The following is a 143,188-nucleotide window of genomic DNA, read 5'->3' as shown; positions in this document are numbered from 1 at the left end:
GCACTGAATTCTACTGATCCGGGCACTGAAACGAGAGCATCCGGGCACCGTACGAGATTTAACGAGACTCTCTAAGCCGTCCTACTGGCCCGGGATACAAGCCGCCGGTAGCTTCGCGCCGAACGGGTGGTGGCGTTCCTCCCTTCCTGTAGTGTGCGGTTCGGGTGTCCACCTAGATGACAGAGAATTACTGCGCCATTTCCTTTCCTCAAAAAGCGTTGCGTTCAAAAGGCAAGGCATTTAGTATTTAGTATTTAGTATTTAGTATTTAGTATTTAGTAATTAGTAATTATTATTTAATCAGTAATTAGCCACTAATTATTATTTTGTCATTACTTCGTCATCAATTATGTGTGACGTATTCTAATGGTGACGTCACCAGGGTCACTTAGGCAAAGTGGTACAAATAACCGGGGAATGAAAACAACGATTACAAAGATGAAAGGCAAACAGAAACCGAATACAGCTGACGAGGCAGGGCGGAAGAGATTCCCCAGACACTCACAGGAAACGGTTGCGTCCACATGAACCATTGCACAACATGACAGCAACACAGTTAACGGCCTAACTTTCAGAGCCCGCAGTGCAACACAAGCAGAAGAGGTCGCGATTGCTCTCGCGGCCTCACATTCCAATTCAAAATACATAATCAACGACTCGCGAGGGGCCTGTCGGAACGTCGAACAAGGCTGCACTCCCTTCCTAGCCTATCGAATATACCAAAATTACATACGGGATACGGACCCCGCACACCGTTACCTCATATGGGCCCCTGCTCATCAGGGGTTGGCAGGAAACGAGGCAGCAGACGCAGCCGCCCGCGCGCTCTCTCACCGGGCTGTTTTCTCCTCCCCGTCCGATCAGGAACCCGATTTTAATCCGGTCTATACATTCAAAGATATTACAACATATTATCAAAATTGTCATCGCCTTTACCCTAGCCCATGTAAAGGCCTGAAGAAGGCGGATGAGCGGCTCCTTCTCCGCCTTCTCACCAATACATTGCTGTGCCCGGCAGCGCTAAAACATTTTGACCCCTCCTTTAGCGGCAGCTGCCCACACTGTAGTGCAGTGTCTTCTGACACTTATCACATGGTGTGGGCCTGCCCCTCCAACCCCGCTATTCCCCCCATCCCCAACCCAACCCGGGAGGACTGGGAGGCGACCCTGCTCGGCTGCCACGACTTACAGGCCCAACAAGCCTTAGTCGGGCGCGCCCGGGCGGCGGCAACCGCCACTGGGGTCCCATACTAGGGACCTCCACCGAGTGTTTGTAAGGATCGGTCCCTTACGGGCTGATCCAAACATACCTCCTGCTCATTCGTAATAAATGTTTTCACCACCACCACCACAACATGTGTGGTGTGGTGTGTTGAACACTAGATCCATTTCAAGATTTTGACTATTACCATCTACAACCAATGTGTTATGCCAGTAAACATTTCATGCTTACTCTACTCTCGGTTACGGGAAAGGCAGAGTTTTTTTTTATAATTTTGCCGATCGTTTTCGCTCTTTGTTCTTTGCGTTTTCTTGTGTACCGTGTTCATGTTCCTAAGTATAGGTGTGATCGGTAGATACTTCGTGTAACGGGGAATGTCTGTTGTTTTGAGTTGGCCTCCGCCTGGTTGGAGGCCAATCCAACCGACGATGGTAGTTTTTTTGTGGCGAGAGCTACTCTGGCCGAGGTTGAGCAGTTTCGCGCGGCACCTGGGGTGGTATTCTCCCGGTGTCGCCTTTTGCGACATGTCGCAGTCGCACTTCGCTGATTGGCTCGAGCCGCGGTGACGGCGGCGTGACAACACGGATCCGCCTTCCTGCTACGTCGTCGTGACGTCGCCCCAATTTACTACGCTTAGTCGAACAACGGAATGCGCTGAAGCGATTCGCGCGGGCGACGGGCTACCGTTAGCGTACGAACGCAATCGGCAGTTGCGGCTTTTGCGCCCTTGGCGTGAAAACATGGCGACGTCCTTTCAAGCGAGAGCCGCCCGCTTCAGCCAATTCAGCAGTCCTTGCGATTCCGGTCAGCATGTTTACCGGCAACTACTGGTGTTGTTACTTTTCGCTATGACTTACCTTGCTTCGACGATAAAGTTTAAGCTGCAATTCAGCCTAGTTTTTTAGATACGCTCTCGATTCTGGAGCACGCAAGCCTAATGGCACCACCAGCTACACTGCTACCGTCTGCAACTGCCCGAAACGCAGCCGAAACCTAGCACAACCGTCCGGAACGAAAGAAAAATAGATTTGGAGCTTTTTCGCGGTGTTTTATAGACTTAAATGAAGTAAAGCGAGTTTATATTAAATTTGCAAATGTTTTTTTGAACATTAGACGTCATGTGATGGCAAATATTCTTGCTATAAAAGATACGAAACTACTGCTGCTAGTGAATCAGCAGTGGTAAATTGTCGCTTCTCGGAGTGAATGAATGCACCGCAGACGAAAGTGCCGGCGGCTTTTTCCGTTTCTTCGAGCATCTGTAAGCACTTTTTTAGGCCCCGCCCATATGCGACATGTCGCAAAAGGCGACACCGGCAGAATACCACCCCTGGAGAGCCATGCTGCGCATGTACGAGGATCAAGCGGCGTCACCACGCACAGCTGGCGTGCCTCGCCGCACGCGCGCTCGCCTTCCTTACCTTAAAATGATCGGAGTGTGCGCCGTGAGTTTGCGAAGGAAGGTGGTGGGGGTCAACGTTACGTTTATTAGAACACCCTTTCTATTAAGCGTTCAATAGGTCCTGGGCAAAGGCGACGAGTGCACGTTGCAGCTTCAAATCCAGGGAGGCGAGCCAGATGGGCCACGGTGGGGCTGTGGGGAAAGGATAGGCGGGGGACTGGAAGGCTGCGTGGCACTGTGTAAGGCAATGTTCTATGTCTGCATATGTGTCTAGACAGTTTGGGCTGTGAGGTGTGGAAGTGTACCGGTATAGACAAAGTTTGGCTGGTGTTTGCAAGAGATTATACTGTATTCGGCGAAGAATGCGAGCTACACGGATCGATAAGGATGGGTGTGGCGGTGGTAAATCAACGAAGTCCAATTTTCGCTGCGTGTAGTATTCTTCGACAGTGCGTTTGTAAGCCCTGACCGCCTGCTCCGTGGGTGGGCTCGTCCATGGGAACCCGGCTCCCGGTGTATAGTTTCGCAGGCAAGCTGGTGAGCTAGCTCATTGCCGGGAATGCCTGTGAGACCAGGGATCCACCGAAGGGTCACCGGTCTAGGCTTAATGCTTTGCGGGCGGCATCTATGGCCGTTTGGGTAGGGAAGGGGACGGCCCTTTCGGGGAAGGCACGCAGAACTTCCTGCGAGTCTGTATGCGGGGGCGGTGGGTGGGGTGGCAAAGTGTGTGATGGCATCGGCGATCCCGTGCATTTCTAGGACGAGCGTGGAGGGTGGGAAGGTGTATGCACCTGTTGTGACTTCGGTTTACTCTTTTTCTTTTATAATTATTTATTCCGCGGACTGCACGTGGTGCTTCGGCTGTTTGCCTGCGACTAACTTTTACTGTGATGAGCCTTTTGTTTCCTCTTCTTCTATTTTTTTACTGCTTTGTTTTTCGCTTAAATTTTATTTTCTTTGGAACATTTAGTTCTTTTTCATTTATTTTGAATTGGCGTTAAGTCCGGCAAAGCTTTGCTTGTCCAGGCATCCTCTCTCTTTCTTTTATGTTTTTTCCCTTTTCTGAGAAGACCAATAAAAGTGTAAAAGGGTTGCGTGAGTGCTGGTTGTAGAGAGGGAAGGGTGGAGGAAGAAGGCTGCTGTGAACTATACCTTGGCATTCTACTTGAGGCCAACCAACCAATCCCCCCACGTGGGCATGTGCCATTATGAAGAGGTGAAGCAGAAGTAGAAGAAGCCCACGGTTTCCGTGAGACAGGCGTCTGTGTAGGCCACCGCCGCAGCGTCCAAAGGTGACTTGTGGTTTTATCCGTATGCTGTGGTTTTCTGAAGGGTTCTCGTGCCCGCAGCCACGGCATTTGACGTTTTTTGGGTCCGGACATACGTCAATCCGGTGACCGAGTCGGCCACAGGCTATGCAGACTTCATATTTCTTCCGGTATAGGTAGCATCTGTGTGGGGCCTATCCTAGGATGACCGTTCTTGGTACTCTGGTTTCTTTGAAAAGAATTAGTATTGATGTGGAGTCCTTCCCTAATCTTCTGACCCCGATGATTTCGGGGTTCGCCTTGTGTCTTAGCATTCTCATGATTTCTTCTTGCGTGAATTCTCCATCGACGCCGTGTACCACCCCCTTGCCGCAGTCATCTGGCGTGGCCACGTAGGCGAAAACCGCGATGTCTTCTTCTCCAAGCTTGATTCGGCTCATGCTGGCGTATTTCAGTTTTCTCTCTCCGCTCGTGGTGGCGATGAGGATTGAATGTTGTTTCCTGTTGGGGAAACAACAGGACGGAGCGCCTCCAGAGGAAGAAGCAGATCCAGGAGACGTTCGAGCTCGAGAGACCGGACCTCCAGCCGGGCCCGGGGAGGATCAACGGTCTGGGGCGGCGAAAGCAAAGGGGTGAGTTTTGCGAACATGGTCTCCCAGAGCGATGCCAGCAATAATAAGAAAGATAAGAAAGACGAGGAAATAGAAAGACTAACGAATATAGTTAAAAATATGAGTGATACGATCTCCAGTCTTAAGAGGGAGATACAAAATCTAAAAACAGCCCTGACTACGGCAGAGGCTAAGCCAACGGCAGTTGTAAGCACTCCCCAAACAGGGGCACCATCCTTGGTAGCAGCTAAAGCACAAACTTCACTAAATAATAGCCAGGAGAGTGAAAGTAACATGGTGGTCGAGGGTGCCGTCCCGCCCCCATCCAAGCGCAGAATAAGGGAAGAGAGCAACTCAGACCTGACTGTGGACGAAAGGTAAACAAGCTAGAAGCCAAAATGGACAGACATTTGAAAAATTTCGCAAAGGAAAGGGATAGGAAACTAGAGGATTTTGCTAACCAAATCCAGAACCAAATGCAGAACCATTTCCATTTAATAACTGAGGCACTTCAGCAGCTAAAGGGGGAAAATGCCGTCATACATGCACGGCTCGCTAAGGTTGAGGAGAATATCGTCAAGCTTAGCAATGGACAGATCGTGCAATAGTACCCAAATTTGGCAGTGGAACTGTCGCGGATACCGACGCAAGCGGCCGGTGCTACAAAGCGCCTTGTCGATGCTCGATACAGCCCCGCTGGCAGTTGCGCTGCAAGAGACCGGCGGTCCGGCTAAACTGCAGGGTTATCAGGTTTTCCATAGCAATAGGGGAGACAAATCAAGGGTATCAACATTAGTCAAGAGAAACGTAGCAACAATAGAGCATGATCTAGAAGACAACGTAATCGAAAACGTCTTCGTGGAAATTTTAACAGGAAAGAAGGGAGAATCAAACACTTTTCTCTTAGACATATACAGCCCACCCAAACAGAGGAAGGTTAGTTTTAGGGCGATAATTAACAAAGCACTTAAAATAGCCGAAAACCAACCCCTAGTCATAGTAGGCGACTTCAACGCCCGTCACCCGGAATGGGGGTACCTGAAAGAAGACCCAAAAGGGAGACAATTATGGGAGGATATACACAACCTGGGACTTACGATACTAACAGATCCGGAGCACCCCACACGAGCCGGAAATAGCGTCAGCGTGGACACTTCACCGGATTTAACCCTCCTTAGAAATGTAGGAACGGCGAAATGGATTAACACGGAACAGAACTTAGGCAGCGATCACTATGTCATAGCAACAGAGATAAGAACCAAGAACAAACAAATAGGCAAGAAACAAACCCCTACGACGATCACAGAGTGGGACCACTTTAGGGAGCTCAGAGGAAACAGAGACGAGACAGTCATAAATAATATCGGAGAGTGGTGCGAAGCAGTTAAGAAGGATGCCAGAAAGGTAACCAAAGTGCTAGACGGGGAAAAAGCCCCCGAGATAGCGGACAGCCGACTCCTACACATGTGGGAAGCCAAACAAGGCATGGAGCGCCGACTAAAGAAACAGGGCAGGAACAACCGCAATCTCAAAAGAAGATTGGCGCGGCATAATAAAGAAATAGAGGATTACGCATTTAAACTATGCCAACAAATTTGGAATAGCAAATGCAACGAAATGGAGAGGAGCATGAATCCCCCCCAGACGTGGAACATTCTTAGGCATCTCATAGACCCCAAAAAATCCAAGACCCAAGCAAAAGTTACAATGACCAAAGTTACACACGCGTGTGGGGAATACGATGACGAAAGCTTCATACGTAAACTAGCTGAAACCTACATAGGAGATACAAATAAAAGCCGGCTTCCCGATTATGAAGAAGCCCCGAACGAGGCCCTGGACGCGCCCATTACGGTAGCCGAGGTAAGGGCTGAAACAGACAGACTCAAAACCAGATCGGCTCCTGGTCCAGACGGGATTACGAACACAATGTTAAGGAACCTCGACGACAACTCCATAAAGGCCCTCACAGGTTACATGCAGGAGTGCTGGGAGAAGGGCGAGATTCCCCCGCAATGGAAAACGGCCACCGTGGTCCTAATACCTCAGCCTGGGAAGCAGCCGCAGATAGGGAACCTCCGACCTATATCCCTCACATCGTGCGTAGGAAAACTAATGGAGCATGTCGTCCAAACCAGAATATCGAATTACATGGAAAAGAATAGGAAGTGGCCAGATGAGATGTATGGATTCCGACCACATCTCAGCACACAAGATGTCATGCTGCGATTAAAACATGATATCATTGACTCCAGAACCAAGGATGCAAAGGTTATCCTAGGTCTCGATCTCAAAAAGGCATTTGATAACGTCAAACATGAGGCAATATTGAAAGGACTCAGCCACGCCGGAGTAGGCCACAAAACCTATCGCTACATAAGTGACTTCCTCACAGATAGAACTGCGAGCATAAGCTTCCAGGAGATTAAATCCGGGGAAATAAAGCTGGGAAGCAAGGGAACCCCTCAAGCGTCGGTGCTATCACCCATTCTCTTTAACATGGCCATGAGAGAACTCCCGGGCGAACTTGAGAAAATTGGCAACCCAAACTTAGAATATAGCCTGTATGCGGACGACATTAATCTATGGATCAACCGAGGAAGTGATGCAGAGATTAACCAAACCCTACAGGCAGCTGCCAATATAATTTCGATGTATGCAGAAGAAAGGGGCTTAGAATGTTCGCCCGAGAAATGTGAAATATTCATATATAACGATAAGGCTCTGAGGAACAAACCACCCTCGGAAATTCAGATTTCTGTAGGAGGAAAGGAGGTGCCCAAAGTGGACACAATCAGAATCCTAGGCCTTTATATGCAATCAAATGGAAAAAACATGACAACCATCAAAAAGCTTGAGAGCCACGTGATGCAGACCCTCAATCTCATCAAACGTGTCTCGAGCAAAAGAGGCGGTCTTAAAGAAAAAAAACCTACTTAGGCTCATACAAGCTTTCATAATAAGTAGAGTCAGCTACGCTACGCCGTACCTAAATCTCAAAGCAGCAGACAGGAACAAGATCGACGCTCTCATAAGGAAGTGCGTCAAGAAAGCTCTAGGCCTGCCCATGTGCACATCCGCGGAAAAACTCCTATCACTGGGCATACATAACACGCTTACAGAGCTCTCAGAAGCAGTCCATAGATCACAGCTAGAGAGACTCAGCATAACACATGCCGGAAGAGCCACACTAGTCAAAGTCGGACTCAAAACTGATAGGGGAGCTAGACAGAGGGAGGATATCGACATGGAGATTAGGAGCAATCTCAGAATTCTCCCCTTACCCAAGAACATGCACCCAGAAATAAACAAGGAAAGAAGACAAAAACGGGCACAGGGGATAGACCGCATCCACGGTGACAAGCCTGAGGAGGAGGTCGCCTACGTAGACGCAGCGGGTGATATACATAGTCAGTACACGACCGTCGCGGTAGTGAACGGAGCGGGTAGCCTCATTACGGCCGCAACCGTCCTAGGGACAAACACTGAGACGGCGGAGGAGGTCGCAATAGCACTAGCTTGTGTCGGTTCCAAAGCTAAATACGTCATAAGCGACAGCAAAGCTGCAGTCCAAAATTTTAGTAGAGGGAGAGTCTCTCCCCTCGCTGCCAAAATTTTAAGACAAGCGACATTGAATAGAACAATCAATATAATATGGATCCCCGCGCACGAATCTGTCCGTGGCAACCAGGCGGCCCACGAGGTGGCTCGCGATCTCTACCACCGAGCTGCACACGACGGTCCACCGCTCGTAGATCACGGGAGAGAAGGGCGACTAATTTCCTGTCAGGAAGTTACAGAATATTATAGACAACATCGCAGGTACTTTCCCCCGCCTAGCATAACACTCAACAATCAACAGGCGGTGGCGTGGAGGCGTCTACAAACAGATGTCTACCCACACCCAATTCTATGCAAACATATAATTCCTGAAATAGAAGACGATAAGTGCAAGAAGTGCGGAGCGAGAGGGTCCTTCGACCACATAATATGGGAGTGTAGCCAATCCCCAGGCAGGGCGAAGAACATTAATAGTAGAGACGCCTGGGAGACCTTGCTCCGGAGCTCGGACCCTGAGCTCCAGCTCACCGCCGTCCGACTGGCTGAAGAGGCCGCCGGGTACAAGAGATCCTGGCCAGCATCTGACGCGACTACCCCATGCGGCCGATCTCTCCTGATCCTCCTCCCTCAACTGAGGGTATGGGACAGGGGAGGTCTGGGTGAGGTAGTCTCATTCTGTTGGACAATAAATGTTTTTCACTCACTCACTCCGTATGCTGTGTGTGGCCTGCGTGTGTGTGTGTGTGTGTGCGTGCGTGTGTGTGTGTGCGGCCTGCGTGTGTGTGTGCGGACATGTTGCGTGAAATGGGTGCGAGGCGGAGGTTAGGTGGGTAGATCAGAGGCTGCGGTGGATCTAGGTAGGTGGATCTAGATAGGTGCGTAGGGAGTCTGGGATAGTATGCCCCGTTCAGATGGTGAGCTGGACAGGCGGATGATTTGTCTCTCCCGGTGCAGGTTAAGGAAGGCTTGAATACTGCTTGAAGAGGGTGGAAAAGGCCCGTTCTGTACAGGGTGTCTAGAAGCCTGAAGGGGCAATCCTAGTGTTGCTTTATATAGTGTATTGCGGGCCCGGCTTAGTTTGTCTTGTTCTGTACTTATAAGGGGGAAGTAAGGTATGTAGTACAGGAATTTGTTCAGGGCCAGCGCTTGAGCAAGGCGGCTGCCGTGTGTCTCGGAGAGGCCGACATGTATTAAATCTACGCGGTGGAGTAAGTGACTGATTGAGTGGAATGTGCGTATGGACTGATTGATGTCAGGGGTGAAAGTGTTGGAGGAGGTGAGTGGCATACCCAGGATGCGACAAGAGTCGACCCGGGGGATGCGCTGTCTCGCGATGGTGAGGGAGATGGAGGAGTTCATCGTCCGTTGATATTTACTGCGTGTTATGAGTAAAAGTTCTGACTTCTCTGGAGAGGTTTGCAGGCGCGCTTGGGAGAGGTTTGAGGAAATGGTGTTAAGTGCACGTTTGAGTGTGGTTTGGACCTCTCCCGGTGAGCCAGTGGTGACCCACAAGGTGAGATAGTCTGCATAGAAGACGAAATGGAGGTAGCGAGTTTAAGAGAATGGGAGAAAGGACGGCACACTTTGGAGTGCCACGAGTGAGTGGAATGTTGTGAGACAGTTTGTCGAGATAGCGGATACGAGCGGAGCGGTGGGAGAGGAAAGCTGTTATGTAGTTGTATATGTTGCCTTCGCATTGCGTTTCAGGTAGTATGGCGAGGATGTGATCGTGTGATATCGAAAGCCTTGCGCATGTCAACTGTTAATAAGGCTTTGACCTGCGCAGAGTCTGGATCATTTGAGTTAAAGAGGCTGTGTTGAAGGAGGACGAAAAGGTCTTGGGTGGATTGTGCCCGGCCAGAGCCAATGAGGGTAAGGGGGGGGGGGGGGGGGGGGGGGGAGATAGCCGCTGGCCCGAAGATGGCAAGTGAGGCGGGCAAGCAACATGTGCTCCATGAGCTTGCGCGCGCAGGACATGAGGAAAATAGGACGGAGGTTACTAATGGTGGAGGCTTTATTGGGTTTCGGTATGAATGAGACCAGGGACGATGTCCAGTCCACTGGCAGGGTGCCAGGAGTCCAGGCGTCGTTGATGACAGTAAGAAGAAATGTTTGGGCTTCGGGAGGAAGGTACTTGAGAGTTGTGTATGTGATTTTATCTGCACCGGGGGCAGAGTGTGTGCTACAACGTGTGAGTGCTGTGTCAAGTTCTGTGTGCGTGAAGGGGTCGTCTAGTGCGGGAAGGGCTGGGCCATTTAAAGAGGACTGTGAGGGTGGTAAATAGGATTGTTGGAGTTCAGTGAAAATATCTGTTGGAGTATGGGAGGCGAAGAGCCGTTCGAGAGAGGGTGTGGGATGGGGTTTAGATCCGAGAAGGGAGCGGAGAAGGTACCAGGATGATTTTTGGTGTAAAGTTCCGTCTAAGCGGTCGCATGTTCGTGTCCAGTGTTCGGTGTCGAGTGTCTTGCAGTGGGAGATAATGTCGTTGCGGAGTGCTTGTATTCTGTCGAGGAGCTGTGTGTTGTGTGATTGTGTAGCTAATGCGCGTTAGAGACGTTTTCTCCGCTTACACAGTCGCAAAAGGTGAGCGTTAGTGTTGTCTCGGGGAGGAGGACTTGAAATTTCACGTGTGGCCTGTGACGGGGTGTTTCTTAGATTAGCGACCCATGAAGTGTAATAGAACAAAACGGCTTTGCGACTACCACGCAATACCCCAACAACTAGGCTTATAGATCTAGGTCTAATCAATACGGCGGAAGAACTCTTTGAGGCGCAATTGGCAGTGAAGATAACCCGACTTTCCAAGACTGCAGCCAGCAGAAAAATTCTAAAACGTATCAAAGTAAAATGCGGCCAAAACTCACCTCAAATCATGGATCTCGATGAGGATATAATGGGATGTATCATAATACCACCCCTCCCTAAAAACACGCACCCCTCTTACAAGATCAGCAGAAGTAAAGCCTGCGCTGCAAATATGCACAATAACCTCACAGACGACAAGTCAGTGCAGTATGTCAACGCTGGCGACTACAGGGACAAAGAGGCATATGTTGTGGCTATAGCTTACCACAAAGCAGAATGCTTAGCAGCTGTGACCATACCATCGAAAGGTCCGAAAGAAGCAGAAGCAGCAGCAATAGCATACGCCACGTGCATAATGAAAGTTTCGCAGGAAAAGATCGTAATAAATGACTGAAAAACTGCGATATACAACAACTTCATAGAAGGCAGACTACACGCCCCGGCTCCAAAACTAATTAGCAAATATCGCACAGAAACCCGAATCAATCTAATATGGACCCCGAACACTCAGGCCTCCCAGGAGACAAAAAGTTCAACAACGTAACCCGATAACTAACTATCCGGACAGGACCAGGTGTGTTCCCAAACCACGGGGCCATGTAAGCGAGGGACCATAGTAAAATCACGACTTTCTATGAACGGAGCAGAATGGAATATCCTTCCAACCTCACGCTCACGCAAGAGCAAGCGACCTCTCTCAGGCAGTTCCAAACACGCACATCCGATGCCACGCAATACAAGCCAAATTTCATCCAGATATATACTCTGCAGAATGCAAAAGCTGCGGAGAGTATGCTAACCTCAACCACATCATGTGCGCCTGCAGTAAGAACAGCACAGCTCGGACCTATGAGAACAAAAGTTGCTCACAGAGAGAGCTGACCAGGTCGGATCTCGCCACCAAGTGACAGCAGCCGACCTGTGCCAGAAGGGAGGCCTCTTCAAACACTCAAATAAACTTCTCTCTCCCTCTCTCTCTGAACGCCCTCAAACACACTGGCAACTTTTTTGCAGACACATTTTATACCAGACACACAATTGATCTTTAACACGCATCAATTCCTTATAGATCACTTATCGATCACATGTATTCATATCAATCACTCATCGATCAGTTATCACTTATCAATAATTACTTATCGATAATTATCATCACTTATCGATCACTTATAATAACTTATCAATTACTTCTCGACCACTACTATTCGTTGTCAACCATGTATCATTCCTTATCGATCTCTTATCAATTCCTTATCGATCACTTATGATTGCTTATCGATCACTCAGGCATCAAAATCAATCACGTATCAATTCGCTGATAACTTAATCATCTGAAGGAGAGAGTTTGTGTAACTAGTCTAATCCCCACCACGCTTCAATTCAAACTTTAAAATCTGGCGCCGCGCGTTGCCTGGCCAAACTTCCGGTCACGTGGTTCAGTAACGTGGTACTTAACGTGATACAGCACTTGCGCCCAGTCCGGCCCGACCACGCTCTTTTGGTCACACTTTTTTCTCGACTAATGATCTGATCGGAACCACACTTTTGCCTGGTATCCGCACATCATGCCGCTTCAATTACAACCACTGTCTAGACGATATATTCTTATTGTTCACCACAATCGCTGCCGACACGTTTTGCGGACACGAAACCACCGACATAGGCTAGCAATGTTTTCGTATAAATAAATTTAAACTCCCCACGGAAGCAAGGGCGAAGTATGCCAGCTGGTGGAAGCCACAGGACAAATTGGGAAGTCACCAGTGCCTCAAATCAGTGAGTCTGCTTCTTCACACACAACTTCGTTTCTTCGTTTCAGTACGTGATTTAATCTCGTAATCAATCATCAAATATACAAACCGCAATATAAATAATGCCATGCTTCAAAAGCAGGCCTCAACAGAGGTCTCAAGTTTTCCTTCAGACTCCTGTTGCTTGAGCGTCGCATGCAAACAGGCCCAGCTTCTCAGAAGCAATGCTGCTCGGTCCAGGTAACGCTCTTCGACGGGCTTCAACAAGAATTCGACACATCATCCTCCAGGTCGTCCAGTTCATGTCAGCGGCCGTGCGTCAGTGCGTCGGGTAGGAACGATGCGCCGTGAGCCTGGAGGTGATCATACCTGCGTAGTGTAGGTTTGGTTTGGTTTATTGGAGTTTAACGTCCCAAAGCGACTGAGGCTATGAGAGATGCCGTAGTGAAGGGCTCCGGAAATTTCGACCACCTGGGGTTCATTAGAATTTCGCCTTCATCGAAATTCAGCCGCCGCAGCCGGGATCGAACCCGCGTCTTTCGGGTCAGCAGCCGAGCGCCGTAACCACCACCGTACCCTTAGCAAAAACTAATACGTTTGGAATATACAGTGGGCTATTTAAATCGTATTTTAAACATATTTTGTATTCATGAATGCACTAAAAATATGTAGCAAATACGTTCCTGAAATTTCATGCTTGGTATTCGAAATACATTCTTAAAATATGCCAAAAATACCTCACTTAAAGCATACTTCGAGCACTTTTCAAATACGTGAAAAGATATGTATGCAGTTTTAGCCTTTAGTCAGTGTATTAAAAGTGTATTTTCTGAAATATGAAATTAGTTCATCCAAAGTATACTTCAACTCTTAAAAACAGGCAGTCTTTGTAAACGTATATGTATGCAGTTTTAGCATCTTGTCAATGTATTAAAAGTGCACTTTCGTGAATATGAAATTAATTCATCCGAAGTATACTTCAACTCTAACAAACGGGCAGTCCTTTTAAACGTATTTACAGCACACTTCTAGCTGCCGTTGAACAGTCGAGTTATCGAAACTGCGTTTCGGGAAATGGCATTTGCGTGTTGCCAACGTATTTGAAGTGTACTTCCGTAAATACGTAATTAATTCGCCCAAAGAATGCTTAAATTCTAGCAAATTGGCAGTCTGCCTTAGCATATTTGCAGCACACTTCGAGGTGCCTTTAAACAACCTAATGCTCAAAATCGAGTTTAGGGAAATCGCATTTTGGTGTTGGCAATGTTTTTAAAGTGTACTTTCGTAAATACGCAATTAATCCGTCCAAGTATACTTCGATTCGAATAAATCGGCAGTCCGGGTAAACAGACTTGCATTACAGTTCAAGCTACCGTGGAACAATCTAGAGCTCGAAATAACGTTTCAGGGAACAGTGAAAACTCTCCATTTCCTGTCGTCCTTTCGTTGCAACACAGTAATCATAGCGCGGTAACAACGCAGGACCAAGACGAGACGGGACGAGAACGCCTCCGCCGTTCCCGCGCTATGATTACTGTGTTGCAATGAATTACCAACCTGTCCAAGCCTTTTCTGTTCTGAAGTCCTTTCGTTTATGGCAACTTCTAGCAGGAAGGTAATCACCACTTATTTACACTACGTGCGGAGAACATGATAGCATGATACCGGCAAAGGCGCCTTGGGTATTTCCGGGCCCGAATATTCCAGCGAAAAGGACCACGACCGGCAAGGCCGACCGGCTCCCTTAGACGCCCTTGTATCTGTTGATTAACAGTTCGACTGCTGAACTATTTCTGACGCAAGTTATTTCTGACTAGCAATTCTGTTCTAGATCGCATCCCGATTCTAACGCGACCAGTAGGGCACTTCTCGGGTAATTTTTGGGCGAACACTCTTTGGGCAAAATACGCCTCACCGGGCAAGATAGTGCGTCGAATTCGGTGGGTATATATAAGGAAAGCCAAGTATGGCGCTTGTCGGAGCACTTCCGTCATGATTTGCTGTGTAGGTATCTTTGCCGTTCCCATTTCGTCACGTGACATTATAATCTCATGTACATCTTGATTAATGGTAACTGCGCTTGTACAATTTGTTCTGCAGTTAAGCACTAACCCATCTCATTAACTGAAGCCGACCGGTAGACGTTCTTTAAACCGAAGTTAATATATTTTTAATGTATTAAAGATATATATTTTTAGTGTATTTCTAATGCATTCTAATGTACTTCATGTGTATTGTTAGTATATTTCTAATGCATTATAAATATGCTAAGCGGGCAAAAATGTACTTTTCACGTATTTTAAAGAACATTCAGAATATTATTCCTATTATACTCAGAAAGCATTCGTATTGCAGTTTAAGCATAGGGACAAAAAATGCGAAATAAATATGAAATTAATACAATATGTTTGAAATGCATTTTAAGCACATCCTCTTTTTCGCTAAGGGTAACCAGCAGTTAGCCAGTGCCACCGAGCCACCGCGGCGGCTCGGTGGCACTGGCTAACTGGCAGCGTTCTTTATGCGATCATTTGGGTCACAAACACGAGCCCCCATACGAGGACAAACCTAGAGGCATCCATATCGCTGACCTCGAAATGTTCTGTCAATGGCAATGAGCAATGAGCAGGCTATATCACACAAGGCGAGAACACATGAGTGCCTGGTTCTCTTAGTGGATCGCGCAAATTGCGCACTGCAATGGTCTCTGAGACGTCATACACGGTCGATGCGACGCACCGTTTGGAGGCGCTGAGTTAGACACTGAACAATGCTCTCAGTGTTCGCAAGATGTGTTGTTTAATACATTAAAATTTCAAAGTACAGTGGCCACCCATAAAAACCAGATTTCTTTGTCATTGACATGAAAGGAATGCTAACCTATTTTGCGCCGTTTTGTGCAATCAGATCTGCCTGAATAATCTAATACGTATGCTTTGCTATTGGATCACGCATGTTGGAAAAAGCGGCACGCAGCCACAGTAGTGACAATGCCGAGACTCCGGGGTCGAGGAAAATTCAGACCCAATAAGAGGCTAACTATGGTCTATTTGTTTGAATATCCTCTTTTCATGCGGGTTCGATGCCCCGTTGCTGCCGGGTACCATACGATGATAAAGTAGGTATTGGCTTTAGCCTCGCCTCCTCCTTACCTCGTCTTAGACGAAGTGCCTGAAAATGGGTGTTAAGCCTCCCATTGTGCAAATATAAGTACCTTCTGCCATGACGCTCTTTTGCTAAAGCTACTCTTATGCCACTAAAATCCAACATCATCTTCATTAAGTCTCCATCAAAAGAAGCTAAACCTAAGTGGGACGATCATTTATATGATATGCATCTCAACGCCCCTGGGTACTTATCATAAATTGGAGGATAGGGTTAAAATATCAGTGGATTATTTTCTTGATGGCACTCTTTCTCTTCCTATATGTGCGCTTCTTCGTGAAGCAGAGAAATCACAGTAGGCTACGCATTTAAGTACTGCAAATGCGATTACCAGTAAGCGAATTCAATATTAAAATTTTTAGCGCTGTAACTCGGTATATTCTCTGAACCTTCGAAACCAGGTAACATTCGGTTGATTGTCAATTTAAGGGCAATCCACAGCCTTTTTGACACCCACACATCTTACTGAACATTTCACGCTAGGAGGCTCTTTTAAAGAGGATGATGAATTTTGATGATGCGAATGTAGGTTCGACCAGGAAGCGTCGTGGCACAAGGCGTTTCGATCTACAATTGTAAACTGCTGTCAGGAAACCATTTCCCAAGCACTACATTCGAGATCAGCGAAAACTTGGTCACGGGGAGCTCCTACGCATTATATCACCAATGGTTACCCAACAACACTGGGAATCGAAACCCGCCCCTCTCACATGCTTGGCGGATGTTCAAACCACGAAGCAACCGCTGTCGTAATGGCCCGCATGGTTCTGATCCTTTGTGCGGAATTCGGTGGCCGAGTGCCCTTTTGCTGCAGCGGGAACGAATTTCTCGTTTCGCGGACTCAATCCGGGTGATTTTTACAGGCAACATTGTGTGTGACGTCACGAGCTAAAAGCAGGTCTGTAAAATATTGCACTTGTTTTGGCGGTATCGGGAAAAAATTGTTTTCAGCCAGCACCCCTTCAACAATGAGATCCCACAAATGTAAGCTATTATTAAACTCTAATTTCCGAGCATCCTCCGCTGTTGCAACCGAAACTTCGAGACCACTTCACAATTATATTGTTAGTTACTGCCGCTCGAAATGAAATGGTAAAAATGAGTTGGGGAAAGTTTTGGCCAGGAGAAACGATTATTTTACTACTAGCATTAACAGATTAGGTATCACTTAGGACTAAAATTCATATATATATTTCTGCATCATCTGCGCGCTTTGTCAAAAGGTAGAGCGTCACTGTGGCTTGGTTGTATTTCATAATTACTAATTTTCAATGTTGCTATAACAGTGAAGGCTTACATGTATTATACTGATGGATTAACGCCCACAACGTTCAAAAACATTTTTTTTCTTAACGCTCAACTAGGACAACATTTCTAATCATTCCTTATCTGTGTGTTAATGGAGTGACAATACCGCTGGTGTAATACAATCGTCTTGCGTCATTTGCAATGAAGTGTATAAAGACTGCTGTGCTTGTGATTTTTCTCATTATTACATTGTCTGCACTTTTTATTTTGTTGGTTCTGCGAACTTCTTGTATTTGTTTTCTTTTCTATGCCTCGTTGCTTTTAACAGAAATATGCCCTAGCACAGCGAGTTGCTCCGCAAGCGCGATCACCGCTATAGTCAGCGTTAAAAACGACTCAATTTGATCGGATCAAAGCCCCTACTACTGTAGAAACGTGCCTGCACCTAACATTGTCGTCTCCCAAGCACACGATTCTGTATTGGCACTGTTCAATCAAAACATAAGGACGAAGTTCAGGCAAGGGTTCAAGTGTTAAATACGTACAGTGCTTTCGAGCAAAAAAGTAAACCGGCGGATTTGTTGCAAATCGGAGGAAATGGCAAGGGCAGGCGCTGTAGTAACACAACTTAGTCGTCTTCGAAGCTAGAGGGTCAAACTCAGAGCGGGAGACCAGTTCAGAGAGCAAACCGACAAGATCTCAGCTGAGGTGCAGTGAAAATTAGCGCCAGCTTAGTGTCACTTCGAAAAATGCAGAGATGGATCGTAGAAAATGCAGACTGATCCCGTCTGTAATCCCTCTCCGGTAATTGACATTTTTCTTCTAGTGTTTGGGTTTAATTTACCGCAGATGGCACGTCTGAAGGGGTACGGCCGGAGCAAGGCTCATCGCATTCCCAACCCTTTAGTTACAACGTTTTCTACGCTGTGAACAGATGTGTGCTTGTCATCGTAGAAAACTGTACATTCTTCCTGAGCGACTAGCTCAAAAATACTAAAACAGGAACGCCATTTCACAAGAAGTTTATGTGCGGCTCCTAGCCGACAGGCCCTCTCAACATTGACAACTCGGACAATGGGCGGAAGCCAGCAGCAGAGCTGTATTTTTCCATACTGGGTTCAGCGGATGAAATGGAGAACTTAATCTCCTTACTGGCGGTAAATATCAACGGGGAACTCGGTAATATTCTGTATTGAGAACTCTGTTAGACAGTTTTTAAAGGGAAGATTTCTCACCTATTTAGCATCGTTAACGATGCACTGCGTAAAGCGGCGAGCAAAATGTGTACCGGCAATCTTAAAAGCAAATCGCCACCGTTCTCAGCCTCTCATACATCCGGTCGAGCTCTCGATGATTACTCTAGTGAGAGCAACCTCCAAGTGGTCGAGACTGGTAACTCGAATTTCACCATGATGATGAGTGGGTTGCGCTCTCTGTACCCGCGAATGATTTGGAACACTCGACTTCGGACGGTGTCGAAGCTCAACTGGAAATAATTGGTCCGCAAAAATGGCTTCAGCATCTCGCAGGTCCCAGCTGTGTTCATTTTTACCCATTCGACACATCAGTCCTGCTTCGTCACATTCGACTTACCAGCACCGATCTCTGGGGCCAAGTAGTCCTCAGACGGGACCGAACACTGCACGGCTTGGCACACAGCGACCATGCAGGCTGCTTGCTGTGCCGTGCAGAGTTTCGCTGCACGGGGGCTCTCGTCGCAGGTCTGCAGTCGCCTGGTGGACACGGCGACTATGGGCAGCGAACGAGGGACACGAACGAGGGCCACGGACTATGACGTCTGCTGTCCCCAAAGAGCAGGTGGCTGCGTAGGTCAGTAGGATTGTTTCATATTAGTCAGTTTAAGTACGTGCCATGCTAAGCGCGTGGCACTAAAACGTTTACTCAAGGCCTCTCAAAGAGTTTAATGAAGGGTCTCAAAAGGTTCCTGTTGGCTTAATTACGACCGACCATGCATTCAATCACTGCCCCACATGAGCGCAAGCTAAAATTAAAAAAAAGGTTCACTTGATGATGATCATTTGTGCTCTGCGCTCAATTTGAGAGTAGCTGAAGTTGAGGGTTTGAGAGAAACCTGACCATTTGATGGAGAATGTGAGAATAAGCTTCAGCGACTAAGCCCTAGCATAGGGAACACTTCTTTAGTGGTCGGTGTTTCGCATCCATATTCAACTTCCACAGTGCCACTGTCGATTAAAGCCAAAGGAACTGTTGGTACCTGAAACTTACCGCAGTGCTGACCAGAATATTACGAGACACGTGCAGTATTTATGCACTCGCCATGCATACCGTATCCGAGGACACTTTTATTGCATTATTTTATTATCGTATAATGCTTATCCTTATTTAGCCTATGGCCTGAAGCTGGCAAAGTACACCTCTCTTTAAGGGCACTAGAACAAAGTGCCACGTTATATTTACTAGCGAGGCAATCCATCTGTGGCTCACCGATGCATTTAGTGCCGTTTCCATCCCTGGTGCCCTTGGAGGTGTCAGTGGATTCCTTGCACGCAACGCTCGCTGCCACTTGGAGGAGAGCCACCGTGTCCTCAGTTCCGTTGATTTTTCCTCCCAATTGCAGCGTTGTGCCGCCTTCTCGCCATGTGTCTAATGCATTGCCCATGGGTTCTTGCTTCTTCTGAAGAAATTAAGCGAAACACTCCGTAAGTGAATTTCATTTCATTGAAGGAGAGAACGGTGTCTAAGGCGCGTGAAAAGCAGCGAATATACATGGGTATCATGTTTGCCACTGGTCACCCCATTTCACTTGCACACGTCTCGAAAATCAAGCGCTTTGATTAATGATGTATAGCCCATTTTGCTGTCACTCCTCACCGCTTTACTTCAGTCTACATATTAAAAATAAAACTATCAGTTACTGTTTATCGAATTATTCATCGTCACTTAGAACTAGAACTCTTCCCCGACCAATATTTTTTCAATGCTAATGAAACGATTTTCTGAGCGTCTTAACATTCTCGTACAGCAATTTTTAACTAATTCTGGGAAATTCTTCGCTATATTCGCTGCTATTACAATATGGAACGCTTTACCCCACGAAGTTAAAGCGTCATGGTACAGTTTAATTTTTTATACTGTATTAAAAAGTTGTTAGAATAGAATTTTATGTACTAACTCCGTGTACCCTAATCTATTTTTTTTTCTTTTCTTGATCCACTTTTGTTGTTTAATGCTTCTTGCCTTCGTTTGTACATATGTGATTTTGATTGTTTTTTTCGTTGTTTGTAACCAGCAACCACTGTCTTAGTATTTGTTTAAACTACTTATTTTGTGTTAGGAGGTCCCCCTGATGTTTTTTAACCAAGGGACCTCCTAGAGTACTACCTTCAAATAATAATTTTGCTTGCATTATTGTTGTTCATTAAACTTGATTTGATTTCGCTTCACACCTCGCAGCTCTCAAGTTTGAATATAACGCCCGAAGTCAGATTATACACTAAGAAAAGAAATATCGATTGCCGATGCGGCTTACGCGTCCTGGAGAAGTTTGTACGTCGCCGCTGCACTGAAACGGCTGTTAGTGAGTATATGTCGAAGATGTTTGCTTTGTATCGCTCGTCGCTTTTGCCGTTGCTAGCACATTCCACATTAGTGCATGGAAGGGAGACATATCACAAATAACGTCGCTATTTTCAAGTTGCAATGACACCGAAATTTCTGGCTAAGTCCATAAGAAAAAGAACACTTCCCTGCGCAGTCAAGAACTAATTAAATGCGCTTTAGCATTCACATCATGCAAGCGGCAGTTTTCAAAGGCGTGCATCACATACCTGGGCCCTGCAGTCGCCAGCACCCAGCTGCAAGCACGGAGAAAGCAGCTTAGCATGCAAGTCTTCCTGCTGGCCGTGGCTGCAAGGATTCACTGTGGCGAGTGCCGTGGGGAGCAAGTCTGTCGGCCTTTCGTTCACTCCAAAGATGCCTCGGTGCCCGACTGCATGGCTGTCGTCTCCAACACCGCTTTTGGCAACAGGCGATGAGAGCGGCCGGAGCACCTGCTTTCTCAGGGTATGTTGCCTGCGAGCAGCTTCGTCTCGGAGCATGCCCATGCCTGCACAAGCGTGGCCATGGAAGAGACAATAGTAGATTCAAATTTACAAGGAGAATGACTTTATGCAGAAATCGAGATTAAGAAACTTTGTAGCCGAACGGAGTACCCGTTTTCTGCAACGTTTCTTTAGAACACAAAGGAGTGCTTAGTAATCCTTCCATGTATCCTGTTTGCAGCTGCTTCAAGAAAGGTTTGATATAAAACTAGATGCATACTTTATTTTTTAGAATAACCGCCTTCTAGCAACGGATGGGCGAGGCCCGTGTGCTGTGCTATGTTAGTGCAAGTTAGAGAATCCGAGGTGGTAACTATTTCCGAGGCCCTTCACTACTGCGTTCAGCATAGCCTGAATTGTTTTGCGACGTTAAACTCAATAAACCAAACCAAGCCAATGTAATCAAGCGGCACATGAAGCTGAGGAGCTTGTGAGGAGCTGGTGGAAAGGTAGAGATAAGTTGAAACAATATAAACGTCCAAGAGTTCAGTCTGCCTAACTAGATATGCCCATAGAGGGAACAAAAATTTGGAAGCAAGAATTTCTGGATTTATACTCATAGCCATATAGCTGTAGCAAAGGTAGGTCAGGCAGCAGCTATGTATAGGCGGCAAATTTCTTAAGTCTGAAACTATGAACGAATTCAAAAGCGTTCCCCTTCCGGGCTACAGAAGTACCTGTTGAAAAGCCAGAAACAGAAATCATAAAACTTAAGATGACTAGCTTAATCAAGTAACACTTGTCTACGCAGCCACCGGTGTATTATTCGTTTCTAATTCATCCGCTGGTAACAAGAGGCTGTTATTGTTATAGCTTCAGTTTTAGAGCTGGTCTCGAAATGTGTGGACAGGTGTGTCCAAACTCTCCGCCTTTCGATAAATGAGATTGCGGCAAGTGTTGATAACAGACCGCTGTTTACATTAAAGGATTTCACTTCACTTCGAAGAGGTTTTGAAAAATGGTGGGTGTACTCCGATGTGGAAAACAAAGGAGTCAATTTTCCAGGAATGGATACTGTCTATCGTGGATTGAATTCAGCAACGTCCCCAACAGCTGCCCAACTTATAGCTGAGAATGCTTCGAAGCTACCCATTACTGCCTCAAAGGTCAGTTATACTGTTACGACTGGCGGAAAATATGTAACTCGGAGGCACGAATGAGGCAAGGAAGCTGCATTTTCTCCGGAATAAATTCTTTTAAGGACTGAAAAACGGAGGTGACAAATTAGTATGGTTTGTTGCCGGGAAACTAAGTGTTGGTGAGTAAAACTGATATAGATGCCTTGTTATATTTGTGCGAAAGGTGGCATCTGTACTAGAAAAAAAAAGATGCCCAGGCTTAGCTTGGTTAAGCCAAGAATGCGTTGCATATTGCACGGTCTTTTTGCGCTAGGTATTGCTTGGCGGCACTCGATTTTATCAGCAGCTTTTCCTCCGTGACGTATGGATGGATGGATGGATGGATAGGAGCGCCCCCTTTGAAACGGGGCGGTGGCAACCGCCGCCATGCTCAGCCTTTTTTTTTTCTCCTTTTTTCTTTCTTTTTTGTTTTTCTTGTTGTCTTCATTTTTTCTTTTTTTTCTCTTTTTACTGTTTGCAATTCTCACCAAGAATCGCCATCATCTTTACCTACGGTTTTTCCTCCGGCTGTCGTGACGTCACGTAACGTGGTTTGGTGGCTGCCCGGCCGCGCCCAAGGGATGAACTGAGTGATTGCAATATGCTACGCATAAAAATATGGCTTGTGGTGATCGCCAAGACAATGCGAGAATGAGGAGAACGGAATTCCACATACGCACTCTAAGATCAAAACTGCACGTATCTTCCTCTATTTTTTTGAAGAATAAATCTATAAACACTGACGACACCCCCAATGTTACGTGGTCAGAGTGTGAAAGAATGTAAATCTCCAACAGAGGCAACATAATCGAAGTCTTGGTTTATGGTTTGGAGGGGGGGGGGGGGGGGGGCGTAACGTCGCGAATGTGATTCAGACTATTAGGGATGCCCTAGTGAAGGGCTCCGGGCGTTTCGACTAGTTGAGGTTCTTTCACGTGCACTAACATCACGGAGTACGCGGGACCCCAGAATTTCGCCTCCATCGAAATATGCCAGCCACGGTCGGGATCGAACCCACGTCTTTCGAGTAAGCAGAAGTGAGCGATAACCACTGAGCCTCCGCGGCGGCTTCAAAATGAAAGGCAGCGTCTTTTTAACCCGTACCACTTCCAGCCTTAAAATAGGATTTAACCAATGGCAGTCAGTAGTCTGGGCAGAAAAAAAAGATTGCATATTGGTTTCGAAGAATGGAAGTCACGCAGCAGCTGTGCCACATACCTCGGTTGACACCCGAACCACGCCGTAAAGGTAAGGATAACAAAGGAAGTGAAAGAAAGGAAGAGGTGCCTTAGTGGAGAGCTCCGGAATTGTTTCGACCACATGGGGATCTTTGGGCGCCATTTAAATCGAAAGCTTTACTACTCTGGCCTATCCAGTGTCTGGTCTAACCAGCTGCCTATTGAGTCTACGGAACGCACTAACGTTATAGACGGTAACCCCGTCTAGCTGCTTGATACACCATGAACAATGAACGCCGGCTAAAAGCTTCGTAACTCGTTTTAGTCGACGTTCGTGGCGCCACCGTGATCTAGCTATGCACTTTTCCCGTTTTTTTTTTTTTTTTAAACCGTGAGAGTCCCGTGCGGCGGCCGCGTTTCGGAGCAGGCGATACGCAAAATCGGCCCGTGTGCTGTGTTGGTTGGTTTATGGGGTTTAACTCCCCAAAGCGACCAAGGTTATGAGAGACGCCGTTGTGGAGGGCTCCAGAAATTTCGACCACCTGGGGTTCTTTAACGTGCACTGACATCGCACATCGCTCCTTCCTTTATCCATTTCTTTACAGCGCATGTAGGCCAGTTACTGCGTGATTTCCTTTCCTCAAAAACTAATTTTTACGCGACAGCGTATACAGCTCGTTCGGTCAAAAAGCCGTCGGCGTAGTAAACTAGCAGCAGGCACCGCGTGTCGTAAGATTCAGCGTTTTGTGCAGCATAAAAAAATCCAGGGGCACTTAGTGCGTAGAGGCGAAAGCGTTTTCCGCACCACTTTGCCTATGTGACACTGGTAAGCTCAGTACTGGACGACGCACGCATAATCGATGACGAAGTAATGGCAAATTACTAATTAGTGACTAAATCTTGATTAATGACTAAATAATAGTTAACTGCTAATTATTGACGCTTAAGCTTCGCCTTTAGGAGTGGAAAGCGACAGCGTGTTGTAGCGCTGCCAGGCAGTTCACGGAACGCCACCACCTGTTAGGCGCGATGCCTTGCCCCTTGAACGCGACGCTTTTTGAGGAAAGGAAATTACACAGTAATTTACGCAGTAATTTTCTATATTCTCGCTGGACACCGGAACCGCACCGTACAGGAAGGGAGGAACGCCACCACCTGTTCGGCGGGATGCCTTAGCCTTTGAACGCGTTTTTTTTTTTTTTTTGAGGAAAGGAACTGGAGCAGTAATTCTCTGTGGACACCGGAACCGCACTGTAAAGGGAGGGAGGACCGCCACCACCCGTTCGGCGCAAAGCCTTGTCCTTTGAACGCAACGCTTTTTGAGAAAAGGAAATGGCTCAGTAATTCGCTGTCACGCCGGTGTACGTACACCCGAACCGCACCGTGCAGGAAGGAACCCCACCACCTGTCCGGTGCGTTGCCTTGCCCTTTGAACGCAACGCTTTTTGAGGGAAGGAATTCTCTGTCATCTCGGTGGACACCCGACTCGCACCGTACAGGAAGGGAGGAAGTGGGAGTGAAAGAAGAAAGAGGGGCCGTAATGAAGAAACTGAAAATTGTATTTGAGGAAAGGAAATTAGACAATAACTGTCTCGCATACCTCGGTGAACACCCGTGAAAACTCGGACACATCTGCCGAAATGGCTGTCGACAAGGCTGCTAATTACAGTATAAGGCATTAAAGGCTTTCGCCTTAATATCTAGTTAGAGCATAGCTCCCGGCAGGGATTCGAAACAGCGACATACAAACGGGGGAACCGTCAATAATAATCGTGAGCGACGTCACAAGAAATAGCTGCGGTTTAAGCTATGGTTGAACTACAGTTCAACCTGGTAAGAGAGCGAAAGCTGTGGTCTATCGGGCAACTGGACACGGCTTGGCGTCTGTAACGCTTAGTGCGTTCCTGACAATGGAAAGGCTGCGCGCCCACCCTGCCACCCTGGCAGGCGGGTTGATCGCGTGAAGTTGCACGCACAGTGAACGCTGCGGCCTAGCGCTGTAGTGCAGCGTGTCTGCCGCAACACTGTCAGCGCTAACGCATGCAGCCAACATCTCTTTCTCACCACCCCGCGTACCTCAAATCGCGAACCAGGTGTCCGCTAACACCTGGTAGCCAGTTATGACGCACACAGCGCACATGACGTTTTCAATGCGAATGCATGAAGCGCACATCTGTCTCTACCGCCACGTAGCATAAATCGCGACTGAGTTGTCCACTGTTCCAGGGGGCCGGTTATCTGTCTCGCTTTTAAAGCTCCCGCTCTTAAGTCAGTTTCGGGGCAGCTCCGGAGCAGCTCAAGGTCTCTATCAAGGTCAAAGCGACCTGGCGGGAGCAACTCGCGGAACACGCCGTGGTAAAGCTTTCGCTTTAAAAATCGTAACATGCGCGGTTCGGGTGCCTACCAAGATAAATGAGACTCTTACTGTGTCATTTGATTTCCTCAAACTAGTTTTCGAATTGACCAAAGGGCAAGGCGGCGCCCCGAACGTGCGATGGCGTTCCGTAGACCTTGTTAGCGGTCACATGCTGTCGCGTTCCACTCCTGAAGGCGAAGCTTGAGCGTCTTCTAAATTTTCTTTCTTTCACGCGGTGATTAAAATTAAATCGGGAATACTGTGCGATGTCAGTGCACGTTAAAGAACCCCAGGTGATCGAAATTTCCGGAGCCCTTCACTACGGCGTCCCTCATAACCTGAGTCGCTTTGGGACGTTAAACCCCCATAAACCATTAAATCGGGAATAAAACTCCCTTATTTGGTTTGTGTATGCCGTATCTTGCCTCTCTCTCTCCGTGAGTTTGAAGCGCGGAGGAGGCGTTGACGACGGCGCGTCGCGCGTCTTAACCGATGAGAAGGCGGAGCGGCCTCATAGAACGCCATGGCACTTTGCGTCGCTCATAAAGGATATCAGGGCTAAGCAGTGCTAGAACACCTACTTCGCATTTGATGGTTAACTGCGTGAATCGGCTGTAATTTTTTGGACGACAAATAATGGCGGTTTAAATAGCTCGAAGCAAACAGATGCGCTATGTGTCTGATGTGGAGCACAATATATAGCGACTCGAAGAAGATTGCTTAAAGAATATCCTTAGTGGGTGTTACGTTACAACTCATAAGGTCTAAAACCGGCCACGATGGGCAATCAAAAACTTACTCTTATGGTGCCCCTATCCACTTGCGGATGTAAAGCCAGCGTCGCAACAGGGAAGTCCGGCTTAAGGGGCGGAGCCACGAATGCCTGCTTGTCGCTTCAGGCTGCACAACGCAATAACGTTAAGCTGCTCAAAACAAGTTCGCCACCGGGAAGCGATGTGAAACAGGAACTACGGCTTGGAGTGAGAAGACAATTTCACCTGGAAGATATAGTCTTATAGCTGCCGGAAGCACCCAAAAGAATTGTGCCTGTTCCTGAATCAAACCGGCGAGGCGCACTAGGCCGCGTCTCGTGACGAATGAGCTGCTCGAGCGGCAAGTTGGATGATGATGCTGGTCAAGATGATGATCATAAAAAATTTACCTAGAAAAAAGAAAAAAAAAACTTTGTTCAGGGATTTGTTGTGTGAATGTAATGTCTTTTTAATTTCCATCATCGAATCTTAATTTTTATATTTATTTTAATTTGTTTATTTTAACGTTTTTTAGTACCTGTCAGTTGCCGCCTGCGTCTTGGCGAAAACCCCGCATAGGGTACGCGCCATTATTTCCTTGAGGTCGAAATTATTCCGGAGACCTCCACTAGGGCGCCCCTTTCTCTCTTCTTTCACTGTCCTCCCTTCCCACCTTCCTCACTCGTCCACCGAGATATGCGAGACAGACACTGCTCAATTTCCATTCCTCAGAGCAATTTATTATAATCACCTCCAAATGCGCGCCTCGTTATTCGAGACAAACCGATCTGGAGGTGGAAATATCCTTCTATGTAATTTATAGTGTTCGGTGATTTCGTAGTATGTAATGAGCTATCCTTCGTTCCTTCGCTTTCGGGCTGTTCTACGGCCGCTCGGTAGCAGAGATCTCGAGCGAGCACGTGTGCACTCTCTGTTGCCACGGGCAGGTTAGTGCACCGGTGTTCATATGACGGATATTTTTCTGTTTATTGAGTTCGTTGAGAGCATTCGTCTGGCTTTCATTGTGAAAGCAGTACTACGCATTTCGCGTAGCGGCGGCCGGTAGCCACGTTTGACCTTTAGAATGACCTCTGATGTAGCAACCGTCGCGGTGGCCACCTGAACCGCACCGTACAAGAAGGGAGGCAGTGGGAGTGAAAGAAGGAGGAGGAAGAGGAGCCGTACTGAAGAAAATGAAAATTCTATTTGAGGAAGAGAAATTACGCAGTTACTGTCTCGCATCTCTGGATGGACACCCGTCATACGTTTGCAGAGGAAGGGAGAAAGGGGGAGTGAAAGAAGGAACATAGAGGCCCCGCAGTGAACAAAATAAATTAGAGGAAAGGAAATTACGAGGGAGGTTCCGCCGTTGCGCGGAGGAGAGGACACAGTTGGCACGATTCCAGCGCAAGGACGGACACCACGAGCATGGACGGACACCGCAAGCATGAACGGACGCCGCGAGCACGGACGGACACCGCGAGTATGGTGGTGGTGGTAAAAACGTTTATTTCCTCTGAAAAGAGGGAGTTACATGGAGGTTGCTCTGGAGTCAGGCCTATTGCCCTTCCCCTCGCAAACACTAGGTGGAGTCCCTAGTACGGGACCCCAGTGGCTTCCGCTGCCGCCATTGCTCGTTCGACAATCGCCTTTTGGGCTTTCAGGTCGCAACAGGCGAGTAGGGTCGCCTCCCGGGTGGGTCGCACGGGGAGTCAGACGTGCTGTTCGTCGGCTCCGCTTATTTTCATTCGGAGCAGCGGAAGTTTCCGCCTGACCCTAGCAAGTTCATCCCCAACGTGCACCGAAAGCTGTCGGGAACATCTGGACACCAGTTTTTTCCAAGGTGGGCCCGGTTAAACCCCTTTTTCGGGCAACACATGGCCCGATCGATCCGGTGGCGCGGCTAGGCCTAACGGCCGAACCGGTACCCGGCACATCGGGGCCTCTGGCCACTGACGCCAGTATGGCTGCTCCGCAAATCTCCTGCCGAGGCTACGACCCCGAAAACATGCACTGGACAACGGTTAACCCAGCGGCAACCGAAGGCCCAGTTTCGGCAACGGTTACCCCAGCGGCAACCGGAGGCCCAGATTCGGCAAGATTTCGCAGCGCTGCGTTGAACGCCGCAGTGCTACGCCGAGCGCAAGACCAAGCCTTAAAGCCGGCGTCCGTAGACGCGGCCGGCGTTCACGCCGGAAACCAGCAGTCACCCGCCCCGCACGCGTCGGGCCGCAGTCGGCGACTGCTCACGAAGTGGAAACCGCCTGTTATACCCAAGCCTGCTCCAGACGACTACGTCGTCGTCATCAAGCCCCGGACCCGCGTCTCGTTGTACGAGACTTTCCAGGAGACCGGCTACGGCCGGGCGTTCACGGCTCTCCTGGGCACGCAACCCGCAACTGACCTTACCATAATACCGGTAAGAGAACAAAACCTCATTATTGTTCAGACTGCGAAACCTGAGCTAGCCGACCGGATCATCGGCGAATTTGAACTTAATGGACCCGACGGGAGGGTCCCCCTTGTGGGGCACCTGCGCCAAGACGGCAAGGACGTCTGCTACGGCGTCATTACCGTCCGTAACTCTGAAACTACGGACTCGCTCCGTACTAGGCTCCAATGGCGCTACGGCACCATCGTGGAAGTGCGAAAATTTGGGACATCCAACAAAGCGAGACTGACTTTTGCCGGAACAGAGAAGCCACGTTTCGTGCACTACGATTCAGAGCTTGTACAAGTTAGGCCTTACCAGCGAACCATTCCAGCCTGCCGACATTGCGGTGTGGTCGGCCACCGCGTGGACGCCTGCCCCGGCCAGAGGCTGGACCGGTGTGGCCTGTGCGGACAGCAGGCTCTACTCGTTGAGGGGGTGCGGGCCCCTCACCAGTGCAACCCAAAGTGTTCAGTGTGCGGCGGGGCCCATGCCACGGGGGGCCCTGCGTGTACGGCTAAATATCGCGCTATCCAGCCCCCGCATGCCGAGCGCGGCCGTAAATCGAAGCGGAATCGACGCAAGCGTGGCAAGCGTCGCCCGGACAAGCTGAAGGCCAAGGCTGCCGACCAAGCCATGGACCAGCCTGTGAATTCCTCTACCGGGAGCCAGGGGAAACCTCCAGCTGCGCCACCGCCGCCTCAAGCCGGTGCAGCGAAGCCCCTCGGACCTCCCCAGAACGGCGGCTCCAAGACGTGTGCAAACGTTGTCAAGCAACACTCCCAGGTGAGCGGCGCGGGCAGGGCAGCTTCTCCCTTCCCTCCCCCTTCCCAATCCCAACCACGGCCAATCTCTGCCGAACAAAAAGAAATATCTGCTCTCCGCGAGCAGGTTGCAAATTTTCAAAAGCGCCTCGCAATAGCGGAGGCCCGCCAAAATTCCCCCAACCACACCTCTGCCTCACCCGCAGCAGAGGCAATGGAGAGCGACGCAACCCCTTCAGGACAGGCTGCGCATGCCCTCACGGCACTCGAGGCGAGAGTGAGCGCGCTCGAAACTCAAGTTAACAACAGAATATCCGCATTGGGAACGCAAATCAATGCCACACTTACGGCGGCACTCAACAAAATTAGCCACCTTGCGGCATCTATCCCAAACCTCATAACCGCTCAGTTCGCTCAACTCACCCGCGCTCCCAAGCGCGCTGGCCCGCTCAAAACCTTCGCAGGCCGGCAGCTCAAAGCGTCTAGGCGTCGAATCGCCGGAGAAGAAGAAGAGGTCCCCTGTGCCATCCCCAGTATAGAGAACGCTCCTCTCTTTGGAGCCACTGGCTCTCAAGCCTCCTCTCTCCAAACTCACAACTCTACCCTTGATCATGGCGGGCGCCCCTAGAAATAGGAAGCATCCGCGAAGCAATTCGATCCCTATTCAAATTGTACAGTGGAACTGTCGCGGATTCAAGGCACGCACAAAGCGAGCCGATCTACGCCTTTTCCTTACAACTTTCCCAGAATTACCTGCTGTGGTGGCCCTTCAGGAGCCAGGAAATGGCGCCACCCTTGCCAGTTACACGGTGTACCAGCAAGATGCGCAGAGCTGCCTCTGCGTACATAAAAATTACACGGCCTCCCAGGTTGACCTGGATCTTAGCGCTAATTTCTCCTATGTAATGGTGACGATCCTTCCGCTACGCAAACAGGACCCCCCATTGCACATACTCAACATTTACTGTCCCCCAAAGCTACCAAATGTTACATTCGCAGACATCTTCAGCCGGGCTTTGAAGGTCGCGAATCGGGATCCCCTCATAATCGTTGGGGACTTTAATGCTCCCAGCACCTTATGGGGGTACACACGTGAAGAGAAACGCGGACGCAAGTTGGCGGAGCTTGTTTCCACACTGGGCCTTACTCTTCACACGGATCCCGCGCAACCCACTCGTATAGGTAACTCCGTTACACGCGATACGTGTCCGGACCTCACCTTTACGAAAAATATTCGCTATGCAGATTGGAGGAACACCGAGGAATCCCTCGGTAGCGACCACTGCATAATTACCACTACAATCCATACCAAACCACTCACAAGACCACAGGCCAATGCAAAACTACCCGACTGGACCAAATTTAGGAGCAACTACACCAATCCTCAATCAATAATGGACCAAGGATACTCAACGTGGTCCCAACACCTAGTATCCCACTTGAAATCAGTCGAGCAAAATGTTCAACTCTCAGAGGCGAGCCCGGCGGTGGATAACCACCTCCTCCACCTCTGGGAGGCACGACACAGCCTACTCTGCCGCTGGCGTCGTCAAAAACACAATCGGAAACTCAAAATTCGCATCGCGGATATCACCCAACAGGCGGCACAATACGCGTCCCAACTCGCCGATACCAATTGGGTGCACCGATGCAACACTGCAGCTCGGCAAATGTCGAGGCGGAGTACGTGGCGCCTCTTCCGCGCCCTTATTTATCCGGCACAAACCCGTACTGAGACACAAAAACAGCTTCAAAGGGCTATACATAACTTCACTGGAGACACGGCCAAACTGGCCGATGCGCTCCGCGACAAATATTTGAGTATACACCAGGATCCCCGTGGTCAGGCGTACTCGTATGCAGGTTCCGAGAACGCGGATTTGGATCAACCGTTCCAGCTCCATGACCTAAAAGCGGCCCTGGCTAAAATGAAGCGAGGTACAGCACCAGGCCGGGACAAGGTGACGTTAAAGCTTATTGCCAACCTCCCAGATCCCGCCTACGAAACTCTCCTCGATTACTTCAACACTATCTGGATTGGAGGCACACCACTCCCCATAGATTGGAAAACGGCACTAGTAACTTTCATTCCCAAGCCAGGTAAAGCCATTAACACCGACAACCTCCGGCCCATCTCCCTCACTTCGTGTGTGGGGAAGCTGATGGAGACTATGGTCCGCGACAGATTGTCGGCTTTCCTGGAACAGCAAAACATTTTCGCAGACACCATGTACGGTTTCCGCCCACACCGATCCGCACAAGATGTCCTGTTGCAACTTCACAAGGAGATTCTCGACCCCGTCGAGCACCCCAGCAATGATAAAGTAGTCGTCGCACTTGACCTGCGGGGGGCTTTCGACAATGTGACCCACGAGATCATCCTATCCCACTTGTCGCAAACAGACTGTGGGCGCAATACTTTCAATTATATCAAAGAATTCCTTACAGATCGCCAATCCTATATCCGGCTGCAAGACACAGAATATGGCCCATATCAACTTGGCACACGAGGGACCCCACAGGGAGCTGTCCTCTCGCCATTACTATTTAATCTGGCCATGATGAAGCTCCCTACCCAGCTGGCAGAGGTCGCCGGTGTGCAGCACGCTCTGTATGCGGACGACATCACCCTCTGGGCAACACAACAATCGGTTGGAGACATCGAGACCAACCTGCAACAAGCGGCAGCTATTGTGGACGAATACGCTCGTCGCTGTGGTCTTGAATGCTCCCCGAGCAAATCTGAATTTGTGCACATACGCCCCAACTCAAAGTGCACAACCAAAATTGCCCTTTCCCTACTTAGCGGACCGATACCTGAACACGAGGAGATCCGGGTACTGGGGCTTTTCATTCATCATAGGCGCAAGATAGACACTACCCTAAACAAGCTACGTAAGGTGGGGGACCAGGTGGGTCGGATGCTCCGCCGGGTGTCCAATAAAAGGGGGGGACTACGATGCAAAGATGCCCTGCGGCTGGCCAATGCATTCGTGACCAGCCGGATTTTATATTCGGCTCCCTACCTCCACCTACGCAAATGCGATGAGAATGCCTTAGAAGTAGTTCTCCGCAAGATTTATAAGAGAGCGCTCGACCTCCCCATAACGACGTCCAACAAGCGTCTCCTCGGTCTGGGGATGACCAACACCTTTGGGGAGTTACGAGAAGCTCATCTTAACAATCAATACTTGCGCCTAAGCAAAACACCTGCGGGGAGCCGCCTTCTGACCCGCTTACACATATCCTACGCAACACATACAGAAGAACGGGTCCGCATCCCTGAAGCCTGGCGCTTTGCACTCCAGGTGCGTCCCCTTCCGAAGAACATGACTGCAGACACCCATGATGGTCGCCGTCTCGCGCGGGCGGAGGCTATTTCTCAACAATATGGCCATAAGCCAGGTGTCTTCTATGTGGATGCGGCCGGCCCACACCATGGGGGTTGGTACACGGCGGCCGTCATCCACCAAAACACTACAGTTCAGGGCCTTACTTTCCGTGCCCCAAACATTACATTTGCGGAAGAGATCGCCATTGCACTGGCCGCCGCAGATCCAGAGTCCCGAGTCATTATTACGGACTCCAGGGGCGCCTGCCGCAATATTGAGCAAGGGTATATTCCAGACCGTGCTTTCAAAATTCTCCACGCATGCGAATACACAGGGTTTCCGACCCATCGTACCATCGTGTGGGCTCCGGCTCATGCGGGTCTTGAGGGGAACGAGGCAGCAGACGCTGCCGCCCGCGCGCTTACTCACCGGGCGTCGCCTCATCCGCAGCCTGATCCGGAATTCAATTTCAATCCGGCCATCACCTTTAAAGAGATCACCTCTCTTTATCAAAATTTTCATGGTCTCTATCCCACTCCCTGTAAAGGCCTCACCAGGGTGGAGGAGCGCTGGCTTCTCCGCCTCTATACCAATACTGTACACTGCCCGGCAGTATTTAAGCACTTCAATTCTTCTTTCTCGGGCGCGTGCCCACACTGTGAGGAGGAGTTTTCGGACACCTACCACATGGTGTGGGCATGTCCTTCCAATCCTGCCTACCCACCCCACCTCCACCCCACTCGAGATTACTGGGAAGCTGCCCTGCGCGGCTGCTCCGAACTCCATGCCCAACAGGCATTGGTAGCTAGAGCCCGGGCCGCTGCGGAAGCTACAGGGATCCCGGACTAGGGATCCCTCCCAGTGTTTGTAAGGGGCGGGCCCTTCCGGCTCGCCCCATCGACCTCTCACTGTAAATAGAAATAAAAGTTTTCCTCCTCCTCCCGGGTGGGGTTTGGGTTGGGACTAAAAGCAGACTGTGGGGAGAGCTACCACGTGGTGTGGGCGTGCCCCTCCAACTCTGCGAGCATGGACGGGCACCACGAGCATGAGCCATTAAAGGCTTTGCCTTAAAATGAATTAGAGGAATGGAAACTACCTACGGGCGCTAATGACGTTATAGCGTGACGTAATACCAGGAGAGACGGGCTACCAACTGAGCGTGTCGGGTAACGGCGGCCGCTTGCTACGGCGCGCCGCACTCCTCCCGCTAGAGGCGCTGCATATGCAGTATAAAACACCTGCGTTCGCAACCCACCAGGCTTAACCAAAGCTAAGCCCCGCCAATTTTTTCCGAAATTCTACTTTCGCAAAATTTCAATTGGCTGTTTTGCTGTCGCTCATTATTGTGAAGAGGCGGAAATTTTGGATATTCCGTCTCCGTCTCCCACTGCCGATATTGCTGCTCCTGTATCCCGCACGCCACGTCAACATAGGCTACATCCTCGGCTGTCTTATATTTTAGAGCGCAGCTCTTTGGCGCCCGTTTCCGCGTTTCGCGACGTCACCGTCGCCGTGGTCCGTTGTAACCAGCAGTGGGCACCTTATTCGCGCTTCAAGGTGCCAAACCAATGGAGTGGGAGCTTTCAAAGCAAAGAAAGGGGCATATCTGCCCTCTTGAAACAGGGGACACCTCAATCATGGTGGTAGTGACCGATGTGGGCTGCATGCGTTGGCATTGAAAACGTTGGCATTTTACGGTCTAGAAAACAGGTCCTGCCCTCTAGTAATTTACAATCATTAGTTATGTCACCTAAGGAATCTGTCGAGGTGGTTGAATCAATTGCCGCGGGACTGCATAAGCGGTTCTCGTCTCTATTACTTTACGTTCCATTTTGTTTGCGCCAGTGACGCCAAATAATTATTTCGCTAAAGTCAATCTACCGGAGCTTTCTCAAGTTTTTCAGAGATTACCAGCTTCTGCTCCCGGTCCTGATGGTGTCACTTGAAAGATGCTCAAAATTCTATTTGACGAGACTCCCGACTCCTTGTTACACCTGGTCAACTGATCCCTTCTGAGTGGAAGCTGGCCAAGGTGATCCCTTTACTTGAAGAACAAAGAGGTGGCTATGAATTGGAAAATATTAGGCCTATTTCTTTAACATCAAACGTGGTAAAATTATTAGAAAGGGGGTTACTAATTCGGGTTTCTGCCTTCGTGGACCACAGAACTATTCTCAGCCCGTGTCAACTCGCCTTCTGGCCACGATGTTCGATATGGAATGCACATGTAGATCTTGAGAGTCGTATTCTCCTTGCTTGTCGTCAACGCCTGTACGCTGATTTGGTTACGTTTGACGTGTTTAAAGCTTACGACAGTGTAGAGCATTCCATCCTAATACATAGTTTACAGTCTCTTCATTTCCAGAATATTTAGTTGCTTAGATATCTGCATTCTTCTATAACAGGGAATTCTTCTGCATCCATAATTGTGCACATTCCGAGAGGTACAAACAGAGGAGAGGTGTTACGCAAAGAGCTGCCCTTTCGCCTGTGCTGTTTGATACCCTGCTGAGCTTCACCTCCCTACACCACCATGTTCGTACTTACGTATATGCGGACGACATTGAATTTTTTGCGGCTGTGCCTGATATACATTCCCTCTAAGATTACTCGCAATAATATTTGAGTTTTGTTGAGCACTGGTGAGCAGTTTACACCTCACGTTAAATGTCAACAAGTCCGCCGTCCTTGTTTTTCCTCTCCAAGATCTTGTTGTGGTCTCTCTTACATGTAAATTTCAACCAATGCCTCAGGTTTAATCCCTAAAATACCATTTATGACAGCAAACTCACCTGGCGGCCTCACATTGACCATGTTGCTGTGAAAGGGGCTCGTGCCGCAGGCATGTTACGCAGGTTATGCAGTCACAGGTACGGTATACGCAGGGACACGCTCTAAATGATTTACATAATGTATGTCAGGCCAATTTCAGAATTCGGCTCTGTGTTGTTTTCAGGCTCGGATACATAAAAAATGGCTGAGGCTTAGCTAAGGTTAAGCCTAGTCACATGCGAAGCATATTGATGGCTAGGCTTGGTAAGTTCCTCGCTTTGTTCTTCAGTTGTTGTAGAACGTTGTCGCCGAGCCGCATATTAAGCACGCAGCTTAGCCAGACGTTCATCCCGCTCTTCATCGGTCTCTGTGGCACGCTGAAGCTTTCGCTTCTCGTTCAAATCAGCCCTGCTTCTAGGCGGCATCCCAACACCTGGCCGCCTCGTAAGTGCCCGGAGAGCGAGGCAAGCTCAGCTTTATACCGCTGCTCTAGCGTCACGTGGTCAGCTGCAGCGCCTCTGATGTGGAGCCTCCACCGCAGCGGCCGACCGCGCGAGCCGGCAGCCCATCTCTCCTTTGATGTGACGTCATGTTGTCACGTGGTCAGCCGCCGCGCCTCTGATCATTTGCTCTGATGTGGAGCCTCCACCGCCGCGGCCGACCGCGCGAGCCGGCAGCCCATCTCTCCTCTGCTGTGACGTCATGTTGTCACGTGGTGTCACGTGGTCACACTAAAGGTCAATGGTAGCTCCACCGCCGAGCTCGACGGGCTGTAGTGTAGCTCTAGTAATATGCTTCGCATAAAAATTTCGTCCTCTCATCCTTTAGGAGGGAGATGTGCTTCGGATGTGGCTTGGCGTCCCCAAATTTGTGGCTACCAATGTGCTATACCTTGAAGCTCGCATTACCCCTCTCTTATCCCGATTTCACTTTCTAACTGCGCAGACTCACCTCAAAATTTATGAATCCCATTTTGACCGTTCGCAGAGCATTTTCTGGTGCCAGCCGACCTCCTTTTTTGGTGTCCGTGGTCCTCGTTTTCAAACCTCACAGGTTGTTTTCGAGCAAAGTGTACTTGAGCTTTTAAACGTGCAAATGTACAACATCCTTCCAGCACTAAGCAGTGGATCCTCTGTGCACATTGTTTTCGACAACATTTTCCCTCAAAACGCAAAACTTTTATACAACCCCGTATTCTAAATGGACGATTAGAAAATCATTTAAGTGCCCTACCTACAAAAATTTTAATAGGAACCGACGCCTCTCAATGCAACGAAAATTCAGGTGTGGGAATTTTATGTGCGAATTTAGACTGGTCCTTTTCGGTGTGCCTTCCGGATTTCATCCCCATTTTTCAAGCAGAGTTTCTGGCAGTAGTACTTGCTCTGCGCTAGCTAGGTCCTTCTATTACTGCAGTGAGTCATTACCAATTTTTAATCTTAGTATTCGTCCGTCGCATCGCATGTTGACTGTCCCAATTTAAGCGCTTTTTTATCGCTCCTTCCTTCGCATTTGAGCGTCGTTCATTTGATATGGGTACCCGGTCACAGAAGCGTGACAGTAAATGAGATCGTGGATAACCTCGCATAGGGTTCCCTAGGCGATCCCGTGTTGCCCATCATCCCGGCTACAGCGTATATCACAGCATGTTGGTTCCGGCGACAACCGTTATTAAGCGCGCAATACGCAGCACCTTTAACATCGGCGGAATATCAGCATCTGCGATATTCCTGGAGCAGGAAAATTTGTCAATCTCGGCAGCTAGAAGTATCTCTGACGAGGTTGCGCTGCCGTATCCCGCCCTCTAAATTGCTATCTGCAAAGGTCTCGTTTGGCGTTATCTCCCCTCTGTGCATTTTGCCGTGAGCCTGAATCAATCGATAATTTTGGGCTCCATTGTCGTCGTTTCACCTCTTTGAGAAGAAGACTACCGGAGTTGCGCTTACAACATCTTGGCCTTAATTTGAGCACCCCACTCCTGCAATAATTTGGCGCCACCATGCTCGGGTTCAGCCACAGGTCGGTTTGTGACGCTGTTCAAAATTTCTTCCTGGAATCTCATAGACTGCCTTGCTAAAGCTTACAGTATTTTCTTTGCTGTGCTTTATTATATTTGGAATTAATCTCTTGCTTTTTTTTTCTCTTTCTCTCTCTCCAATCCAAACTCATATCTTTTTTTCACTCCCTGCCCTCCTTGTGGTAACTTCCCCGTTGCTCTCCCGTGTGCTTTTCTTTTGCCTTTAGTATGTACAGGTGAACAGCAACCTTTACCTCCCGATTCTTGGCCGATCCCCCACTGTTGGTATGTGTCATCTTTTCAACGGATAACAACAACAACAACAGCTGTAGCTATCACGTCACTCCAGATTTAACCAGAGGTAAACCACGGCGAATTTTTACACTCCGATCATTTTAAGGAAAGGAAGTTCGTATAACTGGCTCCCAGGGACAGTGGTCGCCTGAATCACGCTTGTAGGTGGAGTGAAGACAGGCTGCAGAGATGGTTGCAGGTGTTAGCGCTGAGAACGGTGAGCAAATGTTCGTGATCAACCATTAATTACCACCTGCCAGGGTGGCAACCTCGTAACGCTTCGAAACGGCAGTGACAACCTCGCGAAATACTTGCATACACATCTTTGAGAACCAAGCATTGCTGCAGAAAGTCGAGCATATATCCATCTCTTTGTTCGACCACAAAGCTTCTTTCATGGCAATCTGGAATTGTTAGTGGTGTTTTCCTTGAAGAAGGAAAATGTGTTTAAAATAACAAGTAGCTTGTTAATGCACACGCATGTCTTGCTGCAATTTTGTGCCTCAATCTAACGAAAAGCGGAGGCAGCTAATTAGCCGCGCTCAAATTTCGCGTTCACAAATAACGTAATCGTCGGCAGTTTTTGTCCATGGTTTTCGCTGTTTTTTTCTGCGTTCTTTGATGTGTACGGGGCGCATGTTCCTCAGTAGAGGTGTGGTCAGTAGATACTGCGTGTCAGGGCAGATTTTTTTTTTTTTTTTGAGTTGACCTCCCTCTGGTTGGAGGCCAATCCAACAGAGGATGGTTCTCCCCGTTTTTGTCTGGCTCAGACGCAGAGCTCGCGCTGGGGCGCTCCACAAACACTATGGCGCGGAACCGTATGCCGTTTGGGTGGATGCTGCATGCACAGGCGAAGACGCGGTTGTAGCCATCACAAACCCCTTCTTCCAACTGATTGTCACCCTTCACATATCCGCCGCTGCCGCTTCCGAGGAGGCCGAAGAGGCCACCATTGCCCTGGCCATCACACGCACGGTGGGTCGGCATATAGTCTGATTCTAAAACTGCAATACTAAATTTTGCTCGCGGGAGAGTTCACGTCCCTGCATTTCGCATACTGGACTCCCTCGCCGCGCACCAGCCCCGCCATGTGGAGCTGATATGGGTGCCTGCCCACACCGGGAATCCCGAAAACGAGGCCGCACCCGCTTTAGCCCGAGCTTCTCTCAACCGGGCCCCGGCGGCCTCCGACCTGGGGTTCTCACGGGAGCGCATGCACTCATTGCGTGAAATGACGCAGGCCTTCAAAGCCGAGCGTCAGCTCTACCCCCCACCTCATGTCTCCCTCGACAATTAGACACTTTGGAGGCGGCTCCAAACACGCACTTTGGCCTCCCCTTATATAAGCTCGAGTTATCACCCAGTCCACACGAACCCTTCCTGTACCCTCTGCCATCACCCCAAAGTCACTCTCGACCATATTCTTTTCCTCTGCACGGCGGATCCTCCCCCGCGGGGCCTGGAGCACTTTACCACTTGGGAGGCTTGGGAGACCCTACTGCGCTCCGAGGACCCGGCCAAGCAAACCATCGCCACATGCCGGGCTACCAGCGTCATGAGCCTCCGGGGCACGAACGTTTGAGTGCAGTGGGGCCGTGCGGAGGTCCAAGGACCGACGTGTCCAAAACTCCCTTGTTCCAAATAAAGTTTTCATAATCAGCTGGTTTAGATTTCTAGCTGCGCGATGTTACCACCTGCGCTAGTCCCTGCAATCTATTGTGGATTCCCATACCTTCCATCTTCTGCGTAGAAATGGATATAGGGAGTCCTAGTGCTCGCTTGACAAATTTCCTAATTATGGCGTCGATTCTCTCTCTCTCCATTTTGTTTCTTTAAAAAGGTTGTGGTGGAGCATATGAGACTGATGATGTAAGCTTGGGTCACTTTCAGGAGGCTTCGGTCGTTGAGACCGTGGTCTCCGAGCGAGACAATCCTGAATATGACCGTGACTTGTGGCGTGTAACTTTCTAATTTCCTAAAGGGCCTTCATTTGTCAATTTCCTTGAATGAACATTCCTAGGTTTTTTATCTCGTTTACTGTCTGGACGAGAGTTTCTCTACACTAAAGTATGTCTACGTCTTTCCTTTTTTCCGTGTTGTAGATGAGAAAACGATGAAGCAGCGATTATATTGTAGTTTTTTCATGCATTACACGACATATAACCACACTTCAGGTGCGTTATTGAAACTCTAATTCAGTGAGGTGTAGACATGGCTCTCTGATATCTGGTCGACAGGAAGGGTGCAAGAATTGTGATCTTCGTGCTTGTCTCTAACAAGTTTGCGTTTGTGTAATAGCAAGTCATGCTCAATTCCCACTGCAAGTGAAGAATCTTTAGATAGAGATTAAGCCCGTCTTTGCATCATGAACAGCATTGATATAAGAATTCTAATAGCTGGTTCAATGCCGTGCATGGGTATGGGTTTTCGCTGTGCACAATAAATTTAACTCCACAGCTCAGCAAGGGCGACGTATGCCAGCTATAGCGTCAGCCACAACAAAAACTTCGGGAGTCACCAGTGCATCAAATCGGTTAGTCTGCGTCGTCACACACAACTACGTTTCTTCGTTTCAGTAGGTGATTTATTCGCGGAATGATGTTAATCAAATATACGAAATCGATTACAAACTAATGCGAATTTTCAAAAGCAGGCCTTTACTGAGGCCTGAAGTTTTCCGCGAGGCGCCTGTTGGTGCATCGCCGCAGACAAAATCCCAGCTTCTCAGAAGCGGTGCTGCACGGTCCAGGTACCGCTGGTCGACGGCCTTCAGCAAGAATTCGGCAAAACTGCCGCATTTCCTCGTGTAGGCAGTCCAGCTCAGCCTTTTTATCGAATCGAACACGGCCACTTGAGCGGCCGTGTGTCAGTGCGTCGTGTCAGACAGAGCGGCGTCAGCCTGGAGGTACTCATACCTGCGTAGAATGGGTTAACGGGCAGCGCTGTTCATGCGATCATTTGGGTCACGAACAAGAGCCCCCATACGAGGACAAAACTAGAGACATCCATATTGCTGACCTCGAAATGTTCTGTCACTGACAATGAGCGACGTGCAGGCTAGACCATACTAGGTGAGAGAACGTGAACGTCTAGATAGTGGATAGCGCAAACTGCGCACTGCAGTGGTATCTGAGGCGTCGTATATACACGGTCGATGAGACGCATCCATGCTTGGTGTTCCCAACATGTCTCGGTAACCGTGTATTACAAACATTTTACATAAAGTTAGCCATTGAAATTCCAAAATAGAGGGGCCACCTATATAAATCTGATTTATGTGTCATTGATATGCAAGTTATGCTAATATAAGCTTGCATAATCTCTAATATGCTTTGCTATCGGACCACACAAGTTGGAAAAGCGGCATGCGGTCACAGTAGCGACAATGCACAGACTCCAGGGTCAAAAAAATTCAGAGTGAATGAAAGACTGCAGCGATGTTCTAATGGTTTGAGTATCCACTTCGCATGCGGGAGATACGGGGTTCGGTGCCCGGTGCTACCGGGTACCATACGATGATGCAGTGGGATTAGCTTTCGCCTGGCCTCCTTCCTGCTTAGCTCCTTGTGGCCGAAATGGTTGGAAATGGGTTGCAAGCCTCGCATTAATTGTAAAGAGAAGTACCTTGTGCCATGACGCTCTTTTCGTAAAGCCACTCTTAGGCCACTAGAATGCAAAATCGTCATCATTAGGTCTCCATAAAGAGCAGATAAACTTGAGTCGAAGGATCATTTATATGAAATGAACCTCAAAGGCCCTAGGCACTTATTAATTGCAGGATACTCTTAATACATCAGTGGATTATTTTTTGCTGGCGGTCTCTCCTCCGATATGTGCGCTTCTTCGTGAAATAGAGAAATCAGAGTAGACGATGCATTTAAGTACTGCGAATGCGATAAAGAGTCAGCCAATTAGACGTTAAACATTTAGCACAGTAACTGGGTATCTTCTCTAAATCTTCGAAGCCAGGTAACATCGGGTGATTGTCAATTTAAAGGCAATCCAGGGCCTTTTTCACACCCGCGCATCATACAAAAAATTTCACGCTAGGAGGCTTGATGATGATGATGAACCTTTTTGCGCAAGTGCAGCATCGACCAAGAAGCGCCATGGCACAAGGTGTTTCGATCTACAATTGTAAACTGTGGTCAGTGAACCATTTCTCAAGCATTACATGCGAGATCAGCGAAAATTTGGTCACGGGGAGCTCCTACGCATTATATCACCGATGGGTACCCAATAGCACTGGAAACCGAAACCCGCCCCTCTCACATGCTTTTTGGATGCTCAAACTACGAAGCAACTACTGCCGTATAGGTCCGCAGGCTTCTGATACTTTGTGCGGAATTGCAATGTATTGCTGCTGCAATACAATCTGCTGGTGTCATTTGCAATGAAGTGTGTAGACTGCTGTGCTTGTTGTAATTTTTCTCATTACATTGTCCGCGGCTTTTAGTATGTTCGTTCTGTGAAATTCTTGTGTTTTCCTTTTGTTTTCTATGCCTCATTGCTTTTGACAAAATACGCCCTAGCACTGCAAGTTGCTCCGCTAGCACGACCACTACTGTCGTCAGCGTTCAAAACGACTCGATTTGATCCGATCTAAGGCCCCGCTACGTATCGAAACGTAGCCTGTACCTAATAGTGTCCTCTGGCAAGCGCACGATTCTGTACTGGCACTGTTCCACCAAAACATAAGGACAAAGTCCAGCTAAGAGTTCAGATGTTAGATGCGCCCATTGTTTTCGGGGGAAAAAAAAGTAAACTGGCGGATTGTTGCAAATCGCAGGAAATGGCAAGGGTGGGCGCTGAAGTAAGACATTTAAGCCGTCTCTGAAGCTAGAGGGTCAAATTCAGAGCGAGAGACCAGTTCAGAGAGCAAATCGAAAAGATCTCAGTTAGGTGCAGTGAAAATTAGTCTCAGTTGAGTGGCACTTCGAAAAATGCAAAGAGGGACCGTAGAAAATGCTGACTGATCCCGTCTGTATTCCCTCTCTGGTAACTAACATTTGTCTTCTAGTGTTTGGGTTTCATTTACCGCAGATGTCTGAAGGGATACGGAGCAAGGCTCATCGCATTCGCAATGCATTCTTTAGTTACACCGTTTTTTACCTTGCGGTCAGGCGTGCGTAGAAAACTGTAGAATCTTCCTGAGCTACTAGCTCAGAAGTACTAAAAAAAGAACACCTTTTCACGAGAAGCATATATGCGCCTCCTCGCCGACAGGCCCTCTCGACATTGAAAACTCGGAGAACGGCCAGAAGCCAGCAGCATAGCTGTATTTTTCCGTACTGTGTGAAGCGGATGAAATGGAGAACTTAAGCTCCTTACCGGCGGTAAATATCAGCAGGAACGTCGGTAATATTCTGTATTGAGAACGCTGCCAGACAGTTTCCAAAGGGCAGATTTCTCACCCTGTTAACATCGTTAACGATGCACTGCGTAAAGCGGCGAGCAAAATCTTAAAATCTCGCCGCAATCTTAAAAGCAAATCGAAATCTTTCGCAGCCTCTCGTATATCCTGTGGAGCTCTCGATGATTACTCTAGTCAAAACTACGGTTGAGACTGGTAACTGGAATTCCACTATGATGATGAGTGCGTTGCGTTCTCTGTACCCGCGAATGAGTTGGAACACCCGAGTTCTGATGGTGGCGGAGGTCCACTGGAAATAATTGGTGCGGAAAAATGGCTTCAGCATCTCGCAGGTCCTAGCTGTGTTAATTTTCATTCCACACATCAGTCCTGCTTCGTCACATTCGACTTACCAGCACCGATCTCTGGGGCCAAGTAGTCCTCAGACGGGACCGAACACTGCACGGCTTGGCACACAGCGACCATGCAGGCTGCTTGCTGTGCCGTGCAGAGTTTCGCTGCACGGGGGCTCTCGTCGCAGGTCTGCACTCGCCTGGTGGACACGGCGACTATGGGCAGCGAACGAGGGACACGAACAAGGGCCACGGACGATGTCGCCCGCTGTCCCGAAGGAGCAGGTGGCTGCGTAGGTCGGTGGGATTGTTTCATATTAGTCAGGACAACTCTACGCCATGTTTACTTAAGGCCTCTCAAAGAGTTTGAATGAAGCGTCTCAAAAGATTCCTGTTGGCTTAATTACGATCGGCCGTGCATTCAATTACTGGCTCACATAAGCGTAAGCGACTAAGGCTATGAGAGACGCCGTAGTATGAGAGCCCTCCACAACGGCGTCTCTCATAGCCTTAGTCTCTTTGGGACGTTAAACCCCATAAAACCAAACCAAACCAAGCAAGCTATAATGCAAAACAGGCTCACTTGATGATAATTCGTGCTCTGCGGCCAGTTTTGAGAATAGTTGAAGTTGAGGGTTTGAGACACACTTGAACATTTCATGAAGCTTGTCAGCATAAGCTTCTGCGACTAACCCTAACATGGGGAACTCTTCTTTGGTGGTCGGTGTTTCGCAATCATATTCAATTTTCGCAGTGCCACTATCGCTTCAAGCCAAAGGAACTGTTTGCATTTGAAACTTGCCGCAGCGCTAAGCAGACTGTTACGAGAAACGCGCAGTATTTATGCACTCGCCATACATACCCGTGTAGGGGAACACTTTTATTGCATTATTTTATTATCGAGTGATACTTATCTTGATTTAACCTATGGCCTGAAGCTGGCAAAGTATACCTCTCTGTAAGGGCAATAGAACGATGTGCCCCGCTATGTTAATAGTGAGATAATCCACCTGTGGCTCACCGATGCATTTAGCGCCGTTTCCATCCCTGGTGCCCTTGCAGGTGTTAGTGGATTCCTTGCACGCAACGCTCGCTGCCAGTTGGATGAGAGCCGCGGTGTCCTCAGTTTCGTTGATTTTTCCTCTTAGTTGCAGCCCTGCGCCGCCTCGTCGCCGTGTGCCCAATGCATTGGCCGTGTGTTCTTGCTTCTTTCGAAGAAATAAAGGGAAACATACCCGAAGTGAATTTCATTTCATTGTAGGTGAGAACGCTCTCGAAGGCGCGGGAAAAGCAGGGAATATTCATAGGTGTCATGTTTGCACTGATCACCTCATTTCACTTGCACACGTCTCCAAAATCAAGCACTTCGATTATTGATGTTTAGCCCATTTCGCTTTCATTCCTTGCCGCTTTACTTCAGTCTACATATTCTGCCCTTTAGCCAATGACATAAATTAGAATTTTCAGGTATTGTTTATCGAATCATTCGTCGTGACTTAGAGCTAGAAGACTTTCACAACTATTTTTCCACTGATAATGAAACTAGGTTTCCTCAGCATTGAGATCATAAATCAGCCAACGCGGGAGGGCTGGGAGGCGGCCCTGTCCAGCTCGGACCTCGAGGAACAAAGAGCCCTCGTCGCCAGAGCACGGGCAGCGGCTTTCACCAACGGCGTCCCGGACTAGGAACCCGATCAGCCTTCCCTTCAACTAAGGCATTGTGGCTTTAATAAACGTTTTCATCATCATCATCAGCGTCTTAACTTTCAACATTATCCTACCGGAAGTTCGAACTAATTATAGAAAATTCTCCGAAATATTCGCTAGTGTTACAATATGGAACGCTTTACCAAACGAAGTTAAATCATCATGCGACAGTTGTATTTTTTTGCATCGTATTTAACACATTCTGGAATTGCAGATTATGGACTAACGGTGTGTGCCCTAATGTATTATTTTTCCGTTTCTTGATCCATTTTTGTTATTTCATGCTTCTTGCCTTCGTTTGTACATACGCGATGTTATGATTGTCTTTTATCGTTGTTTGTAACTAGTAACTACTGTCTTGGTATCTTTCTAAACTACCTATTTTGTGTTAGGAGGTCCTCGTGACGGTGTTTTAGCCATGGGACCTCCTAGGGTACTAACTTCAAATAATAATTTTACTTATATTATTGTTGTCCAATAAGCTTCACCTGAAACCTCACAGCTCTCAAGTTTGAAAGTAATGCCCGAAATCAGGGAATACACCAGAAAAAAATGTAGATTTCCGATGCGGCTTGCGCGTCCTGGAATTTTGTACGTCGCCGCTGCGCTGAAACGGCTGTTACTGAGTATAAGTAGAATGTTTGCTTTGTATCGTTCCTAGCTTTCGGTATTGATAATACACTCCACATCAGTGCATTGAAGGGAGGCATATTTCAAATAACGCCCCTGTTTTCAAGGTGCAATGACACCGAAATTTCTGTATAAGTCGATAGGAAAAAGAACACTTCACTGCGGAGCCGAGAAGAAATGTTATGTGCTTTAGCATTCAAGTAATGCAAGCGGCAGGTTCTAAAGGCGTTCATCACATACCTGAGCCGTGGAGTCCCCATCGGTCAGCTGCAAGCACAGAGAAAGCAGCTTAGCATGCAAGTCCTCCTGCTGGCCATGGCTGCAAGGATTCACTGTGGCGAGTGCTGTGGGGAGCAAGTCTGTCGTCCTTTCGTTCACTACGGAGATGTCTCGGTGCCCGGCTGCATTGCTGTCGTCTCCATCACCGGCATCAGGCGAAGAGAGTGGGCGGAGCACATGTTTTCTAGGTATATGTTGGCTGCGAGCAGCTTCGTCTCGGTGCATGCCCATGCCTGTACAAGAGTTGCCATGGAAGAGACAGTAGTAGATTCAAAGATGAGTTACACGGAGAATGGCTTTGAGCAGAAATCGACGCTAAGAAATTTTGCAGCCGAAGGGAAGGCCCGTTTTCAACACCGTTTCTTTAGAACACAGAGCCATGCTTAGTAATGCTTTACATGTACCCCGTTTGCGGCTACTTCAAGCAAGGTTTGGTATAAATTTAGACGCATACTTTACTTTGTGCAATAAATGCCTTCTAGAATGGGAACGGCGAGGCCCGTGTGCTTTGCGATGTTAGTGCTCGTTAGTGAACCCAGGTGGTCAATATTTCCGGAGCCTTTCACTACAGAGTCCCTCGTAGCATGAGTTGCTTCGGAACGTTAAACACAATAAACCAAACCAAACCAAACCAATGCAATGAAGACGCACCTGAATCTCAGGAGCTTGCGAAGAGCTGGTAGAAAGTAGATATAAGTTGAAACAATGCAAACGACAAAGGGTTCAGTTTGTCTAACTAGATCAGTCCATAAAGAGAACTAAAATTCGGAAGGAAGAATTACTGGATTTATGCTCATAGCCATATTGCTCTAGCAAAGATGAGTCAGGCAGCAGCTATTTTTAGGCAGCAAATTCCTTTAGTCTGAAATGAACGAAGTCAAAAGCGCTCCCCTTCCAGGCTGCAGAAGTACCAGCTGAAAAACCAGAAACAGAAACAATAAAACTTAAGCTGACTACCTTAAGCAAGTAACACTTATCTACGCAGCCACCGCTGTATTATCCGTTTCGAATTCATCCGCTAGTAACAAGAGGCTGTTATAGCTTCAGTTTTAGAGCTTTGCTCCAAATGTGTGGTCAGGCGTGTCCAAACTTTCCGCCTTCGGATAAATGAGATAGCTGCTAGCGTTGGTAACAGGCCTCTGTTTACATTGAAGGATTTAGCTTCGCTTCAAAATGGTTTGAAAAATGGTGGGAGCTCCATGACGTGGAGAACAAAAGGAGTCAATTTTCGAAGGACGCATGCTGTCTATCATAGATTTAAGTCAGCAACGACCCCAACAGCGCCCTAACGTGCGGCTGAGATAACTTCGAAGCTACCCATTACTGCCTGAAATGTAAGTTAAAACATTACGACTGGCGGAGAACATACAACTCGGAGGCAGGAATGAGGCAAGGAAGCGGCATTCTCTCATGCATAAATTTTTTGAAGACTGAAAAGAGAAGTGGTCAAGTTAGTATGGTTTGTTGCCGCGAAACTAAGTTTTGAAACTGTGTAAAACGGGTAAAGATGCCTTTTATTGTGAAGTCACCATATTTTGGTGGAAGGTGGGATATGTACTAGGAAAAAAATTGGCGGGGGCTTAGCTTTTGTTAAGCCTAGTAGGTTTGGAAAGCAGGTGTTCTATACTGCATGTGCAGCGCCTCTAGCGGGAGGAGCGCGGCGCGCCGTGCCAAGCGGCCGCCGTTTCCCGACGAGCCGAGTTGGTAGCCCGTCTCTGACTGCTGGTATGACGTCACTCTAAGACGTCACTAGGCATGGTATGACGTCAGGGGTCATTCTAAAGCTCAAACGTGCCGAGTGGCCGCCGCTACGCGAAAGGCCGTTCTTGGGAGTAGTATTGCTTTCGCATTAAACGAAAATTGCAAATTTGTTTTGAATGGAACTGACGCAGCGACTGTGTCATATCTCGGTGGACACCCGAACCGCGCCGTAAAGGTAAGGATAACGGAGGGATTGAAAGAAGAAAGGAAGATGACTTAGGGGAGAGCACCGAAATAATTTTTGACCACATGGGGGGATCTTTCGGTGCCTTTTAAAGCGAAATCTTTAATACTATGGCCTATCCAGTGCCTGAATTATCCAGCTGCCTATCCAGCGTACGGAACGCACTAACGTTACAGACACCAATCCCGTCTAGCTGCCCGATACACCACGAACACTGAACGCCTACTGGAAGCTTCGTAACTGGTTTTAGTCGACGTGCGTGGCGCCATAGTGAACTACACCGCTACAGACGCCAACCCCGTCTGGCTGTGCGATACGCCACAACAACGAACGCCGACTAAGAGCGTAACTCATTTTAGTGGACGTTCGTGGCGCCATAGACAACTAGCTACGCACTTTTCCTTTTTTTTTCAAAACCGAGAGAAACCCGACTGTGGCGGCCGCGTTTTTGGAGGAGGCGATACGCAAAAGCCGCCCGTGTGCTGTGCGATGTCAGTGCACGCAAAGCTCCCCACGTAGTCGAAATTATTCCGGAGACCTCCACTACGGTATATGTTTCTTCCTTTCTTCTTGCAATCTCTCCTTTATCCATTCCTTTACTGCGCTTGTGAGCCAGTTACTGCGTGATTTCCTTTCCTCAAAAAAAATTTTTGCGCGACAGCGTATACAGCTCATACGGACGAAAACACATCGGCGTAGTAGTATTAGCAGTAGGGACCTCGAATGGGACAATAATCCGGGGGTGCGTAAAAATTACGAGGAACTTTAGCGGCTAAAGTGGTGAAAGGCGAAAGCCTGAGTGCTACATTCTGCTACCTGATTGTGCACTTCACATTCTGTTGGTGCATTAGTTAACTGCCAATTAATGACGCTTAATCTTTGCCTTTAGCAGTTGAGCGCGACAGCGTGTTGTAGCGCTTCCAGGGAGTCCACGAAACGCCACCACTCGTTCGGCGCGATGCCTTGCCCCATGAACGCAACGCCTTTTGAGGAAAGGAAATGGCGCTGTAATTCTCTGTCATCCCGGTGGACACCTGAATCGCCCCGTACAGGAAGGCAGGAAGTGGAGTGAAATAAAGATTGGCCGTAATGAAGAAAATTAGAATTGTATTTGAGGAAAGGAAATTACGCAGTAGCTGTCTCACATATCTCGGTGGACACCAGTCAAAAATTGTTTGCATTTGAGGAAAATAAATTGCGCAGTAACTTTCTCATATTTCGGTGGACACCCGTCAAAATTCGCGCGCAGTGACGTCACGACCATTTCGACCAATCTGAAACGCGGACAAATTTGCTAACGTCTTGGTCACGACAGTATGAGCCATTAAAGGCTCTCGCCTTAAAAGACTTTGCGCAGAATGTTCGGATAGTGCCGTAAGCTTCAGCGTTTCGTGCAAAATAAAATGATTTGTTAGAGCCTAGCTCACGGCAGGGATTCAAAACTGCGACCTAAAAACGGGGGAACCGTCAACATAATGTTGGGCGGCGTAACAAGAATAGCTGCGGTTTAATCTACGGTTTAACTACTGTTTAACTACTGTTTAACTATTGTTTAACTACTGTTGAACCTGTTTAGAGAGCAAATCCTGTGGTGTATCGGGCAACTAGACACGGCTTGGCGTCTCTACCGTCGCGGTGGCTCAGTGGTTACGTCGCTCGGCTGCTGACCCGCAAGACGCGGGTTCGTCCCGGTCGCGGCGGCTGAATTTCGATGGTGAAATTCTAGAGACCCGTGTGCTGTGCGATGTCAGTGCACGTTAAAAAACCACAGGTGGTCTACATTTCCGGAGCCCTTCACTACGGCGTCTGTCATAGCCTGAGTTGCTTCGGGTTGTTAAAGCCCAATAAACCAATAAAACAAACGTTGAGTGCGTTCTGGACAATGGATAGGCAGCGCGCCCGCCCTGCCACCTTGGCAGGTGGGTTGATCGCGAGAGGTTTCACAGCCAGTGAACGCTGCGGCCTACTGCTGCAGTGCGGCGTGCCTGCCGCAACATTGTCAGAGCTAACGCGCGCAGCCCATATGTCTCTCACCACCCCACGTACAGGGTCAATCACACTTAGAGGGAACACGGCTCCGCGTGGCTGCGCACACGCGGATCAGCATTGTGACCAAGCCGGCAGCAAACCTGTGCAAAGGGGCAGATGACAAGCACCACCACGTCGAGGTCTCTCTTTTAAGGCGGAAGCCTTTAATGCCTCATCGTTGTAAGCAGGAGCTGTCGACAGAGAATGTCACGCTTTTCAGTTGGTCGAAACGGTCGTCACGTCACATGGCGCGAATTTCAATCGGGGCCAATTATACTTTGGCTACTAACCATGCAACCAATTAAAGGGGTCGTATAGTAATGCTCCAAGGAAGTTTGAATTTAGTTAATTGCTTACTTAACTAATTAGTCTAATTAACCTTTCTAGTCCAACCAGATAAATAAATAAAAATTAAGAAATTGGCCGAGCTTGGGAATCGAACCCCGGTCTCCGGAGTGTGAGTCGAGCACGCTTCCACTCCGCCATGCCAGCACGATGGTTGGGAATGAACAAAGGTGCGTCTAGTGAATACGGTGTTCGTTCACTCCCATCTTCCTCCCTTCCCGTTACGGTGAGGTTTAGGTGTCCACCGAGATATGAGAGACAGATACATTTCCTTTCCTCAGAAACCAATTTACCTACGAGCAAGGCGTAATTGTCCGCGTTTCAAATTGGTCCAAATTGTCGCGACGTCACGACGCGCGAATTTTGACGGGTGTCCACCGAAATATGTGAGACAGTTACTGCGCAACTTCCTTTCCTCAAATACAATTTTCATTTTCTTCATTACGGCCCCTCTTTCTTCTTTCACTCACACTTCCTCCCTTCCTGTACGGTGCGGCTCAAGTGTCCACCGAGATGACAGAGAATTACAGCCCCATTTCCTTTCCTCAAAAAGCGTTGCGTTCAAAGGGCAACGCATCGCGCCGAACGGGTGGTGGCGTTCCTTGGACTCCGTGGCAGCGCTACAACACGCTGTCGCGTTCCACTTCTAAAGGCGAAGCTTAAGCGTCATTAATTGGCAGTTAATTAATGCACCAACAAAATGTGTAGTTAACAATCACGTAGCAGAATACAGCACTCAGGCTTTCGCCTTTCAGCACTTTAGCCGCTAAAGTTCCTCGTAATTTTTTTGTGCCCCACTGTGCATTGATTCATGAACGGGTTAGATGCAATGGCACTCCGCAGGTACTACGTGGCCACGCGGAGCCGTGCTCACTTTGTATGATTGACCCTGTACCTCAAATCGCGAATAAAGCGTCCACTGACCCAGGGAGCCAGTTATGCGCCCATCCTTTCCTCAAAATTATCGGCGTTTAAAACGTTGACGACGCTAACGCCAGTAAACACAATGAACGCCACAGAAGGCTTATAGCTCTTGCCGTGTTTCTGCCACAACGTTGTCAATACCAACATCAGCAGCGCACATCACGTTGACAATGCGAATGCCTGAAGCGCACATCTGTCACTATCGCCACGTCGCTTAAAGCGCGACTGAGGTATCCACTGTCCCAGGGGGACAGTTATGTGTCTTGTTTCCAAAACACCCGCTCTTATGTTGGTTTCGGCGCAGCTCTGGAGCAGCTGAAGGTCTATCAAGGTCAAAGCGACCTGGTGAGAGAAACTCGCGGAATGCGCGGTAAGGGGATTTTACTGTCATTTTATTTCCTCAAAGAACCAGTTTTCGAACTGACCACAGCGCAATGCGACGCGGCGAGCGTGCAATGGAGTTCCGTGGACTCCTTGGTAGCGGTGACACGCTTTCGCGTTCCACTCATGAAGGCGTTCCACTCTCGAAGGCAAAGCTTGAGCGTGTTCTAAATATCCTTTTACTCGGAGATTAAGATTAGATTGGGAATAAAACTCTTACTTGCTTCGTGCATGCCGTATCTTGCCTATCTGTCTCTCCGTGAGTTCGAAGCGCAGAGGAACCGTTGGCGACGCGCGTCGCACGTCAGAAGGCGAAGCGGCCTCATAGAACGCCAGGGCACTGCGTCACTTATAAAGCATAGCAGGGCTTAGCAGTTCTAGAACACCTACTTCCCATTTGATTAACTGCGCAAATTGGCAGTAAATTTTTTGACGACAAGCAATGGCACTTTAAATAGCTCGAAGCAAACGGATGTCCTATCTGTCTGACGCGCAGAACAATCTATAGCGACTCGAAATGGATTCTTAGAAATTGTCCTTAGTGGGTCTTACGTTACAACCCTCAAGGTCGAAAACCGACCACTATGGGCAAACAAAATCTTGACCTTATGGTGCGCCTTTCCGCTCGCGGAAATAAAGCCACCGTCGCAACAGGGAAGTCCGGCTTGAGAGGAGTAGCTCTGAATGCCTACGTGTCGCTTCAAGCTGCACTACACAACAACGTTGAGTAGGTCAAAACAAGTTCGGCAGCGGGAACCGATGTGAGACAGGAACTACGGCCATTAATGAGAAGAAATTCTCACCTGGAAGATATATTCTTATAGCTGCCGGAAGCACTCAGAATGATTGTGCCTGTTCCTGAATCAAGCGAGCGAGGCGCACTAGGCAGCGTCTCGAGACGAATGAGCTGCTCGAGCAGCAAGTCGAATGACGATGCTCGTCATGATGATGGTGATGACAGTTTTTCCCGGAAAAAAGAAAATAAGTTTATGCAGGGCCAGGTTGTGCGAGTGTAATGTGGTCTTTTACATTTCAATCTTCGAATCTGAATTTTTATTTTTATTTTATTTCGTTTGTATTTTCACGCTTAGCACCTGCCAGTCGCCGCCTGCGTCTTGGCCAAAACCCCACCATGGGTACGCGCCATGGTTTTCTGGAAGACCATAAGTACCATGATGTCTCGAAGCGCGTGGAAGAAGTATTAATGAAGGCACTTTACTAGCGGCGAGCTGCACTGTCAGCCGGCCTGTACAGTGAGGCCACTTGCCACAGAGGTAAGAGAACAGGTGAAAACAGATAAGACAATGCATGCTTTGTAGATTACCTAATGACCTGTTATCAAATGCGTAAACAGCTCGTTCGGTCGAAAAGCCTTCGGTGTCGTAGCAGTAGTGGTAGTTGTAGTTGTCGGCACTGCGCGTCGGAAAAATCATATCACGCCAACCGTTTGCCACAGAATGTTCCGCATGATGTCATACAATTCAGTGTCTCCTTTAGAATAAACTTACCAGTTGAATGAATATACACACCTAAGTTTTGGGTGCCTATTTCTTCTTTGTAATGTGTGTTAAGGCATCTCTATACAAGGTTTACCACGTGGCATGCTCCTAGGATCCTAAATAATTTATAATCGAATTTCATTCTCGTGCTATTTCGGTTTCGTTTTCAAAAGGCGAACGATGAGTGACACTTCAAAGAGGGCTATAGGTCACGTGAGGTATGAAAATGCAATAAAATCGGTGCTTCTGCATTCGTCCGACTCTTGTGGAAGGCTGGCGTTAGCACTGTAGTGAATGAACGAATAAAACTTTATAGGTCCGCTGAGAAGGAGCCCCAAGATCCCCGGACCCGGCACGCAGGCCTGGGACGCGGGTAGGCGATGATCCGCAGACTAGCCACTGAAGTTGCATTGTTTCATCTCAGTCTCATCCGACAGGCGGGTGGCTCTCTGCTGGATGGCGGGTAGTCACTGGAGCGAAACTCCCCAGGCTTCTCGCCCAGGGAATCTGCGCATTCCCAAATTATGCGATGAAGGGTGCCCCTTTCACCGCAGTTTTAAGCATGAGATGCTTTTAGCTCCGGTTGTCGGCAGTGTGGTGACGTAACGCCGAGAGCGAGCGCCAACATCTGGGCACTGAATGCCACTCATCCGGGCACTGAATTCCACACATCAGGGAGCTGGAACGAGAGCATCCGGGCACCGTACGAGATTTAACGAGTTTTAACGAGACACTCTAAGCCCTCCTACAGGACCGGCATACAAGCGCCGGTAGCTTATTTCTCAACAATATGGCCATAAGCCAGGTGTCTTCTATGTGGATGCGGCAGACCCACACCATGGTTGTTGATACACGGCGGCCGTCATCCACCAAAACACTGCAGTTCAGGGCCTTACTTTCCGTGCCCTAAACATTACATTTGCGGAAGAGATCACCATTGCACTGGCCGCCGCAGATCGCGAGTCCCGAGTCATTATCACGGACTCCAGGGGCGCCTGCCACAATATTGAGCAAGGGTATATTCCAGACCGTGCTTTTGAAAATTCTCCACGCATGCGAGTACACAGGGTTTCTGACCCATTGTACCATCGTGTGGGCTCCGGCTCACGAGGGTCTTGAGGGGAATGAGGCTGCCGACGCTGCCGCCCGCGCGCTTACTCACCGGGCATCGCATCATCCCCAGCCAGATCCGGAATTCAATTACAATCCAGCCACCACATTTAGGGAGATCACTTCTCTTTATTACAACTTGCATGACCTCTATCCCTATCCCTCTAAAGGCCTCACCAGGGGAGAGGAGCGCTGTCTTTTCCGCCTCTATACCAATACTGTACTGTGCCCGGCTGTACTTAAGCACTTCAATTCTTTTTTCTCGGGCGCGTGTCCGCACTGTGAGGAGGAGTTTTCCGACACCTACCACATGATGTGGGCATGCCCTTTCAATCCTGCCTACCCACCCCACCTCCACCCCACTCGAGAGGACTGGGAAGTTGCTCTGCGCGGCTGCTCCGAAGTCCAAGCCCAACAGGCATTCGTGGCTTGAGCCCGGGCCGCTCCGGAAGCTACAGGGATCCCGGACTAGGGATCCCTCCTAGTTTTTGTAAGGGGCGGGCCGGAAGGGCCCTGTAGCTTCCGCAGCGGCCCGGGCTCAAGCCACCAATGCCTGCTGGGCTTGGAGTTCGGAGCAGCCGCGCAGGGCAGCTTCCAAGTCCTCTCGAGTGGGGTGAAGGTGGGGTCCGGCTCGCTGCCCCCACCTCTCACTGCAAATAGTAATAAAATTTTCCTCCTCCTCCGAACGGGTGGTGGCGTTCCTCCCTTCCTTTACGGTGCGGTTCGGGTGTCCACCGAGATGGCAGAGAATTACTGCTTTATTTCCTTTCCTCAAAAAGCCTTGAGTTCAAAGGGCAGGGCATCGCGCCGAACGGGTGGTGGCGTTTCTCCCTTGTACGGTGCAGTTCGGGTGTCCACTGAGTTCACAGAGAATTACTGCGTAATTTTCTTTTCTCAAAAAAAGCGTCGCGTTCAAAGGGCAAGGCAACGCGCCGAACGAGTGGTGGCGTTCCGTGGACTGCCTGGCAGCGCTACAACACGCTGTCGCGTTCCACTCCTAAAGGCGAAGGTTAAGCGTCATTAATAGCAGTTAATTAGTATTTAGACATTAATCAGTAATCAGTCACTAATTAGTAATTTGTCATTACTTCGTCATCAATTATGTGTGACGTCATCTAGTGGTGACGTCACCAGTGTCACATAGGCAAAGTGGTGCAGAAAACGCTTTCTCCTCTACGCACTTCAGACAGTTTCGAACAGGCCTGTGTCTCGTACGCTTCTGGAACAATACAGAAGACACACTAGGCAGTGACCACTGCATCATTAACACACTAATTCAGACGCGGCCTCTCAAAAGGCCGCTCACACAGGCTCGACAGACAAAGGGAAACTTAGGGCGCATGGAGGAATGCCTGCAAACAGCCGCTCACGTAGTGGATCGCTACGCAGGGCACTGTGGTCTCCAATGCGCACCCAGCAAATCTGAATTTGTACACCTTAGGGCATCACCTAAGGACAATACCAAAATACATCTCTCCTTAACAAGTGGCCCCATACATGAGGCCAAAGAAATTCGAATACTCGGACTCTTCATTCATAACCAAAGAAGAGTAGACACAACATTGCACAAGCTCCGCAAAATTGGAGACCAGGTGGGCCTTATGGTCCGTCGCGTCTCCAATAAGAGAGGGGGTTTGCGAAGCAGGGATGCAGTTCGGCTGGCCCATGCTTTCGTAATCAGCCAAATTCTCTATTCGGTCTCTTATCTACACTTGCGGAAGCACGACGAAGACAAAGTTGAGGTAATACTCCGTAAAATGACGAAGAGGGCACTTGACCTTCCTGTCTCCACCTCGTAAGCTCGGCTGAGGCCTATGACTGGAGAAGACTCCAAGCTAGAAACTTCGCATCCCCGCTCTGGAGGAGCTGGACAGGAGGTGACACGAGGGAGGATGCGGAGGTGTGCGAGTTCTGCGGGCATACCGCTACACTCGAACACATACTATGGAAATGCCCCAGTGCCCCAGGATATGGCAGAATCAATAATGCAGAGGAATGGGAGACCATATTTAGAAGTGCCGACCTTAGCATACAACGATACGCTACCCGCCTGGCAGCAGAAGCTGCGCGACTATACCGTTGCTAGTCTTCCAGCTGCGACGCTGCCCCTCCCCGGACGCCTGCGTGCGGACCCGGAGGGGCAGGGGTCTTCTTCTGGCGGAAATAAAGTTTCTTCACTCACTCCAATGCGAGACTTCTTGCATTGGGAGTGGTGAACACCTTTCAGGAGCTCAAGGAATTCCATCTCACAAATCAATACACGAGGCTAGCCCAAACGAAGTCGGGCCGGGACTTGGCCCAGCTTCACATCCAACACGATTTCCACATTCAGGAGCGGGTCCGAGTGCCCCAGCTCTGGAGACGCGCCGTCAGAGTTCGACTCCTCCCCACTAAGATGGATAAGGAAGACCATAGTGGTCGTCCCCAGGCTAGGGCGGAAACCTTAGCGCGCCTCTATGGCAACAAGCAAGGTGTCTACTACGTAGATGTAGTCGGGCCGACCCACGGGGGGTGGTGCACGGCCGCGGTCATACATCAAGGAATACAGGTGGATGGGCTCTCCTTTCGAGCCCCAGGCACAACACAAGCTGAAGAGGTTGCTATCGGCCTAGCTGCTTCTGATACCAAATCAAAACACATCATAACAGACTCGCGCTCGGAGTGTAAAAATTATGAGGCTGGCTGGATAACTAAGGAACTGGCTGGATAAAGAATACTAAGGAACTGCAGCCGAGACACCGATCCTACTCCCCGCTGCGTAGTTTGGACTCCGGGCCATCAGGGCCTTGCAGGAAACGAAGCACGAAGCTGCAGACGCGGCGGCCCGAGCACTCATTCACGGGGCGTTCCCATTGGCTCCTGAGCACCTGAAACCTGAATGTGGATCTTTACTCTCGTTCAAAGATATAACATCTTATTATAAGGATAGGCCCCGCGTGTACCCAGCCCCTGCAAAGGGACTGGGGAAAGCAAACGAACGCGTTCTACTTAGACTATTAACTAATACAATGCTGTGCCCGGCAGTATTAAAACACTTCGATCCCGCGTTCACTGGCAGGTGCAAACACTGTGGCGAGGTGGCTGACACCTACCACATAGTTTGGGCTTGCCAGCGCAACTCAACTCTCTCCCCCCACCCCAACCCTACCAGAGAGGAATGGGAGGCGGCCCTGCTTGGCTGCTCGGACCTTCAGGCCCAAAAGGCTTTGGTCAAGAGGGCTAAGCTGGCGGCTTCTCCAATGGGGTCCCGGAATAGGGACTCCACCCATTGTGGGGCTCTTTAAGAGAGCCTCACCTCTATTATTAAATAAAGGCTTTTCATCATCATCATCAACTGCATCGTCCTGCATTTCATGCTTACTCTGTTGGGTTACGGGAGAGGCAGAGATTTTATTGCGAAAGCAATACTACTTGCACTTTCACGCCGTTGTGTGCCGCGGCTGGTGACCACCATCGTGCCGCGGCCGGTGGCCACCATCGCGCCGCGGCGGTGACCACCATTGACCTTCATTTGACCTTGATTGCATTGCATTGGATTAGATTGGATTAGATTGGATTAGATTAGATTGGATTGGATTGGATTGGATTTAATTGGATTGGATTGGATTGGATTGGATTGGACTGGACTGGATTGGATTTGATTAGATTACATTAGATTAGAATTAGTATATTCTAGGCACTATATTTAGAATAGATTACATTGGATTGGATAGGAGTGGATTGGAATGGATTGGATTGGAGTGGAATGAATTGGATTGGATTGGAATGGATTGGATGGGATTGGTTTGGATTGCATTGGATTGGAGTGGATTGAATTGGATTGGATTGTATAAGCGATGCATCACCACAAGTCTAACCACAAGCACCACCACCAGCTACACTACGAGCTGTACCATGGCGTACGTACGGATATTGCTTTCGCAATTAGCGGGCTTAAGCAAGCTAAGCCACAGATTTTTTTACTTTTATTGCTAAAGCAATACTGCTCGCACTTTCAAGCCTTCGCGTGACCCGGTCGCAGTTACGTTTGACCTTTAGATGAGCGAATATGGTCGACCAACTCGCTCCTTCATATAGCCCTTCACAACGTTCTACCTCACGTCACCGGTCACCGATGAATCTCTACACCTGACGGCTCAGGAACGCCGCAATGCTACCAGGCGAAGGCGCCGCGCCAAAGAATCGCCAGAAGAACGCGCGCACCATTGCTAACGCAATTTACCCGGTTTAACCAGAGCTAAAGCACTGCCTTTTTGCCTGGCTCAGATTTTCTAGCTTTGCGATTCTTTCCGCCCCAGCTAGTTCCTGCCATCTATTGTGGATTCCCATACCTTGTCAACGCGATATACCATGTCAACGCGATATTCAGCGGCAGCTGTTAATGCGATATGTTGTGGTTGAAAGTGTGAGCGCGACCTCTTATCTGTGTACTTCTTTTCAGTATCCCACACAAAGTCGTTTACGCACCAGTGTAACAACTCGTTCGGTCGAGAAGCCCTCGGCGTCGTAGTTGTAGGTGCCGGCACCGCGCGTCTTCACCGAAAGCCGCACTGAATATTCCGAACAGTTTCCACTTGGTTGTCATCCCATTTCTGGCAAAATTTGATGCAGTAGCGCTGCTCCTGTCACTCCGCCATTTTCCTTGTAATAAAAAACCGACGAGAGCACTGCGCACTGCCTCACTCAAACGCTGCCTCGCAGCGACTGACGCTATCGGCAGGCCGGAAAGTATACGTACATGCGCACGAAGGCTCAACGTCGGCTGGTGCAAGCGCGCTTGTTTCATATCCATCAGGTGTTCGCAAAAAAAAAATAAAGTCGGATACTTTTCTAACAGACCTCGTACGCTCGCGATATCACCCAGTCCACACGAACCCTTCCTGTACCCTCTGCCACCACCCCAAAGCCACCCTCGACCATATTCTTTTCCTCTGCCCGGCGGATCCTCCCCCGCGGGGCCTGGAGCACCTTACCTCATGGGAGGCTTGGGAGACCCTACTGCGCTCCGAGGACCCGGCCAAGCAAGCCATCGCCACCGGCCGGGCTGCCAGCGTCATGCGTGTGGGGGCCCAAGGACCGACGTGTCCAAAACTCCCTTGTTATAAATAAAGTTTTCATCATCATCATCTACTATGCCAACCGTTTGCCACAGAATGTTTCAGATGGTGTAATACCATTCAGCCTTTCGAGCAGCATACATGTACTACTTAAGTTAGAGAGCTTGTGGCAGGAATTCGAATCGGCGACCTATAATCGGGGCTGCGGGTGTCCACCGAGATGTGTGAGACAGTTACTGCAATTTTCTTTCCTGAAATGCAATTTTAGTTTCCTTCATTAGGGCACCTTTCTCTCTCTCTCGTTCTCTTGTTTCACTCCCAGCTACCTCCTTCCTTACGGCGGGGCTCGGGTGCCCACCGAGATCTGAGCCGTTTGCTCTCCTCAAAAATGCGTTCCGCTCAAAGCTATAACCACGGTTGAGGTGCGTTATCCATATTCTGTAGGGTGCAAAAATTGTGAGTCTTCTTGAGCTTCACTCTAACATGTTTGCATGTGCGTAATATAAAGTCATGTTCGATTCCCACTGTAATTGAGGAAGAATCTTTATTCTTAGAATAGAGTTTAAACCCTTCTTTGCGGCATGAACGGCATTGATAAGAAAATCCGATTCTATGCCATGCATGGGCATGGTTATTCGCTCTGCACAATAAACGCCACAGCGCAGCAAGGGCGAAGTATGCCAGCTGGGGTCAGCCAAAACAAAAACTTGTGGATTCACCAGAGCATCAAATCGTTTAGTCTGCGTCTTCACACACAACTACGTTTCTTCGTTTCAGTACGTGATTTATTCGCGGAGTGATGATAATCTAATATACGCATTCCATTATAAAATAATACGAACATTCATAAGCAGGCCTCTACAGGGACCTGAAGTTTGCTTTGAGGCGTCTGTTGGTGCAGCGCCGCAGACAAACAGGCACAGCTTCTCCGAAGCAGTGCTGCACGGTCCAGGTACCGCTGGTCGACGGCCTTGAACAAGGATTGGACAGAACTGCTGTAGTTCCTCCTCCATTCGATAGTCCAGGTCATCCTTTATATCGAATCCAAACACGGCCACTTCAGCGGCCGTGTGTCACTGCGAGGCGTCGGACAGAGCGGCATCAGCCTGCAGGTGCTCGTACCTGCGTAGTAAGGGTTAACTGGCAGCGCTGTTCATGCGATCATTTTGGTCACGATCAAGAGCCCCCACACGAGGACAAAACTAGACACATCCATATCGCTGACCTCGAAATGTTTCGTCAATGAGAATGAGCAATGTGCAGGCTATACAAAACTGCAATGGTGTCTGAGGCGTCATACACGGTCGATGAGACGCATTCATTAGTGGTGCCGAGTTAGACACTAAACGATGCTCTCAGTGTTCGCAACATGTGTCCACCGAGAGGTGTGAGACAGTTACCGCAACTTCGCTTCCTCAAATCCAATTTTCGTTTCCTTCATTACGGCACCTCTTTCTCTCTCTCTCTTTCACTCCCAATTAGCTCCCTTTCCTTACGGCGGGGTTCGTGTGTTCACAGAGATCTGAGCCATTTCCTCTCCTCAAAAATGCGTTGCGTTCAAAGCTGTTCCCAACGGGCTAATCGTCGCGCTGAACGGGCCAAAATTTGGTCAGGGGAAGCTCCTACGTATTATATCACTGATGGGTACCCTAAAGCACTGGGAATCGAAACACGCCCCTCTCACATGCTTGGCGGATGCTCAAACCACTAAGATTGGCCGCCCAAATAAACATTATTTCTTTATCTGTCATTGACATGAAAGGTGTGCTAAACTAATTTGTGTCAGTTTGTGCAAATAGATCTGCTTGAATAATCTAAATTCGTATGCTTTCCTATCGGACCTCGCAAACTATGCAACCAGCGGTATGCAACCAGAGTAGTGACAATGCAGAGACTCCGGGGTCGAGAAAAATTCAGGCTCAGTAGAACACTGTAGCTATGGTCCAATTGTTTGAATATCCTCTTTGCATGTGGGAGATACGGGGTTCGATGCCCGGTGCTACCGGGTATCTTACGATGGTACAGTGGGATTAGCTTTCGCCTTGCCTCCTGTTTAACTCCATTGGGAAGAAATGCTTGGAAATGGGTTGTCAGCCCTGCATTGTGTGAAGAGATGTAGCTTGTGCCATGACGCACTTTTCCTAAAGGTGCACTTAGGCGACTAATGCAATATTATCATTATGTCTCTATAAAAAGCAGATAAGCTTAAGTCGAGCCATCATTTATATGAAATGAAGCTCAAAGGCCCTGGGTACTTGTCATCATTTGGAGGATACGGTTAATATATCAGTGGATTATTTTTGATGGCAGTCTCTCCTCTTATATGTGCGCTTCTTTGTGAGGAGAAATAACAGTAGACTATGCATTTAAGTACTGCGAATGCGATTACAAGTCAGAAATTCAACGTTAAAACGTTTAGCACTGTAACTGGGTATCTTGTGTGAATGTTCGAAACCAGGTAACATTCAGGTGATTGTGAATTTAAAGGCAATCCAGGGCCTTTTTGACGCCCGCGCATCTTACCGAAAATTTCACGCTAGGAGGCTTGATGATGATGACGTACTTTTGTGGCACAAGTGCAGCTTCGACCAAGAAGCGTCGTGGCACAAGGTGTTTCGATCTACAATTGTAAACTGAGGTCAGGAAACCATTTCCCAAGCATTGCATGCGACATTAGCGAAAATTTGGTCAGAGGAAGCTCCTACGCATTATATCACCGATGGGTACCCAACAGCACTGGGAATCGAAACCCGCCACATCTCACATGCTTGGCGGATGCTCAAACCACGAAGCAACCACTGCCGTATTGGTCTACAGGCTTCTAATCCTTTGTGCAGACTTTCGTGGCCGAGTGCCGTCTTGCTGCGGCGCGAACCATTTTATCGTTTCGTGGCCTTAATCTGGGTGATTTTTACACGCAACATTGTCTGTGACGTCATGAGCTAAGCCCATGTCGGTAAAATATTGAGCTTGTGTTGGTGGTATCGGGAAAAATTATGATTTTCTATCACTCACAATCAATGATTTCGTGTTAAACGCGCACACGACATGTTTTGTGAAAGTATACGTTCTTTTATGTCGATTCGTACTGAAGTTTCTCTTTGGCCGAAACTCAGTTCCGCTATCGTTTTCATTGTTCATAAAGTTTCTAGTTAATTTTTTCCATTCAGTTTTTAGTTTTTTTTTTTTAGCTAGCACCCCTTCAACAATGAAATCCTACATGTATAATCCATTATTAAACTCTAATTTCCGAGCATCCTCCGACGTTGCAACCGAAACTTCCAGACCACATTAGAATTACCTTGTTCATTACTGCCGCTGGAAATGAAATAGTAAAACTGTGTTGAGAAAACTTACAACGGGTAAAATGCTAAGTTTTTGCAGGAGAAACACTTATTTCAATACTAGCGTTAACAGATTCCCCATCAATTGGGAGTAAAATTCATATATATATTTCGACATCATCTATGCTCTTTATGAAAAGTTAAAGCGTCACTGCGGCTTGGTTATGTCTCGTAATTACTAATTTACAATGTTATAACAATGAGAGCATACATGTATTATATTGATGGATTCACGCCCACAACGTTTAACGGTTTTTTTATCTTAACGCTCACAACTAAGACATTTCTAATGGTTCCTTATCTGTGTATAATAGAGTGATAATAACGATGCTGCAATACAATATTCTGGTGTCATTTGCAATGAAGTGTATACAGACTGCTGTGGTTCTCATGATTTGTCTCATTATTACATTGTCTGCAGTTTTTATTCCGTTGGTTCTGCGAAATTCTTGTATTTTTCTTTTGTTTTTTATGCCTCATTGCTTTTGACAAAATTATGCCCTAGCACCACAAGTTGCTCCGCAGGCGCCACCACTGATACCGTCATCGTTCACAACGACTGAACTGGATCGGATATGTCGCCGCTACGTATCGAAACAGGCATGTACACAACATTGTTGTCTCACAAGCCCACAATTCTGTATCAGCACTATTCCATCAGAACGTATCGACACAGTCCAGTTAAGCGTTCGGATGTTAAATACGTACAGTGTTTTCGAGAAAAAATAAGCAAACCGGCGTCTTTGTTGCAACTCGGAGCAAATGGCATGGGCCGGCGCTGTACTAATACAACTAAGTAGTTTTCGAAGCTAGAGGGTCAAATTCAGAGCGGGAAACCAGATCAGAGAGCAAATCGAGAAGATCTCAGGTGACGTGCAGTGAAAATTAGTCTAAGTTCAATGTCACTTCGAAAAATGTAAAAAGGGGTCTCAGAAAATGCCCACTTATCCCGTCTTTATTCCCTCTCCGGTAACTGACATTTGTTTTCTAGGGGTTGCGTTTCATTTACCGAAGATGGCACGTCTGAAGGGGTACGGAGCAAGGCTCATCGTATTCCCAACGCATCGTTTGGTTACACCGTTTTCTACGCAGTGACTAGGAGTGTGCTTGTCACCGTAGAAAACTGTACAATCTTCCTGAGCTACTAGCTCAAAAATACTAAAAGAAGAACGCCATTTCACGAGAAGCTTATGTACGCCTCCACGCGGACAGGCCCTTTTGACATTGACAACTCGAATGGCCGGAAGCCAGCAGGAGAGCTGCATTTTTCCCTACTGGGATCAGCGGGTAAATGGAGAACTTAAGCTCCTTACCAGCGTTATCAGCGGGAACCTCGGTAATATTCTGTATTGAGAACGCTGCCAGACAGTTTCCAAAGAGCAGATTTCTCACCTAGTTAACATCGTTAACGATGCACTTCGTAAAGCGGCGAGGAAAATATGTGCCGGCAATATAAAAAAGCAAATCCCCATCGTTCTCAGACTCTGATATACCCGTTCGAACTCTCAATTATTTAGTGAAAAGCACATCCAAACGGTTGAGACTGGTAACTGGAATTCCACCATGATGATGAGTGCGTTGCGCAATCTGTACCCGCGAATGAGTTGGAACACCCGGCTTCTGTTGGTGGCGGAGCTCCACTGGAAGTAACTGGTGTGAAAAACTGGCTTCAGCGTCTCGCAGCTCCTAGCTGCGTTCATCTATACTCGTTCGACACATCCGTCCCGCTTCATCACATTCGTCTTACCAGCACCGGTCGCCGGACCATGTCATTTTGAGACGGGACGGAACGCTGCAAAGCCTTGGCACAGAGCGACCATGCTGGCTGGTTGCTGTGCCGTGCAGAGTTTCTCACGGGGGCTCTCGTCGCAGGTCAGCACTCGCCTGGTGGACACGGCGTCTGCGCTTAGCGAACGAAGGCCACGGACGATGTCGTCCGCTGTCCCGAGGTAGCAGGTGGCTGCGTAGGTGAGTGGGATTGTTTCATTTTAGTCAGTGCAAGTATGCGCCATGCTAGGCGCGGGGCACTAAAACGTTTACTTAAGTCCTCTCAAAAGAGTTTAACGAAGCGTCTCAAAGGCTTTCTGTTAGATTAATTACGATGGTCAGTGCATTCAATTACTGGCCCACATGAGTGCAAGCTAAAATACAAAACAGGTTCACTTGATGATGATTATTTGGAGCCAAAGAAACTGTTCGTATTTGACACGCACCGCAGCACTGAGCACACTGTTACGAGAAACGTGCAGTTTTAATGCCCTCGCTGTACATACCTATATCTGAAGACATTTTTATTGTATTTTTTCATTATAGTGTAATATTTATCGTTATTTCACCTATAGCCTGAAGCTGGCAAAGTATACCTCTCTGTAAGGGCAGTAGAATGAAGTGCCACGTTATGTTTCCTAGTGAGATCACCCATCAGTGGCTCACCGATGCATTTAGTGCCGTTTCCATCCCTGGTGCCTTTGCAGGTGTTAGTGGATTCCTTGCACGCAACGCTCGCTGCCAGTTGGATGAGAGCCGCCGTGTCCTCAGTTCCGTTGATTTTTCCCCCCAGTTGCAGCGCTGTGCAGCCTTCTCGCCATGTGTCCAGCGCATTGCCCATGGTTTCTTGCTCCTTCTGAAGAAATAAAGCGAAACATGCCGGAAGTGATTTTCATTTCATTGTAGGAGAGAACGGTCTCCAACTCGCGCTAAAAGAAGCGAATGTGCATATGTATCATGTTTTCCAATGACCACCTCATTTCACTTGCACACCTCGCAGCTCGCAAGCTTAAAAATAGTGCCCGAAATCGGGGCATGAACTATGAAAACAAATATCGATTTCCGATGCGTTTGAGCTTCCTGGTGAATTTTGTACGTAGCCGCTGCGCTGAAACGGGTGTTACTGAGTATAAGTCGAATATGTTTACTTTGTATCGCTCGTAGCTTTTGGCATTGCTAATACACTCCACATCGGTGCATTGAAGGGAGGCATATTTGAAATAACGCCGCTCTATTCAAGGCGCAATGAGACTGACATTTCTGGCTAAGTTGATAGGAAAAAGTGCGCTTCACTGCGCAGTCAAGAAATAATGTAATGTGCTTTAGCATTCACATCATACAAGCGACTGGTCTTAAAGGCGTGCATCCCATACCTGGGCCGTGGAGTCGCTAGCGCTCAGCTGCAAGCATGGAGAAAGCAGCTTAGCATGCAAGTCCTCCAGCTGGCCGTGGCTGCAAGGATCCACTGTGGCGAGTGCCGTGGGGAGCAAGTCTTTCGGCCTTTCGTTCACTCCGAAGATGCCTCGGTGCCCGACTGCATGACTGTCGTCTCCATCGTCCCCTTTGGCATCAGGCAATGAGAGCGGGCGGAGCACCTGCTTTCTCGGGATATGTTGGTTGCGAGCAGCTTCGTCTCGGCGTATGTCCATGCCTGTAAGAGCGTTGCCATGGAAGAAATAGTAGGTTCAGCGATGAGTTACGCAGAGATTGAATTTTTGGAGCAACAGATGCTCAGAAACTTCCTAGCAGAACGGAAGGCCCGTTTTCAACAGTGTTCCTTTAGAACACAAAAGACGTGCTTGGTAATGTTAGGCATGTATCCTGCTTGCTACAACTTGAAGCAAGGTTGGAAATAAACCTAGATATACTTTTTGCAATAAACGGCCTCTAGCCAGGCATGGGCGAGGCCCGTGTACTGCGCAATGTGAGCGCACGTTAGAGGACCCCAAGCGTTCAATATTTCCGGAGCCCTTACCTACAGCGTCCCTCATAGCCTGAGCTGCTTTGGGACGTTAAATCCATTAAACCAAACCAAAGTAATCAAGAGACACCTGAAGCTCAGGAGCTTGTGAAGAGCTGGTAGAAAGGTAGAGATAAACTGAAACAGTGGAAACGTCAAACAATTCAGTGTGTCGACCTAGATCTTCCCAGAAGGAAAGCAATGATACGGAAGGAAGAAATGCTGGATTTATACACATTGTAAAGTCAGCCAACAGCTACTTATAGGCAGCACATTTCATAAGTATGAACCAATGATTGAAGTCAAGAGCGTCTGTTTCCGTGCTACACAGTACATTATCCTTTTCTGACTCATCTGCTGGTAACAAGAGGCTCTTAAGATATATCTTAAGTTTTATAGCTGTACTCCAAATGTGTGGACAGGCGTGTCGAAACTCTCTGCCTTCGGATAAATGAGATAGCGGCTAGCGTTGATAACAGGCCGCTGATTACATTCAAGGATTTTATCTCACTCCACAAAGGTGTGAAAAATGGTGCGAGTATCATGATGTGGAGAAAAAACGAGTCAATTTTGCAAGGAGGGGAACAACAGCTGCCTAACTTGCTGCTGAGAGTACCTCGAAACTACCCATTACTGCCTCAAAGGTCAGTTAAAACGTTACGACTGGCGGAAAACATAAAACTCGCAGGCAGCAATGAAGCAAGGAAGTGGCATTCTCTCATGAATATATTCTTTTAAGGACTAAAAAACGTAGTGGTCAAGTTAGTACGGTTTGTTGCTGCGAAACTAAGCGTTGTGAAAGTGAGTAAAACGGTTAAAGATGGCTTGTATTTTGATGTAACCATATTTAGGCAAAAGGTAAGATATCTACAAGGAAAAAAAGGATGCCCAGGCTTAGCTTAGTTAAGCCAAGAATGCGTTGCATATTGCGCGGTCTTTTTGCGCGAGGTATTACTTGGCGGCACTCGATTTTCTCAGCAGCTTTTCCTCCGTGACGTATGGATGGATGGATGAATGGATGGATAGGAGCGCCCCCTTTGAAATGGGGCGGTGGCAACCGCCACCATGCTCAGCTGTCGTTTCCCCCCCCCCCTTTTCTTTTTATTTTTTCTTTTTTTTCGTGGTTTGGTGACGCACCACGTGACGTGACGTAACCAAACCACGTGACGTCACGTCACGTGGTTTGGTGGCTGCCCGGCCGCGCCCAAGGGCTGAACTGAGTGATTGCAATATGCTACGCATAAAAAACAACTATGGTTTGCGGTGATCACCCAGCCACTGGCAGAAAAAGAACGAAATTCCACACATGCCCTCTTTCAGATCAAAACTGCACGTAGCTTCCTCTATTTTTATGAATAAATCTATAAAAACTGACTGCAACACCCCCACTGTTACGTGGTCAGTGAGTGAAAGAATGTAAATATCCAACGATGGTTACAACAACGAAGTCTTGGTTTATCGTCTACGGAGATTTAACGTCCCCAAAGCGACTTAGAATACGAGGGATGCCTTGGTGCAGGGCTCCGGGAATTTCGTCCACCTGCGGTTCTTTAACGCGCACTGATATCGCACATTACACGTGCCTCTAGAATTTCGCCTCCATTGAAATACGACAGCCACGACCGGGATCAAAACCGCGTCTTTCGGGCCAGCAGCAGGGAGCCATAACCACTGAGCCAACGCGGTGGCTACAAATCTGAAGGCAGCGTCTTTTTAGCGTGTACCTCTTCTAGCCAAAATGTAGGATAATAAGAAATTCTAAAATTGGTTTTGAAGAATGAAAATGATGCAGCAACTGTGTCACATATCTCGGTGGACACCCAAACAACGCCGTAATGGTAGAGATAAAGGAGGGGGTTAAAGAGGAAATGAAGAGGTGCCTCCGGTATAATTTCGATCACATGAGGGTCTTTGGGCTGGTTTTAAACCGAAAGCTTTACTATCCTGGCAGTGCCAATTTAGCTCTTTCTGCACGAATGACACTGGACAGGAGGAGTGGAGCTGCGTAAGTGACCACGTGACGCACCACGTAACTAGCAGCGGCTACACCGTCTCGGTCCAGCCGGCATGGTCGTGGCCTTCGCGCGCTGTGGATCCAGTGTCTTGCTATAGAGGACGAAGCAAGTCAGGCCGAGCTAATGCGCAGAAAAGCTGGTGGTCGCAGACATCTGGCCGAGTCAGATTATCCGTCTGACATTGCCAACTGCCAACCGTGCGGTGGATTTAGAAACCGACAGGGAGCGTAAAAGCGCTAAACAAGCTAAACCGGCATCTAAACCTACTAAGAGCGGGAGCTTCGAAAGCAAGGCCCATAATTGGCCACCAGGGACAGTGGACGCCTCACTCGTGTTTTCAGCTCGTGGCGGTAGTGACATGTGTGCGCTGCTTGCGTTGACATTGACAATGTTGTGGCAGAAACGTGGCACTGGAGCTATAGCCCGTCGGCGTTCAGTGCGTTCATTCGCGTTGGCATTGACACTGTTCTAGATTCTGATGATACGTCATTGGATGCTACAGTGCCTCTGCGCAAAGCTAGACTCCGATGAATTTGAAGGGAGGGCGCACAACTGGCTCCCGAGTCAGTGGTCGCCTCAACCGCGCTTTGAGGTAGTACGTGGCGGGGGTGAGAGCGCGATGTGAGCTGCATGGGTTAGCGCTGACAATGGTGTGGCATACACGCGGCACTGCAGCAATAGGCCTCAGCGTTCGTTGGGTGAGCAACCTCTCGCGATCAACCATTAACTGCCACCTGCACTGGCGTAGGGTGGGCGCTGCTAACGTTGAGTGCGTTCTAGGGTTGGCGTCTTTAACGCACTCAACGTTACAGACGCCAAGCCGCGTCTAGCTGCCCAATACACAACGAACAATTAACGCCGACTAAAATCGTTAGCTCTAGTCGACGTTCGTACCGCGTATAAGGCGCCCACTGACCCAGTAAACAAGCTACGCGCGTTTCCTTTTTTTTCAAAATCTAGAGAAACCCGACAGCAGCGGCCGAGTTTCGGAGGAGACTAAACATAAAAGCCGCCCGTGCGCTGTGCGATGTCAGTGCATGTTAAAGAACCCCATGTAGTCGAAATTAATTCGAAAACTTCCGCTGCAGCACCTCTTTCTTCCTTTCTTCTTTCACTCCCTCCTCTATCCATTCCTTTCCAACTCATGCCGCAGAGCCAGTTACTGCGTGATTTCCTTACCTCAAAAACCAATTTTTACGCGACAGCACATGCAGCTGGTTCGGTTAAAAAGCCGTCCGTGTAGTAATAGCAGTAGGCACTGCGAGTCGGAATCCGTTGCTTGGAAAAAATTGCCGCAGAATGTTTGAATAGTGTCAAGACTCTGCGTTTCGTGCAGCATAAACTTACTATGTTACAGCCCAGCTCGCGGCAGGACTTCGAAACGGCGACCAATAAATGGGGGAACCGGCGACCTATAACCGGGAGCTAAGTAAAAAAAAAAATTAGCTGCGATTTAATCTGTGGTTTAACTACTTTTTAACCTGGTTAGAGTGCGAAAGCTGTGATGTATCGGGCAACTTGACGCGTCTTGACGTCTGTAACATTGAGTGCGTTCCGGACACTGGATAGGCAGCGCGCCCACCCTGCCACCGTGGCAGGTGGGTTGATCGCGAGGGGTTACCCACCCAATGAACGCTGCGGCCTATTCCTGCAGTGCCGCGTGTCTGCCACAACATTGTCAGAGCTAACGGATGCAGCCCACATCTCAGTTTCGCCACCCACGTAAGTACGTACAGAACCTGAAGGCGCGATTCATGCGTCCACTGACCCCACGAGCCAGTTATGCGCCCATCCTTTCTTCAAAATCATCGGCGTCTAAAACGTTGACAATGACATCGCCAGTAACGCAATGAACGCCGCCGAAGGCTTATAGCTCTTGCCGCGTTTCTGCCACAACGCTGTCAATGCCAACGCATGAGGGCACATCTCTCACTACCGTCACGTAGAATAAAGCGCGACTGAACTCGCTACTGTACCAAGGGGCCAGTTATGCCCCTTTACTTTGTTTTCGATGGTCCTGCTCTTCATCTTGTTTCAGCGCAGCTCCGGAGCAGCTGAAGGTCACTATCAAGGTCAAAGCGACGTGATAGGCGAAACTCGCGGAACATGCCGCAGTATAGCTTTCGCTTTAAAAAATCTTATCATGCGCGGTTCGGGTGCCCACTGACGTAAATGAGGCTGTTATTCTGTCATTTCCTCATAGAACCAGTTTTCGAATTGTCCAAAGGGCAAGGCGACGCGGAAAACGTGCGATGGCGTTCGGTGGACTCCAGGGCATAGCTGGCACGCAGTCGCGTTCCGCTCTTGAAGGCGAAGCTTGAGCGTCTTCTAAATTTTCTGTCTTTTCTTTTACGCTGCGAATGAGATTAGATTGCGAATAAAACTCTCTCATTTGCTTCGTGAAAGCCGTATCTTTCTCTCTCTGCGCGAGTTTGAAGCGCGGCGGAGTCTTTGGCGACGCCGCGTCGAGCGTCTCAGCCGATGAGGAGGTGGAGCGGCCTCGTCGAACGCCAGGACACTGCGTCGCTTATAAAAGTATACCAGGAATAAGCAGTGTGAGAACATCTACTTCGCGTTTGATTAACTACGCAGATTGGCTGAAAATTTTTTGACGAAACCTAATGGCACTTTAAAGTCTCCACGCTGCAACGAGCTCGAAGCAAAGGGATGCCATATCCGTCAGACGCGCAGCACAATCTTTAGCGTCTCGAAGAGGATTGCCAGTTTATTGGGGCTTAACATCCTAAAGCAACTCAGGCTATGAGGGACGCCGTAGTGAAAGGCTCCGAAAATTTCGACCACCTGGGGTTCTTTAACGTGCACTGACATCACACAGTACACGGACCTCTAGAAATTCGGCCGGCGCGGCCGGGATCAAACGCGCGCCTTTCGGGTCACCAGCCTAGCTCCGTATCCGCTGAGCCATCGCCTCTTAAATAATATCTTTAGTGGGTGTTACCTTACAACCCAAAAGGCGTAAAATCGACCAGGATGGACAATCGAAAACTTACCCTTATGGTGCGCCTTTTCGTTTGCGGAAATAAAGCCACCGTCTCCACAGGAAAGTCCGGCTTGAGACGCGTAGCTCCCAAATGCTGCGTGTCGCTTCAGGCCGCACAACGCAATAACGTTAAGCTTCTGAGAAGTTCGGACCAAGGAAGTGATGTAAGACAGGAACTAAGGCTATGAGTGAGAAGATATTCTCATCTGGAAGATATAGCTGCCCGAAAGCACCCAACAGGATTGTGGCTGTTCCTGAATCTAACGCGCGAGGCGCACTGGTGACGAATGAGCTGCTAGAGCAGCAAGTTGAATGATGATGCTTGTCATGATGATGATCATGAAAGTTTTTCCCAGAAAAAAAAAAGTTTGTCCAGGGCCGGGTTGAGCGACTAAAATGATGTGTTTTTAATTTCAATCATAGTATCTGAATTTTTTATTTTTATTTCATTTTATTTATATTTTTGTTTTTAGCACCTGTCAGTCGCCGCCTGCGTCTTGGCCGAAACCCCACCGTGGGTACGCGCCATTTACTTCTAGAGGACAACAATAAGAAGAGAGTTTTAGTATAGCGTTAGCGTGATAGCGGACCTAAGGGAAATTACGTTAGCGTGCCGCAAGCAAGACCTAATGAACTACAGACCTGCACATATGGCGGGGTCCTACGGAGCAGCGTGCGCCAACTTTCGTTAGCTTATTGGCCGATGAGGGCGCTCGGTTGACCTGTTCGTCTGCTGTCATCATCATCATCGTTTGCCAATTTGAGCAAGATATTTAATACATTTGTTTCGTCTTCCTCGGCTATCTTAACATCAGCAATAAAAATATCCATAATAACGACTTTTTTCGCTCTGGAAGAGTATAAAAAACGTCTTCCTTTTTATCCGCTTTCTTTTCGTCGGCACCACCGTGCCTAGCATAGATGTTACTGATTACGTGGACAAACGACAAAACTACCTTGTTTGAAATAAAATGATGGAGGAGGCCATTTTCTCAACAGGTATATATTAGCGCCACGCCGCCCGTAATGTTTCTACCCTAGCGGCAAAAGGCATGAACTAGAACATGCGCGCTGGAGAAGGGCCATTTGTGCAGGTCTGTAGTTCAGTAGGTCTTGGTCGCAAGCAACTTATGCCCACAGATAGTTTTAGCATAGCGTTTTGAAAACGTTAAACGCCATCTGCTTGACATGGATGCGAATGGTCCTTCTAAAATGGTCGACACGACCGCTAACTTGCCAAATTATAATATTTCCGAGTTTTTTATACGAATTATTAGTGCAGTGTTCATTTTCGTCTGCAAAATGACCCCGAAATTACAATAAAATGAAATAAAAACGCAAAACAGTGGCGCCATCTAGTAAAGGCAATGTTAACTACAAGCCGTTGGAGCAAGAATATTTGCCATCACATGACGTCTAATGTTCAAAAAACTTATGTAAATTTAATATAAACTCTTTTTACATAATTTAAGTCCATAAAACATCGCGAAAAACCTCCAAATCTATTTTTGTCTCGTTCCAGACGTTTTTGCTAGGTTTCTGCTGCGTTTCGGGCCGTTGCAGACGGTAGCAGTGCAGCTTGAGTTTCCATTAGGCTTGCGCGCTCCAGAATCGAGAGCGTATCTCAAAAACTGGGCTGAATTGCAGCTTAAACTTTATCGTCGAAGCAAGGTAAGTCATAGCGAAAACCAACAACACCAGTAGTTGCCGGTAAACATGCCGACCGGAATCGCAAGAGCTGCTGAATCGGCTGAAGCGGGCGGCTCTCGCTTGAAAGGACGCTGCCATGTTTCCACGCTAAGGGCGCAAAAGCCGCAACGCTAAATTCTGAAAATTGCGTGCGTACGCTAACGCTATTTGCCCGTTAGCGTTCTGCGCATGCGCACTCTGGACCCGCTATTCCGCTATGCACGCAATTACGCAAAGCCCGCAATACTAAAACTCTCTAATGTCTCGAAGAGCGTCGAAGCAGTATTAATGAAGGCACTTTCCTAGTGGCGAGGCGAACTGTCAGACATAATAGCCTGCATGTGACTCAAAGAGAAGAGAACATATGAGAATATATAAGACAATCCGTGTTTGTAGATTACCTAATGACCTATTACGCGACAGCGTATACAGCTCGTTCGGTCGAAAAGCCGTCGGTGTCCTAGTAATAGTAGTTCTCGACACGTTGCGTCGGAAAAAATCATAGTATGCCAACTGCTTGCCACAGAATATTCCGGAGGGTGCCATACTTATCAGCGTCTCGTACAGAATAAACTTGTTAAAACAGTATACACACCTAATTTTTTGGTGCGCGTTTTCCCCTTTGTTATGAGTACGAAGGAATTCTTAAGCACGGTTTACCACGTCGTATCCTCCTACGATCCTAAAAAATTTAGAATCAAATTTATTTCTCGTGCTGTTTCGACTTCGGTTTCAACAGCAGATGATGATGATGATAACTTTTATTTCCACCGATATAGGAGGCCCCCTACTCCCCGTCCCTGGCACGCAGGCCTAGGGGACGGGGGACGGGACCTCCGCGACTAATGACTGGCGAAGATACATTGGCTCCTCGCGGCTTCAGCCGCCAGCCGGACAGCTCGTTTCTGGTCAGCGGGGACGCCGCTTCGCAGAAGGGCCTCCCAGGCTGCTCTACTCTTAATATTGTCCGCAGCACCCGGGGATCCGGGGCATTGCCAAATTATATGATCGAGGGTCCCCCTCGCACCGCAGGTCTTACATTTGTCATCTTTTTTATCGTCTAACGTGGTTTGAAATAACCAGACGGGGTTAACGAAATTTCCGGCCTGTAATCGTCGCCAGGCGATGGCCTCTGTATTGGTTAAGTTTGGATCTGGTGGTGGCATTAGACGCCTGCCTAACCTGTAGTGCACGGCGATTTCCGCGTACGTTTGCAAACGTTCGTCCATCCCCTGGGGGTCGGGTGCCTCTACAGTTACCCGGAAGTAGAGATCTCGGGCTAACATGTGGGCCGCCTCGTTACCGGGGACGGATGTGTGTGCTGGGACCCAAATTAAGGTGATCTTGCGATCAATTTTGGCTGCGGACCGAATTCGAGCCGTTTCTGGCGAGACCCTGCTCTTTCCGATGTTGCAGATTGCTGTTTTGCTGTCACTAAGAATCAAACTAGCCTTGGTTCCGGCGCAAGCAAGCGCTATTGTGACCTCCTCGGCCGTATCTATGTTTCTACTCCTAATGGAGGCGGCGGCGACTGGGGCACCTCGGCCGTCGACCACTGAGGCGACCGCTGCCCCCGACCTGCCACTCGCTGCGTCCACGTAGGCAACCTCATATGCCCTGAAATTCCCGGCCCTTTTAACCAACGCCTCCGCCCTCTTCTCCCGTCTTTCCCTGTGATGTTCTGGGTGCATGTTGCGGGTGAGGGGGGGGGGGGGGGGAACGATGATATTCTCGCGACATTGTGGCGGTAGGGCGACCTTGTCACATATGCCCCTATCTACTTTTCGGCCGACCCACTCTAAGATGGTCCGGCCCGTATTCGTTGTACTCAGTCTTTCGAGCTGGGCGATTCGCACCGCCTCGGCGAGTTCAATCCAAGCATTATGCACCCCCATTTCCAACAGGCGGTCTGTAGAGGTGGAGATAGGTAGGCCCAGCGCCCTCTTGATGAACGATGAGTATGACGTCCAAGAGAGGTTATAGTTCCCGTGAGCCATGGAAAAACTTCAGTATAATCGGTGCTTCAAGATTCCTTGTCGTTCGGACCCTTGAGGAAGGCTGGCGTAGCACTGTAGTGAATTAAAACGAGGAAGCAGCGACTATATAACAATTTTTTCGTGCTTCACGTGACATACAACTACATTCTGATGTCTACGTTGCGCTGCTGAAGCCGCTACCATATTAGCACGAGAAAGAAATTCGAGTATAAATTTTTTACCCATCATAGTCCAATACTACATGGTGATTAATGTATAGTAGTGCCTTCCGCATCATTATAGAGAAGAAAACATGCCACCAAAATTAGATGTCTGTACTCCCTTAAGTAATAGCCCAGCTTGCGGTACAGTGCGCCCTACTCTTGCACACTGCACTTGCGGCAGGAATGCGAAGCGGCGACCAATAATCGGGAGCTGCGGGGTGTCCACCGAGATATGTGAGAGATTTACTCCATCATTTGCTTCCTCAAAAAAATTGCCGAAATATCTCCGCCCGAAAAAATATCTCCGCCTAGCCAGCACCCCTACGTGCAGGCATACACTTACTAAAGGCCAAAATCGGATCCCCACCAATCATAACTCATTAAAAGCTCTATACAACGAAATTCGTCAAAGGCTACGCATTGGACCACTCCGTCGTAACAAGCACCCGGACTGAAATCCTGTGTGGCGGGAAGCCAGGGTAGCGGCCCTTCATGAACGATACGGCGATGAGCGGAACGCTATATGGGCATATGCTGCACGCGACCAGCACGGACCTACAGAGGTTGCCTACACCCCGCACACCCCAAAATTTATGAGAATTACCGAAGGGAACTCAGAGTAAGCAGAAGAAAAATTCAGGGGGCACTTTGGCTCTCTGAAGTGCTGCAAGGCGAAAGCGTTCCCTGGCGCACTGTTTGGTTTTATTTATTTTTATTTTTCATATTTTGTTTTTTTATTGTGTTCCTTTACTAATTTTTATTGTTTTTAATTTTTATTTTCATATCTTATTTTTATTTTGTTTTATTTTTGTTCGTTTTCTAATTTTTATTGTTTTCTTTATTTTTATTTTCATATCTTATTTTTATTTTGTTTTTTTTTTTGTTTATTTTCTTATTTTGATTTTTACTTTCCTTCACTTTTTTTCCTTTTGTTCTATTTATGAAACCCACGCATTCACTAGATGCGCCTTTATTCATGCTCGAACCTTGAGCCTTCGTGGCGGAGTATTAGCGTCTCCGCTTCAAATGCCAAAGGCTCTCGTTCGATTCCCACCCTCGGCGCAGTTTCTTTTTAAGCAGTGACGCCGAAAGGGGGACAAATCTGCCGACGCGTCTGTCGACATCGCTGCCGACGCGTCTGTCGACACGGCTGCCGACAGCGTCTGCTAACGACAGTATGAAGCATTAAAGGCTTTCGCCTTAATAGCTATAGCGCTTGCGCTCGGCAGCTCCAGTGCCACCCACATACTCAGTAATTCAAAAACAGCACTCCTGAATTATGCTAGGGGCAGAGTCCACCCATCCACCTACCAAATACTCACCCAGAACCCGCCCTCCTGCAGCATTGAGCTCATCTCGGTGACCATGCACTCTGGAAACCTCGGCAATGGGGTAGCCGATTTTTGTAGCGGAAGCTGCATTGGCCACGAACTTGCGATTTCGCTTTTACGGTGCTCCGAGAAGGCACATAGTCTGGCCTTGAGCCGTTGTCTAGCAATCGCCGCAGCTGGCGGACGCCGCGCGCTCGCCGTGCCATCTGGCATGACGTCAAACCGCGTGCCTCGCCACGGAGCCGCCGCCGCCGTTTGGTATGACGTCACACCGCTTGCCTCGTCGTTGCGCTCGCCTCCGCTCGCTTTGCCAGCTGTGTCGCATGCCTGATAACAAGTCGGAGGCTTGAAAAGGGGAGCCCGCGAACGCCGCAACCACAGTTGAGGCGGCAGTATGGCAGAGTATCTCAAGCGGAAAAGGGCGGCGGATGCTACCTATGTCTTCGCGTGGCCCCGTATAACGCGGCTCAGCCGAGCTGAGCAACAGCTATTTTCATGCGAAGCATATTGCTAGAGCTACCACTCACGCCGTCGGCGTGGTACCCCTAGACGTCACACCACATGACTCCGTGACGTCACACCACGTGACACCGTGACGTCACACCATGTGACACCGTGACGTCACACCACGTGACACCGTGACGTCACACCACGTGACATCGGATGAGAGAGGCGGCCTCCACCTCGCGCCGTCGCCGTGGGACCCCTAGCCGTCACGCCACGTGACACCGTGACGTCGTCGTGACGATGCCATCGCACAGACGCCGGAATGTCCTCGATCGGCATTCCCGCGCATTTCGAACGCGCGTTCACACTCGGTGTAGGTGAAACGCTCGCTCCACCGGGCAGGCAGACGCGGCTTCCGTGGCAATCCAGGCGCTCACCCAACACGCGTCTCGGGGTTAGTCGGCGTTCCGCTGTAGCCATGCCGTTGTCTTCCCCCACGACGAAGGCTTCTAGTGGTTGTATTAAAATGACCAAGTATGCAACCAAGGAAAGCCATGTATTACCAAGTCTAGCCACCGATATGCTTCGCATCTGACTAGGCTTAACCTTAGCTAAGCCTCAGCCATAATTTTTTAGCCCGAGGGTCTAGAAACCGGGAACAGGCGGACCTAATGGGGGGTTTCATAAAGGAGCGTGCGGGTACCTTCACTGAACTCATTGCGGATGCTTGTGCCGAAAAGCAAATATGCCCAACCCCCGAGTGTTTCCTTCCTACCAGGGAGCAACACCTATGGCGTCGTCTGCAAACCAGGATCACACCTACCCCCTCTCTGCTTTCCCACTGCCGAACTATCCCACCTTCCTGCCCTCTGTGGAATGCACAGAAGGGAAACGTGACCAATATCCTCCTGGCCTGTCGGGCTTCTCCTACACCCTACGGGCCGGTGCCACTCCAAACATGGGAGTACTGGGAGACTTCACTACGTCCACAGATCCGGCAAAACAAGATCGTTGCCAGCCGCACTGCCAGCGGCATGGGCCTTTTAGGGATGAACATTTGAGTGTGGTGGAGTCGTGCGGGGACCCAGAGGTCCTGAAAGCCCGAATTCCTCTACAAAATAGTTTTTCTCCCTCTCACTCACATGCATTTCTGGTACAGTTTTATGGCGTTTAAGGTCCCAAAGCGACTCGGGCTATGGGGGACGCCGTAGTGGAGGACTCCAGATAATTCCGACCACCTGGGCTTCTTTAACGTGCGCTGGCATCGCACAGTACACACGCCTCTAGCATTTCGTCTGCATCAAAAGCGGCCGGCGCGGCCGGGTTCGAATCCGTGTCTTTTTGTGTGAGCAGCCGAGCCCCAAAATACAGCCACTGCGGCGGCGTTTAGAACTCAGCCCACTTCCATTACAGTCGATCGCAGCATTACTTTCGCAGAACCAGGCCAGAGACGACCTTTTAGAGCGAAAGCTATACTAGCCTCGCAGCGCCGATTTCGCCGTGTATGTACGAATGACCTTGAACAGGAGGTGTTAAGCTGCGTAACCACGCGACGTACCACGTGATTTGCAGCAGCTTCAGCCGCTGCGTGCTTCCTCTCCAGTGTCTCGCTATGGACGAAGCAAGTCAGCCCGAGCGGACGTCCTCGAGAGTGGGCACTCGCCGATGTTGGGCGGAGTATGATCATCCGGTCCACGTTGTTAAACGTGCGAGAGATTTAGCAATCGATAGGTTTATGGTGTATGGGTGATCTAATGTCCCAAAGCGACTCAGGCTATGAGGACCCCGTAATGAAGGGCTCCGGAAATTTTGTCCACCTAGGGTTTGTTATCGTGGACTGACATCGCACGGAATATGGGCCTCTAGGGAGCATAAACGCGCTAAACGGACTGCCGAAACATAAAAACGGGAGCTTCGGAAGCAAAGGAAAGGTGCATAATTATCCTCCTGGGAGTTTACTGGGAGGCCTGAGTGTGCGGGGGTTCATATTATTTGAATTCGAGTTTCTGGGCTGTATTTGCTAATGAGTTTTGCGGCCGGGGGCGTACTTTGCCTTTTATGAAGTTATTTATCGCAGTTCTTGAGCCGCTTATTATGGTCATTTCCTGCGAAACGTTTTAAGCACATGGCGTATGCTATTGCTGCTTCTTGTGCTGTTTCTAGACTTTTCGCTGGTATGGTAGCAGTTACTATGCGTTCTCCTTTGTGGTCAGCTATAGCCACAACATATGCCTCTTTGTGCCAGTACTCGGCAGCGTCGACATACAGCACTTACTTATCGTGTTTAAGTTTACTGTGAATATCTTTCGAGCGGGCTTTCCTTCTGCTGATGTTGTGAGGGGAATGTATGTTTTTGGGAGGGGTGGTATTATGACACGTCCCTTATTTCCCCATAGAGATCCATGATTCGAGGTGAGTTTTGCCTGCATTTTACGTTGACATAAAGAACCCCAGGGGGTCGAAACTTCCGGAGCCCTTCACTACGGCGTCCCTCATAGCCTGAGTCACTTTGGGTCGTTAAACCCCAATAAACCAAACCAAACCTTCTAGAATTTTTCTGCCGGCTGCAGTTCTGGAGCAATCGTGTTATTTGCCCTGTCAACTGCGCCTCAATGAGTTCTTCCGTTTGCGCTGACAATGCTGTGGCATACACGGGGCACTGCAGCAATAGGCTGCAATGTGACCACGCAGGTTATGCAAGTGTGACTATTCCTTACATAAGCAGGGCAGGGTTAGTTTAGCTAAGCCGAAGCCATTTTGCAGCGAATGCCTCACTGCGCTAGGTAAAGCCAAGGTCACCATGTCTGTGTTGTTGCAACTGAAGGAAGAATGAAAAGGAAATAGCACGAGCCTGCCTACTGGCTCGTGCTGAGCTACGACTGCTGACACGTGCAGATAGAGGAGAGTTGAGAGGTATAACAAGAAAGAGGGGAAATATATTGCCGACGATTACGTTACATCCTAATGCGAAATTTCAGCGCACCACATGAGCTGTTACAGCTTTTCGATAGCTTGAGGCAAAGAATTCGAGTAAGACGAGTGTGTACAATTACACACAACTTATTTTTCACACACATTCCTTCCTTAAGAAACTCTCTGCTATCAGTTCTTGATTCTCATGAAGGAAGATTTGTGGTCGGAGAAATAGATAAATATATGCTATACTTGCTGCACCAATGCCTGGATCTCAAAAAAGAGGTCTATGCAAGTATTTCGCGAGGTTGTCACAGCTATGGGAGGCATTACGAGCGAGAGCAACGGGATGTTCTCCCGTATAACTGGTAAGAAATCTATATCTACATTAAAGTCCCCACCCACCCTGCACCCTGGCAGGTGACAGCTAATCGTCCATGGTTCATCGCAAGAGTTCGCTCACCGCTGTCAGCGCTAACACATATGACTAGACCACATCTCTCTCTCTCTCTCATCACCCCACGTACATATAAGCGCGATTCAGGCGCCCACTGACCCACGGAGAGTTATGCGCACTTCCTTCTTTCCTTAAAATTATCGGAGCGTAAAACGTTCTCGACGCCGACGCCAATGAACACGTTCAACGCCGACGGCATATGGCTTCAGCGCCGCGTTTCTGACACAACGTTGTCAATGGCAACGCATGCAGCGCACATCTGTCCTTACCACCACGTGGCTTAAAGCACGATTGAGGTGCCCACAGTTCAAAGAGGCTGTTATGCGCCTTCCCTCTTGTTCAGATGTCCACCGAGATGTGTGAGACAGATATTACGCCATCTCCTTTCCTCAAAAACAAATTTACCACTTTTGCCCTCTGCTTTCCAAGCTCCCGCTCCATTGGTTTCGCAGCTTAAAGCGCGGCTTCCGCTGCTGGTTACAACGGACAATGGCGATGGCAACGGCGATGCCATTGGCAACGGCGCTGCGTCACCGAGCTCTGCAGACGTTCCCTACTTAAAGTTACTGGGTAAAATGTTACTCTCACGATTGTACGTGTTGCGAGGAATGTGTGCGAAAAGCATTTCTGCAGCGGTTACGTCAACACGACGAAGTCTGCAGCACCCGATGGTGTCGTGTTAGCCAGAACAAGTTGTGTTGTTTGTTCTTTCAACGGATGCAGTTCCAGACGTTTTTCCAAACTGTCCCAGCTACGTTTGCAACTTAACTGTCCGGCTTTATCGTCTCAGTTTAAAGTGGTAGCCGTTTCATTTTAACTCTAGTATGCTCTCATAACTTCGCCAGTTATCTTTAAAATTGGTTAACTTTTATACAGGTCGGCATATAGACGAAAAAGGCACCTGACAGGCACAGTGCATATGTCCTGATATCCTGAGCTTACCAATAATGAGATGCACAAAAATTAACGTTCTTCTTGTTCCCTCCATCATGTTGTCGAATGCCTTCGTTACGATGTGATACACCAAGAGATATATTTTTCTAGAAGAGTTTCCTGGAATCTGTGATTTTGTGCTCATATTTTATCTAGCTCGAGTATCAAGATGTCCTTCGATCTCTTCTAGTATTATAATAAAAATAGGAGGTTTCTGAGTCATAAACAACTGCCATGCTTGCAACCTCACCATCGACGAAATCTTTGATAAACATTGCATTTCCATACCCTGAACACAAGGTAGATATGACCGTGTACGTCCTATACTAGCATGATGAGGATCCGACAGTTCAGTTACTTCAGTAATCAAAGATGGGACAACTAAAAGTCGCGCAACTTAAGAAAAGCTTAACTTTTGAGCATGAATGCATCTATGAATGTACTCCGGGTCCTTTGCTGCGGAATTAAACATTCGTTTAGTTTAGTTTAGTTTATGGGGTTTAACGTCCCAAAGCGACTAAGGCTATGAGAGACGCCGTAGTGGAGGGCTCCGGAAATTTCGACCACCTGGGGTTCTTTAACGTGCACTGACATCGCACAGTACACGGGCCTCTAGAATTTCTCCTCCAAAGAAATTCTAGCCGCCGCGGCCGGGATCGAACCAGCGTCTTTTGGGTCAGCAGCCGAGCACCATAACCGCTGAGCCACCGCGAACATTCGTCCACAAGGCATTTCATAAATGCATGAATTGAGTATTGCTGGTAGTCAGTTATCGCAACCCCGCCGTGTTGGCACGGGGGTAATGGTACTCAGGGGCTACCTAGAAAGACTCGGGATAGGTCCCGGGACACAGCGGCTCTATTTCGATGGGGGCGAAAGGAAAAGGGCCCGTGTACTTCGCGATGCCAGGGCACGTTAAAGAACCATAGCTGGTCGAAATTTATCCGGAGACCCCCAGTACTGCACCCTTCATAGCTGCGTCTCTTTGGGACGTTAAGCCTCATAAGACCGAGAAACCTACCAGATGCCGCAAATGTTTTCGCCATATCTCTGTAAAGTAAATGCATAATATCAACAGTGTTACTATCGATAGTTACTATCGAGAGTCTTACTGTCCCGTATATAGGAGGGCGCTTGAATATTTCGCTGCTGTTGTCTTCTCTGCCGAAGTGTACGAGAGCCACGAGAGAGAGAGAAAACTTTAATGACCGAGAGATTTCGGACACTTAGGTCCCTGGGTCCCCGCACAAACCCACTGTGCTAAACGTTCGTGGGTTGATGGAGTTCCATGACGTGGGCGGCTCGGTCAGTGGCGATCTTCGGCCTGGCTGGGTCCGTCGAGCGCAGCTGGATCTATCAGTCCTGCGTAGTGGCCAGGAGCTCCGAGCCCCGCGGGGGAAGGTCCGCAGGACATTCAAAGAAGGAGAATGTCATTAACAGTAGCGTAGGGGTGAGTGCACTGGGTACAAAATTGTGTGTATGCCCCCGGGTGGGTGCGGAGAGCAGATAGGGAGAGAGAGAGAGACATAACTTTGTTGCCATAGAATGGCGAGATTTAGGACAAGTGGGCTTGGTGTGGCCCCCAGACGGGGCGACTTCCTGAGCTCACGATAGGATAGGATAGGAAAACTTTTATTGTCCAACAGAAAGAGGGTAGCCAGAGGGCCACCTGCCTAGACGACGGCCGAAAGGTCTTGACTCTCGGCGGCGGCTTCGGCCAGTCGGACGAGTTGTAAAACCAATATCGGTTGGATGCCCTTGTCTGGCCTTCTGAGGAGTTGGTTCCATCTCTCCTCGGTCAGAGGGAGCTACTAGAGGGAATGGCGCGGGTCTCGTGGCGGCACTATAATATTTGGTGGTAATTGTCAAAGGATTGTTGGGGTGGAGGTTACAGCTGGCTTTCGGAGCGGTATGCCTGGGTCAGCTCACTGAAGGAGTGCATGCGCTCCCGGGAAGAGCCAGACTCCGACTCCGCCACCGGCCGGTCGGTAAGGCCTCGGGCGTGGTCATTGCCGGCTTCATTGCCGGGTTTCCCAGAGTGCGCAGGCACCGAGATCAGCTCCACATGGCGGGCCGAGTTTACGGTGGGTGAGCTGAGGATGCTGAAAGCGGTATCATGGACTCGCCCTCGTGCAAAATTTAGGAGTGCAGTTTTTGAGTCGCTTTAGAGGGATACTTAAGCCCTTGTTACCAACATGGACGACTTTGAAACGAGCATACTGCTAGCATATTCCGTACCGCATTAGGGTGTGCTTATTCGTAGAGAACGGTATGATTAAATGCTCCAGCACAGCAGGAAATAAGTGCGTCAGCTCAGGTAAGAATGAATATAAACTAGGGAAATCACCAGTGCCCCATTCCACTCAATCTTCGTCTTCAAGCGCAACCTCCTTAATTCGTTTAAGTACATTATTTATTCACGTAATAATAGACGTCAAATATAAAAACTACAATAGAAGAAATGGCAACGCATACAAGCAGGCCCTTAGCAAGGCCTGAAGGTTTACAGCAGCCCTCCTTTAATCGGAAGGCGCGGAGCACCAGCCTGTCGAGATGCCACGGCTATGACAGCCTTCTGCAAAAATGCGACAGAACTGCCGAAATTTAGAAGGCGCTGAGTCCCAGCCTGTCGAGATGCCACGGCTATGACAGCCTTCTGCAAAAATGCGACAGAACTGCCGAAATTTCTGCTCTAGGTTCTCCAGGCCATCCTTCATCTCGGATCGAAACACAGCAGCTTGGGCCGCCATGCCTCTCGCCGGACCGTTGCACTGTCAGCAATGATGTGGACCGACCTGCGCAGCACGGGTGTAATGGCAGCAATCCTTATGCTATCGTTTGGCTCACGAAGAAGAGCCTCCGGACGAGGAAAAAACTGGAGACATCCTTAGCGCTGATTCGAAATATTTCGTCATTGACACTGACCAATGTACAGGGCAGACCACACCTGGCGGTAAGGCTTCAGCGCCTGGTTCTACGAGCGGTTGCCCAGCTGTCGAAATGCAACAGTGTCAGAGGACTCTTACACTGTCGCCGAAACGTGTACGCGGCTGGCGCTGAGTTATTCGGTAATCTAGGCGCTCCAGTGTTCCCTATAGGTGTCGTCCACCACGTGTTCAAGAATTTCTTCTTGACGTCATGCATCCACATTTCAACATAGAGTTTCTGCCCATATTAATGTCATTTCTTTATGCCAATATAAATATCATTTCTTTATATGTCAGAGGCATGGAAGGCATGCAGATCTATTTGGACCCCGTTTTGACGCCAGATTTACTTCAATAATCACTGCTTTGCTAGTGCACCTTGCAAGTTTGAAACAGCCGTGCGTAGCCATGCCAGTTACAGTGCGCAGACCCAAAGGTCAAAAAAAAGGTCCAGGGTCGAGAGCAAGCCGCGGCGATGGCCTAGTGATTTAAACATCCGATTTCGATGCGTGAGGTATGAAAATCGATGCCGATTGCTGGAATGTATACAAAGTGTTGTTACTATGGTTATCATCTTTCTCTTGGCGTGCTGCCTTGCTTCATTTAGGCACATTATTTGAAAAATGGTTGCTTGACCACATCTCGATAGAATAAAAATGCCTTTTGCACTGACTCTCCTGGACACAGCTGTCCTTGCGCCATTGTAGCCAAACATGGTTTTCAGGTGTCCATTAAAAGATGTTAAAGCTAGGTTGTATGTTCATTTATAGAAATAATGGTAAAAGGCCCCCGGTATTGGTTATTAATAGAGGCCAGATTTTAGGCACTAAAAAGCACGTTTTAGGCGCCATAAATAGGTGGCTAAAATTGCATTTCGGGCACCTAACGGAGAAAAATAGGCACTATAAACTTTATCAAAAGTGCACACATTTCCGAACTTCAGTGCGCTATATCTGCCGTAAAATAAAACAAAAACACAGCAGGAATAATTTGGGACCTTAAGCAAGGTGCGAACATTAGAAGCCGTTTTTTCTAAGGCTGTCGCGCAACTTTTCGTACAATACACATGCTTCAGCAGAGCAAAAGGGACTGTTACCAACCCTTTTAAAACACTTTGTTATACCTCGAAACAAACAATTCGATTGTCGTGTACAAAAGTAGAAACAATGAACACCTTAAAAGGAGGCCATGTATTTAGAAATTGATAGAAACATTGTCAATTCAAAACATCTGACAAATGAGTTCAGTCTTCGCTCACACAGGAATATTGCAGGCATACACGATGCTTCAACATTAATAAATATGTGTGTGTGTGTTCTACTCAAAACCGAAATGGATTCGAAAGCAAACAGAATCTGAAAGCAAAACCACAGCGTATTTCATGCCCCTTTTCTGTAAAATAGGGCCTTTTTAGGCCCCGACGTCGGAAATAGGCATTTATAGGCACTGACACCCAAAATAGGCATTTATAGGCACTATAAAAAGAACATATTGTCAAAACCTAATTCGTGCTCATATGTAAAAATGGTGCGCCTAGGAAGCGTTGAAAAAAATAGGCATTTGCCTAAAATCCGGTCTCTAGTTATTAAATAGAAGATGCGGTTAAAACATCACTGGCTCCTATTTTGGATGCCCAGCTTTCTCCTCGCATGTGTACGCTTCTACGTAAAGTAAAGGTATCCCAGTTGGCTAGGCTCTTATTGGCTGCTAATGAGATGACCAATCACTCAATTCAAAATTATAACTCTACGCTGTAACCCAGTATCTTCTCTGAATCTTAGAAGCATCGTAGGCTACACGAGATTGTCACCTTCAAGGCATGTGCAGCCTTTATGACACTTACGTATCAACCCACGCATCTTACGGAAACTTCGTCGCAGGAGTATTGATTATGATGAATTTTTCTGACTCAAAGAGCGGCATGGCAGAAGGTGCTTTCGTCTTGTTCAAGTTGGTGTCAAAGACACAATTCCCAAGCATTTAGTGCTGGATAAGCGACACACATCAGGCCAGGGAAGTGCTTGTGCGCATTTTGTCCCCAGTGTGATCCATACAGCACTGACGATAGAAATAAGCAATGCCCCCCCCCCCCCCCCCCCTCAACATGATTGGCCGATGCTGAACCGAGGAGACCACCTCCTCTTTACTGCTTTTGAAGCTACTGGTACTCTTTAGCGAATTTGGCAGCCGAGTGCCATTTTGCTTCAGCGCAAACGATTTTTCTGATTCCGGGGCCTCAATCCGGCCGATTTTGCATGCAACCGTATGAGTGACGTCCCGAGCTGCAAGCATGTCTTGTTTTGGTCTTTTCAGAAAAATAACGGTTCACTTGCTATTGATCACAGCCGCCAATTGACCCATTCAACGTGCACGCTAGTGCTTTTTGGAGGGTATTAGTACTGTATACCCTTGACTTGTCACAACGTCGTTCTGTCATCGAAACCCAGTTCCGAGTTCATTTTTCTTCTTCATGAAGTTAACAGTTATTTTTATCATTATTTTGTACAAGTATACGGCGTAACTATATTAAGGAGATGCAAGAAAAAATAGCCCGCTATTTAACTATAAATGAGAATGCTCAGGAGTTGAAGCTCCAATTTCCAGGACAGCTTCAAAATTGTTCGTTACTGCCGCTGAAGATGAAATGATAAAAAGAGATGGAACAGACAGAAAACAGCTAAAACGTTAAGTATAAAGATGCTACACACATTGCGAGACTAGCATTGGCAGATTTCCCCATCAACTAGGAGTACTCTTGAGATGTATACTTAAAATCCGCATTCCTTTCGATGAACTTAGCAAAGCATTGCTGGGGATCAGTTATCTGTAGCAATTACTTTACGAGGCTTTTATCACAGTCAAAATGCTTACACGCATTATGCTGATGGTGAAGCGCCTAAAGGTGCAGACATTTTCCTTCAGTCATAAGACGGTCAAAACTAATCTATTTAAGTGTGATTTTATAAGTGATAACATACTCATTGCAGTACACTGTAGTTTTGTATTCATGTATTCTTTTCTTATGTCTGTTCTACCGAAAAGCACAATAACCAAGATAACCGATGGCAGTTAAAGGTAATGGACAGGATATGGAGAGAAGGCAACCGCAGCAGGGGGAACCAGGAAAGTGGGTGGACCATATAAACGCTACACCAAACAAGATCTTAGCTAAGATAGAGTGGAAACTAGCAGAGTTGCTACTCATTTCGAATGCGCATAGACATACCTTTGAAAACGCTAATCGTTTCGACCTGTAATTCAACTCGAACATTTGACATTTTGTTTTAGTGTTTGCATTTCATTTCACGCTGATGGAATGTATTAAGTGGTAGAGAGCAAGGCACATCACACCGCATAAACGGCCTGGAAGATGACCCTCGTTGGGGCGCAGCACTTAACTGCTTCTGTGCTGTTGTGAGGTATGTACAGACAGCGTAGAAAAAGCCCCAGAACTTTCTCTACCTGCGAGCTGGAATAAATGCACTAAATATAGCAAAATTTGTCGAACGCCTCCCTTCCCTCCTCTCGCACCGCTGAGACGCTGTCAAGCCATTTCCGACTCGGAGACGTACCGCGGGCCACCAGCACAGCGGCATTTTGCAATGCCCGATTTAGCAGAATGAACTTAAACGCTTTCTATGGAGAACTTTAGCGACAACCTCGAATATACATTTACTGAGCATGCCTTTTTAATGAGTCCAAACCGCCAATCAGGTACACATCGTTGGCAATGTACTGCAAAAAGGCGGTAAAGTTGAGCATCGGCAACTTTAGCAACCAATGCCCTTTCTACTTCTATAGACTCATATAAGCACTGGTTGATTTTTGTAGAGCAAACTATCTCGAAGCTGTTGCGACCTACCATGAGTGCATTGCGCTGTTTGCAACGGATTCGAAGTGGCATCTGCATATCATAACTTCCAGGTGTATGTTCTTCTGCCCATGCGACACATCCGGCCTAGTTTGCCAGATTCACTTCTTACCGGCATCTGCTGCCGCCGTGAAGGATCATAGGCGGGGCCGAATGTTCCACGTGCCGTGGCCCAGGCTGCCTGCTGTGCCGTGCAGAGTTTCGCACAGCGGCTCGAGTCGCAGGTCAGCCTTCGTCTGGTGGACACGGCGTCTGCGCTCAGCGAACGAGGGCCACGGACGATCACCACTGCCGCCCAGGGAGAGCGAGTGGCTGCACAGGTTAGCACCACTGTTTCATTTTAGTCAGTACAAGTTAGTCACAGTGGCTATGCGTGGCAGTAAAAGGTTAACTTCGCTTAAGAAAACTCTACCATGAAGTTTTCAGAAACGGTCTCAATCTCTTCCAGTCGGATGATCACCGTCAATGCTTTCAGTTAAACGCCACCCGAGCGCCCACTAAAGGAATAAAGCAGGTGCAGTCGGACTGGTTAATTCATGCTTTACGTGCTTTGCTCCCTGAGCAGAAATGTCTGGATATAGTCCATGTGCGGGGTTTGACTGAAATTCTATCATTGTACAGAAATAGTCAGGAAGTATATTCCGCTGGAAACGAAACGTCAAGACTATGTCTTTAGTTGTTGGTGTTTTGCCTTGATGTTCATGTTCCACAATACAACCGTCGCTACGCGCCAACGGAACTCTCTATCCGAAAGTAAACGCCGCGGTGAGCATGGTGTTACAAGAAACGTTCAGAATTAATGAACTCTCCACACATACCAACATTCGTGGAGATTTTTTATTCGAATTTTTTATCAATATACACTTTAACCTCATTTCGCACACGCCCTAAAGCTTGCAATGTATACATGCCACGTACGGGCCGTAGAATGAAATGCAACGTTATGCTTACGATTGTGATGATCGACCTGCGGCTTACCAGTACGTTTAGTGTCGTTTCCATCCATGCCGCCCTTGCAGGAGTTAGTGGATTCTTTGCTCGGAGCGTTCGCCGCCAGATGGAAGAAGGGCACAGTGTCCTGGGTTCCCTTTCTGATCTTTCTTCGGCACTGCAGCGCCGTTCCATTGTATGGGCAAGTGTCCACATCTTTGGCCATGGTTTGTAGCGTCGTCTGAAGAAATAAACAGAAGCATGTCAGTGTTGTAATTTACTCTTATATGCGCGCGTGAAAGGGCCAGGTACTTAGGTGTCATGTCTCCCAGGGATCACCATATTTGATTTCACACATCGGAGCACGCAAGTTTGACATTAATATCCGTTTGGGTATATTGGCTATCACACAAAATGTCGGCCCACTTGCTGGTCTGGCGTCCTGGACATACTGGTACATTGGCGCTGCGGAACAACTATTGCTATTCAGAATGAGTTGTAGGCGTCGAATATGTTTCCATGCCCTCGCTCACTGCGTTTGGCGTTAATAACTTCATCATTGCGATGAATAGAGGTTGATTACGTGACACCGTATACAGCTCGTTCGGTAAAAAAGCCGTCTGTGTCCTAGTTAGAGTTGTATGAACCGCGCATCAGAAAAAATCCTATAATGTCATCTACTACTCGTATAATATTTCGAATGGTGTCCGACCATTGAGCGTTTAGTGTAGCATAGACTTGTTAAGGTACAGCCTGGCTTGCAGCGGGAATTTGAACCGGCGGCACGCAATCAGGGGGCTGCGGGTGTTCACTGAGATATGCGTGACCATTACTGGGTGATTTCCATTCCACAAATCCAATTTTCATCACTTCAATAAGGCACCTGTTTCTCTCCTCCTTCTTTCCCTTCAGCCTAACTCCCTACCCTTATGGTGCGGTTCGGGTGTGCACCGATATGTCAGACAATCACTGCGTCATTTCCTATCCTCAAAATTTGCAGTCGTTGAAAGGTGTTCCCAACGTGGAAGGCCTCCCACCGAACGGGCGACTGCGTTCCGTGGGCTTCCTGGCAGCGCTGCAATGCGCTCTTCCGTTCCACTCCTAAAAGCGCTGCTGTATTGCAATTTTTTTTCAACAAACACGCGTTTTGCAGTGGGAATAACACAAATTGTTTGTGTGAGGCCATTCGGAGAAGATTACTTAACTGACCAGTCGAGATCAAATGTTTTTTTCGGCATTCAAATCATGCAAGCATATAAAGGCTTGCATCGCATACCTTCGCCGTGGAGTCGGCAGCACTCAGCAGCGGGTAGGGACAGAGCAGGTTGACATGTATCGCTCTTTCGTGCAGGCTGTGGCTGCAAGAATCCAGGGCGTAGAGTAAGGTGGGGGGCGCGTCTGCACGCCTTCCGGTCAGACCGAAAAATTACGAGGAACTTTAGTGGCTAAAGGGGTGAAAGGCGAAAGCCTGAGTGCTGCATTCTGCTACGCGATTGTTCACTTCCCATTCTGTTGGTACATAATTAACTGCCAATTAATGACGCTTAATCTTTGCCGTTAAGAGTGGAAAGCGACCACATGTAGCGCTGCCAGGGAGTCCACGGAACGCCACCACCCGATCGGCGCGATGCGTTGCCCTTTGAACGCAACGCTTTTTAAGGCGGAAGCCTTTAATGCCTCATCGTTGTAAGCAGGAGCTGTCGACAGAAATGTCACGCTTTTCAATTGGTCGAAACGGCCGTGACGTCACAGTGCGCGAATTTCAAACGGGGCCAATTGTACTTTGGCCACTAACCATGAAACCAATTATAGGGATCGTATAGTGATGCTCCAAGTAAGTTTTAGTTTAGTTAGTCACAGTGCGCGAATTTCAAACGGGGCCAATTGTTTTTTGGCCACTAACCATGCAACCAATTATAGGGATCGTATAGTGATGCTCCAAGTAAGTTTTAGTTTAGTTAGTCACAGTGCGCGAATTTCAAACGGGGCCAATTGATTTTTGGCCACTAACCATGCAACCAATTATAGGGATCGTATAGTGATGCTCCAAGTAAGTTTTAGTTTAGTTAGTCACAGTGCGCGAATTTCAAACGGGGCCAATTGTTTTTTGGCCACTAACCATGCAACCAATTATAGGGATGGTATAGTGATGCTCCAAGTAAGTTTTAGTTTAGTTAGTCACAGTGCGCGAATTTCAAACGGGGCCAATTGTTTTTTGGCCACTAACCATGCAACCAATTATAAGGATCGTATAGTGATGCTTCAAGCAAGTTTTAGTTTAGTTAATTACTTACTTAACCAATTAGTGTAATTAACCTTTCTAGTCAGACCAGATAAATAAATAAAACCGAGTAAGAAATTGGCCGAGCTTGGGAATCGAGGCCCGGCCTCCGGAGTGCGAGTCGAGCACGCTACCACTCCGCCATGCCAGCTCGATGGTTTGGAATGAACAAAGGTGCGTCGAGTGAATACGGTGTCTTCGTTCACTCCCATCTTCCTCCCTTCCCGTTACGGCGAGGTTTAGGTGTCCACCCAGATATGAGAGATTTCCTTTCCTCAAAAACCAATTTACCGACGAGCAAGGCGTATTTGTCCGCGTTTCAGATTGCTCCAAATTGTCGTGACGTCACCGCGCGCAAATTTTGACGGGTGTCCACCGAAATACGTGAGGCAGCTACTGCGCAACTTCCTTTCCTCAAATACAATTTTCGACTAGTGTCTACTGATATATGTGAGACAGTTACTGCGTAAATTCCTTTCCTCAAATACAATTTATATTTTCTTCATTACGGCCCCTCTTTCTTTCACTCACACTTCCTCCCTTCCTGTACCGTGCGGCTCAGGTGTCCACCGAGATGACTAGCCACATTTCCTTTCCTCAAAAAGCGTGGCGTTCACCGTGGCAGCGCTACAACACGCTGTCGCGTTCCACTTCTAAAGGCGAAGCTTAAGCGTCATTAATTGGCAGTTAATTAATGCACCAACAAAATGTGCAGTGAACAATCACGTAGCAGATCGCAGCACTCAGGCTTTCGCCTTTCACCACTTTAGCCGCTAAAGTTCCTCGTAATTTCTTGAGAGAAGGAAATGGCGCTGTAATTCTCTGTCATCTCGAAGGACACCTGAACCGCACCGTACAGGAAGGGAGGAAGTGGAGTGAAACAAGAGAGAGAAAGAAGGGCCCCACTGAAGAAAACTACAATTGTATTTGAGGAAAGGAAATTGCGCAGTAACTGTCTAACATATTTCGGTGGACACCCGTCAAAATTCGGTGCAGTGACGTCAAGACCATTTCGACCAATCTCAAACGCGGACAAATTTGCTAACACGTCTTGGTCACGACAGTATGACCCATTACAGCCATTCGCCTCAATATGTCTTGCTGCAGATTCACACAATGGATGGCCAGCTGACGCACCACCATCTTTCTAATGAGACGCTGGCTGCGAGAATAGTCTCCATGCATATGCGGAGGTGTGCGAGTTCTGCGGGCATACCGCTACACTCTAACACATACTATGGAGATGCCCCAGTGCCCCAGGTTATGGCAGAAGGAGGAGGAGGAAAAACTTTTATTAAGCAACCCTCGAAAGGAAGCCAGTGAGGGTGGGGATAAGGATAAGGGGGTTGCAGGAACAGGTGGGCCCTCGCGGTCGCGCTAGGTGGCCAGGAGCCCATGGGCCCTGGCGATCTCTGTGGCCCAGGTCACCATCCGGAGCTGAACCTCCGGCTGTGAGCTGTGCAGCACGGCCTCCCATCTCTCCTGGTCGTCGAGTCTCAGAAAAGGGGGAGTTGGAGTATTAGGGCAAGCCCTAAGTATGTGATGAACATCCGCCTTAGGGTATTGGCATAATTTGCAGAACTGATGGTAGTCCCCTGGGTGCATGAGGGAATACAGGTAAGGGTTCGGAAAAGTGTCTGTCTGAATCCGTCGCCAAACGACTTGCTCGGCCTTATTTAGCGATTTATGGGGAGGGGAGTAAACTAGTCGGGAACCCCGGTAGTGAAGCGTAACTTCATGGTACGTCATCATGCGTTCCCTAGCACTGCGGAAGCAGGGGAGGCCGTCCACCGCCCGGTCGACGAGTCCTCGGGCGTGATTGTGTGCAGCCGTATTCCCCGGGTGTCCGCAATGCGCAGGAACCCAGATGAGTGTGATGAGCCGACTCGGTGGTGCAACACTGTTCAGAATGCGATGTGCTGGCGTGTGAACCCGTTGTTTGGCGAAATTTCGTATGGCTGATTTAGAATCCGAGAATATGTATTTGGCATTTGTTTGAGTAATGGCCAGGGCTATAGCTGCTTCTTCAGCCTCGACGGGATGTTGAACGCGATTGAGAGTAAGGGATGAGCAAGGATTATGATTGCAGTTAAGTACCGTGATTGCATAGGCTGAGGTGATAGAATATTCTGCAGCATCTACGTATGTGACTGCTCGATCCCTAGCGTAGTGCTTATGTAGGGCTGTTGCCCGAGCTGTGCGACGATCTTTGTCATGCTCAGGATGAGTGTTTCTAGGCAGAGGTGGAATATAAAGATTTTTTGCAAGGTCTAGAGAAATGTTATGCTGATCCGAAATTTGGTCGTCGAGGGTGATTTTGAGTCTTTTCAGAAGATTCTGTCCGGTAGGTGTTCGAGATAGGCGATAGTATTGCCCCGTGAGGTGGGCTTCAATTAGTTCTGCCAGGGTGTTATGCACGCCTAGTTTGAGGAATTTGCTCGTGGGGGTTGAATTCGGGAGGTGAAGGGCAGCCTTATATATACCCCTGATCATTCTATCTATCTGCTCCTGCTCTGTCCGAGTGAGATACAGATAGGGGAGAGTATAAATGAGCTTGCTGATACAGAAGGCTTGAACGAGACGTCGCGTGTCTGCCTCCCTCATGCCTCGGTGTTTATTATTAATTCTACGAATGATCGCAGTCGTATTCTGTACAGTGTGGCGGAGTGATTTAATGGTGGTCGTGTTGAAGCCGTCATTCGTGATGAGCATACCCAAAACCCTAATGACGGGTTTAATTGGAATTGGAATGTCTTCAAGTTTGATAACAATTTGTGGCGGATCAGGATCCGGGTATCGGGGTCTGATTAGAAGGAGTTCTGATTTGGCAGGGGAACATGCCATGCCTATACTTTGTGCATATTTTTGGACCGCGTTTGTTGCATTTTGTAATGTTTCCTCTATTTCACCGCAGTTTCCTGCGCTCGTCCAGACGGTGATATCATCCGCATAGATGGAGTGATAGAGGTGGGGAATTTTAGACAAGATTTGAGCAAGAGGGATGAGCGTGATGTTGAACAAAAATGGTGAGAGAACTGCACCTTGTGGCGTACCACGGCTGCCTAGTGGGAAGGTAGGAGATGTGACTGATCCGATTTGGAACTCCGCGGTCCTGCCCGTAAGGAAAGCTGTCACATATGCATAGGTGCGTTTTCCCACGTGCAGGGAGCTCAAAGCTTGTAAAATGGCTGAATGTTGCACATTATCGAATGCTTTGGTTAAATCTAAAGCATCAATAATGCAGAGAAATGTGAGACCATACTCAGATGTGCCAACCTTAGCATACAACGATACGCTACCCGCCTGGCAGCAGAAGCTGCGCGACTATATCGTTGCTAGTCTTCCAGCTGCGACGCTGCCCCTCCCCGGACGCCCGCGTACGGACCCGGAGGGGCACGGGTCTTCTTCTGGCGGAAATAAAGTTTCTTCTCACTCCACTCCACTCACTCACTCACTCACTCACTCACTCACTCACTCACTCACTCACTCACTCACTCACTCACTCACTCACTCACTCACTCACTCACTCACTCACTCACTCACTCACTCACTCACTCACTCACTCACTCACTCACTCGCTCGCTCGCTCACTCACTCACTCACTCACTCACTCACTCACTCACTCACTCACTCACTCACTCACTCACTCACTCACTCACTCACTCACTCACTCACTCACCACTCACTCACTCACTCACTCATTCAGCACTCACTCACTCACTCACTCACTCACTCCATGCATATTCATTGCTGTTTCAGCTGAGACAAAGAAGAAGTATCATTAGTTTATTCATGATTTGCAAAACTGACTAAATCATGACCCATGCTTTATTTTGTTGCAAATTCTAGCCAGGGATCACCAAGGTAATCAAATGACACTTGAAGCTTAGGAACAGTAAAGGAAACAGTCGAAAGCAGCGATGAAAGAAGGCAAAGGCTATACGAATCTGTCGATGTAGTATACATCTTCGCCCTCAAGGGAACAGACATTCGTAAATGAGAATTATTGAATTTATTTATATTCATTGGCAAGCCACATAGGATGTAGCAAAGCTGCGTCAGGCCGCAGCTGCTTTTAAGCAGCAAAATTCCAAAGTATAAACCAACGTAAGCGTAATTAATGGCCGACGAGGATTTGCCAAGTCAGGGGGTGTTTTCTTTCTTAGCTGAATAAGCGCCGCCCTCTTAAGCCGGAAAGAGCGAAGATTAAAATTAACCTGACTTGGTTAAGTAGGAAACAGTCTACGAAGAGACACTTATCTTTCTTACTCATCCACTTGCTACAAGAGGCAGTTATAGCTCCGCCTTTACTGCTGTGCTGCAAAGGCTTGGATAGGTTCCCCCAATTTTCCTACATTGGATAAAGGCTATTGCGGCTACTGCTCACAAAAGGCTGTTGTTTACATTTAAGAATATTGCAATGTGAGCACCATGGTGGGGAACAATATCGCGTTTACTTGCTGTGTGCGTGGCGCTCTACAAACGAGTTAATTTTTCAATGAGAGAATTTGCATCGTGTCATTTAATTCATCAGCGTTTCCCTACGCTGCCCAACGCACACCGCGGTGGCTCAGCGGTTATGGCGCACAGCTGCTTACCCAAAAGACGCGGGTTCGAACACGACCGCGACGAACTAATTTAGATCGAGGCTAAAATCTAGAGGCCCGCTTGTATGTGTCACTTCGCTTGTGCCGTCTTCTCGTGTGCGCTATTTCTTTCCCGTGTACTGTGCGATGTCAGTGCACGTTAAAGAACCACACGTAGTCGAAATTTCCAGAGTCCTTCACTCCGGCGTCCCTGACAGCCTGAGTCGCTTTGGAGCGTTAAACATCCATAAACCTAGATCTTCGCTGCCTGACATAAAGCAGTGCGTTTTCGTTGAAACTGGTTCGCACTTTCAAATCTGTAGCCACAAAGAGTTCCAGTTAAACGGGTGCCATTTCCATCTCAGGTGTGGTACAGTATGGAGGAACTCGCCAATCTACAGTGCGTATTGCTACCGAAAAGCTAAAATACTGAGCAGAAGGGATTATAACGGAATTACCGTTACCCTGCGCCATGCCACTAACGGCCAATGAAAAGTCGCAAACTTTAGGTTCCAGAGGCGTTCCTTTGAACGTGTTCGTCTCGTTTCACGCTATTTGTAGAAATAACGGTAGCTACGCGGCTCAAAAGCGGGTAGGCGCAGGGAAACGATGCGAAGTGGGTACTACGGCTATGAACGATAAAACATTCTCACCTAGAAGAGGCAGTCGTGTAGCTGTCGGAACCACCCAGGAGATAGCCTGTACCTGAATCGAACGCGCGAGGCGCATATGCCCGGAGCTGGAGGAGAAGGCGCTGCTCGGGCAGCCAGTGGAATGACGATGCCGGGGATGATGATGATTATGAATTTTTTTTTGCTACCCGGAAAAAAAAAAGGAAAACAAATTCAAGGGGGCAAGGGGCGACAGCAATAAGCGCAGTGTTGCTGCTTTTGTGACGCCTCTAAGAGTGGAACGCGACAGCGTCTTGCAACGCTGCCAGTGTCCATAGAACGCCATCGCCAATTCGGCTCTACGCCTTGCTCGACGGTAAATTAGTTTTTGAGGAAAGCAAATCTATCTCTCGCATACCTCGCTGGACGCTTCGATCTCGCCATAAGGAAACTGAGGAACATGGGAGTGAACGAAGACGCCGTATTAACTAGACGCGCCTCTTCCAAACCATCTAGCTGGCATGGCGGAGTGGTTAGCATGCTCATCTCGCACTCCAGAGACCACGGTTCGACACATTGTCTACGAAACGTCTAGAAACGTCTAATAATGATAATTAATGAATTAAGCATGACTTGCACATTTTGTGATACTAGTTAATCTATGGTTAGTGATAGTTAACGTGACCTTAACTAGTACACTGATTAATTAGTGTTAAGGTACAGGTGCAGTGCAGTCCCACATGCCACTTTACTATTATTACCAATTAGTCCTTTAGTCACTAAGCTCAATGATATAATCACGAAATCCCTTTGTATCATGTTGCGATGTCTTTCGATTGCACCCGATTAAGTATCGATTGCCTATGCGGTGGCTCAGTGGTTATGGTGCTCGGCTGCTGACCCGAAAGACGCGGGTTCGATCCCGGCAGCGGCGGTTGAATTTCTTTGGAGGAGAAATTCTAGAGGCCCTTGTACTGCGCGATGTCAGTGCACGGTAAAGAACCCCAGGCGGTCGAAATTTCCGGAGCCCTACGCCGTCTCTCAAAGCGTTAGTCGCTCTGGGACGTTAAACCTCATAAACCTAAGCAAAGCCTATTGATTGGCATATGCCCATATAAGGCATGCATCCGAAACGCGGACACATCTGCTAACACGTCTTGGTCACGACAGTATGAGGCATTAAAGGCTTTCGCCTTTAAAACTGGAGGACGCTTAAGCTTCGCCTTTAGGAGTGGAACGCGTCCGCAACGCTGCCAGCGAGTCCATGGAACGCATCCACCGTTTGGCGCGACGGCTTGCCCGTTGGACGAATTGGAATTGGACAAATCGGAAATTGTTTTTGTTGCGAATTTTTTTTCCCTGGTTGTTAACGAGGGCTACGACCGCTGCTTTTCTGTCTCTGTACGTGGAAACATGTACTACGTATGTGACGTTTGATTTCTTTGCCAGGCTTCGGCGTAGAGCTCTCGCCCTAGACTCTGTCCTCCCTGTGTTGTGCAGGAGGCTCATGTTTTTTGGTATAGGGCTGACCACGAACATTTCCCTAATCTTTTGTGGTATGTCAGTGGAATTCTTGATCTCTGTTATGGCGTCTCGGTGCCCAGGTCTCTTTAGTAGATGCCTTTCTACCTTGGATTGTGCTAGCCTGGCTTTCTGAAAGAATGTGGCTGCTTCGCTACCAGAGAAAAGAAATATCCAGCATGTCAATTAGGACTGGGGATATAAACACGGCGGAGGAGGTGGCAATAGCTTTAGCCGCTACGGAAGCAAACAAAAAGAAGAGCTACACAATAGTAACAGACTCACAGGCTGCATGCAGACGCTTCCCAAGGGGAAGACTAAGCAAGCAGGCCGGCACCCTCCTCAGGGAGGAGACAAAACAAAAAATCTGTGCCTCTCCCGAAACCGAGATTAGAGTAAGCATGAAATGTTTACGGCATAACACATTGGTTGTAGATCGTACTAGTCAAAATCTTGAAATGGGTGTAGTGTTCAACACACCGCACACATACTGTGCACTGGTTCATGTGGACGCAATCGTTTCCTATGAGTGTCTGGGGTGTGTCTTCCGCCCTGCCTCGTCAGCTATATCCGGTTTCTGTTAGCCTTTCATCTTTGTAATCGTTGTTTTCATTCCTGAGTTATTAGTATCACTTTGCCTATGTGACACTGCTGACGTCACCACTGGATTACGGCACACATAATTGATGACGAAGTGATGACAGATTGCTAATTAGTGACTAATTACTGATTAATGACTAAATACTAATTAACTGCTAATTAATGACGCTTAAGCTTTGCCTTAGGAGTGGAACGCGACAGCTTGTAGCGCTGCCAAGCAGTCCACGGAACGCCATCACCCGTTCGGCGCGATGCCTTGCCCTTTGAACGCGACGCTTTTTGAGCAAAGGAAATTACGCATTAATTCTCTATCATCTCGGTGGACACCCGAACCGCACCGTACAGGAAGGGAGGAACGCCACCACCCGCCGCCACTGGCCAGTTAAGCTTTTGCTTTTTGAGGAAAGTAAATGGCGCAGTAATTCTCTGTCATCTCGGTGGACACCCGAACCGCACCGTAAAGGAAGGGAGGAACGCCACCACCCGTTCGGCGCGATGCCTTGCCCTTTGAACGTAACGCTTTTTGAGGAAAGGAACTGGTGCAGTAATTCTCTGTCATCTCGGTGGACACCCGACCAGCACCGTACAGGAAGGGAGGAACGCCACCACCCGTTCGGCGCGAAGCTACCGGCGCTTGTATGCCGGTCCTGTAGGAGGGCTTAGAGAGTCTCGCTAAATCTCGTACGGTGCCCGGATACTCTCGTTTCAGTGCCCGGATGTTGGCTCTCGGTCTCGACGTGACGTCACCACACTGCCGACAACGGGAGATATCTCATGCTTAAAATTGGGTGTGGTTTGACCAATCGCAGTCCCGAATAGAATTCCGGAAGCAACGGAAGGGCAATCGCAGCAGCGGTGGGGGTGGTGGTGGAAAACATTTATGTACAGGTATAATACAGGAGGTTATGCATGAGCTGACCCAGAGGGGGCCAGCCCTTACAAATACTAGGTGGAGGTCCCTAGTTCGGGACCCCAGTGGCATCGGCCGCCGCCCAGGCTCGCGCGACCAAGGCCCGTTGGGCCTGCAGGTCAGAGCAGCCGAGCAGGGTCGCCTCCCAGTCCTCCCGGGTTGGGTTGGGGTGAGGGGGGATAGCAGGGTTGGAGGGGCAGGCCCACATCATGTGGTAGATGTCCGAAGACTTCTCCGCACAGTGCGGACAGCTGCCCGAGAAAGAAGGGTCGAAGTGTTTCAGAGCTGCCGGGCACAGCAAAGTATTAGTATACAGGCGGAGCAGAAGCCGCTCCTCCGCCTTTGACAGACCTTTACGCGGGCGGGGATAAAGACCATGGCCAGATTGATAGAGTAAAACGATGTCTTTGAAGGTGTAAGCTGGAATAAATTCGAGTTCCTGATCGTCAGGGTCGGAGGGGAATGTCCGGTGAGAGAGCGCGCGGGCGGCGACGTCAGCTGCCTCATTGCAGCAGACGAGTTAGCTCGAGGATACGTCAACCGAGCAGACTCAGCACTTTGCACCACAGGCACCTTTGACCCAGTTACCCCCACGTACTCAGATATACTCGATCATTACAGGGGTCAGCGGAAACGCTACCCAGCCCCACACAAAAGGCTCACCAAAGAGGAGGCGGTAGACTGGCGCAGACTACAAACCGGTACCTACCCACACCTTCACAAACTACACAAGATTTTCCCTACACAATATGCAGACGAATGTCCGTGGTGTCAGGGTACACCTACACTAGAACATATCACATGGACCTGCCCTAAGGCAGACTTAGAGCCAAGAATAAACCCGAGTGTGATGCAGTGGGAGCACTTGCTGGCCAGCGAGGACGAGGAAGCGCAACGATTCCTTGTGCGCCGAGCCACGATGGCAGCAGTCAAGTGCGGCATCCTGGACCAAGGATCGACCACGGCGCCCAGTGACCCGTAAGGGTCAAGAACACCAATTTATTGACAATAAAGTTTTTTCCATCCATCCATCCATCCCTCAAGGCCCATGTGAGCGGGAGCCCAAACGATACGCCGGTGCGCGGGGTCACCGGTGTAGACGCTGTTTTGAAGAATGCGGTAGGCTAGATACGGTACCCAGCCCTGCTCGACGTTCCGACATGCCCCTCGCGAGTCGGAAATAATTGTTTTTGAATTGGAATCAGATGCAGCCAACGCAATGGCGACCTCCTCCGCGTGTGTTATGTCACGGGCTCGGAAAGTAAGGCCGTTCACTGTTTTGGATTGGTGGACGACTGCGGCTGTGTACCATCCCCCATGGTGGCGGCATCTCAGGGGGCACTTTTCTAGAGCGCGTAGAGAGGAAAGCGCTTTCCGCTCTACAGGAGGGGAGGAACGCCACCACCCGTTCGGCGCGATGCCTTGCCCTTTGAACGCAACGCTTTTTGAGGAAAGGAAATTCTCTGTCATCTCGGTGGACCCCCGAATCGCACCGTACAGGAAGGGAGGAAGTGGGAGTGAAAGAAGAGGGAAGCTTCTAGAAAATCATTCGTTAGCGTCAGCCGCTCGTTTTGGCGACCGAGGCACGCATAAATCTCCCAGCACGTGGGGGCCCTCGTGTGGTGAGTATAATGCCATGTAAAACAAATGGGCAAAACTTTGATAAACATAAGCTTTACTAAGAGCACTACCAAGACACACCACCAGGGAAATCAGGCGCAGCCAGGGCTATTGCGTTCGCAACTTACCGGGCTTAACCAAGCTAAGCATCTGCCAATTTTTTCACCGGCCTTTAAACATAAGCCGCACAATAAGAAGAAGCTTCCACATGACAACTGTGCCACTTCAACGCCCCAAGATGCGCCTTAAAGAATAAAATCCGTTTTTTTCTGAAGTCCTCTCCTCGATGAGACTTTGGGTGCACACTGGGGCAGAGAAGTGAGCGATCAGCTGGTCACGTGATAACTTTCTTTTAAGGCCAATAAATGAAGCTACGCAAATCGTAACTTGACGGAAACAGTACTACTAGCGGTTTTTCGAGGCGATTTAAAACTTTTTCACTGACACTTTCTTCCTGAAGTAATAATTAAAAAGTTAGCTAATTAAACTATACTAATTAGTTAACTTTGAAGAGCAATAAAAATACTCAGGACTAGGCCACGCGACTACGAACAACCATCAGTTGGTTTCATTAGACTAGGACATTTCGCCTTTTTTAAAACTTTGGTTACATTTAGCTGGGACACCCGGTAGAATACGCAGATAAGAATGATTTGTCACATTAATAGATTGCGGTGAGCCCAGATATCTCTAGCTGCGCAGTGGAACAGCGCTTAAGCGATGCACGAGTACAGTGGGAGCTGGCTGTTTCAATGGCTGCTTTCTTTAGGGCCCGTGAGACACGGTATACTCTTGCCGAGAAATGTTAAAAGTGACAGCACCCGCAAGCTTCACCTTTGCACACATAGTCCTTCAGGAGTCTGCATATTTTCCGCGCAGTTGTCTGAGTGATTTACTTTTTAGTCAATTTGATTTTTTCATAGTCAGTCTTCGTGCAGCCTCTTCTTCCCTACATATGGTATGGGGCAAGAGGTTAGTACATGTCTGACATGTGAGAAATGAAGAGGGCCAAACCTCCATAATTACCACACCGCAGGCGAATGCTCCACAAAGACGCTGGCGCTAACTACGCCACACAGTTTTCGCATTTATCGACCTCCTATTACTATCGCACCTAAAAAAAAGAGAGCAACACTCGCAGTCTACGCTTAGCTAGTCTTGAAAACAAGAGTTCAGCGATACCAGTCTTCGCACTATCAGCGACGAGCTTTTCACGCTTTGCGACCAGTCCTACCTCTGCCATGTTCTGAGAGTCAGGGAGGTGTACATCATGACCTGTAACGATATCTGCTTAACAATTATTGTGCAAAAGATTGCAAAGAATCTTCGTGAACTTCGCTGTAATAATCTTACCTTTGCGGACACCGTGCTATGCTGGATAGTTCCCACTCCAATAGAAAAAAAATCTCAGAGTGATGTTAAAGCCCTCGATTCGAACATGGACCACATTGACAAGGGAACTGCACTTGGGTACCGTTAATAGCTGAGCACGACACAACAAAATACCGCACCACAGTGAGGGCAAGTTCCCCAGCTGACGTCGTCGATAATACAAGGTATAGAAAGCACATGGGCGCAATTAGTGCCTCCACACGCGACATCGTTGCTTCGGTACGTTATTTATTCACATAATAATTGGACATCAAATATGCGGACTACAGTATAAAAAATATCAGCGATAAAAAGCAGGCCTCTAGCGAGACCTGAAGTTAAGGAAGCCGTCCGCTGTTCAGAAATTCAAGAAAAACCAGCCCCGTTAAGTCAGACGGCACGCTCGATACTTGAAATGCCTTGGCACGACGGCCTTCAGCAAGAATGCGACTAACTCTCGCAGATCCTGCTCTACGTCCTCCAGGCCGTCCACCTCGGATCTACGCACAGCCGCTTATTCCGCCGTGCCTCTGGCCCAACTCACGCACCGTCAGCCTGCCCATGGTCGCACCTGCATAGCATGGGGGAAATGGCAGCGCTCTCAATGCAATGGTTTGGGGCACGAACAAGAGCCCCCATATCAGGACAAAACTGGAAACATCGTTAGCGTTGACATCGAAATATATCGACATTGACACTGACCGGTGCACAGGACATGCCACATCTAGCGGGAAGGCTTCATCGCCTTGTTTTGTAAGAGGACTGCGCAATTGGCGAAATGCAACAGCGTCTGAGGCCTCTTACACTGTCGGTGTGACACGTATGTACACCCCACGTCAAAAGTATACAGCCCAAGGGGCTTGCTTGTGAGGCCTGCTGCATGCCTCGTTATGCGTCTTCAGCGATCGTAACCTCTCTAAAGAGGAATGACATCGCGCCCTCCACCCTCCCAAGCTTTGGACAGCTAGACATGCTAGGGAGCCCCGCTAAGGAGCTTAGAAGCAAACCCCTTGGGCTGTACACTTTTGACGGGGGCTGTACGTGGCTGGCGCTACGTTTGCTGCTAAACCCGTACACACTGCGTTCGTTCGTTCGATACTTTGTGTAGGACGATAGGACTAGCTAAACGAGGCGCTCCGGTATAGTCTACAGGGGTCGTATATCACGTATACAAACATTATTTCATGAATTCATCTATTAACGATGCAACGTAGTATCGGAAGGCGTGCTGATATGCTTGGACCCCTTTTTTGCCATGAGATCTGCTTCAATTCACGAATTCTTTTGTTTAGCTACTGCACCTTGCTTGTTTGAAACAGAGGCCAGTGCCGCAAAAATGTTCCAGTGTCAATAAAAAATCGTAGTGATGGTCTAGAGATTTCAATATCCCCTTGCCATGTGGGAGGTACGAGGTTCGATGCAGAGTGCTGTCAGGTATACATAATTTTGTTACAATATGTATAAGCTTTCCCTTAGCGTGCTGCTTAGCTCCTCTCGGGCGAAATGTTTGGAACTGGTTCCTTGAACCGTCCTGCTTGAATAAACATACCTTCTGTCCTGCCGCTCTTTAGACAAAACTTTTCTACCGACATTAAAATCAACATTGTTTTTTTTAGTTTTCCATGAAAAGCAGTTAAATCTAGGTTCTGCGGTAATTTTTGGTTAAAACTGGGTAAAACATCCGTGGCTCATTTTTTGGATACCTGTCCCTTTCCCAGTATGCGCATGCTTCTCCGTAAAGGGAAGGAATTCCAGATGGCTGAGCTCTTATGCTCCTGCCCTGCTGCTCCCGCACTCCTTCCTCCCTTTTCTTCCAGCGCTGACGCTGTCTAGCCATTTCCGACTCGGAGACGTACCGCAGGCTAGCAGCACAACGGCATTTTGCAATACGCGAATAGGCAGAATGATCTTAAAGGCATGACATAGAGAACTTTAGTGGAAGCCACGATTGTTCATTTACTGACCACGGCATTTTAATTAGTTTCCAAAGAGTAGACTTATCACCAGGTCAACATCATTAGCAATGTATTGCAAAAAGGTTATCAAATTGAGCATCGGCGATCTCAGCATCCAATGCCCGTTGTTCTTCCATAGACTCTTGTATACGCTGTCGATGATTTTTGTAGTGTAAACTATCTCGAAGCTTCTGTGGCTTATAGCTTATCAACTAACTCCTAACATGAGTGTGTTGCGGTGTTTGCGCCCACGCTTTACGTACTGCTTGATTTGGTGGCTCAGCTCCACTGGGAAAACTGCTGGGTACAGAATCGGCCTCCCTGTACCGCAAGTCCTAGCTGTGTGTATTCTTGCCCACGCGATACACCCGGCCCAGTTTGCCAGATTCGCGTTTCTTACCAGCACCGGTTTCCGGCCTGATCGGGGACGGATGCTGCACGTCTTGATCCACAGCGACCCTGTAGGCTTGTTGCTGTGCGTGCAAAGTGCCGCACGGCGGCTCTTACCGCAAGTCAGCCTTCGCCTGGTGGACACGGCGTCTGCGCTCGGCGAACGAGGTCCACGGACGATCACCACTGCCGCCCAGGGAGGTTGAATGGCTGCACAGGTTAGCGCGACAGTTTCATAATAGTCAGTAAAAGTTAGACACAGTAGCTATTCGCGGAAGTAAAAGGTTGACTTCGTTACATAAATGTCTACCATCAAGTTACAGAAACGGTCTCAATCCCTTCCTCTGGATTACCGTCAATGCTTTCAGTTACTTCGCCACATAAGCGCTAACTAAAAGATTAAAACAAATGTGCACACGGCCTGAGCAAATCGTACTTTCCGTGCTTTTCACGCCGAGCATGCAATTTTTGCTGTAGTCGAAGTGGGGGGTTTGACTGAAACTTTATCGTTGGAGAGAGATTGTCACGCACGCTCATGTGCTGGAAAAGAAACGTCGAGAGCATTTATTTAGTGGTCGGAGTTTTCCCTTAATATTAAATTTCAGAACCCAACTGCCGCTACGCGCCAACATGACTGTTTGTGCAGAATTAACGGACTCTCCCAACATACCCATATTCGAGGACGTTTTTCAATCAATTATTTTATTATAATGTAAACTTTATCCTCATTTCACCTGCTCCCTGAGGCTTGCATTCCATGCCTCCTACGTGCAGGCCGTCAAACGAAATGCCACGTTTTGTCTACCAGTGTGGTGATCGACCTGCGGCTTACCAATGTGTTTAGTGCCGTTTCCATCCAAGGCGCCCTTCCAGGTGTTAGTGGATTCCTTGCTCGCAAGTTCGCCGCCAGTTGGAAGAAGGGCGCAGTGTCCTGGGTTCCGTTTCTGATCTTTCTTCGGCGTTTCAGCGCTGCTCCATTGTATGGGCAAGTGTCCACCTGATTGGCCATGGTCTCTACCTTCGTCTGAAGAAATAAACGGAAGCAAAGGCTTGCGTGAAAAGGACAGGTCCATAGGCTTCATGTCTGCAGTGATCAGCACATTTGATTTCACTAATCTCAGCACACAAGTTTGACGTTCATATCGATTAATTAGGGTGTGCAGGCTATAAAACTTAATATCGGCCTTACTTGCTGGTCTCGCGTCCAGGGCACGCACTAACAATGCCGCGCAAAACGACGAGGGACGAAGAGAGGAAAGCACAGGACAAGACGCGTCTTGTCCTGTGCTTTCCTCTCTTCGTCCCTCGTCGTTTTGCGCGGTTGCAGTATGCACTCCATTGTCAACCACCAACTAGCCCGCCTTCACTTGCTACACGCACTAACATCGGCGCTGCACTACAACGACTGCTATTAAGAATGAATTGCAGGTGTCGAATATGTTTGCCTTCTCTCGCTCGCCGCTTTTTTCGTTAAAACCTTCCCAAATGACAGAATCTGTACCGTGCATTTAAGTCATCAGCGTTTCTCTACGCTGCCTTAAAGGTCCGCCGCGGTGGCTCATTGGTTACGGCGCTCGTCTGCTGACCCAAAAGACGCAGGTTCAAATCCGGCCGCGGCGCCCGAATTTCGATGGACGAGAAATTCTAGAGGCACCTGCTCGTACTGTGTGATGTCAGTGCACGTTAAAGAACCCCAGGTGATCGAAATTCCAGGAGCCCTTCAATACGGCGTGACGCATAGCCTTAGGTTGCCTTGAGACGCTAAACCCCCTAACCCTAAACCTGCAGTTCCGAGCTTAAAGCAACGTGTTTTCGTCGAAATTAATTGTCAATTTTAAATCTATACCCTGCAATGTGCTCCAACTAAACGCGTACCATTTCTGTCTCAGGCGTAGCAGAGCCTACAGCGACTCGGCGATCCGTAGTGCGTGTTACGTTACAACCCAAATGGAATAAACTGAGCAGAATGGCTTGGAACAGACTTACCCTTACCGGCGCCTTCCTGCTTATGGGTAATGACGCCACCGTCGCCGAAGGGAAGCCCGGTTCCAGAGGCGTTCGTCCGAATGTCTTCGTGCCGTTTCGCGCTGCACAGCGAAATAAGGTGAGGCTGCTCAAAAGCAGTTAAACACCGATACGCGGTGCGAGGTGGGTACTACACCTATTAACGAGAAAACATTCTCACATGGAAAAGGTAGTCGTGTAGCTGCCGGTAACACAAAGGAGGATTGTGCCTGTTCCTGAATTGTAATCGCGAGACGCATATGGCCAACACCCCTTTTATGGTCCGGGCTCGTGACGAACGCGCTGCTCGAGCAGCGAGTGGAAGAATTTGGAGGAAGCTGGAGACCTCCACTACGGCATCCCTTTCTCTCTCTCTTTCTCTCCCGCTTTCCTCCCTTCCTTAAGTTGCGCTTCAGGTGTCCAACAAGATATGTGAGACAGTTACGGTGCCATTTCCTTTCCTCAAATTCGAATTTACCAATTTATCCACGCGCAAACCATTTTATACATTGAACGTTTTTTTTTTCTCTCTCTGTCTCCTTCTCACGCTTAAAGGGGCCCAGAAACACAATCTTAGTTAACTGTTTTGCCTGTTGATTGCATACAGTGAGTTATAAGGGTGCTATTAGCGTCGGTAACACCGCGTATATTACGTTTTTTAATATTTTAATGTCCTCCCAAAAACAACTTCATGGCTCTGATGGTGTCGCCACACAGTGGCGGGTTTTCAGCAGCGGATATGACATCACCTGGCGCGAGCTTGATGACCGGACAAACAGTAAATATACTGCGAATTGTGTGAATAAATAGACACATTTTGTCACCTGTCTGCGTTTTATATTAGATCAACAAAAACAACTTTTTTGTCTTAGATAAAAGCCCTGCAAAGCAAGTAAAATAAAAATACACCACCAGGGGCGCTCTGGCATGGAAACGACGCTGCCAGTCTCAGCAAGAACGAGTTACAGAGAGCAGGCAACCATGGAGTGCAAACTTCCGCGACGTACTCTGGCTGGCTGTTTTGATTGGTTGCGCCAGGTGCCGTCATTGGGGAGCGAAATAAGAGTGGGAAGCCCCGCCAAAATCGAGTTGAGGGCAGCGTTTTGTTTGCTTGTATTTTGAAATTTCTTCTCTGAATAACTCCCGTTCCTGTGCATCGATTCCTGTAATTGTTTTTAAGTCAGCATCTGTGTGACATAAAGAACCCACCTGAAGTATAGCCGGTATCCCCCCAAGCAGTGTTTCGCAGCCCCTTTAAGCTTCGCCTTTGTGTGTGGCAGCGTCTGGCGGCGTCTTACGGCGCTGCGAAGGAGTCCAAGGAACGCCATGGTCGGTACGGCGCGACGGCTTTCCCGTTGGATAAATCTGTTTTTTTGAAGAAAGGTAAACGCAGAAACGGCCTCACGTGTCGTGATGGACACCCCAACCCTGCATTTACGCAAATGAAAATTGCTTATTGGTTTTTGAAAAGAGGAAATAACGTGGTAACTGCCTCACCCACTGATCTCCACTAGGAGGCTGAATGGCGCATCGAGCACCCGAAAGTGAAGCCACCGGGACTAAGCGGCCTTGTCCCGGAAGACAGCCTTCGGCAGTGCACGAAATCGGACCTCAACACGGTTTGTCGCTTTTAGTTTGGTTTTCCACTTAGCGTTCTGTCTTTTCGCCATTCTCCTGTTTTTCCACGACAGTGCCTACATGTTACGCCGTCAACTGCACGAGGAGACGAGCGAAGCCTTAGGTAAAGACGGTTAAAAAAAAATTGGCAGTGGCTTAGCTTTGGTTAAGGCTGTGTATACAAGCGAAAATCTGCAGTTATGCTTTGCTTGACGTCATGGCTGTCGCAGTTCGCGCAGAATGCACTGGGAGCACCACGATAACGGTGTTGTTGTTGTTGCGACTGAGAGAAGGATGAAAAGGAAAATGCACAGGCCTGCCAACTGGCTCGAGCCGAGCCACCACCGCTGCCACGTGCAGATAGAGGAGAGTTCAAAGATAAGAGGAAAGAAAAGAAACGACGCGCGCCGCAGCAACAACCGCGTCCTCCGGAGCGGACGCTGGCTGAAAAAAACCGATAAGCGGCCGAAGCCGCGATTAGTCACCACCTCCTCTCCCACGATAACGGTGTAGGCAAGCGCGTTATATAGCCCTGCGTCCGCACGCGTAGTAAGTGGTAAACACGCGGCTGCAACGAAAGGTCAAACGGTGGCGAGGAGGCGAGCGCGCAGTAGTAGCGGCGGTGAGGATGCGGCGCACATACGCAGTAGCGCGCGGCTGCGCCGAAAGGTCAGGCGGCGGAGTCGCGGCGGCGGTTGCGGCCGCCGCCGCTCCGACCACCTGCTCCTCTTCTGTGACGTCACTCGGTGCTGCGCACGCGCAGCTGTGGCTAATTCTGATCAAGGTTTGGTTTGGTTTTGGTTTTATTGGGTTTAACGTCCCAGAGCGACTAAGGCTATGAGACGCCGTAGTGGAGGGCTCCGGAAATTTGGACCACCTGGGGTTCTTTAACGTGCACTGACATCGCACAGTACACGGGCCTCGAATTTCTCCTCCAAAGAAATTCAGCCGCCGCGGCCGGGATCGAACCCGCGTCTTTCGGGACAGCAGCCGAGCACCATAGCCACTGAGCCACCGCGGCGGTAATTCTGATCAAGGAGCATACGCCAAACACGGTGTTGACTAGCCTAGAGGTTTTTCGCTTCGCGGCGGCTAGAATTTCTTTGGAGGAGAAATTCTAGAGGCCCGTGTACTGTGCGATGTCAGTGCACGTTAAAGAACCCCAGGTGGTCGAAATTTCCGGAGCCCTCCACTACGGCGTCTCTCATAGCCTGAGTCGCTTTGGGACGTTAAACCCCATAAACCAAACCAAACCAAACCATCAATAAGGGTCCATTGCATCGCAATGGGACGACACTAGCAGACTACAGGACGTCGCTACACGCAGCAAGTATGACGCCTCGTCTGCTCAACTCTGTGTCCTCCCGTTGCGATAGCGTTGCCAACTCTGCTCTTTACTGTGATGCCTGTTCCCGCGCTCAAGCCCAAGTTATGCTATCAATGGGGGATAAATATAAGAAAGAATGGGTGGAAACATTCACAAGGCAACTGATTTTGCTGCAAGCATTTTACCGAATTATGTTTAGACCGAACCGGAGCGAGGGCTAGGCTACTATCTGGTGAGGTGTCGACGGTGTTCGGTTGATTGACATTAGCGCCTCCTAGAGTTATGGTACTGCTTTTTCGACAAAGCGTGTCATGAACTGTTTCGTGTTGTATCTAGTTAAGCCTGAATGGGCTTTACTTCGTGGTGCTTGGTGCAGTTGACTGCTGACAGCGCTTCTCTCGCGTGCTGCACCCTTCGTCTTTCTTGTTAGTCATTTCTCTCGCGCTGTGCAGCTGAAAAGTCGCTGCGCTTTGGAGTTACGTTAAAAGCACGTCTGAAAGGTAAAGGACATCCTGAACCGATAAACATCACCTGCCATCATGAGAAGAGTCATCGTCCGCCACGAACTCTAAAGTGAAGCTGCGGCAGCTGCAGAACGAGTGGCTGTTCGAGAGTGAGGATTTCCACGCCATCGCTCGCCTTCTCTTTGCTATACGAGAAGTCGGTTTTAAGATGACCTAGCCTGATCGTCATTCCTGTGCTTGCCATTTACGCTCGAAAGACAAGAACCAGACAAGAATATAGTGTTTACTGCACGTACTCCTTTGCCGCTGCAGGGTGAGACCTGCATGACTGTTTTCTTCGGTTTCTCTGGAATTACATTGTTCTGCACACAATGTTCGCATTTCTCGCGTTCAGCTTGCTTGTTACTTTTATACAGCAGACATTGTACGAGAACAACGCAGAAAAGTGAGAACGAAAGGGCAAAAGCACGACTTTTCGTACTGAAATACACAACAGACAAGCCATACAACTTCCAGTGGCTTCACTCACGCTCGTCTCGCAAAGCGGGAATGCGGCATCCAGCCACCTAGTGGAGATCAGTGGCCTCACCTATCTCGGTGGACACCCAAACTGCGCCGTAAAGAACAATGGAGGGACTGAAAGACGAAAGGGAGAAACAGGTGCCGTCGTGGTCGTTGGTTGGTTGGTAACAACTTTATTCATAGTCCTGCAGAGCTTTCTCCGACGGGGCCTTAGGTCTCCCACGTGGGGACGTCGAGGCGCTGCCTCGCCGTCGCCTCGCGGGCCTGCTGGACGGCCCAGAGTTGGTCCCCGAGGCTGGGGCTGCGCAAGGCAGCGGCCAACCGCGGCGGGAGGGTTCCGGAATTAGCACCGTGAAGGTTTTTGTTACAGTCCCAGAGCATGTGAGTTAAAGTGGCTACATTGGCGTTGCAGACCTTGCATATATTTGTCGGGTATGTACCGGGGTAAAGCCTGTGGTATAGTTCCGGGTTGGGGTACGTGAGCGTCTGCAGTTGTCTGAGGGTCACCGCGTGCGCCCTGTCCAGCTTGTCGCTGGTCGACTCCGGGATCATTTCGACCGCCTGGGGATCTCACATGCACTGACAACAAAGAGCACACGAGCGCCTTTTGCGTTCTGCCTCCATCGAAACGCGGCCGCCGCGGTCGGGTTCGAACCCGGGTACTCCGGCTCGGTAGACGAGCGGCATTTACAACTGAGCCACCACGGTGGGTCGTTAATGATCCCCAGGTGGTAGAAATTATTCCGGAGACGGCCACTATGGCACCTCTTTCACTCTTTTTATTTCATTCCACCTTCCTCCCTTCCCTTACGGCGCGGTTCAGGTGTCCACCGGGATATGTAAGGTAGATATTTGGCCATTTCCATTCTTAAAAATCAATTTACCACCGCCATGTACCTCTAAGCGCGATTGAGGCGTCCAGTGACCCAGAGAGACATGTGTCATTCCGTTCACTGGCGTTGGGAACGCCAGCATCCTTCAGCTTCAGTGCCGCGTTTCTGCCACAACGTTAACGCCAACGCATGCAGCGCACCTCTCTCACTACCGCTCAGGAACTTCGGCTCAGTACCCGAGCACACTAAGCATAGAGCCGCGGCGGAAGGCGGTTAGAACTGTGGGACGGCCATGACTTTGCTTTTGCCGGCTTTCTTCGGACAATCCAAGTCCTAGCAGGTGCCAACAATTCTACTTTGTATTTCACAGCGTCTTGTGAGTTCCGTGGCCAGAGTCGGCCTGATGTGATGAAACAATTAGCAAGAAAAAGGTAACCGCAAATCCTCACAAAATGGTTTGGTTTGGTTTATGGGGTTTAACGTCCCAAAGCGACTAAGGCTATGAGAGACGCCGTAGTGGAGGGCTCCGGAAATTTCGACCACCTGGGGTTCTTTAACGTGCACTGACATCGCACAGTACACGGGCCTCTAGAATTTTTCCTCCAAAGAAATTCTAGCCGCCGCGGCCGGGATTGAACCCGCGTCTTTTGGGTCAGCAGCCGAGCACCATAACCGCTGAGCCACCGCGGTTCTTTACGGTGCAATCCGCGCGCCGCCGTCTCCACTGCGCCGATCACCTCCTTGAGCCGCAATTAGAAATTACAGCAAGGGACGCATCCACGAAATGGCGGCTAAATATCTAAAAGACTTTATCCCAGCCCACAATATTCTAATTATCTGGACCCCAGCCCACTCGGGTCTGGTTGGAAACGAGGCCGCCCACAGGCTCGCCCGCTCCTCTTTACCTCGGGGAGCCGTGGACACCTCATACGAATTCAGCACTAAAGAGGAAACCAATACCTTTAATAGCATCACAGACATTCAGAAAAAGAACAAAAGGATCTATCCTCCTCCGGATAGATCGCTTAGCTCGGCTGAGGCCTATGACTGGAGAAGACTCCAAGCTAGAAACTTCGCATCCCCGCTCTGGAGGAGCTGGACAGGAGGTGACACGAGGGAGGATGCGGAGGTGTGCGATTTCTGCGGGCATACCGCTACACTCGAACACATACTATGGAGATGCCCCAGTGCCCCAGGATATGGCAGAATCAATAATGCAGAGGAATGGGAGACCATACTCAGAAGTGCCGACCTTAGCATACAACGATACGCTACCCGCCTGGCAGCAGAAGCTGCGCGACTATACCGTTGCTAGTCTTCCAGCTGCGACGCTGCCCCTCCCCGGACGCCTGCGTGCGGACCCGGAGGGGCACGGGTCTTCTTCTGGCGGAAATAAAGTTTCTTCACTCACTCACTCACTCCTTGAGCCGCCATAGGCGCTGCTCTCACGGCATTCGAATTGCATTTCTCGATACGAAGAAGCTCAAAAAGCAAAAGTGGAACCGAAATCTCAGGAGACAGATAGCCAGACACAACGTGGAAACAGAAAAATACGCTCGGAAACTCGAGTCGCAGCATTGGGATAACAAATGCGACACAGTCCACAGCGTCTTGTGAGTTCCGTGGCCAGGGTCGGCCCGATGTGATGAAACAATTAGCAAGAAAAAGGTAACCGCAAATCCTCACAAAATGATGTTCTTTACGGTGCATCATGAACATCAGCTTATTAAAGCGAAAACTTTACTGGCCTAATCAAGCCAAGGCCATAAGCGCCGCAATTTGACCATCAAGTGGAGGAGCGTTCATAAAGAAACATAAGCACGTTTCTCTATGGAGAGGTGTGGGTGTGACAGCCACGTGAAGCACCACGCCAATCGCCGCTGCTGCAACCGCGCGCTGCCGTCTCCACTGCGGCGATCACCGCCTTGAGCCGCCATAGGCGCTGCTCTCGCGGCATTCGAATTGCATTTCTCGATACGAAGAAGCTCAAAAAGCAAAAGTGGAACCGAAATCTCAGGAGAGAGATAGCCAGACACAACGACGAAACAGAAAAATACGCTCGGAAACTCGAGCCGCAGCGTTGGGATAACAAATGCGACGAGATGGAGGCTACCAAGAATGGGGCCAAGACCTGGCAACTGCTCAGGCTCCTGATAGACCCCAGTAAGTCCAAAACAGCTCGCCCCATAGATGCTCGGCAATCTGGACGACGAATCGATCAGAACCCTAACCAGATATCTAAATCAGGTGTGGGCGAGTGGTCAAGTACCCCGAGAGTGGAAGAGGGCTAAGATCACCCTAATCCACAAGCAGGAAAAACCAACGGGCTCAGAGAATCTCCGCCCAATATCACTAACCTCCTGCGTAGGCAAACTACTAGAGAAAGTCATTTAGAGGAGGCTAACCACATACACCGAAGAGAATGATGCGTGGCCGGCTGAATTGGTCGGATTCAGGCACGGCCTCGGTACGCACGATACCATGCTCAGACTACATAACGATGTAGTCAGCGACTTCCGGAAAAAATACGAAAGCCAATCTACGCTTAGATCTCAAGAAAGCTTTGAACAACGTCAGCCACGACGCCATTCTCGTCCGGCTCGCTGAGCTAGGAGTAGGCGAAAGAACCTACAACTACATTAGATCATTCCTGCGAGGCGTCCAGATTAGGCGAATGTGCCGTGTGGGCTGATAATTTAGCTGAATCCGTGCTGCTTCTGGGGAGATTCTTTACCTCTGTGGTATATGAAAATGCAGCAGATTCTTTGGCCTATAAGATGGTAGCTGTGGTCACCACGGAGCGTGGTACACTCATAACTGGGGGCACTATACGCACTCAGCACACACGTTGGAGAAGAAACAGCCATTGCTCTATCCATTGCGGGATCCTCGGCAGAAACCAATGTCAGCGACTCAAAATTGGCGATACTTAACTACGCGTATTACCGACTCTGATCATTGGGAGGCTCTATTGCTCAGCCCCGACCCGTGGACACAGATCAAGCTCCTCCAGCAGGCTGAAGACGCCGCCGCTGCCGAAGGGATAGTGGCCGCCGTTTAAGCGGGGGACGACTTCGGGTCGCTCCTCTATATCCGCTGGTAATAAATTTTCACCACCAACACCACCTGGGGATCTTTAACGTGCACTGACATCGCACAGCACACGAGCGCCTCTTGCGTTTCGCCTCCATCGAAACGCGGCCGCCGCGGTCGGGTTGCCCGTTTACTCTGGCTCGGTAGACTTCTGCCTTATCACTGAGCCACCGCGTCGGGTTGCATGTCGTCTTCCCGGTTTCTGATGCAGCGCTCTTCATTGCACTCTCATACGCTATGCAAACATTTCCACTATATGACAATCGGCGCCAAACAGAAGCATACGTCTGAGAGCCCTAAGAGCTGGCCACATTAATTCGTTTCTATTGCATCTTCCACTCTATAGGTAGCGACTGAAATGAGACGCTACCACTGCGCTATGAAGGCTCAGGGTTCGAGCCTGAATAAAGGCGCAACTAGTGAATGCATGGGTTACATAAATAAAATGAAAAGAAAAAATAGAATAACAAAAAACTAACAGAAACAAAAATAGACAAATAATATAAAAATATACGAAAAATAAAAACAAAGAACAGTTTTCAAGTAAACGCTTTCGCCTTGCAGCACTTCCTCGCACATGGTTTTTTTTTTAGAGAGCCGAAGTGCCCCCTGACTTTTTGTGTCGTGGCCGAAACGTCCTCGCCTTTTCTGAAGTAGGTATTGCAAAGAAGCTCCTTCCTTTCCGAAACTGTCGGGGGAGTAACAGCCCGACATCTGGGGCCGCCAAAAATGTTTATGCACACGTGGCTTTCTTAACGCGAAAGTGTTAAATACCCCGTTCGTAACCGAATCCGGTGTCGGCGTTCCCGGCGTACCCACCGCGGTGGCTCAGTGGTCAAGGCGATCCTATACTAAGGCGGAGTACTCGGCTTCGAAACCGACCGCGGTGGCCGCGTTTCGACGGAAGGGAAACTCGAAGTAGTAGTAGTATAAAACTTTATTCTGCAAAATGGGACGAGGTCCGCACCACACGCATTCTAGAGTGTATTGCGGAGGCCCCAATATTACTGTATATGAAATCATATTTGCTAGCGCTTAGTAAACACACGGGACAAGAACACAAATACGCAGGACAGACGCTAGTCTTCTGTACTAACGTACAGAAGGATGGCATATGCATTGGGTCCTGCATCGCCCCTGTTCTTAGCTCTCTTTTTAGCATACATTGACCAACGCATTGTCGCGCGGATCAACACTGACAAAGTTAAACGCATTTTTAGATATGTTGACGACTACCTTGTAGTAGTAGTAGTAGTAAAAACATTTGTTTACTTTTTTTTTTTCAAAAGGAAGAGTTAGGGAGTAGGGCGATGGGGATAGATAGATGTGGAGCTACAGTGGTCGGTCTTCCCTAGTCCAGGATACCGTTGGCCTCCGCCGCTGCCTTGGCCCTCGTCACCAGCATAAGCTGTGTGCTCGGGTCGGAGTCAGCCAGGAGGGCCTCCCACTGCTCTAGACTAGGGCTATTTACCTTTGGTAGTCAAGGGCTTTTTTCGCAGCCCCAGGTGGCGTGGTACGTTGTGGCGTAGCCCCCACACCACACGCACTCTTTCGCGTATCTGTTCGGCCACATTTTGTGATACATGGCTCTGCTTGGGTAGGTGTCTGTTTGTAGTCGTCTGAGCGTGGTGGCCTGCTCTCTGTCGAGGATATCCGCCGGAGCCGAGTACTTCTTGCGCGCTCCCAACAACGCCTTCATTGCCTCCCCGTAAGATTCTGGCGTGCTGAAGGGTTCCACCGGCAAACCCGCCCTCCGGTTCGTGAACCCTCGGACAACGGTGTCTGCCATGAGATTTCCCTCAACCCCAGTGTCAGGGACCCAAATGATGGTGTGTTGAATGTTTGTGTTGTTTGGTCCATGTCTGTGTTGTTTTTATTCGAACAGGATACTCGCGGCTTTTCGGCCGATCCTTCCATCTCTGTATGCCCTTGCTGCAGCCTGAGAATCCGTGGCTATCCAGTAACTCAGTCCCTGCCGATTGGCTTCAGTCAGGGCTAGGGCTATGGCGATCTCTTCCGCTGCTTGTGTTGTCCTTGTGCGCACTGATGCACCAGTAACTATATTCCCATTGGCGTTCACTACTGCTACCACCCTAGCGTTTTCCTTCCTTCTGTACTTGGACGCGTCAACATACAGAACCATCTGTTTCTTCTTTAGGAACCTGTCCAACTCCAATGATCTCGCCGCCCGTCTTCCTTCGTGGTTCTTTGGGTCCATGTTTCTGGGCACTGGTTTAACCAAGAAAGTGCTCCTAATTTGGCTGTCAATGTCTGTCTTGTCTTCGCCCTCGTCTTCTGCCGGGTATCCTAGCTTGATCAGTAGTGCGCGGCCAGCGGCTGTTCTTTTAAGTCTTTCCATTTGAAATCTGAGCATGGTTTCGCTGTGATCCTCATAGGTGCCGTACACCCCCATGTTCATCAGCTTCTCTGTCGAGGCGCAGGTCATGACGCCTAAGGCTTGCTTATACGCCCTTCTGATGCATGTTTCCATTTTGTTCTTTTCCCCTTTGTTAGGTTGTAGGTACGGAAGCGCGTACGTCATCCTCGGTATGATGAGCGCAGAAGTGATCCGTAACGCATCTCGCTCCTTCACCCCTTTTCTCTTGTTCGTAATCCGGCTTAACATCCTGCATATCTGTTTCGTGGAGTGTTCCAAGAGCTGGATGGTATGGTCCCGTTTGCCTTTCTCCTGCAGCCACATTCCCAAGATGCGAAGCTTATTTGTCCTTCTTACGGGTTGTTCATCTATCTCTAATTCTATCGTTCCCCTGTCCTCTTTATTTTTGTGAAGTCTAATAAATTCTGATAAATTCTATGCCGTATGTGCACAACATGTCGCACCTTCCAAAAAAGGTGGCGAAGAAGTGTGGCGTCGATCTTGTATTGACTGCCCCGAGGAAACTGGTGCGCTTGTGCCCGCTCGTGAACGGCGAGGTAAGAAAGCCAATGTGCACTACGAACCACCAAAAGAAGTTCGTTCCATCCAATTGTGTTGTAATTTGTGTTTTCTTATTCCCCTCCTGCTTGGGCCAACGCTGGCCTGCAGCATTTTGAAATAATAAATAAATAATAAATAAGTCGGTGTTGTCTACAAAATCCCGCTCACTTGTGGCAAGGCGTATATTGGGCAATCAGGAAGATGCATAAATGAACGACTGAGAGAGCACCGCTTGGCAACGGAATCCATATCGGCGGGGGGGAATCTCGCTGCGCACTGCAAACGCTGTTTTATCGAACGGTACCCTGGCGACCCTGACCCTGTACCTTGCACACCAATATTTCCAGAAACAATCATTCTAGGTACAATGAAAACTCAAGCGGAACGTGAAATTTTTGAAGCTATGTGCATTGATAGTGAAGGTTCAAAATGCGTCAGCACCCCGTCTGTTAATCTGTCAAAAAAAAAAAGAAATCACGTTCCTGAGGCGTGGCGTTGCAACTGCGCATGTGTGAATTTGCGATTTTTGAGATGTCATATATTGTTTTTCGAATAAACGGCAGTTGAAGACAAGCGTCTGTCCTGTGTATTTGTGTTCTTGTCCCGTGTGTTTACTAAGCGCTAGCAAATATGATTTCGAACGCTTTCCAACTAGCCCAAGTTTCCGCCTTAATACTGTATATGAAGCGACTTAGGCCCTGCGTGCTGTGCGATGTAACTGCACGTTAGAGATCCCCAGGGGGTCGATATTATCCAGAGATCTCCATTACGGCACCTCTTTCTTCCTTTCTTTTTTCGTTCTCTCCTTTATTCCTTCCCTACCGCGCGGTTCGGACGACAACAGAGATATAAGGTACTGCGTCATTTGCTTTCCTCAAAAAAAGTTTTAGACCGCAGCTCTTTGGCGCCCGTTTCTGCGTTTCACGGCGTCGACGTCGTCATTGTCCGTTGTAACCAGCAGTGGACACCTTAGTCCCGCGTTAAGATGCAAAACCAATGGAGCGGGAGCTTGGAAAGCAGAGTGTGAAATTGGTAAATTGGTTTGGGAGGAAAGTAAATGGCACGGTATCTGTCTCACACATATCGGCGAACACCTGAGCCAGAGGGAAGGCGCATAACCGGCCTCTTGGAACAGTGGAGAGCAACACTCTCAGCCTATGCTTAGCTAGTCTTGAAAACAAGAATTGAACGATAACAGTCCTGGCACTATCAGCGACGCGCTATTCGCGCTTTGCGATCAGTCCTGCCATGATCTGCGAGTCAGTGCTGTGTATACATCATGACCTGTAACGACATCTGCTCTACAGAAACGGCGCAAAAATTGCAAAGGAACTACTTGAGCTACGCTGTAATAAGCTTACCTTTGCGTAAAAATGTGTTATGCTGGATTATTCCCACTCCAACACAAGAAGAAAATCTTCACAGGGATGTTAGCCCTACGTTCGAACATGGTCGACATTGACAAAATAACATTATCATCATGCATATCGCGCTTGTGTGCGGTTATTCGCTTTGCACGATGCGTTAAAACACCTTAGCACTGTGGGGCTAAGTTTGCCATCTGATGTCATCCACAATACAAACTATAGAAACGTTGCTTCGTTTCAGTACGTTATTTATTAATGTAATAATTGGACATGAAATATATGAACTACAATATAAAAAATGGCAGCGATAAAAAGCAGGCCTCTAGCGAGACCTGAAGTTTTACGGCAGCCCTCCGTTAATCAGAAATCGAAGAGAAACAGGCGCCGTTTCTCGAACGGCCCACTGGATAGTCGAGGTGGCATGGGGCGATGGCCTTCAGCAAGAATGCGATAAACTGCCGCAGATCCTGGTCTAGGTCCTCCGGGCCGTCCACCTGGGATATAAGCACAGCCGCTTATTCCGCCGTGCCTCTGGCCCAACTTATGCTCCGTCAGCCTGCCCATGGTCGCACCTGCGTAGCATGGGGGAAATGGCAGCGCTCTCCGTGTGATGGTTCGGGGCACGAACTATGGCCCCCCCTACGAGGGCAAAACAGGAGACATCCTCAGCGTTGACTTTGAAATATATCGTCATTGACACTGACCGGTGTACAAGACCTGTCACACCTGGCGGGGAGGCTTTATCGCGCTGCTCTGCGTCTGGCCTCTTACACTGTCGATGAAACACGTACGCGGCTGGCGCTCAGTTAGAACGAGGCGCTCCAGTATTCTCTACAGGTGTCGTCTACCACGTATACAAACATGAAGTCATCCATTAAGATTCTGACGTAGTATCGGAAGGCGTGCTGATATGTTTAGACCCCGTTTTGGCCATGTGATCTGCTTCAGTGATCACTTATTATCCTGCTTAGCTACTGAACTTGCATGTTTGAAGTATGTTTGATGCATGTTTGACGTTTGATGCATGTTTGAATGCTGCCCGGACTTTTCAGTGTTTTGTTGAAAAAGTACTACGTGGCTTGGCGTGCTGCTTTGCCTATCTTGACGACATTGTCGCCAACAGCCCTACGGCATCGGCCCACAAGCTCCACCTGCGTAAAGTGCTCGCAAGACTCAGCCGCTTTGGTCTTGTGGTCAACGGACTTAAAAGAGAGTTCGGCGTTGCAGAGTTGGACTTTCTCGGCCATCGCGTCAGTGGCAATGACATTCGCCCGTTACCGGCCCTTGTCACCGCCATCAGTCAGTATCCCCGGCCCACCACCACACGACAATTGCGCGAATTTCTTGGCCTCGCCAACTATTATCGGCACTTCATTCGTCGCTGCGCCGCAATACTGGAGCCTCTCCGTGTCCCTGGAGAATACTTGGAACCCTCGCCACCCACGCCTGCTGACGTCTCAAATTACGCCTACCGCTTATGTGGCGCTATGAGCACTGTCGTTCCACCGCGTCACGCCAGTATTCTCGTCGTGTCCACGTCCCCTCTGACCTTCAGCGGTGCACTCGCGTCTTTGTTCGCCACTACGCTGTACGCCCGCCCTTAAAGGTGCACTGAAGAGGATTCTGAACATGTCTTTTTGCCGCGGGAACTCGATCCACACGTTCCTAGCATTCTTAGAAACAGTGACTTATTGCCCTGTGCGGCCGATTTCCCCAATTAAAACGAATTAACGTCCGGCTCCCGCCTTTTTTTTTGAATTCTGCCTCGTGCGGTGGGCGGAGTCGACCAACGCGTGGAGCGCCTTTCACCCAGTCCCATGGAGGCTTTGCTTTCGCTTTATTTTGTTTTTTAGGTTTCCATGAATAAATAGTTTCATTCACAGCTAATATAGCCGCAAAATAAGCCGGAATAAATAAAAATACGCGCGGACTATTTGCTACTACGGACTACTACGTATTACTCCGCCGATGGCAGAGCGGCAAGCCGCCACGGGACTGGGTGAAAGGCGCTCCACGCGTTGGTCGACTCCGCCCACCGTACGAGGCAGAATTCGAAAAAAAAGGCGGGAGCCGGAAGTTAATTCGATTTAATTGGGGAAATCGGCCACACAGGGCAGTAAATCGCAGTTTCTAAGAAAGCTCGGAACGTGTAGAGCGAGTTCCCGCGGCAAAAAGACAAGTTCAGATTCCTCTTCAGTGCACCTTTAAGGTCACCATACGATGGTCCCTACCAAGTGCTCTTGCGTGCTCCTAAGCACTTTCTCCTGCTCATCAACGGCCGGGAGGACACAATCTCAGTTGACCGCCTTAAACCTGCTCACCCTGACACCGACGTCATCGCAAATGTGTCGCCGCATTCCCTCCCGACCGTGCCAGTCCTCGGCGTGTACGATTTGCGCCAAGAGTATCCGCTTTTCGGCATTCACACCTCACTCACGGCTTCATGACTAGAGGGGGGCCCTATAGCGTGCCATCACGGTCCGGCCGCAAAAGACGACGACAGTCCCAGTACGCCTGCCAAGCACGCGCAGACTGGATTAGGTGGCTGCTTAACTGCAAGGCCGGCGGCACGCTGTTCCGTTCCCGCCTGGTTGAACGCGTCCAGCCGAATATATTTGTGGAGACCCGACGACGTTTGGTGTGCGCGATTCATCTCCACAAAAACATCGGTGGTTCAATTTTTGGGTGCCTGTATCTCTCCTGGTATATGTGCGGTTCTCCGTAAAGTGAAGGAATCCCAGTTGGCCGAGCTCTTATGCTCTGTACATGCGATGAGTAGTCAACCAATTCAAAGTTCTTGCTTAAGCTGTAACAGAGTACCTGATCATGAATTTTGTGAGAAGCGCTACGTTCAAGTAAAAGCCTCATGGCAGAAGGTGTTCTCGACTTTTTCAAGCTGAAGTCACAAACAATTCCCATGCATTCCATGCGAGATAGGCGCCACAGGAAGGGGAAAGCTGGTGCACATTGTGTCCCCGGTGTGTTCCCAATGGCACTGAGCATAAAAACCCGCACCCCCCCCCCCCCCCCTCCACACACACACACACACATGATTGGCGGATGCTCAAACCATAGGGCCGCCGCTGCAATACTGCTTCGGAAGCTTCTGATCCCCTGTGATGAATTTGGCAGCCGAGTGGCGTTTACTTCAGCGCAAATTGGGCCCCGATCCTGGCGTTTTTTCTCGCCAACGTTTGTTCGACGTCACGAGCTGCAAGCACGTGCCTAAAATATCAAGCTCGTTTTAGTCATTTCAAATAAATAATAATCGAGTTACTAATTCGATCAATCACAGCCGCCACTTAACAAATTCAACGCGCACACGAGAGGTTTTGGGAGGGTATACCTTAAGTATGCCCTCGATTGGTCACTCTCTTCCTTTCGTCGAATCTTCGTTCCGGAGTTCTTTTTTTTTTTGCTCATGAAGTGTACAGTTATTTTTATTATTATTTTGTAAAACTGTCCGGAGCTACTACAACAAGGAGGTCCAAAAATATAACCTGCTATTTAACTCAAAATGTTTGAGAATGCTCAGCAGCTCTTGCTCCAATTTCCAGGACAGCTTCAGATTTCTCATATTACTGACAGTCAAGATCATATGATAACAAGGCATGGAGAAAAACTGACCACAGCTAAAACGCAAAGTTAAAAGTTGCCAAACATATCGCGATACTAGCCTTAATAATTCCTCCTCAACTAGGAGTGCCTTTGATATGCAGACTTAAAACCCGCATTCCTCTCGACAAAGTTAACAAAGCGTCGCTGCGGTTTAGTTATCTGCTGTAATTATTATTTTACAACGTCCCTATCGTAGTCAAAGCGCTTATATATATTATGCTCCTGGGGATGCCCAAACACCTATAAGGTTCAAAGACGTAACTTTGTTCGGTCACAAGACGACCTAAGTAACCGATACCATTTTTACCATTCCTTTACGCATGTATTTTTACTTGCTGCAGTTCACTGTAGCTTTGTATTCAGATATTCTTTTATGACGTCTTTTGTATCGAAGTGCACAGTAACCATTATAACCTATTGTCGTTAAAGGGTCATGGACTGTAATCAGGAGACGGCAAGCGCAGCAGTAGGTGCCAGAATTATAGGTGGGTGGACCATTTAAACGCTAAAACCAAAACTGCTAGATCTTGGGTGAGAGATAGGCTAAAGCTAGCCTTTTTGATAGTCATCTCGGATACGCAGAAAAAACAACCACATGCCGCCGGTGAGATCCTAACCCATGACATGCGAATTACGCGTCCGGAGCACCGGCGAGCTAGAAGAAAGGGACTAATTGCAGCAATATTTCACAAGAAGCGCAAGACTGCCTCCCTTTCCTCCCATCGCACTGCTGACACGGACTCTAGCCATTTCCAACTCGGTCAAGTACCGGACGCCAGCGGAAGAGCTACACTATGCAAGGCGAGGTTAAGCGGTATTATCTGGAACGCGTGAAATGTGGAACATAAGCGTAAACCTCGATTATTCATTTACTGAGCGCCCCTTTTCAGTCAGTTTCCGAAGTAGCGACTTCTCACCATGTCAACATTGTTGGCAATGTATTGCAAAAAAAAAGGAGATCAAAATGAGCATCGGCGAACTCTTCGAATCGAATGCCCGTTGTGCTTCCATAAACTCTTGTATACGCTCTCGTTGAGTTTTGTAGTGCAAACTATCTCGAAGCTGCTGCGGCTTATAAACGAATTCCTATCATGAGTGTGTTTCGGTGTTTGCACCCGCGCTTTACGTACTACTTCATTTGGTGGCTTAGCTCCAATGGGCTAAGCCGGTGTTTGCAGAAGCGGCCTCCGGATATCGCAACTCATCCGACCTTGCTTTACGAGATTCGCGTTTCTTACCAGCACCGATTTCCGGCCTCATCGGGGCGGGTGCTGCCCGTTCTGGCACACTGCAACCATGTGGCTGGTTGCTGTGGGTGCAGAGTTTCACACGGCGGCTCGTGTAGCAAGTCAGCCTTCGCCTGGTGGACACGGCCTCTGTGCTCAGCGAATGAGGGCCACGGACGATCACCACTGCCGCCCAGGGAGAGCGAGTGGCTGCAAAGGTTAGCGCGATGGTTTCATAATAGTCAGTTCAAGTTAGTCAGAGTGGCTATGCACGGAAGTAAAAGGTTGGCTTCGTTAGATAAATGTCTACCATCAGGTTACACAACCGGTCTCAATCCCTTCTAGCCCGCTGCTTACCGTCAAAGCTTTCAGTTACTTTCCCACATAAGCGCTAACTACATGACTGAAACAAATGTGCACTCGGTTTGGATAATTTTCTTTACGTGCTTTCCGCACCGAGCATGAAATTTTTGAAGTAGTCCACGTGGGGGGGTTGAATGAAATTTTATCGTTGGACAGAGGTTGTCGCGTACGCTCTTGTGCTGGAAACGAAACGTCAAGATGATTTCTCTTGCGGTCGGTGTTTTCCCTTAATATTCAAGTTTCAGAATACAACTTGCTGCTACAAGCTAACGTGATTGTTGGTATCAGAAAAAGAAAAAGCCGCGGTGTGGATGGCGTTACGAGAAACGTGCAGAATTAACTGACTTTCAGCACATACCCATAGTCGAGGACAACTTTCATTCAAATATTTTATTATAGTATAAATTTTATTCTCACTTAATAAAGGCGCTCAAGCTGGCAATGTATACCTGCTACGTACGGGTCATCAACAGAAATGCCACGTTAAGTTTACCAGTGTGATGATCAACCTGTGCCGCACCAATGTGTTTGGTGCCGTTTCCATCCATGGCGCCCATGCAGGTGTTAGGGGGTTCCTTGCTCGCAGCGTTCGCCGCCAGTTGGAAGAACGGCACCGTCTCCTGGATGCAGTTTCTGATCTTTCTTCGGCCTTGCGGCGCTCTTCCATTCTCTCGCCAAGCCTCCACCTCATTGGCCATTGCTCCTAGCTTCATGCTTACGTGAAAAGGCTTACGTGAAAAGGCCAATTCCATAGGTTTTATGTCTGCAGTGATCACCACATTTGCTTCGACACGTCTCAGCACACAAGTCTGACATTAATATTGATTAATTAGGGTGTGCAGGCTATGACACTAATAACGCCCTCACTTGCTGGTCTGGCGTCCAGGACACACTTACATCGGCGCTGCACGGCAACTATTGCTATTTTGATTGAATTGTAGGTGTCTAATATGCTTGCCTTATCTCGCTCGTCGTTTTGGTGTTAAAACCTTTGCAATGACAGAACCTGTACCGTGCATTTAAGTCATCAGCGTTTCCCTGCCCTGCCACGCTGGCGCAGTGTTTATGGCGCTCGGCTGCTCACCGAAAAGACGCCCATTGAAACCCGGGCGCGGCGGTTTAATTACGATGGAGGCGCCATTCTGGAGACCCGTGTACTATGCTATGTCAGTGCACGTTAAAGAATCCCAGGAAGTCGGAATTCCAGGAGCCGTTTACTACCGCGTCCCGCACAGCCTGAGGTCGCTTTGAGACGCTAAACCCCCATTAACCTACACGCACACTGCCGAGTTTAAGGCAGCAATTTTTCGTCAGAATTAATTGGCACTTAGAAATCTATACGCCGCAATGCGCTCCAATTAAACGGGAGTCATTTCCGTCTCAAGCGTAGCAGAGCCTAGAGCGACTCGCCGATCTGCAATGCGTGTTACGTTAAAACCCATATGGAAAAAAAAAACTGACCAGAATGGCTTGGAACAGACTAACCCTTACCCGGCGCCTTCCTCCTTGCGGGGAATGAAGCCACCATCGCAGCTGTGAAGTCCGGTTCCAGAGGCGTTCGTACGGATGTCTTCGTGGCGTTTCACGCTGCACAGCGAAATCACGTTTGGCTGCTCAAAAGCAGTTCAGCACCGGTACGCGATGCGAGTTGGGTACAACAGCTATGAATGAGAAAACATTCTCATATGGAAGAGGTATTCGTCTAGCGGCCGGTACTACAGCTATGAACGAGCAAACGTTCTCACCTGGAAGAGGTGGTCATTCAGCGACCGGAAGAACGCAGGAGGATTGCGCCTGTTCCTGAATCGTACCCGCGAGGCGCGTGTGGCCAACACCCCTTATATGGTCCGCGCTCGTAACGAACGCGCTGCTCGAATTGGTAAATTGGTTCTTGAGGAAAGGAAATCGCAGTATCTGTCTCACATATCTCGGCGGACGCCTGAACCGTGCTGTAAAGGAAGTAGGGGAGGAAAGTAGGAGTGAAAGAAGAACGAGAGAAAGCCAGTGGAAAAATTTGGAGGAATTGGAGGTCTCCACTTCTGCACCTCTCTGTCTCTCTCTCTCTCTTCACTCCCACCTTCCTCTCTGCCATACGTTACGGTTCAGGTGTCCACCTAAATAATTCAGGCATTTACTGCGGCATTTCCTTTCCTAAAAATCTAATTTACTAATTTGCACGGGCCATAATTATTTTATAGAATAAACATTTTTCTCTGCCTCTCTCTCTCTCTCTCATGGTCAAGCTCCGTCTTTAAGGTTTTTTTTCACTCCGACTCCGAGTCATGCGGACGCGCTTCGCATGGGCTCCGTAAATTATCGCTACCACGGCGAAACGAAACAGCGCGTTGACCCAAGACTGGTACCAGACGAAGCGGAACACCATCCGGATTCCGTGGATACCTATCGCTACCAGGCAAGTGGGTCCTCTGCCGAATATTCGACGGAAACATTTTTCGGACGCCGTGTTGACAGCTAGGCATAGCTGCGACCACGGCATCGACCGAGCCGGCTAGGCCTAACGGCGACGCCGGTGACGAGTACGGCCACGCAAGATGATCCACGCCGTAGAAGGCGGAGCTGTAACGGAGGCAGAGCTTCAGGATCACGGATGGATCCACGCCGCCCTCGCCGCGCAGAAGAAATAAAGGAAAATAGGCAAGCCGCCAACGGAACGCCGGCAGCAGACGCTGACGGGCCGGGGCGTCTCTCTGATCACAGCAAGGCGTCCAAGGATGGAAACTCTGCTACACCCAAGCCGCGTCCGCCGCCTCTATTTCGAGGCAAACCGCTGCCAAAACTCCCGCAAGACGACTACATAATCGTCGTACGACCACGAACGCCACTCGATCTGAAGACGGCATCCAGGTTGGAGATTGCCGAAGCCATCTGTACTGCGATAAAACTGCCTCCAGCGGAGACAGTCCAGAATGATAGGTTCAGAGTGCATCCGTCGAACAACACTCTGACCATCTGCACGGCAAGCATGCAACGTGCCGAAGCTTATAGTCGCCTGACATCTTTTCAGATGGCGGACCAGCTGTTTGAGGTTGTCCTATGTACCAAAGCCAGAAGATTCTGTCCGAGGTATCGTCTTCAACACTTACACGAGAGAAACGGACGAGGAGATCCTAGCGGAACTTCGCGCCCGAAATCCCGACACGGATATAATACACGCGCGAAGAATGGGGAAGACCAGGCACTTCTTCATCATATTTGCCGGAAATCACCTCCCAAGATCCATCAGATATCTGATGTTCGATGAAATCGTTTATCCATACCACGACAGAGTGGAAGCTTGCTTCAACTGTCGGAAGGTTGGACACCGCATGGACGTCTGCCCACAACCATTCCGCGAACTCTGCCGCAGGTGTGGAGTCAACCACGCTCAGCCCAAGCAGGGAGAACAACATACGTGCATCTCCACTTGCATCATCTGCAGGGGCCATCACTTCACTGGCAGCCGCAACTGCAAGTTCCGCTTTCAAAAGCAAGTAAAAGAAGCCAACATGAAGAGGGCCAACAACAGCGAGGGCCAAAAACAAACCGACGACAGACAATCGCGATCCAGGAGCAAGCATCCACCAGGGGGACGCCACCGCAGCGGATCGTCATCCTTCCCTCCCTTAGGCAGCGACGCCTCGTCGAGAAGCGCCAGCAGATCCGCCAGCCGCAGCCGATATCGCGACCGCAGCGAAAGCCCGGGACGCAAGAGTGTGACCTGGCACACAGACCCCGAAAAAGAAGCCCTTCAGAAACAGGTGAGGGAGCTTCGAATGCATAACCAGCGCTTGCAGTCCCAAATAGACGAGCTGAGGAAGCTAATAGGCCAACATGCCATAACTCCTTCTAATCAACCAAAATCCTACAAGGCAGTGCTACAGCAGTCTGCAACCACAAGTACTCCACCTGAATCCAAATCACCTTCCCCATTAGGCCCCTCAGTGATCAAACACACATCCCCTGCTCTTCCCAAGCAAGACGATAAGCTAGGAGATAAGGCTATGGACGTGGAGGTGGCATCTAGACTTAAAAGGGCCGGCCAATTCGATGGCAGATACTCCTCTCACACTTCCCAAGAAAAAAACCGAAACGGCGGTAGCAGATTTAGTCGACAAAGTGGACCTCAGATTTACCAAAGTAGAGGCCGACAGAAAGGCCGATCTAGAACGTCTAGATGCCAAATTTGCGGCTACACTGGCAGAATTCAAAAGTTTTATCATCGACGAAGTTAAGAAAGAAATGGCCAACCTAGCGGCCAGGATCACTACACACGGAATGCAAGCAATTCATGGGCAATATGGCCCCCCGCCTGCAGAGAATTAGCGTATGGCAGTGGAACTGCAGGCACTTCCTTCCCAAAAAGGATCACCTGCAGCTTCTAATCCAGAATACTGAAGAAAATCCGGACGTAATAGCGCTCCAGGAGAATAGAGGAAAAACCAAATTAGCGGGATTCAAAAGCTTCATGCAGAAAGGCGCGGACACCAAAAAAGAACAATTAACAGCTATTCTAGTACAAAGAAACATCACTGCTATCCAGTACGAATTCGATGGCATAGCCGGTAATTACACTCTGATAGAGGTTGTTCCTCGCAATAGAGGAGACAGAAATCTTTTCATACTAAATGTGTACAGCTCTCCCCAAGATAAAGGGCTAGCCGTTCCAAATTTATTGCGTAAGAATATGCACTTCACTAAAGGAGCGCAACTCCTCGTAGTCGGAGACTTTAACGCACCCCATGCTGAATGGGGATACGTTAAATCCACCAAGAAAGGCACGAAGCTATGGGAAACTTCACGCGATCTCGGCCTCACTTTACTTAATGATCCCCACTCCTGCACGCGGCTAGGCAACAGCGTCAGCAGGGATAGCACACCCGACCTGACCTTCACCAAGAATATAACAGAAGCCAAATGGCATAACACCAGAAATACGGCAGGCAGCGATCACTGCATTATAACAATCTCGTTTCATACGTCCGCACACAAGTCAATTCCAACAAGCACTACGCTCACGGATTGGGATAACTTTAGAAAACTTAGAGAAGATACCGCTCCCACCAACATCGAAAACTTAGATAGTTGGGTAGAGCAGCTTAAAAATGACATGCGCAAGACGACCAAGGAGATGGACGCGACGGAAGATCAGCCGACGGCTGACTCCAAGCTTCTACATCTCTGGGAAGCGCACAAAAGCATCCTCAATAGATGGCGAAAACAAAATCTCTGCCTCTCCCGTAACCGAGAGTAGAGTAAGCATGAAATGTTTACGGGTCTAATGTCATCTCGGTGGACACCCGAACCGCACCGTACAGGAAGGGAGGAACGCCACCACCCGTTCAGCGCGATGCCTTGCCATTTGGTTTTTTAAGGAAAGGAAATGGCGCAGTAATTCTCTGCCATCTCGGTGGACACCCGAACCGCACCGTAAAGCAAGGGAGGAACGCCACCACCCGTTCGGCGCGATGCCTTGCCCTTTGAACGCAGCGCTTCTCCCCCGGGCCCCTGTGCACCTGCGCAGCTTTGCTTCGATGCGCGAAGCCCCTAAGAGATCACGTACGACAACGAAGTGTACGTGGCATTGATGTGCTTTTTGCAGGCGTTATTAGAAATCGGAAATTATAATTCCGTGCATTATCAAACGCACAGCGCGACTGATATCTTGATAAACATTGAGAAGGCACTGGCAGCAGTTATTTTTTGTGACTCGTTTGGAGACCAACCGTTGCTTGCATGCCGGTCGCGTAGGAGGGCTTAGAGAGTCTCGTTAAATCTCGTTAAGTCTCGTACGGTGCCCGGATGTTCTCGTTTCAGAGCCCGGATGACTGGAATTCAGTGCCCGGATGACTCGATTTCAGTGCCCGGATGACTCGATTTCAGTGCCCGGATGACTCCATTTCAGTGCCCGGATGACTCGATTTCAGTGCCCGGATGACTCGATTTCAGTGCCCGGATGACTCGATTTCAGTGCCCGGATGAGTGGATTTCAGTGCCCGGATGAGTGGATTTCAGTGCCCGGATGATGGCTCTCGGTCTCGGCGTGACGTCACCACACTGCCGACAACGGGGGCTAAAAGCATTTCATGCTTAAAACACCACAGGGCACTTAAGCTAAAGGCAGCCAAACTACAGAGGCAGATCGAAGCACATACATCCGACTTATCTAGGCAACAATGGGGCCAGATATGCGACAGCCTAAATGGTCAGTTAGGCAGCAAAAGGGCCTGGCTCCTCTTAAGGCACCTCTTAGATCCCACTCAAACAAAATCTACTACCAGATCTCACATGAGCGAAATCATTCACGGATTCCCCGGAACAGATGCGGAGCTCCTAGACGAACTTCGAAAGAGATACCTGAACATGTCCAAAAGCGACGCCCTTAACCGCTACACGGGTGCTCCCAACGAGGAGCTGGACAGAGACATAACAGACGCGGAGACATGGGCTGCAATCGGTCACCTTCACACAACATCAGCCGCGGGAACGGACGGAGTCACGAATAAGATGCTGCGAAATCTAGATCGTAAATCTCTCTCGGCAGTTACCGATTTAATGAATGGATATTGGCGCAAAGGAAAACTTCCTCAGTCGTGGAAATACGCGATAGTAACGTTCATTCCTAAACCCAACAAGAAGCTCAGCATTGACAACCTCAGACCCATATCCCTTACCTCGTGCTTAGCCAAACTCATGGAGCATGTGATCTTGAGCCGATTGCAAGGCTATGCTGAGGATAATGACTTATTATCCAGTACTATGGTAGGTTCAGGAGCCACCTATCAACCCAAGACGTCATGCTCCAGTTGTATAACGACGTCATAGATCCCCCGGATAAAACCGGCACCAAAGCCGTTCTTGGACTCGATTTAGAAAAGGCCTTCGACTACGTGTCGCATGGAGCAATTCTAAGAGGCCTCTCGAGCATAAATATAGGTGCCAGAACCTACAAGTACGTCAGTTCTTTCTTATCGGGAAGAACGGCAGAACTCTCAATCGGGGGCATCAGATCGGATAGGATAGAACTAGGAGATAGAGGCACGCCGCAAGGCTCCGTCCTGTCACCCTTTCTCTTCAACCTATCACTCATATCGCTGCCTAGCAAGCTAAACGCCATAGAGGCCTACGTCATACACTCTATGCGGACGACGTTACCCTATGGGTGGCGAATGGCTCCGATGCTCACATAGAAGAAACTCTTCAGAAAGCAGTACAAGTAGTCCAGGAGCATGCGAGTAGCATAGGACTCAAATGTTCTCAACCCAAGTCTGAACTCCTTCTAATCAGACATAAGAAACAGAGAGGAAACATCATAGAGGTGCACCTTCAAGGTCTCCCGATAAAGGAGTTCGAAACCATTCGAGTACTAGGTCTGTTCATTCAAAATAATCGTAAGAGCAACATTACAATCACCCGTCTGGAAACAACGGTCAACCAGATAGTCAGGCTCATTCGAAGAATCACTGCTAAGAAGAGAGGTATAAAGGAGGCCGACATCTGTCGCCTTATACATGCATTCGTCATTAGCAGATTCACCTACTCTCTACCATACCTCAAACTATTTAAGGTGGACATCGACAGATTAAACAGGTTACTCAGACAGGCATATAAAGCTGGTCTAGGGCTTCCTAGAAACACACCCACGGACAGATTTTTATCCTTGGGTATACACAACACTGTAGAAGAACTCATCACTGCACACAAGGCGATGCACATCCAAAGACTGGCCAACACTACAGCGGGAAGGGAGATTCTAGATCGAATAGGCGTAAACGCTGAACCCATGTCTAACCGACCGGGCCCTCTACTACGAGGAGTGCGCGACAAACTACTCATCAAACCGCTCCCCAAAAATATGCTACCGGGCTTCCACGATGGCAGACGACGATCCAGAGCGCGGGCTCTGCATAGAAAGTACCTCAATCATCCTGGAGCAGTATACACCGATGCAGCCGATTATAATTTCAGCCAAGGGGCCTTCGCTATCTGCGCATCCAAATTCATAGCAGGAAGAAGCGAGTGCATCTCTGCGGCCTCAGTCGCGGTCAAGTACGCGGATCAAGCAGAAGAAGCGGCCATAGCCTTGGCCATAGCAAATACTGACGCTGACATCATTCTCAGTGATTCCAAGACTGCCATACGCAACTTCTCGCGCGGTAGAATATCCCTAACTGCTAGAAACATACTCACAAATATTACACTGCAACGAGAAATAGAACTGGTATGGACTCCTGCCCATTCAGGGAACCTGCAGGGAACGAAGCAGCCCACCAACATGCTCGAGGTTTTGTCGGCCGAGCGGTGGGTTCTCGTCCAGGGGGATCCGAGATGGAGGCAGTGATTTCGTACCACGAAATTACCGAATTCTACAAACTCTCTAGAAGAATCTATCCTCCCCCGCACAAGTCACTCTCCAAACACCAAGAGGTGGCTTGGAGAAGACTTCAAACCCATTCTTACCCGAACCCGTACATTTACGCCCACATCTACCCCGATCTCATAGACCCCACCTGCAAACACTGCGGTAGCACTGCCACCCTCGATCATATGCTATGGGACTGCCCGGAGGATCCTCCTCCGGAAGCTCTTATAGAAGCTCCCTCACCAGACGCCTGGGAAGAAGTGCTGCGCAGCTCGGACCCCGCCGTCCAGGCAGGAGCCATCGAGCGCGCCGAAGAGGTCGCCGCCAGCTATCAGCTAACGGCCACCTGGCTCTTCTGCTCAGCCTCCAGGAACCCTTCTTTTCCGACAATAAAGTTTTCTCTCTCTCTCGAGCAAGGCGCAGAGCCGAACGGGCGATGGCGTTCTATGGACTCCCTGGCAGCATTGCAAGACACTGTCGCGTTCCGCTCTTAGAGGCGAAGCTTAAGATCTTAACCACACATCAGTGACACGAACAGCAATACCACGCTTAAGGCTTTCGCCTCAACACACTTTAGGTCAGCAAAGTGCCCCCCGGCATTTTCTATGGGGAATGCGCCTTTTGTGAATGCCATTTTCCCGAAACCTGTTGGCCATAAAAAGAAGAAACCACTTTTGCCGATTTGTTTCTGTACCACTTCGTTGCCAACTGCATTTTTACGAAGCAGCGGCTTCGCGCTAGTTTAGTTGAAGGCGAAGAAGGTAAGTTCTGGCGCGTTTTTTGAACCTACTACAAGAATAATTGCCGGCGCCCCGATAACCGAGCATGTAACCATCTCTCGTGTTTTTTTGTTCTCATGACTTTGGCTCGTTGGTTTGTGCGTTGGTTGGCCCGTTCATTCGTTCGCCTGCTCCGCGCCCTGCTCGCTGTTTCGCTAGTTAGCTGGTTAGTTCGTTCTTTAAATAATTGCAGCATTTGCTTCCTTGCGCGCCGGTCATTCGTACTTCCATGCACTTGCTTTTTATACCATTCGATTACTCAGTCGTTTGCTTGCTCTTGATTTGTCCGCTCGTCTGGATGTTTTTTTTTTCGACTTTCTCCCCATGGAGCATTCAAGCACGCACATGTTTTACGCTATGTTTTTAGCAGTCATCTTGCTTTAATTTGCGCTAACTAAAAGTGCAACAACTATGGTTTCAGAGCGCCTACTGTAAAATAACTGTCTCACTTGTCGGGTGATATGCTGCCCACTCCACCACATTATAACATCAAGGGCCCCATGAAACTTCTACTCGCTGCTCTGTAAGGCATAAGGATGATGATGATGATGAAAACTTTATTTATAACAAGGGAGTTTTGGACACGTCGGTCCTTGGGAATGATTAACCTTAACAGTATTAACAGGCCAATTGCATATTACTCTGGTCTCCGCTTCTGCCACTGATGCAAGGGTGCTCTCAAACTTTGAGGTTCTCAATTTGTAGTTTCTTGCCTGGTTTAGGAATCATGACAACCTCCGCATGCTTCCACTCCTCGGGGACGGTCTCCGCTTCCCAGTGTTTGTTGAGAAAGTCCGTTAATTCTGCGACTAGCTCATCACTGAGGTTGCGGATGAGTGCGTTATTGATCTTATCTGCACCCGCGGCCGTGTTTCTGGTTGTGTTTCGAATCGCTGCGTAGACCTCTTCTCGCGTGATGGGTCTGTCCAAGGTGTCGTTTTCACTTCCTCGATAGCGCGTAAGCTGCTGGATGTGTGTCCCCGAAGCACTTAACGCGTACTTTTTCCAGGAGTGCTGAATCTGGTCCCTTGGACTGGTGGATTAACCGGTAGATGGCTTTGTTGTTTTCTGCCTTGGTTTTTGTTGGATCTATGAGAGCCTTGAGTATATGCCACGTCCTCGAAGTGCTCAAAGTTCCGTTGAGGGAGTCACTGAATTGTTGCCAGTTTTGCCTTGCCAATTGCGCCGCCTACTCTTCTGCTTTCGCTGTGACTTCTGCGATCTTAAGTTTTAGTTTTCTATTATACTTTTGTTTCTTCCACCTCTTGGTGAGCCCGCGTCTAGCTTCCCATAGCTTGAGCAGCCTGGCGTCCACCTCGGGTGTCTGCGTCGTTCGCGCGATTTCTTTAGTGTACTTGCGCTGTTTTTCTTTCAGCATGTTTCCCCACTCTTCTATCGATTGGATCCCTTTCGCGGCGAGATTCCCGTCGCATGCCTCTCGAAAAGCGCTCCAATCCGTAATTTTTGCCGATTCCAGCTGGCGCTTTAGCCTGTCTGAGGTTACTTGTGTTTTAAGTATATAGTGGTCACTGCCCAGATTTTATAACAGGTTCTCCCACACTGCCTGTTCCGCTCCCCGTATGAATGTGAGGTCGGGGCAGGTGTCGGTACTGACGCTGTTTCCGAATCTGGTTGGAGTGTCTGAGTCTGTGAGGAGGGTGCAGTCAGTGTTTTCTGCTGCCGCTGCTAGTGCTTTACCTTTTGGGTTAGCTGTTTGGTATCCCCAGCTTTTGTCCATGGCATTGAAGTCTCCTAGTATGATTAGCGTGTTGTTTTTTGCTAGTTTGCGTGCGCCATGGAAAGTTCATGGAATTTTGCTTTCCTATATTCTGGAGGACTGTATGCGTTCATAAGGAAGATGCTGCCCCTCTTTCTTTTCTCAGACCGATCTCGCTCACATCGTGCCTAGGAAAACTGTACGAACGAGTGGTGACGCTGAGATTACAACAGTACATGGAGGACAACGAACTGTATCCCCACAGCATGTTCGGTTTCAGAGCAAAACTATCGACCCAAGATGTACTACTTCAAATCAAAGAAGAAGTACTTGGGAACGTCCCGAAGTGCGGAGAAAACATAATACTGCCATTGGACATCAAGGGGGCTTTTTACAATGTCAGTCACGAGGCTATCCTTACGGGCATGAACGACCTGAACTGCGGAAGGAGAACCTACGGCTACGTCAAAGCCTTCCTCTTAAACAGAACGGCAACGATTGGCCTGGGGGAGCTCAGATCAGACAAATTTCTTACTCCAAATAAAGGAACACCTCAAGGATCGGTCATCTCCCCTACGCTCTTCAACATAGCCATGATTGGCTTGGCAAAACAGTTAAAAGCAATCGACGGCATACACCATGCCATGTATGCCGACAACATCACCATCTGGGTCAACACAGGCTCGCTCGGAGAGAAAGAAGATAAATTACAAAAGGCAGCCACCTGCGTAGAGAACTACGTCAGAGCAAGAGGGCTAGCATGCTCCACCGAGAAATCAGAGCTCCTAAGAGTTTGGAGAGGAAAAAAAAGTCGCACAGTCCCCACTAGCGACGACTTAAAGTTGAACGTCTACCTCGAGGGGAAGTCGATACCGGAAAAAACACTCATCAGAATCTTGGGGATGTGGATACAGTCAAACCAACGCTGCACTCACACTCTCGCCCTACTCAAAGCATCCACTCTACAAGTGGCCCGCATGATCACGCGCATCTCACACAGACGTCATGGCATGCGAGAGGAGGACACACTCAAGTTGGTCAGAAGCCTGGTAGTCAGCCGAGTGGCATACAGCCTCCCCTACTACAATCCCATCAAGAGTGAGGTAAAACAGGTGGACGTGATTCTACGCAAAGCCTACAAAACCGCACTCCACCTTCCTCACAGCACTTCAACCGAAAAGCTCCTAGCCCTAGGACTACACAACACTTTCGATGAATTGAGAGAGGCACAACTAGTCTCCCAACTGCGCAGACTACAACAGACCCCATCTGGCAGGGAGCTCCTAAAGAAACTGGGCCGCGCCGATCAAATTCAAGAAATACAGAGGACAGAAACAATTCCGGACGAATATCGCAACACACTAACAGTAACGCCAATACCCCGGAACATGGATCCCAACCTACACAAAGCACGCAGAGAGGCAAGGGCTGAATACCTACAAAAGACATTAGCACACCAAGAAACGACGGTATACGTGGACGCAGCCACATACACCAGAACAGCGGGGCAGCACAACAGCAATGCGGTAACAACGGTGATTGACTCAACCCTACGCGAGATCACCAGCGCATCACTACAAGACTGTATGATAGTCGAGGCTGAGGAAGCGGCCGTCGCTCTAGCGGCAGCGGAGGGCTATCGGTCTAAACGGTCTCTAAAAATCCTTACACTCACAAACAGCATGCCGCAACTACCTACGCGGCAGAATAGGGCACAGAGCGCTCCGCATACTCCGCTCTGGGGGCCACATAACACAACGACAAACAAACGAAGAACCAATCAGGCATACGATAGTATGGACGCCGGGACATACGGGAGTAACAGGGAACCAAGAGGCGGACAGGATAGCTCGAGGGTACACTTATTACCGAGCATCCAACGTAGGCGACCTCGAGGGGAACGAACCTGTACCCCAAGATTATTCGGCGATACTAAATTATTACAAGGGCGGCTGCAGAAAGCGGTATCCACCACCGGACAACTCCCTTAGCAGAGAGGACTCTGCCGCGTGGAGGCAGCTACAGACGGGCTCCTACCCGAACCTACACGTACTCAACAAAATATATCCAACACAATACAATGACAAATGCCCTTGGTGCCAAGAACCCCCCACGCTGTACCACATAACGTGGGCATGCCAGAGGATAAGCGTGGTACCAGTGATAACAAACCCGAGTGCGGAGCAATGGGAGGGAGTGCTCTCCAGCGATCGCCGGGTCGACCAAGAAGGTCTGATTCGGCGAGCAAAACTGGCAGCAGCATCCAGCGGAGCCCTGGACTAAGGGCAACCGACCTTTGAGCAAGATGGACGAAACCATCTCAAAACCACCGAACACAATCCGAATCTAGAGCTAATAAAGTTTTCACTCACTCACTCAAACTTTGACTGTGCCACAGTTCGCAGTAGCAAGATGAATGTAATGAATGTTATTTACATTTTGGTACACATTTCATTTGTACACTTTATTGCACACCACTGTTTCGTTACTGAATTTTGCTGGTCTTGCCTTTCCGACCCATGCCACTAACTCGTCGCACTGCATACAAGTATTTTTTCTTATACTTACAAAGGCAATATTATCGCTCACATGTTACTGGCCGATACTTCGGAACGGCAACCCCGAAATACTTTTTTTCGTAGTCAGGAGCTATTGCTAACAATGTATGCGGTCAGAACAGTTACACTGTACAATTTACCAAAGCGTTTGCTCATTGTCGCTCGGTAGGTAACGGTTTCAGTGAGTTGAAGCAAAACAATGAAAATAAAACACCGTGATGGCACTGAAAGCCACTTGCGGTTTTCAACAAAGTACTTGCGGCCCATTGCTGCAGTTTACCGACCACCACCGTGCCGCTCGGGAAGAACTGGCGTAAAACCGCACCGTCGCGGAATGCGCTCAGGTTGCTTTAAGTGCCACGACGATGCTGCTGATGACAGCGAAAGGAACAGTTCATGCCATGCGAACGGATTTTGTGACGTAAACCAGCCGTGCGATATCTGCATTGTCGCCATCGCAACAAGATGTTTCATTTATGTTTTCATTCTTCGGGCGAAGTTTGCCCGCTTCATCGACACTGGCGCTGCGATCAGCGGCCCGGTTCGGATGGCGTGGCTGGTACTTTATCTGGCCGCTTGCGGCCAGTGCGCCGCCTATATATCTTATATATAGGCGGCTATATATCTTACACAGTGGCCAGGAGTAGGAAACTCCAGCTAGTTTCGGTGTTAACCCCTTTAGCACACATTCCAGCAGTACAAGAATTAAAGCTATGACTGAGGGCGTCATTCACAATACAAGTTGGTGGAAATTTGCAGGGCGTCAATTCGGAGCTCCCGCGTCATGAAATATAACTTCGCTTCTCCGTATCAGTACGTAATTTATTCACAAAGTGATCATCACGAAATACGCAAGGCGCAGTATAAAAAAATCGAAAGTTTTAAGTGCAGGCCTCTAGTAAGGCCTTAAAGTCTTTCTTTTGGCCTCCGTTTCCTGACGCCATGAAAAAACGGGCCCCATTCTTCGGACAGCGCACTCGCTTATCGAAGCCACTCCTCCAACCACCTCCAGCAGGAATGGGACAGAGCAGCCGCAATTCCTGTTCTTAGGACCCGCCAGGTGTTCGTGGAGCTCGTATCGAAACACAGCCGCTGGCAGCGGCCGTGCCTCGTGCCGCACCGATGCTCCGTCCGCCCCGACGTGGAGGTGCCTGCGTAGCATTGGTCGACAAGGAGTGCTTTATCAGGCATGCTATACGATTCTTTAGATACGAAGAGCTAAACGACGAAGACTGAGACGTCACTAGCGCTAGCTTAGAACTGTTCCTTCTTTCGCACTGAACGATGTTGAGGGTGGACCACACTTGGCACGTAGTTTGAGCGCCTGGTTCTGCAGGCAGACCGCGCAGCTGGCGCCTTACAATGGTATGTAGGCCCTGCCTCAATATATGGCCATGACCTCCGAGATCGCCTGCCCGCCCGAGTGTGGATAATCTTAGAGGCCATAACATAGCAGAGTTATCTAAGGGACGCGCCCAGAGATGGCGCTGAGCCAGCCAGAAAACCACGCGCCCCAGTGTTTTGAATATATGTACTCTAGCGTGCATAACAAACCTCTCTTCATGATGCCATGGATTAAAATTTTGACCTATAGTGTCCGCGCTTGCAAATGGCCTTTCTTTTGTGTCAGTGATATGTACGGTGAGCTATCCCATAACACACCAATTTTTCAAATCAAATATGTTTCAATGATTTCCTTAACATTCTGGTTCTTATGTTTACGCTGCTGCATTTCGCGCCTTAGAAACAGCGGGCCACAGCCAGACTACTCACAGTGAACCGGCCTCAGTGTGGGAAAAACTGCCTCAGTATCGATAATATAGCTGTTGGAAGTTGGGTCGTACGCTTCTATGCTTATTTATTCGAAATACGTTTCACGGCCTTATGTAGGGGTTACTACAAAGGGGATTTGGTTAATGTACCAGCAGGCGATTTCTTGAATGGCTGCCTCTGTGGGTGTGCGCCCGCTTTTTCTTGATCTAAAGCGAGTTCTACCTTACTACTAAACGCTGTAAATGTGTCTTTTTTCTATCTTTACAGCGCGGGTACATTCGGAGGAGGCCAGTTTTGAAAGAAAACTAAGGTTTTTTTGCGGCCTAACATATCACTGAAATTTTCTGAGCGCAGTGCCAAACTTAGTGAAATTTTGCGGCCGGTGGCGTTGTGTTCCAACGGAAATTAAACTTCCCCATTTTGTGGTCACAAACTGGGCGATTTCTCAAACCGGGACAGCACACGGGCGTCTACATTTTCGCCCCCATCGAAATTCGACTGGCGCGGTCGGGACCGAAACTGCGTCCTTCGGGTCAGCAGCCGAGCGCCGCAACCACTGAGCGCCATAACTACTGAGCCACTGCGGCGGCCATTACGGCCCACTCTTGTCGAAAAGATGCTTCCTTTGTGGCTTTCTGCTTCTTTTTATTAAGGGTTTTTCATTATTTCGAAAAGTAGTTCTCAGCTATGACATGGACGTCGAAGAAACATAATGTCGTTGTCAACTCAAAACGTTGCAAAATCCTCAAGAGTTACAGAACCAATCGCAAACATCCACAGCAGTCGTCCGGAGTGCTCTTGTTGCTTCTCGCCGCTTGAAATGAAATTATAAGTAGGGCTGCAAGTAACTTTCAACTAACGGTCAAAATGTAGCCTTGGACTGCGAGACTGGCAGTAAGGAGTTGCCTCATATAGCAGTAAAATACATGTGAAAAAAAGATCGCAGCGTATATTACTTTTGTGCTGCAATTATCCATTTTCGAAGTTCTGAATCCAGGTACAGGTTCGGCATTTGCTACCGTCATCATCAACAGCCTGACTACGCTCACTGCATTGCAAAGGCCTCTCCCATGTCTCCGCATCTAGCCCAGTCCATTGACAGCTGCAGCCACCGTATTCCCGAAAACTTCCTGATCTCAACCGCCCATCTAACTTTCTGGCGCCCCCTGCTAGGCTTGCTTTGTCTTGCAATCGACTACGTTACCCTGTAAGACCAGCGGTTATCTTTATTTCGCATTACATGCCCTGCCCAAGCCCATTTATTCCTTTATTATAGTCTTGGTCAAACGCTAACAGGTGCAAGTTTTTTTCAAGTTTTCTTTTGATGGGTACAATTAATCCGAGCCATGTTCTGTCGTTCTTCACGCTATGAATACAGATGTATAAGAAATGAAAAGGAACGGGCTGCATTCAACTCATGTTTTGTATTCGAGTAAGCTTTCCTGATTTCACCCATTGGCTGCTGCAGTGTACTTAATATGCAAAATTGTTATGAAATTCCTTCTTTTTTTATGCATGGTTGTTTCCGGTCAATTTTTCCGCTGGGCCTCCCAAGCTGTTCCATAAGGTTTTTAAAAGGACACCATTGACATCGTCAACGTTCCAAACCGAATGATTTGGTTTCGCCTAAACCAAAGCTAGAGATCGAAAGGTGGCAAGACTATTGTGCAGTTAAGAGGCTTTTCACTTCTTTTCCTCGAAATGGCTAGCTGCTGCATTTGCTCTAAGAAGTCTCTATTGCTCCAGGTCTACAGAGTCCTGGCAAAAGTCTATATCTTGCTGTGCTGTGTAAACTCGCGAACAGCTGATATTTTTGCAGTCAGTGTGTTTCATTTCCCGCTGATAGTATGCATAACAATGGATACAGAACATAGCGCTTGACTCGGTCTAAACGGCGCAAAAAAGCCCCCGCTCCTTGCGAAACGTTTCACTTAAAGGTGCCGTGACCAGGAATCTGAACTCGTCTTTTTGCCGTGGGAACTCAATATACACGTTCCGAGCATTCTTAGAAACTTCGATCTATTGCACAGTATGGCCGATTTCTCTCATTAAATCGAATTAACGCCCGGCTCCCCCCCCCCCCCCCCGCCCTTTTTTTTTAATTCTCCCCGTACGGTGGGCGGAGTCGACCGACGCGCGGAGTGCCTTTCACCCAGTCCCGTGGCGGCTTGCCGCTCTGCCATCGGCGGCGTAATGCGTAGTCATCCGTAGTAGCAAATAGTCCGCGCGTTTTCTGACTTCTTCGGGCTTATTTTACGGCTTTACTATGTGCCAATGTAACTAATTATTCAAGGAAACCTCAAAAACAAAATAAAGCGAAAGCAAAGCCTCCACGGAGCTGGCTGAAAGGCACTCCACGCATTGGTCGACTCCGCCCACCGTACGGGGAGAATTAAAGAAATAGAGGCGGGAGCCGTACTTAAATTCGGTTTAATTAGGGAAATCGGCCACACAGGGCAGTAAGTCGAAGTTTCTAAGAATGCTTGGAACGTGTAGACCGAGTTCCCGAGGCAAAAAGACTAGTTCAGATTCCTCTTCAGTGCACTTTTAAGCACTTATTCCATGCGCAGTGATCGCGGGTGTTGGCCACCATAGCAAATGCTGCTCTATGCTAGGGATGAGAACTCACAGCATTGCACTGAAAACAGAAAATTTTTCTACACACCATTCAGCATCCCCTGCCCCCTATTCGCCCCTTCCCACCCATCCCTACCTCCTTCACCCCACACAATGCTACCGATTTCAAACTCATTCAAATAAGAGTCTTCTAACTAGCTTCAGCATCTGTCTAACTTTGTCCATAGTGCAGACAAGAAACGACAGCTCAAGATTCAATATTTCGCCTCAGCAGAATATAATGCATTGGGAGAGGAGCAAGCAGGCGCAGAGAAAACTTCTTGTCTCCCCACTTTTCAACGTAAATAGAGAAATAGTGCATGTGGCAGGCACACTATTACCGAGAAGCACTACACCTACAATGCCAATTTACACAAGCCTGGAATGGCAGAAGTCAGATACCGTTCACAACAGCTAAACAAAGTCAAAATTTTCATTCTCACAGGAGTAAGAATAGGTGGAAACCTACGTGATATTACTTTAATGAGCACGCGTTTTCTGACTGTCATCATACGGCCGACTTCTTTTTGGCTACGTGAGCAGCATAGTTATGATTCGGCGAAAGCGCTCTGGTCTGTGCGCTCTAAATATCCCCACACCCAATCACCGACCTCCATCCTCCACACATCTGCAGCCTTCAGAAT

The 143,188-nt window shown here is 48.8% G+C and overlaps 5 protein-coding genes across 20 annotated transcripts in view; all 5 read right to left on the bottom strand.

Moving 5' to 3' along the window:
- Positions 1-18,655: 18,655 nt before the first annotated feature.
- LOC149342655 (uncharacterized) lies at positions 18,656-26,900 on the bottom strand. Its single transcript, XM_089546828.1, has 4 exons — positions 26,567-26,900; positions 20,843-21,120; positions 19,500-19,689; positions 18,656-18,855 (listed from the first exon to the last, which is right to left on the bottom strand). The coding sequence occupies exons 2-4, from the start codon at positions 21,116-21,118 to the stop codon at positions 18,656-18,658; spliced, it is 666 nt and encodes a 221-aa protein (XP_089402954.1). The 5' UTR covers positions 21,119-21,120; positions 26,567-26,900.
- Positions 26,901-40,691: 13,791 nt separating this feature from the next.
- On the bottom strand, positions 40,692-59,253 carry LOC149342654 (uncharacterized). 4 transcript variants are annotated; one of them, XM_089545100.1, is made up of 5 exons: positions 59,151-59,253; positions 46,413-46,684; positions 44,857-45,043; positions 43,896-44,124; positions 40,692-41,044 (listed from the first exon to the last, which is right to left on the bottom strand). In XM_089545100.1, exons 2-4 carry the CDS (start codon positions 46,680-46,682, stop codon positions 43,925-43,927), a joined length of 657 nt encoding a protein of 218 aa, XP_089401226.1. In that variant the 5' UTR covers positions 46,683-46,684; positions 59,151-59,253; the 3' UTR covers positions 40,692-41,044; positions 43,896-43,924. The 4 variants fall into 4 exon arrangements, with proteins under 4 accessions (XP_089401226.1, XP_089401224.1, XP_089401227.1 ...); XM_089545098.1 differs by lacking the exon at positions 59,151-59,253 and adding an exon at positions 52,878-52,997; XM_089545101.1 differs by lacking the exon at positions 59,151-59,253 and adding an exon at positions 52,878-52,997 and having other exon boundaries at positions 44,857-45,040.
- A 1,085-nt stretch (positions 59,254-60,338) lies between these two features.
- LOC149342653 (uncharacterized) lies at positions 60,339-72,458 on the bottom strand. Its single transcript, XM_089545097.1, has 5 exons — positions 71,838-72,458; positions 66,225-66,502; positions 65,518-65,707; positions 64,832-65,044; positions 60,339-60,862 (listed from the first exon to the last, which is right to left on the bottom strand). Exons 2-4 carry the CDS (start codon positions 66,498-66,500, stop codon positions 64,854-64,856), a joined length of 657 nt encoding a protein of 218 aa, XP_089401223.1. The 5' UTR covers positions 66,501-66,502; positions 71,838-72,458; the 3' UTR covers positions 60,339-60,862; positions 64,832-64,853.
- Positions 72,459-84,192: 11,734 nt separating this feature from the next.
- On the bottom strand, positions 84,193-126,689 carry LOC149342652 (uncharacterized). 10 transcript variants are annotated; one of them, XM_089545104.1, is made up of 10 exons: positions 126,488-126,688; positions 126,234-126,329; positions 124,392-124,589; positions 107,357-107,457; positions 106,203-106,394; positions 105,381-105,580; positions 89,574-89,766; positions 88,708-88,925; positions 88,587-88,628; positions 84,437-84,592 (listed from the first exon to the last, which is right to left on the bottom strand). In XM_089545104.1, exons 1-10 carry the CDS (start codon positions 126,502-126,504, stop codon positions 84,572-84,574), a joined length of 1,278 nt encoding a protein of 425 aa, XP_089401230.1. In that variant the 5' UTR covers positions 126,505-126,688; the 3' UTR covers positions 84,437-84,571. The 10 variants fall into 10 exon arrangements, with proteins under 10 accessions (XP_089401234.1, XP_089401230.1, XP_089401232.1 ...); XM_089545106.1 differs by lacking the exon at positions 88,587-88,628 and having other exon boundaries at positions 126,488-126,683; XM_089545112.1 differs by lacking the exons at positions 88,587-88,628; positions 88,708-88,925 and adding an exon at positions 90,802-90,883 and having other exon boundaries at positions 84,478-84,592; positions 126,488-126,687.
- Positions 126,690-138,956: 12,267 nt separating this feature from the next.
- The window catches only part of LOC149342651 (uncharacterized), a 10,313-nt gene continuing 6,081 nt past the window's right edge, over positions 138,957-143,188 (bottom strand). For 3 of the 4 annotated variants that reach the window (XM_089545115.1, XM_089545118.1, XM_089545119.1), the window contains one exon: positions 139,167-139,306. Coding sequence is in view for 1 of the 4 variants with exons in the window: in XM_089545116.1 (XP_089401242.1) it covers positions 139,137-139,306 (170 nt within the window). In the remaining 3 variants the exon portion in view is untranslated. Of the gene's footprint in view, positions 139,307-143,188 lie in introns of all 4 variants that reach the window. The other variant, XM_089545116.1, reaches the window with a different exon arrangement.

Source organism: Amblyomma mixtum, chromosome 5 (assembly GCF_055824585.1).
Source record: "Amblyomma mixtum isolate Tamu chromosome 5, ASM5582458v1, whole genome shotgun sequence".
Lineage (NCBI taxonomy): Eukaryota > Metazoa > Arthropoda > Arachnida > Ixodida > Ixodidae > Amblyomma > Amblyomma mixtum.
Note: the sequence above shows the minus strand (reverse complement) of the source record. Positions and strands in the feature narration are given on the sequence as shown.

Bases quoted from the DNA above. Each gene is read 5' to 3' on its own strand.
- LOC149342655 (XM_089546828.1), bottom strand. From the start codon at position 21,118: ATGGGCATGCTCCGAGACGAAGCTGCTCGCAGGCAACATACCCTGAGA. The intron at 19,690-20,842 runs GTATGTGATGCA...TAATTTCTTCAG, and splicing joins CTGGCGACTGCAGGGCCCAG to AAGAAGCAAGAACCCATGGG. The intron at 18,856-19,499 runs GTGAGCCACAGA...TGACCTACGCAG, and splicing joins AAACGGCACTAAATGCATCG to CCACCTGCTCTTTGGGGACA.
- LOC149342654 (XM_089545100.1), bottom strand. From the start codon at position 46,682: ATGGGCATGCACCGAGACGAAGCTGCTCGCAGCCAACATATACCTAGA. The intron at 45,044-46,412 runs GTATGTGATGAA...TTTCTTCGAAAG, and splicing joins ATGGGGACTCCACGGCTCAG to AAGCAAGAACACACGGCCAA. The intron at 44,125-44,856 runs GTGAGCCACAGG...CGACCTACGCAG, and splicing joins AAACGGCGCTAAATGCATCG to CCACCTGCTCCTTCGGGACA.
- LOC149342653 (XM_089545097.1), bottom strand. From the start codon at position 66,500: ATGGACATACGCCGAGACGAAGCTGCTCGCAACCAACATATCCCGAGA. The intron at 65,708-66,224 runs GTATGGGATGCA...TTATTTCTTCAG, and splicing joins CTAGCGACTCCACGGCCCAG to AAGGAGCAAGAAACCATGGG. The intron at 65,045-65,517 runs GTGAGCCACTGA...TCACCTACGCAG, and splicing joins AAACGGCACTAAATGCATCG to CCACCTGCTACCTCGGGACA.
- LOC149342652 (XM_089545103.1), bottom strand. The intron at 107,458-124,391 runs GTAAGAAACGCG...TTCGCTGTGCAG, and splicing joins GAGGCCGGAAATCGGTGCTG to CGCGAAACGGCACGAAGACA. The intron at 88,926-89,573 runs GTAAGCCGCAGG...AAAATGAAACAG, and splicing joins AAACGACACTAAACGTACTG to TGGTGCTAACCTGTGCAGCC.